Source organism: Clinocottus analis, unplaced genomic scaffold (genome assembly GCF_023055335.1).
Source record: "Clinocottus analis isolate CAN_PGR_092001 unplaced genomic scaffold, fCliAna1.0.p SCAF_20, whole genome shotgun sequence".
NCBI lineage: Eukaryota > Metazoa > Chordata > Actinopteri > Perciformes > Cottidae > Clinocottus > Clinocottus analis.
In genome coordinates this window covers 8311821-8447137 of record NW_027175932.1, presented here as the reverse complement: position 1 = coordinate 8447137, position 135317 = coordinate 8311821, and the positions used below count along the sequence as shown (strand labels likewise).

General features: G+C 42.1%; 5 protein-coding genes across 10 annotated transcripts; 1 reads left to right on the top strand and 4 right to left on the bottom strand.

The window, feature by feature from the left end:
- Positions 1–25298: 25298 nt before the first annotated feature.
- Positions 25299–33493, bottom strand: LOC137791903 (glucoside xylosyltransferase 1-like). The gene is made up of 7 exons (XM_068587136.1): positions 33212–33493; positions 31944–32157; positions 31673–31804; positions 30937–31188; positions 30604–30727; positions 30211–30383; positions 25299–27034 (listed from the first exon to the last, which is right to left on the bottom strand). Exons 1-7 carry the CDS (start codon positions 33412–33414, stop codon positions 26873–26875), a joined length of 1260 nt encoding a protein of 419 aa, XP_068443237.1. The 5' UTR covers positions 33415–33493; the 3' UTR covers positions 25299–26872.
- Positions 33494–33997: 504 nt separating this feature from the next.
- Positions 33998–50157, bottom strand: yaf2 (YY1 associated factor 2). 3 transcript variants are annotated; one of them, XM_068586404.1, is made up of 4 exons: positions 50080–50157; positions 48456–48581; positions 38160–38315; positions 33998–37756 (listed from the first exon to the last, which is right to left on the bottom strand). In XM_068586404.1, the coding sequence occupies exons 1-4, from the start codon at positions 50085–50087 to the stop codon at positions 37504–37506; spliced, it is 543 nt and encodes a 180-aa protein (XP_068442505.1). In that variant the 5' UTR covers positions 50088–50157; the 3' UTR covers positions 33998–37503. The 3 variants fall into 3 exon arrangements, with proteins under 3 accessions (XP_068442505.1, XP_068442506.1, XP_068442504.1); XM_068586405.1 differs by lacking the exon at positions 50080–50157 and adding an exon at positions 49672–49818; XM_068586403.1 differs by lacking the exon at positions 50080–50157 and adding an exon at positions 49021–49175.
- A 295-nt stretch (positions 50158–50452) lies between these two features.
- On the bottom strand, positions 50453–52617 carry zcrb1 (zinc finger CCHC-type and RNA binding motif 1). Its single transcript, XM_068586975.1, has 8 exons — positions 52508–52617; positions 52256–52358; positions 52080–52108; positions 51787–51898; positions 51565–51672; positions 51303–51412; positions 51140–51215; positions 50453–50845 (listed from the first exon to the last, which is right to left on the bottom strand). The coding sequence occupies exons 2-8, from the start codon at positions 52337–52339 to the stop codon at positions 50696–50698; spliced, it is 669 nt and encodes a 222-aa protein (XP_068443076.1). The 5' UTR covers positions 52340–52358; positions 52508–52617; the 3' UTR covers positions 50453–50695.
- Positions 52566–69940, top strand: pphln1 (periphilin 1). Of its 3 annotated transcripts, none has more exons than XM_068586972.1 (11): positions 52566–52695; positions 53268–53328; positions 54685–54749; positions 55150–55362; positions 56271–56335; positions 57996–58124; positions 58408–58586; positions 58834–58911; positions 60992–61047; positions 64669–64809; positions 69198–69940. In XM_068586972.1, coding segments are annotated over exons 2-11 (1200 nt in total). In that variant the 5' UTR covers positions 52566–52695; positions 53268–53327; the 3' UTR covers positions 69471–69940. The 3 variants fall into 3 exon arrangements, with proteins under 3 accessions (XP_068443073.1, XP_068443075.1, XP_068443074.1); XM_068586973.1 differs by lacking the exon at positions 52566–52695 and adding an exon at positions 53064–53157; XM_068586974.1 differs by lacking the exon at positions 58834–58911.
- Positions 69941–70454: 514 nt separating this feature from the next.
- LOC137791804 (prickle-like protein 1) lies at positions 70455–96877 on the bottom strand. 2 transcript variants are annotated; one of them, XM_068586978.1, is made up of 8 exons: positions 96696–96877; positions 78698–78895; positions 78041–78154; positions 76379–76516; positions 73914–74117; positions 73604–73790; positions 72420–73424; positions 70455–72318 (listed from the first exon to the last, which is right to left on the bottom strand). In XM_068586978.1, exons 2-8 carry the CDS (start codon positions 78881–78883, stop codon positions 71369–71371), a joined length of 2784 nt encoding a protein of 927 aa, XP_068443079.1. In that variant the 5' UTR covers positions 78884–78895; positions 96696–96877; the 3' UTR covers positions 70455–71368. The 2 variants fall into 2 exon arrangements, with proteins under 2 accessions (XP_068443079.1, XP_068443080.1); XM_068586979.1 differs by lacking the exon at positions 96696–96877 and having other exon boundaries at positions 78698–78932.
- Between the last annotated feature and the right edge of the window lie 38440 nt (positions 96878–135317).

Here is a 135317-nt window from a genome sequence, read left to right as displayed (position 1 = left end):
TAATTTTGGGAAATTGGCCGTCTAGCTGACATGATTTTTGGATTGTTCTCTCATAACCAATCTTCACACCCAACTCGAAGCAAAAAAGATGTACAAGGATATTTCCTTAAATATATAATCTTTTCATGAATATCACATCCAGATATATTTAGAGTGAAAACTACTTTACTGGAGTAAAAGAAAAATGGTGCTGCCACTCCACGAGGAAGACATCTGGCGTGTTTGTTGAAGAGTTAGGTCTTTGTTTGTTGGAAACTTTACAACGGTTTATTCTTTCAAATCTAGAGCTGTCCTCACAGCAGGATGTCGACCAAAACACATACACTCGATTATGTGAAATCTTTATATCCTGACTCCCTTTTCCCAATTCCCAGTCTTCTCATCTTGATCTGCCTCATTCAAATTCCAACAGCTGAGCGGCCCGGTGCGGCACAGTAGCGCAGATGAGAAAGCGTGGTATCCTGGCTCTCTTTAATCTAGCGGCGCCTTTGAAGCAGCTGCGAACGAGCGGGAAAGGAACAAAGTCAGGTGCCTTTTTCTGAGACGCCGCTTTTGACGGCGTGACAGGAAGTTGCTGACATTTTGTGTTTGTGTTTGGGTGTGATTATAATGTGGGCCATTATAAAAATAAAACAACTTGGGAGTTCCTTAGCTGATGCTCCATATAAGTAGGAAAATATGTGGAAATGTAGGATATATATATATATATAGCTTATTTGATGGGGTATTTTAACACAGAAGACAATCAATTTAAAAATACATGTTATACTTCTGACCATTTACTATAAGCCCCGCCCCCCCCGCTCCTGTTTCTCAGCCTGTCTACACTATGGGAGTTGAAATACCTGTCCCCAACTGTGTATCTTCAAATCAGTTTGTTTCACCATTACACAATATGTAATTCATCTATTTCAATACTACTAAACTTTTTTATTGACTTCTTATTAAGTGTGGCTTCAGCCGCATGGGGTCAGAGACCCCATGCTGGAAGCACACTTCATGTTCTCCTGCGGGCTTATTAGTTGGAATGCTGCAAGCATTCCAACTATTGTTCTTCAAATCTTTATTAAACTTATTATTATTAGTTGGAATGCTGCAAGCATTCCAACTATTGTTCTTCAAATCTTTATTAAACTGTTTCTTCTATTTCTTCCATCCGTATTTTGGACCGTAACTAGTCCTTCATATTTCCAGTTACAGAAAAAAGTTCAATTATTCAAATATTCAGCTACTTAAGGAGACGATGGCTATGACTTTTCATATTTCTGACTTTTCAAATTTCCAAATTATTAAGCTTTTTATGATTTTTTTTATAATGGGACCCAATGGGGAAATCTTCAAATCATCTTCAACTTCAAACGTTTACAGTTTCTTCATACATTGAGCTTGAGACAATATTTAAAATTCCAAATGTTGACAAAACCTTTAGCTATTAATCTACGCTTTTACATTTTTCATATTTTCTCAAATTTTAAAATTATTCAGCTTTTTATAAAAAAAAAATGAATGGTTTCCAATGAAGAACATCTTCAAATCCGCTTTCAACTCTTCAACTTCAAAAGGGAAAGGCTCTGTCATGCCTCCAGCTAGAGACACCATTCCACCTTTAAAATGTTGACAAAACGTTTTTGCTGTTATTGTATTACTCATCTTTTCGATATATCCTATATTGTTTTAACTGTCGGCGTTTTCGTTTTATAGTTTTTCCGCACCTTTTCTGCCTTTCTCATTATTGTGTGTTGGGCAGCTCAGAGCAGTGACGTAATACTCCAGAGCGAGGGCACTTGGCGATACACATATTTTAAACTTGCTCTCTACTCCAAACCGTATACTCTTTGGACATAATTTATAGCTCAAAACGTTGGAAATCTTGTCTTCTGCCGTAAACTGCGGTCGATAGGAATCCAACAGATAAGACGTGTTGAGGTCCGACTGAATGGGAGAGCCGGTCCGTCCCCAGCAGCAGCCCTTTGGTCTGTGCATCTACAGGCAGCAGGCACGTAAGCGGCCGCACACGCGAACGGGTCGCGCACATGAACGGCCGTGCTCGCGCGTGAACGTGTTATTATGGTCGCGTGCACGTTCGTGTGTGTGTGTGCGCGCGCGTGTGTGCAGGTCACTTTGGTTATAAACGTCAGGATTAACAGCGTCACTGACGTTCACGTTGAGGTTTGACGGATGGTTTTGTAGACACTCAGTAATATCAGGTCTCTCACCAACTGCACCTGTAGATCAGTGGTTAGCAACTCCGCCTTAGGAGCAAAGGGTCAGTGGTTCAAACCCCACCTATGCCAGATTTTAATTTTTCAAAAAAACTTTTTTTTTTCTTCTGTTGGACTGGACACTGTGGCGGGCCGGGTCGTATGTTTGACACCCCTGATTTAGATGATGCAGTTTTCCTTTCAACTTTTCCAATTATAAATTTAAACGACAAGAATTTTCAACAGTTCAATTAAATGACTTTGAACTGTAAAATGTTTCAGTAGGTATTTTGCCTTTTCTATATTTTCAATAATGATTTGCTATTTATTTATATATTCATCTATTCCGCTATTTTCAGCTATATTAATATATTCAGCTATTTTTACATATATTCAGCTATTCTTTCATTTTCAAATATATTTAGCTATATTTAGCTAATTTAAGCTATATTCCACTATGTTCAGCTATATTCAGCTATTTCTTTCAAATATTTCAGCTATAAGCTTCAGCTTTTTGCATTCCAACGCATTTTCAGCAGGAAATGCTCTTTCTAGTTATTATTATTATTCTATTTCTTCCATCCGTATTTTGGACCTCTTCAACTCTTTCATATTTTCAGCTACAGAAAAAAGTTCAATTATAAAAATATTCAGTTACCTAAGGACACGATGGCTGAGACCTTTCATATTTCTGACTTTTCAAATCTTTGAATTATTAAGCTTTTTATGATTTTTTTTATAATGGGACCCAATGGGGAAATCTTCAAATCATCTTCAACTTCAAACGTTTACAGTTTCTTCATACGTTGAGCTTTAGACAATATTTAAAATTCCACATGTTGACAAAACCTTCAGCTATTAATCTACGCTTTTACATTTTTCATATTTCCTCAAATTTTAAAATTATTCAGCTTTTTATAAAAAAAAAATGAATGGTTTCCAATGAAGAACATCTTCAAATCCGCTTTCAACTCTTCAACTTCAAAAAGGTAAAGGCTCTGTCATGCCTCCAGCTAGAGACACCATTCCACCTTTAAAATGTTGACAAAACGTTTAGCTGTTATTGTATTACTCATCTTTTTGATATATCCTATATTGTTTTAACTGTCGGCGTTTTCGTTTTATAGTTTTTCCGCACCTTTTCTGCCTTTCTCATTATTGTGTGTTGGGCAGCTCAGAGCAGTGACGTAATACTCCAGAGCGAGGGCACTTGGCGATACACATATTTTAAACTTGCTCTCTACTCCAAACCGTATACTCTTTGGACATAATTTATAGCTCAAAACGTTGGAAATCTTGTCTTCTGCCGTAAACTGCGGTCGATAGGAATCCAACAGATAAGACGTGTTGAGGTCCGACTGAATGGGAGAGCCGGTCCGTCCCCAGCAGCAGCCCTTTGGTCTGTGCATCTACAGGCAGCAGGCACGTAAGCGGCCGCACACGCGAACGGGTGGCGCACATGAACGGCCGTGCTCGCGCGTGAACGTGTTATTATGGTCGCGTGCACGTTCGTGTGTGTGTGTGTGCGCGCGCGTGTGTGCAGGTCACTTTGGTTATAAACGTCAGGATTAACAGCGTCACTGACGTTCACATTGAGGTTTGACGGATGGTTTTGTAGACACTCAGTAATATCAGGTCTCTCACCAACTGCACCTGTAGATCAGTGGTTAGCAACTCCGCCTTAGGAGCAAAGGGTCAGTGGTTCAAACCCCACCTATGACAGATTTTAATTTTTCAAAAAAACTTTTTTTTTTCTTCTGTTGGACTGGACACTGTGGCGGGCCGGGTCGTATGTTTGACACCCCTGATTTAGATGATGCAGTTTTCCTTTCAACTTTTCCAATTATAAATTTAAACGACAAGAATTTTCAACAGTTCAATTAAATGACTTTGAACTGTAAAATGTTTCAGTAGGTATTTTGCCTTTTCGATATTTTCAATAATGATTTGCTATTTATTTATATATTCATCTATTCCGCTATTTTCAGCTATATTAATATATTCAGCTATTTTTACATATATTCAGCTATTCTTTCATTTTCAAATATATTTAGCTATATTTAGCTAATTTAAGCTATATTCCACTATGTTCAGCTATATTCAGCTATTTCTTTCAAATATTTCAGCTATAAGCTTCAGCTTTTTGCATTCCAACGCATTTTCAGCAGGAAATGCTCTTTCTAGTTATTATTATTCTTCTTATAGTCAAACCACTACTCCTCCCAGAGCGTTGCCAGCACATGCGTAAAAAATACATCGAAACGTGCGGTTTGCGCGGGAATCGTGAGGTATGACTTTTCTAAGAGATTCGCCCGGCCGTTTTCCCGAAAAATGCAAAAAACGTCAAAAACTGTCAAAAAAATTTCACGAAATGTTCGTAGAGGGTGGCGCACCAATTAACAGAGTGAGAAGAAGCGACAGAAACTGCTAAAAAAATAAAACGTATTTTGTCTTTACTCCCACAATGTTCACTCTTCATACACCATTGTTGGATAGAAACGTTGGAAATCTTGTCTTCTGTCATAAACTGCGGTCGATAGGAATCCAACAGACTCAGACGTCTTGAAATCGGACTGAATGTGAGAGAAAGTCCACCTCGCTCTGCCATCCGCCGCCATGTTAAATCTCCCTCCAAAACCACGTCTCCCCTGAAGCTCGTACCTGATTTGTAAATCGCCCGTACAGACACATGTTTTATCGTACAGACTCGCCAGTCACAGTATCTGTTCATCAGGTCTTCCTAACGCTCAATATGCGATATCGAAGCAATAGTGGCTTTTAAAGTACCATTTTTTTTAAATAGTTTGAAAGGAGTTCCACAGTATTTAGGTCTATTAAGCTCAGGGTAAGGAAGTCCCTTTGAAGTCATCACCATGGCAACCTTTGCTCTAGCGACCCACAGGTGTTCTCGTTAGGGCAGTTTAACAGACACGCAGACACTTACACACGCACACACAACACAGATGACTTCTGTCTCTCTGTCTGTTTGTCTCACACACACACACACACAGACACACATACACACATACACACACACACAAACAAACAAACACATACACACACACAAACAAACAAACACATACACACACACAACACAGATGACTTCTGTCTCTCTGTCTGTTTGTCTCACACACACAGACACACATACACAGACACACATACATACACACACAAAGACGTTTACGTGTGTTTTATATTGTGTAGTTGTCAACACTGTGATCATTAATAAGGTCATATGGTATTTCATATACGTTTGTGTGTGTTCAGGACGTTCAGTAGTTTATTTCCTTAAGTCCACAGTCCAGTCTGCCTCTAATCAGTCTGCTGGCGCTCACTTGGTCACCATGACGACGGCAGCACACAGGTGCTTCATATCAGCCAATCAGTTTAACACACAAACCAACTCAAGTGCTTTGGAGGAGAGACGGGCGTCATAAACAAAAGCTATATATTGCGACGTCTTACGGCAGTAGTAGCCACACTTTCAAAATTTCTTGCGAAATTTTCTAGTTTCACTTGTAATGCACTCCATGTTGGACAAACAGTGTGCCTGCAGGGATGAAGTATTTATTTTGGCCAAGCATAGAAGTTGGCATCGCGCTTCTCTCAACAAAACAGCTAACGTACGTTTACTTTGAGGCGCGATGATGACATTTATAAGCAACTGCCTTTTTTTTTTAAGACACACAAAAGCTCCCTCAAAAGGATGCTTTGCTGCTGGCGAAGTAAGCGCTCTGAGGGTTGTCCCGCTGAATGAATGACCTGCAGATGTACAGTTGTTCAATCAGTGTTGTTTGTCGCGCCAACGACAGCCAAGTCAGTCAGAATTTTTAATATGCAGCGGCACAATCAAGAGTTGTGTCTTATTACGGAATAAATGACTGATTAGGGTGGGGGATAATGACTGATAATTTTCCATTCATTAAATCGCTATTTACGGCCTCAATTAAGCGCTAATGGCTCATTCAGACTTCCAATTAACTAAATGGATATTTTTCACTGTCTTTTGCTCATGAAGGACAAGTAACTGTACTCCTGTGGAACTTCAGTCAGTTTCAAACACAGAAATGTCCCCGCTATCTGTGTTTTAATCTTTGCTGTTACAACTGAATTCTTCCTCTTCTTGCATTGATTTATTGCTATGTTTCTTTCAAGGCTTTGCAGAAAAAGCCCACACTTTCTGTTTGATTCTTTGAATAATTTAAATCAACCTCTGGAAACGTTTCTGCCCTGTTATTATGTCCGGGTAATATCTGACGATATTACCCGGACATAATAACACAACATTTATAACATAATCACATAATTCTCAGACACATTGTATACAATTAAGTAGATGTACCATGTCTTGCTCAAAGGCCAGTATGGCAATCATAATCAACCACCCAGTTTCTACTGATTGTCAGTCAAACAGAGAGACTATTGTGCGGTTTCAGCATATAAGAAGCTGTTGCTATATTTTTCGGTGGCCGCTACCACAGACCAAGCAACGTGAAGAGATACTAAAGAATATAATATAGAATATAATAGATATCATACAGAATTGAAACAGCAACGGCATTGGCTCAACACGTGCATTAATTAGCTATGTAAAATATTCAAAAGACGCAGATTTAACAGTTGAATACATATGGAAGAGGTGGGATGGCAGGAAACAAACAGGCTGTAAGGGTTCCTCTGTGGGATGGTGGGAGGGAGACGAAGATGGTTTATAAATGAGAAGAGCCAATGGCTTTCTAGCAGGTGTGTGTCTTGGAGAATATTGCTCATGATTCCCATTTCAAATATTCATTTCACCTGCAAAAGGTTAGGTTTGTGAACCAATTCAAATCTGAATGAAACACTGAACAATCAACTGGATTGATCAGAAATAAGGTGTACGCTCCAAGAGATGTGTTCCAAATGCTCTATGACTTGAGATATTATAAAGGATACCTCATACAAATGTTGATATAATTTATACTATTTGTATGATTTGAAACCCCCTTATATACTACAATGCATGTGTAATGTGAGCATAATGCTTTGAAAGAGATATTTTCAAGTAGCTGTCTCAGCAGTGACACAAGCGGTTGCAGCTGGTTTCATAATCCGGCCGAGTTGACACCTGGATTATCATGAGAGACAAACACATTCTGTGTCAGTCTCTCTTGTGGGTTGAAGGCTTTGATTAGCCAGTGATGCGCTTAGCTATTGATCTGGCTGACTGCTCCTTATCTTTTTCAGTTATTACTGGTTTACTGCAGGTGCCCTGGTAGGCTTAGTTTAAAGTGTTGTGTTGTGTCCTGCTGCAGAACAAAAGACATGGAACAAAACGCTTTTTCCACAAACGATAGCTCCAAAGGCTCTGATTTGCAAAAAGAACAATTATCTACAACATAAATGTGTCAACCAAAGACTAGGCATCCATCCATCCATCACTTTCCTTCTAATTCTAATGCCAGCACACATGTATTTTTTTCCTTGAAGCATTTATGTATATGGAATATCTAGAAACTAGGTTGTGTTTCTAGGCTCTCACTAAAACAGTGAGAGCCTGTGACCTGCAGGAGGTAGGATGTACACATTAATGTCTTTGGGCTGTAATAGGTTTAAGAATTTCATGGCCATAAGTGATAGTAAGAAAACATGAAAACATCCAATTGTACTTAGAAATACATTATTGTGTAATGCAGTTGCCATGACTTTTAGCCATGCTAGTGTCACGGCTTTAGGGATAAAATATCAGTCGGTTCAGTTGGTCTCAGAGACCTGCAAAATCGTGAGGTGGAATTGCTTTTTCTTCAACAAAGATCCTATCTCCCTTCACTTTGAACTGCTTGAACGAAGCTTTCATGTTTACATGGAGGACAGAAAGAACTAGGGCCCTCCAATGTCAGAGCTGGCCACAGCCATCTCCCGCTTGAAGTCCAGGGGAATTGGGGCCCTCAAGTCTGACAATATAATGTTTGGAGACCAGCAGCTACTGAGAGTGAAGATTATTGACTTTGACCTGGAGCATCACGGGCTGTCTCTGTGCAGACGACCTGGACAGAGCACCAGAAGCTGTTGCACATTTCCTTTAATGGGGCCATTGAATGTGGTGCCTAGCCCTGGTAGCTGCACAGAGACAGCCCATGATGCTGCACAGAGCTGGCTACTGGGTACCCTATCCTCTATACTCTATCCTGACTATGACTATTACTTCAACACAGCAGACTAGTAAAGACCCCGGAGGAGTTTGCTCATGAGATGGGGTTGTATGCTTGGGATACAAGACACATCGGACTCAAGCGCCTTAATGACCTTAAGAAGGTGATGGAGATGAACTGAGGACACCAGAGCGACCAGCATCTCTTAGTGATCCGGCCAACAGAATGCTACAGCAGGATGCAAACCTGCGCATCAAACCCCCAGAGGTTCTGAGGAGCCTCTCTCTGAGCTCCCATCCTGACACCTTAATAATGATAATGGACACTAAGGAGGCTGAGCCAGACATCAGCAGCCTGCGTTATATCAGGGAGCAGGACCAGGGAGCATTCTTATGATGACAGAGAGTCACAGCCACAACTGCCTCCCTTGTCGAAGAAATGGGAGCAAAAGAACATTACAGAACACGGCTTGCCACATTGCTGCTCTGTGTTTTCCTGTCTGCAAAGGCTGGACCTGCAGGGCAGCACAGTGAGTGGCATTGGCAATACCTGGGCCTCATGTGAACAGCCAGTCTCCCCAGAGATGAGTGTATTGTGGCTTTTTTTTAACAACATTTTTTTTCTGTAAATAAATACATTCTTCTACTTATTTGTTGTAAATAAGCATTAATATCTACAAATTTGCTGTTCATAAATGTATATATTTTTTTACAGATTGTATGCAAATCATAGGTGTTGAAAATAATATCATGGATTAATATTTCTATAGTATCATCACCATCTCCTTGCTATAAACTCTCAAAAGAGTTTTATATGGATTTGTTGCATAGTCCTTTGCATTAGCACAGGTCTGTTAGTCGAATCTGAAATTGAGTGAAAACAGCTGACGCCTCAACTGTTACAGTTGATATTACAACACACACATGTGTTTTGGGGGCATAAAGGTCCTCATATGAGTCAATAGAGGAGTAAGTGTATCATTATTCCGCTTAGGTAAAAGGTATAGGTTTTTTTAAATGCAGAAATACAATGGGAGTGTGCACTTCTTTGATCCTTTCTGCAAAGTCCATTAACCATATGGATCATTGGTTACTGAAGTGTTTTTCACCAAGTTACTTCATCCTCCATGAATAGCTCCCTGAATGGCCTACTTGGAAATGGCAGCCCTAACCAAGTGTCATTAGGCCGGATGAAAGCAAATTGATTTCAGTGGCAGGAGTTCCAAGGGAACAAGTGCCTCCATGAGATTTTCTTAAACACAGAGAGGATGTGTTTCCTTTCTCTTTTTTCGGGGGGCACAGATGGTGCTCCTTTCCCTTTCTCCTTTCTCCTTTCCCCTATAGTCCCTGTGAAGCTGTGAAAACAAGGACATGGACAGGAAATGAAACAAATACCAGGTCTCACTTGAAGTAATTGAGCGAGCTTCATGAGGAGCTGCACTGTGATGTTGTAGTCGAGTCATTAGGACCCGTGGGCCAATCATGTTGAGAAAAATGCAGTGAATGGCTGCTTATAGCTTCACCATACACATAGAGAAATAAAGGCTTCTATGTGTTGCTTTTTATATTTGTGACAAAATGAGAAACATGTATATGTCCTTATAGTATATCAAAATGTGTTTACAGGTACATTATTATGAAACTGTGCACCCAGTACATATTTAGTGGTATAGTAAGGACCTCAAATGTCATATAAATCTTGAACCAAAATTACAAATATGATATAAAAGTCCAGCAAGTGCATGCTCACAGCACTGTGTGGCAGAGTGGTGCTTTGAGGGAAATGCAAAGTCTGCACGCCAACGTTCTCACAGAGACAATGTAACACACTGATGTTCAGCAGGTATAATCTTTATCACGTTCGGCAATTTCCTTTAGAATATTAACATGCTAAATGTACGTATTAGCAGTTAACACATAGTAAAGCTGTGGCTGATAAAAATAAACATTGCTTTTCAAGTCAGATTATCACCAAAGTTATTATGATGCAACCTAAGGGGGGCATGAATGTCTGTACATAATGTCATGTCAGTCTGGTATTGTGGAGACATTTTACTCTGAGCCATGCAGATGAATATAAATGCAGGTAAATATAAATCAGGGGGTCGCTAGAGTGAGTTGGGTTCATCCTCTGGGCACCAGGAATGTCATGGCAATACATCTGATAGCTTTTTAGGCATTTATAACTGCTGCTATATCCTAGCTGAAAATGGATATGGAAGTTTGAGTTACAACTTCTAAGTCAACCTTAAAGTAATGATTCAGGCATCCCAGAGTGCAAAGCTCTTTCCAATTTGAATAAAACAATTAGGAAGATTATTTCTGAAGCTGTCCATCTCTTCTTTGACAAACTGGCTTTAGGCAATCTGAAACCTACAAAAGATTTAGAAATAAGATGTGTTATATACAGACAACAGGCTTATATGATGAAGACTTTTGTCTCTTTCTGTTGTCTTAGAGTCTGACTAATTTAGTCAAAGGTTGAATACACAAAGTACACCTCCTAGACATTTGCAGAAAAGGAAAGGCGGTGTTTTTGAAGGTTGAAATCAATAAGAGATTCATCTGAGCGAGAAGTAAGTTGGTGTGAAAAAAGAAAAGAAAAGACAAGAAACATCAAGGGATATCAATAAAAACAGCTTAAGACCAAAGCAGCTTATTTGACAGCATGACTGAGAAGTGTTTGCTTTACGATCGATTACGCTAATTAACAGTTTTATACAGCAGAGCTCTGTAAATATCAGCTGAACAACCGGTCAATACAGACAAACCATCTTCCATTAAACGTGTTGCGTTTGTCTCCCGCACTGCTTTAACAAACTTACATATGCTGCACGCTCTTATCGATTCGGTCAATGTTATGAGAGAATTTGTCATGTCATCACCACCGGACTGCAGCGACAGATTTTCGTAATTACTAGATCAGGGCCTCTTATGATGGAGTAATAGTCTCATATTTAATTGCCATTTGACAAAGTGCTGAATGGGAAAAAAGTGCTGAGTCGGTGTCTAAAGCTGAACACGAGCTACAGAAACGTCTGTTGGAAAGGCACTGTGTAAAAATACTGTTTTAAAAGGATTGTTAATTTATTTACAGACAATAAGCTACTCGTATAAATGTCCTCCGTAATATAAAAAAGTGAGTATAGTCACAGTTGCCTGGATATTGTCTTTTGGTTAATAGTGTTGTGAGGTAGATAAAGAGACTTTATAATGTGGTTTAATTATACCTATGGACTTCTTAAAGCTGCAATTATCAGTCTTTTCATAATTAACAGTGGATCAAATGACTACATAATGTGAAAGGAGTTGCTCGTAGTGACGAACCCGCGGGACGTTATCACCAGACTGCAGTATCCCCTGACTCTATGCAGCATTTTGAGTCCTATTGTTTTGTTTTAATTGCACATAACTTTACTACTTTGGTTCACTCTCACCGCTCGAATTAATCTTTATTCAAGGGAAAAGACCTGACTGTGAGCTACCTGTCCAACATTAAACAGCAGACAGACAACGTTAGCAACTAACTGGTGAACAAAGCAGAGTATTTAGTCGCTATAGAGCCACAAGAGGTGGTGGAGACCCAAACAAAGCTAAAAGAAAACAGAGATTTGGACTCCAAATGAATGCTGATGTTGCCTCTTGTCTTCTGGGTGGGTACATTTGGAAAATGTTGGTGAAGAAGTTTGACACTTACATTTAAGAAGGTGATAATGTCAATGTAATATGTATAGCTTTTTGTGATAAAAAAAATAATTCAGATTCAAATATAAAAGTCTGTTTAATTAAGGCCTTTTTTTTCTAACATAGTTTCCCCTTTCGTGTATCACAGCAGTTGTTAAACTGGTAAGTAAAATTTGATAATAACCTAATATAGATTATGGCCGAGACTACAAAAATGAGGCCCAGATTGTAAAAACACATTTCATATATAAAAGTACCATTTGCCTGGAGCATAACCATTAACACTCCAGTACAGTTCAGTTCCACTGACTTCTACAGTATAGAAGAAAATAAATGCCCACAGTAACGTTCCTTTTACATCAGTGCACATTGAAGGTGTCCTCCTCACATCTCTCCTCCTCTGCTTACAGTATTTCCATGTTTTTCTTTCTACCCCAGCTGGTTGTGTCTCCTAACATCGAAGCCTCGCTGCAGGGCTCTTCATAATCATGTAATCCTTCCATTCACTAGATGGAACCTCCTTAAATCCCCTTTATATTTACCCACATGTTCTCCTCGGGGTGTCGAGGCCAACTAATAAGCAATAAGACAGTGGAGCTAATGCTAGAAATCCTGCAATCCTTCATCACTGATAGGGAAAGGTCCAGAGGAAAGCCGTGGGGGAGAGATAGACATGGCTATTAACACTGGACCACCTTAAGTGTGTGTACATTCAAACACATCCACATGTGCATCCACCCACACACACACACACACGCACACACACGCAGATACATATACTAAAGGCCCCCATAGAAAACGTATATCTCTCGGGCCCTGCTTCTCTCTGCCTATGTCTGAATCACAGGGCCATATGTCTAAATTGTATGTCAACACACAATCTAAATGCAAATGGTTAATCGTCTCTTCTGTAGCCCACAGTCTCCCAGGAATCAATGTGTACCCCCAGCAGACATTCATACCATTATTAGGTTAGTGGGGAAGCGATCGCAGGTATAATCAAATAATTAAACCTGGATTTCTAAAACCCTCTATTGCTTCGCCTTGCCTCCAAATTGCCAAGGGACTCTTTTGCTGCATGTTGGCTCAAACAAGGGATGCTGTTGTGCATGTAGCATTATTTTCAAAAGCCTGCTGGACTTTATGTTACATACTATGGGGATTTTGTCGTTGTTTTGTCTCTATAACTGCTGCATTATTAAGTAGAAATGGGGTGTGGACTATTATGTATTTAACATGTATGCTCAAAATGGTATGAATGTTGTTGTATATAATATGCAAAACATGTTTGTGTTTCTACTTCCTTTCCATACTGGGAGAAAAGCTTAATTACATTTAAATTGCGGTGTAGGCATTTAACCTTTTCCAACAGCAATACATTAGCTACTCTCCTTGTTTAAGCAACAGGGAATAGATCCTCAGAGCCAGACCACCAATAATTGGTGGGTAGTTTAATGTCTGCACTCACTCCTGCGCTGTGGGAAGAGCAGCCTCACACACTGGAACCCATGGTAATTAGGAGGGCAGGTACTACAGCAAGAGCTGCTTCTTGTGAGTCTGATATCAAGTTACATGTGATTATTAAAATAGAAGTTTCTTTATTTGTAACCGCAAATAGATTTCACTTGACGCCCATTAAAAGTATGTACCATTACACTGGACAGCAGCATAATGAACCCAACACTTATTTTATATCCTCAGGATTTTGAGATGTGTCCTGACAATGATGGATCATGAATAATTTAAATCCCTTTTGAGAGGATGTGTGGATATCACAGCCATCTACTTCTGCAGCGTCTGACTCAGCCTCTGAAGTTTCTTGTTAACACATAGCCCATCATGCTTATGGTAACCTACATTTCTTTTTTTGGCGAGAGTGGTGAAATGTTCTGGAGGAAGGGAAATATGATTTAGTGTGTAATTATGCAAAAGAAAATCTCTGGAGGAATCCCTGAACTCAAACTAAAGGCTACAGAATCAGATTTATGGCTTGCAGCTTTTTCTTTTCTTTGAATAATTCCTGAATTCATTATTGGATTCATGGTTTTTCTGAAAACAGTCCCGCACATACTAAGGGTGGGCTACCATGATGCTGTCGTGTCAAAAAACAATTTTACTGCTTCGGGCATTTGATGATGGGAAACTGCTTTGGAAGCTGTATGAGGCTGCATCAAAAAGGCAAGAGGCCACCCCCTCCTGTGATACTGTTTTCTAGCATTTAGGCACGAATCCCTGAAGACTGTGAAAAGTGCTGGCTTAGTTAAGCAGCTACCAGGGGGTAAGCGAGAGATAGTTTTATGTGCTTTAAAGCGCAAGAAAAACAAACCAGATTGCTGCTGTAAATTTGCTGCGATGCCCCAACATTAAGCTCCCCGCCGCGTTTCTTTAAACATCTCAACGCATCACAAAGATGACTAATTCACCTGCAGGCGTCGTGAGCGCCTTCCAGTCACGGCCCCGCCCTTTTTTCGTGTACGGTACACGTTCACGTGCTGAGCATCTGTCAAAATACATATTCTCCCCCAGGCATTCCCAGACACCTCCATCCAAGGACAAATCAATTAGCAGTGAAAGACAGGCAGATGGTTTTGAAGGACGCCGGCGCCTCTGCCTCAGGTGAGAGCCATCGGATGTCAGCGAGTAACTGTCAAGTAGGATACTCGTCTGAGTGATTCCCCGATGTCACCGGCACACATCTCCCTGAGAGCCTCTACCAATATCAGACACATGCCGCCACAAAGAGGCAGCTTGCAGCTTACTGTAGGATGCAAAAATCAACGCGGAGAGAAGAGTGAATATTTCATAAACGTATTATCAAACTGAATTCTAGATTAGCATTCCTTCCAAACTACCTCAGGTAATGCTAAAGAGGCTCTATGGAAACTGGGTTTGGGAGTGTTGGTGTGTTTGTGCCTAGAGAGCAAAACTGAGAGATCAGAATGTGATTAATAAAATAATATATATACTACAGAAATAGAGGAGGTAAAAAATCAAAAGCATGTTGATAGTTCTGGATTCAGCAGCGGGGTAAGCAAGCTAATCTTTTTGGCTGATTGTAGAGACAATGCTTCAAAGTGGCTAATTAGGCGATTTCCCCAGCATCTTTCATTTTACCTTCTGACTGATGAGATAACAAGCTAACTGAATTAGCCTTTTTCTTATCTCCAGGTTACCAGGACGACTGTTTGGTTTGTTAATAATTGTACAGAGGGAGCAGGTCCAAAGGCAGCCATTTTGAGAACCTGTGGCGAGGAATGATAGAGGACCTGGAAGCTGAGTGAAAGGCCTATCAGTTAAAAGACTCATTGTCTCCTATTCAGCCGTAATTCAAGCGCACAATGGCGAGAGGACGCAGTACACAGTGGTTAGCATGGAGGGACAAAGCCCTATAGACAAAGCAGCAGAGATGTGGAAATCATTAATTAAAAGACAAAGAGGAATCAAAACAGCAGCAGCGAAGAGCACTTCAACACTGAAGGCGAACTCTGTATTATTTAGTATAAATTCAGTATGTAGATCTACATTTGCGTGAAGCTAGTAGGACACCAACATCTTAGCAACCATTGCGAACCATTTTGTTCAAATAAAACAGAAATGCCACATACTATATTAATATTTCACATCCTAAATGAACATCTCACGGCTCATATATTTTCTGTGGCTGTTTTGGAATATTTTCATCGACACAGTATATTAACTCTGGCTGACAAGCAGGCCCAGTCCAATCAGGGAAATGGACTCCGCAGAACTGCCAAAAAAGATCCTAATGCCTGCTAATTGAGATGCATGGCTTCAAATACCAATCAGATAAAGTGATTAAGTCTTAGCTTGTCCAGATCTTTAAATCATAGCTTCCCCTCCCAGCGCATCATCCTTTGATAGTCCGTGTCTCATCATTTCATTATTAATCTCTCTTTGTTTTGGTGCAGTGTTGCTCCCTTGAGAGCTCAGACTTACTGCAATTAGAATATGTGATCATTCATCTGCCACGCTGTAAATCTAAACAATCTATATTCGTCCTCGATCTTCTACAAGCTTGAATCAGTCCAGTGTACTGAGCATGTATGAGAGCATGATGAAAAACACGCCAGCATTCACACTTACAGACCATTGCTCATTTTGGAGTGTGGTGCTTCACTTTTGTCACATTTCAGAGGGAAATGGCAATAGAGGCACCAATCATAGCTGGTAAAAGTGAATAAACTCTTCAGAAAATGGAACTACAAAGACTGCCATTTGTTCTAAATCCAACCCATCGTAATGCATTGAATACCCTGCCAGTAGTCCTTTGTCAACATCTGTGCAGGTATACAACAGTAGGCTTCAGGCAATATAATGGAATGACAGATAGCTGTAAGGCAACTGGTCCAAACCGAAACAATAAATACTTCAAGCTCAACTTTTATTTCTTAAATTACTCTAAATGAAAAATGTAACATCTGCCAATCCATTACAACTGAGCTGACTCCATCTGCTCACATGCTCATGCTCATATGATATGATCGAAAGCTCCAGAAGAGCTACAAAATGGATCTATGTTAATATATGAATAAAAGCAAAGTCTTTTAGTGCCAAAATGATATACCTGAAGCACTTCTCCTGCGTATGCTCAACAGAGAACAAGATTAACACTGTGTCAACATAGCCAGCATAGCAATAGCAGCATGCTAGCCGAGCAGCACGCTAGCCGAGCAGCATAGTTGTAGCCCCACTTGATCTATTCAGGACGTGTTCACGCACAGTATTAAGTGGGGTCAGAACCCAAAACACAATCAATGCAGTTAAACCGAAGACCTAAAGTGTAACAAGTGCTTTACATTTAAACGTGTGCGCAGTAAATGCGATGAGGCACGTGGTCTGCTTAGACAGCTGGACTGATAGGCGCATTCAACCAACATTCAGGTCCACATTTTGATTTAATCACACCAGACGACATACCCGCTAGACCACTGACCCACCAAGAAACCACATTCCTTTTCTCAAATCTTTCCCAGTAACAAAGGAAATGCAGCCATAGATGACTCAAACATGTTGTTCATATTTTGTATGAATGTTTTATCGATAACAACTAATGCATTGGCTGAAGTTTCTTCATTTCATTTGCCAGTGTAATCACCATTAGATATTGAAAACACGTCAACAGAAGAAAAGCGGTCTGCATCATTACCAGGAAGCGGAAATGACCTTGCCCCGCAGTGACAGCTTAATCACTGTTGACCAATATTGAGAGCCTGAATTGCCAGTGATCCAAATTTAAAGCTTTAATCAGCATTGGCCAATATAAGTGACAGTAAGCCTGTAGCCGGCTAGACAATTGAAATAGTGTTCACTTCCACAAAGACTGTGTCTTTTTATTATGGCACTGAATCAAAAAAGAATTAAGCACTTTGCAAATACAACATTACTGTGATGAGCTCGGGTAAATTATGATCAGAAATTGTCCTCATATTGCATGCGTGGATACTTCTACTTACCATCTGTTTTCATTGCTCCCCAGTGAACAAAGAAATGGAGGGTTTTTTTGTTCATTGGTGGAAGACTTACTTACCATCAGTGTGCTGTTAACTAAAAAGGAGTTTCCACCAGCTGTTGAGTTTATATATGTGGCTCAGTCATATGATATAATAATCTGTAAGTCAGAATCTCTGTCCTTTTTCATTTTCAATTCACTATATCCATAAATACATCTCGAGCCAGCTGCTCCATTGAAGATGAGTGTCTTTTTGGCTCCAAAAAATTTAATTAAACCATAAATTGAATCTGGCCATGAAAAAAGCAACCGCCCATATCTATGATCGGTATAGAAATGGAGTTCACTGAAGAAGGGAGGGGTCGATTCATCTTGACTTTGAAGAACATTAGGCCGATGGCTGAGCACGGTCCAACCCTCACACGCACACACTTGCGGGGAATGTTCCATTGGACGTTAAATTAATTTCCCATTTCGAGTCATTAACCTCTTAATGAATGAGTCCTTAGAAAGTGGAATCATTCCATCGGACGGTATTCAGGGCGTCGATTTCCCTGCTATTTCACCATCGGAGCAGCAGCGCATAAAGATTCGCAAGTCATCACGCTGTGCCACGACCTTGACTGGTATCTGACTGTTGTATTTGAAATGCCCGAGACCTCTCCGCCATTCCTCTTCAATCAAGATGCTGCATGTTCAAGACCTACATGTCAGTGTCTTTTTATTTTTGCTTTGTTTTGCTTTGTTTTTCACCCAATGTGTCTCCATGCCCGCCCTCTTGAAAGCGCGAGCAGTTTCTTTCCCCCGAAGTGGCGGTGATCTGAGCGACAGGCTGGGATCTGCTGCTTACATAAACTGTCAGCACTGAGAACTCTGGGTATTCCCAGATCAAAGTAAGGCCTATCTGAGCAACTGAAGTGCCCTTAATATGTTCGCCCCAGCAGGAGGATCCACAGGCCGGTTCTGCCTGCCTCACTGCTGCTGGTTCGTGACTTAGGGAAAGAGATGGGGTTTTTTTTATCTCGAGAGGAACAGATTAAAGACCTTTTAAAAATCACTTGCGTTTCCATGTCTTGTTTATTAAATAGCTAATCTCTATAAACAGATATCTGCATGAGGTGACTGCAGAAATCTGGAAGCAACAGGACACGGCTTTGGTATCGGAAGCATTCTGGTTTCCGCTTGTAGTACGAGTTGTGTTGATAATTACAGTTGAATGAACATAAACTGTAAACTTTCTTCCAATTCAGTTCTCAGGTCTAAAGGTGCTAATTGGACTGGAGACACTGACCGATCCACAAAAAAGTAAGTCTTGGTCTTGATATATCACTGGCCAAACTGGAACATGCTAAATATTGAGATGTTGTATGAGGACTATTTAGTTTAACATTGTATGTTATCACATGACAGGCAGCAAGGTTTCTGTTGTGATTTAATTAAAAGGACACGTGACTGTTCGTCGTCTTCATCTTTCTGAACACTTCTCCTCTCCGTCTTCCTCCTGCCTTCCTTACAAAATCTCCCCAGACAATATAAATCCATCTTCGAGGTAGATAATCATGAGTTTTGCCAATTACATCCTTTTCTCCGTGTTCCTTCGTTAGGAGACCTCGTTAGTCCTGTGTGATGCTATCAGTGATTGATCACAACCATCAGCCTCATATCCTGTCTCGCATCCTCCGCCCGGAACATCAAGTGCGCTGAGCCCGATAAACATCGCTGATAAACTCTGAATGCATTTGATTACGGCGACTTGGAGCCCTGCCAAGATGCCGAACCATTAGTCGCTCTGCATTTTACTAGTAGATTTGATGGCAAATCATCTTCATGCATCAGTGCTTTTACCTGGGGAAATAATAGAGCTGTAAACAGATTGAGAAACAATGAAGCATTTAGAGTCGCTAAATCACTAAATTATGGTATTTGTGTTTACGTGTGTGTCTTCGTACATGTGTGGGTAAGCCCCAGAGGGCAGACTTTAACCTGTCCATCACATAATACAGCGGGGAAGTAGAAGGCTTTAATTAACAGAGTGAATCGTTATCGTCATGGGAACAGATGTGATAGGGTGTTACTGACGTATTTTGCCACCTTGAGAGGTTTGAGAATTACGGTGTGAAACACTGCATACACAAACACACACACAGACACACACACACCATCAATATGTAGCAGGCGTTTTGCCTTGTCTTAACAGAGCTTTAGAGCCTTTCATGTGTGCTCAAGCAGATCAATAGGTGCCCACTATAAAAAGGACCCAGGCGTAAATTAACACACCAGGGAGCTGCCAGAACAAGACACCAGCACAAGACTCACTGGTGTGTCATATGGAAAAAAATACACCTCAGCTGCCTGGGAGAACAACAGGTAGGTGCAATTTGCTGTTCTATTTTCATATTTTATGACTATATAAATACTGCCTCATTATTTACTAGATTATACATCACATGTAAGTACAGCTACCACATAATCTAAAAACTTTGCATGCATCTATTATACATACATAAGTTATTATAGGTTGTCAGAGCATTTAATACATAGTATATTTTCCTTGCACTCCACGCCGTTGGCTAAATGTAATCCGGATGATCTAATGGTATCATACCGATTTTACTTCCTCCTATACTGCAGGTGAATTGTTCACAGAAGCGACCTGGATCTAATAGTGTGCTCAAAACAAAGGTAACATTGTGGTAATCGGTAAGAAACCAAAGAACAACAAAGATAATCCAAGGAGGGTAAAATGTCTTCTTTTTTTTGTCATTTGCTCAAAGACTCAACAGGGTTCAGAGTCAGTGTCATGTGATCAGTCTCACTGTGTTCTGAGATGAAGTCAACCTGTTTGTTAGCTTGGAAGCTATGAAGCATGCCAGTCATTTCAGCTATCAAGCTAGTTAGCTAACTGAGATCTGAGATACTGTATGTGTGCTATAGCTCAGAGAACTGGCAGCGCTAAAGTCTGCTTCGTACTTTCCACATCCCAGTGTCTGCTTTGACGTAAACGTTGCCATCCGCCCTCGTCCCGCTAGACACGCTTTTTTGGGAACACTAGAATACATCACAAGATACCCTGTGGAGTTTATTATTTTTTATTTTTTACAAGTAGCACTGCCAAGCAATCTTTTTATGGGTGAATGGGTCCCCGTCGCAACTCCAGTGTTATACGGTTTGAGGTTTTTCTTCTGAGATGTTGGCAGAAGTTGATTATTTTCCGGGACTTTTAAAGTTTTTTGTCAAGCGCAGCCGTTGTGGCAAGATACACGGTATTAAGGCCCCTCGAAGCATTCTGAAGTTTCTTAAATATTTCTCTTTGCCACTTTCCACTTCCTCTCTGCTCACGCTGAGAGAACCCCCTCTTTAATTCGCCCCATAGCAGGGCTTAAAACGCTTAACAGCACGATGAGCGTGCTGCTTGTAGGCGCCGGCGGTATCTGAGCTGCTCCAGGCAAAATCGCGCAAGTCGGCTCCCACTGCACGCCACCCACATACCCTGAACGCAACACTGGCGTTTATCATGCACAATCCACATACTTACAATTAAAGTTTGGTTGAAATAAAAGTATACTTTCTCAATTTCCCTCCATCACTGTCATGGAATATGACTAATAAAGAGCAATCTCCTCTTGCGTGTCGCCAGCTCTGACACACACAGGCACACACACACACACACACAAGACCCTGTAGAGCCTGACTGAGTGTGCATACAAACACACTAGCTTAGGATACATACACAGGCAGAACAGACACATACAGACACAGTCGCTGTTTCACACACACGAATATATGCACACAGACAATAGCCTGCAACTCCCCTCCAGCCTGCCAGGTAATTGCTGTCTGTGGGGGGACAGGTGCTTCTACAATAGAGCGCCAGTGTCCAGGCAGGCCCTATTCACTGCTACTGTAATTACCTAATTGAAAAGCTCACAGGGGAAACAGAGAGTGTGTGAGTGAGAGGGACTTGGGAGAATTGGGTAAAAAAAGAGAGGAAATAGGAAAATATAGACTCTGGGCTTTTGGAATACAATAAAGCTATACATTTCACTGCACACACACACACATGATTCATTTATAAAACTTGAACAACAAACATAAACACACAGGAACAAATATTCACATGACCACACACACACACACACACACACACACACACACACACACACACACACACACACAAGCACGCGCTGAGGTATGTTCTGAAACCGACCACTCCGGGGGTAAATATTGTCGAGCTGTGATTGAGGGATGGAGTGAAGGAGGGAGCAGTAATGGGAAATCTATTGTTGTGCGATGAGGATGCGGCGGGGAGAAGAGGAGGAGGGTCAGGGCACGCTGGGATATAAAAGCACCATGGTCACTCTCATTTCTGATGTCAGCCCCTCTATCTCAGCGCCCCCTCTGCTTCGGCTTTAAGTTTTATATGGGATCTATAGACAGTGGAGAGCAGATGGCGCGCGTGTGTGTGTGTGTGAGTGTGTGTGTGTGTGTGTGTGTGTGTGTGCGTGTACGTGTGTGTGTGTGTGTGCATTTTCCTGTGTGAAGGTGTGTCGCGCACGTGTATATAAATGTGCAGCTTTGTGTCCTCATGCTACTGACATTCTCTGCAAACGGAATATTTCTGAAGTAGAAATAAACCTCTGCCATTCTGCTTTATATTATCAAGAGTCCAACACATCTAAAGATTTTAAAGGAACAGTTCATAGCAAATCCAGGTGCTCAAACCACTTCAAAACCCCTTCTCGAGCATCCCATTTTGTAGCGAGCAGTGAAAAGACAACAACTGCTCGTTATTGTCCTTGGATGCGTTTGTCTTACGGTAGCAGCCTGGTTTTTCGACTCTTCTGTGCATATGGTCTAGTACAAAAGCCAAGGAGCACGCGTCCCCAAGGCTAGCTTTTCTAAGACACACACTCACACTGGCGCTCTTGAAATGTTTGGAGGTGAGAACGTCTGCATCACAATCTATCTTTGAAAATATTCCGTTGCCATTTCTCGACAAAAAAAGAAAAGAAATGAGCATCTTTGATGAGCACATTGGGTATTTTTGTATTCAAGGTGTGGTTTGTCTTTGGAAGTTTGCGTGCCCTCTGATGGGTGCAGGAAAAAAAAAGAAATCAGGCATGAGAAACTAGGTCAGACACTGAGGAAGATTTCAAAGGTAGATTCTTGTAGAAATAATGTGGAAAGATCGCAACTCGGGAATGCAAGAAGGCCGGCAGTACATGGTCATAGCAGGTTAAGATGAACGGATGAAAAGAGAATAGGAAGGAACGTGCATTCAAAGCAATGAGGACAAAGAACAAGAAGGCTCCCATTTGGCAGAGACACAGATAAATAGTTGGACATTCCCGAGTGCTGCCACCCTTGAAAGCCGCCCAGATTTCGCTGCGAGCTGGACGGAGACATCCTTTGGCGGCGGCTGCGCGGCATTGGCCGCGTCCAGTCTGACAAATAAACACAGTAATAAATAAGCTGTGAAGTAAATAAACCAATCTGCCGAAATACCCATCACTCTCTCTCTCTCTCTGGCTCTCTTTCTTCATGTGGCGTGTACCCAGTGAATCACTGAAGCAGATTCAGCGAGCGGAGATGTCATATTCCATCTCACCGGGCATCAAATGTACCCCGGAGTCGCACACATGTAAATAAGACATGACGTTCTGTTTGTGGGGAACGTTCAGGCCTTTCTCTCTCTCTCTCTCTCTCTCTCTCTCTCTCTCTCTCTCTCTCTCTCCCTCGCTCTCTCTGTCTCTCATCTCCTACAGCAGTGATATGTAGACCCTATTACAACATGTAAATGACCCCCGACTGTGCAATCTAGCAGTACCGTATGACATACATGCTCAAATTTGCGGAGCAGAAGTCACATACCGAGTGAGTGTGTGATGCCTCCCAACCCTAATGCCTCCGCTCGCTGTGTTTGAACACGCGTGCATTATGCATCCATACACTGCACGATTGGAGCTGTCAGAATTAGACAGATGCCGTCTTGTCTTTCTGTATGGCAAGTCACACGAATGAAAAGGAACCTCTACATTAGATCAAAGCGTACACTCACTATAATGACACACACATTCATGCTTGGCGAAAGTTCACAGAGCCCGCATTGAAATAGATATATCTTTCTAATGAGACCTACTTCTAAAGGTTTTGTGTGTGGTACCTTGTGCTTTATTGATGCTTTATAGATCAGCAATATGTACCACATTCGGGTCTTTTTGAGCCGGCGTATATGTAACATCTCCCTTTTTTTATTTTTTTACTTTTATTCACTCTGGATGCATCTGCATTTAGAGTCACAGTGGTAATGTAGCATGTGTTGATGGATTAGCAGCGAAGGTTCCCCCTTGACCAGTTAAAGACGATGATAAAGTACATTTCTCATGCTGCACTGATCTACCTCTTCAGGTTCGTGTGGCGTTTATCGATTTCAGATTTTACCTCTGTGGTTGTTCATCCCATTTGATCAATGCATAACAGCTCTTAATGAACCCTGCTCCACTGTACGCCCTCCAAATGATGCACATATCTGGAATATGTTTGTTTGTTGTTCCCTTGTTGCCTCTTTTCTGGCAATGATACCGTTCATGGGTCCAACTCTGTTTTCAAAAGCAATAACCGAAAGATGGAACGCTGAAGCAGTAAAGTGCCCTAATTGCTATATTGGCTATGACAGCCTTGTTCTTTTCTTTCATGGCTAAGACACTCCGGCGACCTTTTCTCTCTCCCCCCACTATGCACTCAGCTCTCCTATTCAATATTTTGGCTTGTGACAATAGAGAAAAAGAGCCAACCTTACCTTGAATTAAACTAAACAATACAAAAACATCAATTTATCTTTCTCTCAAACACACTCTCTCACACACACAGACACTTAATTACTCTGTGATGTGCCCATTTCCTCCTCATCTTCCACTCTAACCACTTTGACCCCACTCTAAATGCTGGAGGTCACGTATTTACCTTAATAGTGTCTCCTCCTGCCGCGATGCCACAAAAGGAATAAAATCAGAGTTATTTATTACGATATAAAACATGTAGTTTCAGGAAAATGAAACCTTCTGAGGACGGACGATATTGAATTTCTCAACGTGGTGCTCAATCCAAGCCATTGTCTCCCTCCCCTCTGGGGACCTGGACTGTTACATGTTGCATTTAAGCACACAGGTCAATAAAGGTAATTGATAAGCTCTCATACAGATAGATATAGTGATGAATGGAGGATACATCTGGTGCAATCAATCAAACGACCTCTGGTGCCATAAATGGACAGTTGTATCCCCCACCTAATGGGAATAAGCATGAACTCATTCTACATAGTCAAAGCAATACAGTTTCCCAGACAGCACGTATGCGGCGGTGTTATTGCTCCATCACTTACAGTTTATGAGCGCCTCAGAGCTGAAGCAGAAATGGTGGAGCACCCCCATCGGCATGGTCATAGATTATTGGAAAGTCCATTGATCTGCCCAAGGAGGCGATAGAATTGTAGCATCAATCTTCTCTGCGCCACATCTTTATGGAATAAACTAACAAAGATGCCGTATGTTGGTAAAATAGAAAACATTCTGATGAGATGTTTGTACTAAATGATGCAACAGGGCACCGAAGTGTTGAAATTATATATCAAGTGGAAATGATCACAAGCCTTTGAAAACTCAGCTGCTCAAGTAGCTTTCCCCTCATATTATTCCTTTGTCATAAATATTTTATTATTGCAAACGTACTGAAACAATATCCATCATCCCTAAGCACTAGTACCAAAATATCCTAAAAAAATGCTACCCTCTGGTGGTTAAACAAGACACACTGCTCCACAAAAGTGATATTTAATGTAAAACACACACACAACATATAAAGTCAACATGTCACAAAGGATATCCTCACAATACATCATAAGCACTGGTAAGAACCCTTAGTGTTCGAAATACATTCAACAGTGCAAAACCCATAAGTAATAAAAAGAAAAGCTTTGGCATAAGGAGAGGAACTTGGAGCTTATTCACATTTTCAATAGTATTTTTTCTGCATTAAGTTCAGTGGCTGTACTCTGTATTGTAAACTAACCTAACACTTTATTTAAACAAATTCACACTTCTAAATACATATGGTTAAAACAAAGAAAGACATATTCAAAGTATTGAATTATTCATAAACTGCCAGTGCCAGAAACATGCGTGTTTAAAGTAACATAAGGAAATGTATTAACTTGGATGACGAGTCACATGACCTGACATCCAAAAACTGTACACTGACATAACTCAACATAAATGACCTTTGACTCATTTTATTTCGGGTCAAGGCAATCTGTGTAACAGATAAAATAACAGAGTAGGCTGAACCCGTACTCAGGAGAACCGTATGCTCAACCCTCGCTACTGTAGAGAACCACATACGAGGCACTATTCCAAATTATTTTTACAATTGTTTACGAAAAAAAAAAAATCACTCAATCACAAACTCAGAGATGATTACCATCATTCTGTGCATGTTCTCTGAAATGACTTCTCTTCCATATTGTTGGTTCTGAAATGGTTTCTGAGGGTCAAAAAAGTGGGCCAGTGCATACATCTCTCGAAATGGGCCTTGCAGAAAGCCTTTGTCCAGTTCTGATAGGATTCTTTTGTCTCTTTTAATAATAAAAAAAGTGTGTTTCACAAGGTTCAATAAATTCTCCAATATGGAAAGTCAAGAGCTGCTCTTCCAAACTTTTACAGCTCTTTTGCACCGCGAGGATTACTCACCTTTAGTCAGTAAACAAAGGCACTGAAAGGAGACAATTATTGGAAGAAGAGACTGGATGCTGGCTGGGTTTTAGAAATAAAAAATCCCCAGTTGTCAGTAAAATATAATATGTCCTGAAAGTCTGCAATAGAAACACGTGGTATAAAAAACATCCACGTGTCCACATGTAGTGAATAGTTGTCTCTGCTACGTTCACATAACGTAACATCGAGACAAGATTTCAGACGTTTACATCACGCTCTTATCCAGAGCAACTTAAAAGAGGGGCGCACTAATTAGTCTCAGTTTGAGACAATCCCAACTGTTTTATGGAGCAGCTGTTCACCTAAATAATCCAAAAGCTCCACTCATTAGTTGCGCACAAAGTAGTGCATGCATCTTTAGACAACTTAAATTCTTTGTTATTGAACAGCTTGCTAAGTAAAAACATGTTTGCAGTGCTGTAGCGGTTGTCTTTTTGTTACCAGTCACACAACCCCGCTGTTCAAATCAGAGATTGTTCAGCTCACAGGCTTAGAAACAAACCGTAAAGTTGCTTGCCAGGTTTTCTTTCTCGGCCCGTCACAATCAGGTCTTTCAGAACCAAACTCAAGGCACACGCGCCCCTTTTGGCCTCCGTCCCGTCATTGTGAGTCTGTTTTGTCACCGTCCACGTGGGGCTTTGCTGTTGATGTTCGCCAGGCTGTGTGCCAGTCTCTTGGTGAGAAGCGCGTGGGATTTACCACAATAAGTGTGCGTCGTCTTCAGCAGCTCTTCCTCGAGGGGATGCAACAGCGACGTCACTGGGTCCGCGCCAAAAGAGAACTGGAACGACAAAGTGATTCACTGCTTAGGTTTGGTGTGATGTATTGTGCTTACATTTGCGCCGAAAGATCTAAAAGATAAATGCCAAAGCACTCTATATGCATTCAGAGACTAATATCCTCAGTTTAAAAGTACTGATTTTACATATTGAGACATTCAACAAACAAAAAGCATCCTGATTTACAAAACAACAATTGCCTATAAAAGGCAGATTCATAAGGTAGGAAGGAGACTTGCCAAGTAAAAGGACTACTCTCCTGTTTCTACAGAGAGCTGCAACACGGGGGTGTTGGTGGTCGAAAGGTTGGAAGCTTGTAAACTTAAACTGAGCTGCTGGAATCCCAAACTACGATCACAACTCCCCCGAGGACAGCTCTCAGCCTCCCACTGTTCCAGTGGAATTGATCAGATTCACTCAGCAGGTAAGCAAAGTGGTGCTTTGGGCAGCATTTGGGTTTCCCAGGATATCTTTCCCTGGATAAATTAAAAAACAAATCTGCAAGGCACGCTGAACTCAGAGGGGACTGCACGTCTTATCTGATCGGTCAGCCGGGCGAAACATAAAGCGGCCCACGTTGTTGAGAGTCAGTTTTATGCTATAGGCTCACCGTCCAGTGATAACCGAGGATTTCAGAAGAAATTTCATGTCTTCCCAATAATGAAGGAGCCTTTACAATGCTCCGAGGAAATCAAAGGGGAATTACCATTTTTTATGCCGGCTCATTTGCTTTCGGTTGGGTCCCTGATATTGGGTCACAAAGAGAATGGCGTTTTTATGAGCACATTCTTTCGCACTCACACCTGCACAGTCATAAAGTTGCATTTACAGTTGGTGTATTGATTTTGTGTGGCTGATGGTGCACTGTTGGTGTGCAGACTCCAACTCTAAACGCACCATCGGCTGTAAAAATTTAACTGCTGCTTCTTGGGCTCATCTTTTTGCAGCGGAGGGAAGGAGGGAGGGAGGGAGGAGTTGCTTTATGACGGACAGAGCGCTGTGGTCTGTTTGAGACAGACGGGAGGACAGACGGGGAGGAGCACCGCTGTTTGTATTCCCATTTCTTTGTGTGAGGATTCAGGGCACGGCCACTGGTTTATGCACATATGTACCGAGTCTATAAGAAAATAAGCTTTTCACAGAATAACTAATGGCTTGTTGCGATAACAATAGACGATAGGACTTTTAAAATGAAATTAACAATTTTAATGACTAATTAATTATTAAAGTTATTCATTAAGCAAAATGCTGCTCCCAGCCTGTCAAATGTGAAGAAATGCTGCTTTGAATTGCAGATCGGACCAAACAAGCAATTTGGAAATGTCACATGGGATCTGAGACGTTTTGATTTCAAGATTTTTTTGATTACTTTGTAGACTTAAAAGATAAACAACAACAAAATCATTAGATGTAGCTCAACATAAATGCCATGTTTATCAGTCTTGCTTGATATAAATATAGGAATAAAAAGTCAGAGTCTGATGTTAACCCACGCAGAGAACAATGTTATGTTAGTGATGAATCCGAGACAAATATTATATTGTTTAACCAACAGAGGTTTTCCTGTTAAGCAAAACCCCTAAACTTTGTGTGTTTATTTATTTTTCGAAAAGTCATCCAGGCCTAGAATATGAAATACTGGCCGAAATACCGTTGACTTCCCAGATTATCATGACTGTATGAACCCTGTACGGTGCATTTGAGTCCACGGTCTTGTGCAAGTTTTCTGAACCCTCACACATCTACTGAGTTGTTATTGTACACTGTACGGTTTGTCATTCACTCCATAACACTACTCAGATTGCCTGCGGTTCTGCTGCAGATAAACAAGCAAGAAATGGATGAAATTGTCTTTCCAGTGAGATGAAACACACAGAAGATCAATCCTAACTCCTGGCCAACCAGACTTAATTACAGATCTATGAAAGTATCAATATCTACATAGGCTATTGGAAAGACAACATGTGTTAGTGCAGGCTATGGGTCCTGGGGTTGAAGCTCGCTTATAGACACAGAGGTACATGTGTGTCTACTGCTGTAATTGATCCTATCCTATAAAGCTGCAGTTTAAACCTCCGGTCATGGATAAGGTTTATATCAGCAATCGCATTGATCTATGTTCAATGCTTTGTTAATAGGAAAGCAATGAGGCTCCCAACGTTGATGGCTTCATTAAGTAAATGTCACTGGTGTCGTCAATATCATTACACTGTTGGTAAACAACCCATAAACATCCTCAAGGGGGAAATTAGCTTTCACTCCAACCTTCTGGAAATGGTGGACGTTTGTTTTCCAATGCAGACAATCGGATGTCATGAACACTTACGGGCTTTAGGGTCAGCGCCAATCCAAAACCTCATCTAGGAGGGTGAAGGAACAGGGCAGTGGTGGAGAGCAGGTGTGTCACAGGGGTCATAAAAGGGCTCCTCCCATCAGATGTTGCACTAAATTACACCTTCAACACTTTGAAAGGGCTCAGCCGCCGCTTTCTTTTTTTTTCCTTTTAACTTTTATATACCCAAGAGACTTATAACGGGGTCCTGGTTTTCATGTCACTTTATTTCCCAAAATGCCTTTTGCCAAGTGTTCAGCAATCACTATGTGTGAAAATAAAAAAGTGTAATGTGTCCGATGTGCGAATGTATAAAACCGGTGGTCATAAGATAAAAGCAAGTGTTTCCAGTCAAAAAGGAGTGAGGTGCTTCAGCCTCTAATGATGCACTGTAGTATGAGGCTGCATTTGCAGCTCCTTTGCTAACATCAATATCTGCCTGTAAAATGTTTTTGAGACCTCAGGGGCTTATGTTTATCGACTTGTTTCTGTAATTAAATGTAATAGTAGACAAACTGCACTTCTCTTGATATGACATCTTGTTATCTACTTTTAATCTTCAATAATTAATTGTGAAAGAGAGAGCTTTATGTGTTTTATAACAATGTCGAAAGTGAACAGTACTAAGATATTAAAAGACGCATTAAATGCAGTTAATTTTATGCACCGAAGGGCAATTCTTTCAGGTCTCAATAGAACATAAACGCCATCATGTTGAATCCATGTCCTGGATGAACATGTGACATAACGTGATGCAACTTAAGAAAAGGCCCATGAAGCCTAAAGATGCACAAGTGCATTCAAGCATCTCCAACAGAAACACACCAATGCGTGGCTGCTGCTCACCTTTCGTATGGCCTCGTAAACAGCCCTGAATGCAGGTTGTTTGTGGTCGTGGTAAACCCCTCTGTTTCCATGCAGTATGTTAATGCCGTCGTCTTCCGCTGACGCACAGTTACTGCCATAGATACAATGATCTGGACGATAGTTCCACTGGCAAGGAAACTCCAGCAAGCACTCTGTGAATGGAAGTCAACAAACACAGAAACAAGTCAACAAATCAGGACTGCAAAGTGACATCTTTTAGACTTTGACGAGTATGACAAGCTAATGTCTATCAGTTAATAACTAATCCCTCAGTTTATCTGGGAGGCTGAAAAGCATCATTTTTAAAAGTGTACAATATTACACATGGATATATACATGCCATGTGTGCTGCACTAGTGCGGGCAGCCTTACCAGGGTTGTGGTGAAAAATTATATTGAGAAGGTCTTGGTCTCCCCAGGTTATGTTGAGTTTGTATTTCTGAAGAAGAGGCATCAGCAGCTCCTCCCAACGCAGCCCCACAGACGTCATGTCATTCTGTCGACACACGTATACACACAAAAGATGCCTTTATTGTGTCACAATATTGTATGGGTGGGGAGCTTCAGATTGCCAACTCTGTGCACGGACCTTGCTGCACAACAACTGCAGCAGAAGAAGGACATCTTGTGGCCAATCAAGGTTGTACACTAATGCAGTAATGCAGAGCTGAAGAAACACCTCCCATCTTCTGAATTCAGCCCTACCTGAAAGTACATGCTCCTCATCCGTGTCATGTTCATGAGCATGACCCCGGAGTTGATGCCCGTCCTGCCGTAGAAGGGGTGGCGGGCGAAGCGGTTGTACCAGGCAATACGGGGCTCCTCGTGCTCCGGGGCCATGGCAGCCAGCTGGGAGGAATTAAACTGTGACAGGAACGCCCACAGCCGGTCTACAGGCTGCAGGAAGAGGATGTCTGAGTCAACGTACACAACCGAGTCGACGTCCTTCAGGATCAGCTGCATGGATTAAAAAAGACACACAGAGATAGATGTCACTGAGAATATCAATAATGTGGATGCTCTGCAGTGGCCTGACAAAAGGGATTTTCCTCAGGGGAACAGCATATAATCATGTTCTATCTTATATAAAAGGTGTACTGTAAGGATTAGGTTTTGCTGCAGTGCTCCTGAATATACAGTGAATGTATTGTACATTGTATTCTTCACATGTTTAAATATTTCAATGTTATGGTATAAACTAAACATGTGACCTGTCAAATTTGGCAAATAGATTTGGTATTGTACACCTGCCACTCTCCATTCTATAGGAGGATTCAGATATATCTTCCAATTCAGAGCTCCAAGTTTAAAGCTCCAAGTTTCCCGACCTTGATTTTAAAACTTGGGTTTTGTGTTGTCTTTAAAATGTCATAAGGATGTCAGATGTCCATTTCCACTGTGGTTCTCATGCTTAAGAGTCCCCTCTCTATAAGAAACTCACGGGTAAGAAGAGCCTCTGAGAAGCGCAGGGTTTGAAGAGTTTCTTCCACTCTGCTGCGTTCTCACTGGGGAAGCTGATGGAGTAGACTGTGAAGTTGAACCTGGAGCGAATAAAACTAGGCCACGACTCCAACTGGAACACAGGTAACACATTATATTACTCGTAGGAATATATTACACAGGAGATGATCAACACAAACTCGGTCACTTACAATCAACAGCAGGCAACTTGCAGTTTTCAGACACTAATTTTCCACATATTTACTACTCACGGCTTCCATGAAGCTGGCGTGGAGCTGATCTTCGGCGAAGATGTGCAGTTGGAGACGCTTAATGCTGAAAAGCACAGCAGACTTGATCATGGTGAGCGTCTCTTCCAGCCTCTCCCCACAGGCCACCACGGCCAGATGCATGGGCGGTTCAGGTCTGCTCTGAACGCTGCTGCCACCACCTGCCTCCGTCTGGACCTGCTGACGCATGATGTACCTGAGTGAGAGGAAGGAGAGTCGGGGAGATGATGGTGAATCTTAGAGTACATTTGATGCAAATGTGACAGTAAAAAAAATATTGTCCAAGAACACATCTGATTTTTCACCAGAGAATGTTTTTAATATCAGCATTATGCCATTTTATATTCAGCATTTCACTGCGTGTGACAAACACATCCTTGAATCGTGAGTTGTGAATCAGTGAAGTTGCTAAACTGACCATACTACGGTTGAACATGAATTAAAAACATTTTAGTTTTTTCTTTCTGAAATAAAATAACTCAGATTACAGTTTTTGTAAATCAAAAAAACTAGAGCTGGCGCCTTTTTTTAAAGCAAAAATACCGTCTGGTTCCAGCTGTCCAAATGTGTTTTACTTTGCCTGATGTTGAAGTAAACTCAATGTTTACGTTTTGGACTTCAGGTCAGACAAAACAAGCATTCTGAAGAGGTCATAATCTTTCAAAAATATTTCTAACGTTTCACAGACCAAACAATAGACGGAGAACCTGATTATATGTTTGTTAACTTAAGGATTTTCTCTTGACTCGCTGGAACCAGTCAGGCCTACAGCCATGATGGCAGTGGGCCCAGTAGGGGACTTGAAAGCAGAAAAAACTGTTTTTAACTTTATTAGCTGCTTCACCCTTTTATCCTAGTCCTCAAACTTGCAGACACATAAACAGTGAAACTGAACTATCAGTAATTACTTCATATGCTGGAATATTTTCCACATGCCTTCAATAGATGTTCTTTGTCATATGTACCAACTGTTAGGTCAGTTTGGTCTGTGGGAGGCACGCCTGTGTATGCTATTTGTATGACAACTGTGATGTATCACGTGAGGTCCCACACCTGTCCAAGTCTCGCGTTACTACCATTTAAAGCTGAAGCTTACTGCAGTGGACTTGGTCTGCATTCAATCAGTCAGCGTTACATTCCTATACATCACGAGTGGTACAACTTCAGATACATATATACTCGTGCTTATCGGAATACATAGTTCTTTTGTACCTCGTTAAAGCAGAAGAAACATAAATGCTCAGTCCTACCTATTGTACCAGTGTGGGCTTTTGGGCCCAGTTTTGTCGGCGGTACCTCGCCTGCCTCCGGGGAGTCTCGGTGGGATGAAACCCCTCTTCGGTCCGTTTCCACCGACCGACACGTCCGAGTTATACAGTTTACTGTAAACATACAAGCCCGAAAACACGGCGAACACCGTGCACAACAATAGTGCACGAATGTAACGCCGCATTTTGGAGTTTGAAAACACAACTCGTAGCTACAGTCATGACATAGAAACTAAGCTTATAGTATGAACTGCGAAGCTAGACGCAGTGTTAACGCACTTCCGGTCAGCGGATACAGAAATAAAACTTATCGGGCGTGTCAATTGCACCCTCTAGCGGTGATTTTAAAGACATGCAGTTCTTATACAGTTATAGCTTTAATTAGTTGTTTTTTTGATCTGATGGAATGAGTTAATATCTTGTCTAATGAGACAAGATAAAAGAGATTAAAAAGACTATAAATGTCACACACAAATTGCTTCGTATATCACTAAATGATAATATGTCCCAATGTAGGTATAGTAAACAATGTAGCAAAGCATAATGCTTCTCAGTTGTCATAATCAGATCAAATTGTCATTATTTTTGACGGAATATTTTGCCTGTCGATGTGCTCATTGTATTTTTGGTTATATTTTTGTCTCTATTCTATACATCTCACCCACCAGAAGCCTTGCACGATTTGACAAGTCTGTCCTTTCTAGAAGATTTCCTTTTTTTGAAAAAGACTGGTATTTCTGGTTTTCGACATTTAAAATCTATTTATGCAGTGCTGAAATATAACATTGTGTCTGTAACACGGTATAGTTTGAAGGCAAACCTACTCATATACTGTTAATGTGCCATTACACTTGTGTGTTCTTGATGACACTTTGGTGAGGAAAGGAACTATTTGCTATATCTTTAGCCCATCTCTTACACATTTAAAAAGCTTGGAAATACACCCTCATACAAATGACATGCCCGTGACCTTCATCGTCTACTTTTATAGATTCATTATCTTGATTACTTCCGAGGTTCTGTACCTCTGTGCAGCCAACTGGCCCCTAGAATCATTTTCAAGATTACATTTAGGCTTTTGTTTTGAAGGACACAACACTTTTCCGGGGTTGCCTATTCCCAGAGTTTTCACTTGACACTCTCTTCGTTGCAACAGAAGCAGGAGGTCGAGACCTTAAATGGGGGAAGGGTGGGAGCGACACACAGAGTTGAATGCCTCCCTCCTTCCCCTCCTCGGGCTGCAGCAACTTTCAATGGATTTCACCTCTGAAAAGACCCATTCATGGCTTTAAGTGACTAGTCGTCTTTATTGATGTGGCTCCACTAGACAACAGACCTGCACGTCAACTGCATTTTCATTCAGTCTGGGGAAATAAGGTTAGTGACTGATAAGTAGTGGTTGATTAATTCGAGTGTAAACCACACCTGATGCTCATGACCTTATGCTTACTACTGTCAGCCTGTATAATTAAGTCATGGAGGTTTTTTTGACTTAACTACTGCATGAAAAAACACCATTCTCAGTCACACTGTGGGCCTGATTGGTAAAATGTGAACCCAAATATATACTGTGTTGAGGAAAAGTAGCAGTGATCACGTCGTTCAGCAGATGGAGCTGAAACAACGAGTGCTCTGCTTAGAAGGAGGACACGATTAGCAAACCTGTGACAACAAACATAAGCATGCACCTGTATGAAAGTGACAATAAGTGAAATGATACTTATGTTTGCATTTTCTTATTCAGACATGTAATAAACAAGTTTACACATTTTTAAATCAACTGAGCAAAAGAAACAAAAAACAAAAAATAGTAACAAGTGACAACCAACATATTTTTAAGTCTTTCCATTTTTGCCACAACCAAATAACAAACGTCTGTCCGAACAGTTCTCACGAGCCCACGCGGCCAGTCCCAGCTAGCGTGGTGGACCAGTGAGACCTCTGATACATTGAACGATGCTAACAAACTAAGAGACATAGCCTGTCCCACAATATACCGAGACCATAATATTATCATGCCATGACAGTTCTCAGGATCTGTGCTAAAATGTAAAAGTAAAATTCTCGACAATAAACACTGCTATGATGGATAATACAACCACATCAAAACATTGTAGTACAATATTTTAGAAATATTCATTTGTATCTTGTGTAGTATTCTACAGGTTCCATAAGTTAGTGTGTAGTTAGGTGGATCCATAGTTCTGCTGAGGGTTTAGTATATTCTAAAGCTCCCCCACTTTGCTACGTCAAAGCGGGGGAATTTAAACAGTTTCTGAAGTCCATCACGCGGCAGACAATCAGCTTTTGCATGTCCAGAAGTCAAAGCTCCTTTGACGTTTTAAAAGCACCGTGCTGTGTCCAAACAGGGTCCACAGAGGCAGGGGGGGAACAGCATAGGCACCCTCTGGTTCTCCGCTGTGATGCCGAGCAGGTGCAGCCCTGTTTGTGCAGCAGAGATTAAAAGGAGAATACCGGTGTCACTTCCTACAGTCCCTCAACCCAATCCGTCCATATTCCAAACTTTGCTGTGATGAAACTGGCTTTTTAAAGCTTTTTAAAATAAAAAAAGTGCCAATAAGGTAAAAGCAGTAATATGATGATGCATGGAGAGCTGTTGTATCTGCGTAGATGAACAGTATCTTATTCTGTGGGAGGCGTGTGAGTGACAGTCAGCGCGGTGGAACATGGAGGACGTCAGTGATCGGTGACACATTCTGTCAGCATCCTGATTTACAATGTGACAGATGAAGTAGGGCCGCCATTTTAAGAGAAGATTGTAATTAAATAGTAAACTGCATTAAGTGTATTTGTTTGAATAGTTTCAACTCAAAGAAACAAAGCCCTGAGAGACAGATTTTAGCTGTCATGGCTCATGTCAGCAATACTTTGCCTACTTGCATACCTAGCAGACATATACCGGCATAAATATCATTTGGATTAGTGTTTCTGGTCTTCTGACCGACACAGACATTAACTCAGTATTGACCCAACTTTTAGCTCTTTAAAGAATTTCTTGACCAGAAATGCCAGTCTTGTGCTGTGATGTCATGCTGGATAGGAAGTGTAACAACAGCTTGTCAGAGCTGGTTAGCTGCATATATAGCTGCATATGCTCTTTATCTACACGCTCAGCTTTTCACATTGCTCAGTTTTGTATGTGAATTTATGTTCATACCAAAAATATCACTTAATGCAGGTTTGTGGTTTTTACACATACAAAATGAATGGCTGCTAGGATAGAAGAACAAAACCCTGATTGTACCTGAAACATGGCTGACTGTAAGCAAACCAAAAGGTGGAGGAGGGGGGTAGATTATTGGCACAAACTGAAAACAGACAAAAGCACCGGTATTATCCTTTAATATCATATACTATACCTTCCTGCACCATTTAAAAGAGGTTTTTTTTTTTTATCAAAACCTGCCAGATCCTCTTGACGTACATAACAAGCATTACCTGAACGAAATCAACCCGCTCCGAACATTACCCCAAAACACCACACGGTGCCAGAGTACAGCCGCTATGCTGTGTCAAAAAAAGAAGAAAAGTCACTCCACAGCAGAGGCAGTCCACGAGTGAAAGCTTGGAGTAATTGAGAGCAGGAGCAAAGGTCGCCTGTGAGGTTGGCGGTTCGGCGTCGGGACACCGAGAGTGCGTAATGGATGGTTGGGGTTCATATCGGGGAGGTAAAGGCGGAATAGGTCACTCTGGCGGCCACTGGAGGTTGACGTCAAGGTCGGGGGCTGCACATTTGGTTTGAACGAAAATATAGAAAAAGAAAGAAAAAAAGAGAAAAGCAGGTGCACCTGAAGGAATCCGCACAGCACCATAAAGCTTGTCCAAGCATTTATTCAGACATGTCTCAGGTCAGTTCTGAGGAAGTTCTTCGTCAGAATAAAATGGCAGTCTTCTAAATATTCTATGCGCGAGGTTTGGAAAGCGTTTGGGCTCCTTTTTCAAATGACACCAAAATGTCCAAGGGAAGATTCTTTGAACACGGAGCCAAAAAAGGTCTTTCATACTGCTTTCTAAACGCAGAATTCCAGCGCTGCGGACAATGTTTAAACCTATCAAACTCTCGAAATGTGATGTTTGGTCACGACCCCCTTTTGAAATTGTAATATCCGGAAGAAAAGAAAAAAAAAAGGAAGGGTTTTTTTTTGTAGTCATTAATGTGCAGCCCTGAAGTGGAGGCAGGACGCTCCGCCAGTGACCTGTGGGCCTGCAGATGAGATGTGGGTGGAGGCCGTGAGAGAACTGGAGGGGGTGAGTCAGTGGGACTCTCCGTTGACGGAGCTCCCCTCCCCTCTGGGCGAGGAGGAGCGGGAGAGCGCCTTCTCAGTGTTCTCTGAGCTGGAGCCGTTCTGGCTGTGGAGGTCGGCCGTGGACGCGGTGCTGGACGACGTCGCCGGGGCGGCCGAGGGCTTGGCCTTCTCCTTAAAGTCCGTTATGATGACTGTCAGGTCCCCAACCGTCACCTCCAGGTGCTGGGCGCTGCTCCGGTCGATGTTTTTTAACCTCGGCCTGGTGAGAGAGCGGAGACGGTGAGAAACGGTATTAGAAGCTCAAACATTATCTTCAGGATGTGTATTTGAAATCCTGCTTGAGGTTTTGTTCTAATCGGCCCGTGCAAAATACTACCACTGATCTACCCGTGAGTGAAAGCGCCTTCATCTTTTTGCTACGATGTCACTGCAAACTCCAAAGAACACCTTCTAGACACTGCTTTGAAATTCATTTCGGGTGTTTCCCTTCCTCCTAACCTCGCTCTTTTGAAGTGCCTCATGAAATATGACAAGCTCACTTCATGAGGCAACACAAACACCATCTATAGTTCCTCGTGTGTATTCATGCGTCCCGGTTATATATCGGTTTCCTGTTGATCCCCCCCCCCCCCCCCCACCCGACCCCGTGTCAGTTTGTTTACCTCATCTTCTTGTGACTGTTCTTCTTGAGTGCCGGCTCTCTGTCGCTCTTCTCCCTCTCGACTCTCTCCTTCTTTTCTTTTTTGGGCTGCAAGGGCAACACAAACTGCTGCGTTACCTGCTGCTGCGAGACGAGCTGGGAGACGGGACGAGGCTTCCTGATCCGGGGAGAGGAAGTGGGGAGGCAGGGGGGGTCAGGGATAAAGAGGGAGAGACAGAGTGTGGCAGATTAATGAGAGGGAAAATCACAGTGAGCACATGACTTCATGCTAGCGTACCACCATAATCAAGAGCCAATAATCACTGCCAGTGCTGGTTAGGGTGGCGCATGTTGAAGTGTTCTTAACGCTGGCAGCGGGCGGCACCACACACACACACACACACCGAGTGCATTCAGAATGAAACCTAGGATTCAGCCATCTGTGAGATATGTGGTATACCTGCACCGGCTTGTTCTCGGGCTCAGAGGGTAAACATTGACAAGCTGAGATCCGCTTTCGCGAACACACAGATGTGATTCACTCAGAAATCTGCAGAATTCTGTGAGATTTCAGAGTGGCTTCATGCTGTTTGTGAAGGAGAGAAGTGACATTAGCTCTGACATTTATTATTAAAAGATCACACCCTAAAATGTCTTCCTCTATCTTCCCAAATGTGGAATGTCCAATTGACACTGGAGACTTTGTCTGTTATTACTCCAGGCGAGGGTGTGAACTGCCATAAAGCGGTTGCAACCGCAGCGTCACGTGCTTGATCCTTCACCGCTCCCCCATCCGTGATCGTTGTCAGTTGTGTTTTGTCAGATATTACGATTTTGATTCATAGATCACACACACAACCTGGCTTAATGTGTTTACTGCCCTGCATGGAAAGGTTCCAGCTCTGTTATTGATGACAGAGAACCAGCATTTGCTGACGGCAATGCCTGCCTGATAAGTGAGGATGATGCACCTATATACACACACAAGCTGCAAAGAATGTTTAAAGGTGACTCCAATATCTAATAAAATGTGGAACACTAGTGGTTAACGAAATGTTCCTCCTTGCAGTCACATTTCCATCCTCCGTGAGTGCCTGCTGTCTCAAAAATGATACATTATGCAATTGCTTTGGCAACAGTTTGCATGCATGAAAGCTGCGATCGTATTTCTGTGCAAGAGTGTGTGAGTGTGTGTGTGTTTTGGGGCTGGCAAGAGCCCAAGCCGACAGGCGAGTGTGTTGAAAAGGCCATCTGTTGAGAGATCCTCCACATCTAGTGGCTGATTTTGCATGTGCAGACACAAAAACACACAGTTATATGTATGAATGCACCTATGTGCATCACAGCATGCACACACACACACACGCGCACACACACACACACACACACACACACACACACACACACACACACACACACACACACACACACACACACACACACACACACACACACACAAGCGGTAGATACAAAAAATATAATGGGTGCACATGAGAACACATGCATGCCTTGTAACACACACACACACACACACACACACACACACACACACGCACGCGCACACGCACAGAGTGAGCAGCTGAAGCATGAGAGCATGATGAGAACAGCAGAAGAGCACAGTGTGTTTCCTGAGCCCTGTTGAGCACTCCTGTTTGTAATTCGAGTGAAAAAATTAACACTGGAAACAAATTCATCAGCCAGTTTCTGTGAAATGTAAGCTTTAATCTACCGCTCATGAAATATTTCTCGGAGGGAGTGAGCTCGGTATCGTATCGATTAAGTATCTGCGGGTAACACAGTACAGTGGCTTCACCTGAGTGTACTAACCTGTGGGTGAACCCTCCCAAAAGTACTGCAATTACAAAACATTGAGCCCCCAGGTGCTTCAGTAAAAAAAAAAAATGTCTTTTTGCACATGCCTAATGCAAATACAGTAGAAAGGTGAAACACAGTGCAGCGTGTACAAATGCACTGGACTCGACGAAATCCATCTACGAAATGAGTTGGAGCACCTGGCCAAGTGTGCTTGTGCAATGCGTTGCCAAAAGAGCCTTGGCGGCCTATTTAGCTTAATTTAGAGGCTTCTACTGCATTTCCTGAGGGGAAATACATAACCAGGGCTGCTGGTCTGCTGTCTTCTTCTAAGGGCAAAGCTGTTGTTTAACCATTCTGAGATGACCTAAATTGGGGCCCAGCTTCAAAGAGCTTCTCCAAGAGTCAGTTTTTTTTTTCTTTCTTTCTTTTCCGGAGTTATCACTGCCTTCACAGAACACGCAGTGATGCTAGCGAGGCTGGAGCGAAATGCAAATGGGTCTCTTGGCCTACATAACCGTCTGATAGGGAGGAGATGTCGAGATCCTCTAATATGTCTGTCTTGTCAGCGCGCGGTGCTGCAGAACTGCTGACACTTTTTAAATAAAAGCAGAGACCTCTCAAAAGTCCTCTGTTCCCAGCGCAAGACATTCGCGGCACTCCCCTTTGGCATCCTTGTAACCAATGCGATGAAGAAATGTCGGCTCGTTGATGCTCGCACACAAAACAGCAACTGTCACAACAGGCCGCACCATCCTGCCCTGAGGGCCGAAGCAAATAAAATATGAAAAAAACAAAAAGACGACCGGCTGCCTGGTTTCATAACCTGCTTTGATTTAGGATTTCTGTTCAGGTTGTCGTCGTGCGCCGATATGCTTCCTGTGATTTACTGTATGTGCTGAACAGATGAACTACTACTGTCTCCGTCTCTCATTAATGCAGCAAATGAGCTGCTGTATGTTTTTGCTTGATGTGCCATCAAGAACAGTAAAAAAGAAAGAAGCCACCTGAGGCTAATTATGCTCTTTTCTATTTAAAACTGAAAGACTGGCTGTGCCTGAGAGCGATGGGGGCCAAGTATAAACATATTTTGTTCACCCTATCTTCTTCATGTATAACAATGAAGTAGATTCTCACTAATCGAGCCAGCTCAATAACCTGGAGGTGAAAGAGGAGACGAGCTAATATCGCTCTGCGAGGCAAAGCAGCAGGCCTAAACAGAACTGCCTCTGTTAACCCAATCAAATGGTTATTATCTTAGCACTTAGGCCTTCGCTACCGGCCTCCATCTGGAAACTGTGTGTGTGTTTGTGTGTGCGTGTGTGTTTTTGTGTCTATTGATTCCAACAGGAATTTCTGTGCCTAATGTAACGGCCTATTCTTTCTGACATTAATACTGCGTGTTGGAACTGTTGTTCCAATCGATATTTGCTCCACTCGAGCCGTCTATTCCACGGCAGCTAATGGAGTCCCACACAAATTAGGACGTTACGAGGGGGGCTTAAACACAGCGAATTCCATTTCCTTGAAAGGGAAATGGAATTTGCTGCTGTTTCAATTTCTTCTCTTTTAATGTATTCAAGAAAACATATAGTGGAACTATACATGTGTGTCGGTCCGTAGCTTCTGTTCAAGTTTCATTACTTTGACGAAGATCCTTCTTAAGTTTTCAAAATCTAAGTGCAAAACACTCTTACTTTAGATTAAACGAGACAAATCATAATTAAGAAGGGTTTTTGTTTTTAACAGCGAGCTGAAGACAAACTCATCCTGTGCTGCAGACTGGAGGAGCTGGAAAGTACAAATGCTGCCTCTGATCCCACACACATCTCTCTGACAGGGAAACTCTGGCTGACCCCTTTGCAAATATGTCATAGAAACACACACAGTCTATCGCTATCTCTCCCTCTCTCCCTCCTTCTGATGCACCCACTGACCTCACACTCCTCCACCAACAACAAGAACCAAAGAAGGGGAAGAACCGAGGCGGAGAGAGAAAACGTCTCCTCTGGTCCTGATTTGGTCACATAACAAATTCAGTGTGTGTTTGTGTGTGTGTGAATAAACCGATCCATCCTGAATTATGACTCAGGATGGTTCGACCGTCAAGTTACTGCCACAGCGGACAAACAGGTCATCAACACCACAGCTCACAGAGACTGAGCAGTTAACACTGATGCTGTGGTTGCCTGAGTGTGAGCCAGCATCCGTTTATAGAGACGAGGCTAAATAAATAACCTTTGTGAAAAGACGACAGATACAGAGTCTAGTAGTGGACTCATGCTAACACACCAACTTTAAGTTAATAAAAACACATCCTGTTTTTGATTATTGAGCTAAAGAACATACACCTTTCAGTTTATCTATTTAAAAATACCCACATTTAGAGTTTTCATGTGGAAAGCAACGATTGGTTGTGCTGCCTTTTTCTTTTGGTGGAAAAATAATTCCACTTTAAAATCGGACCTGCGTCATCCTTTTCCAAATATACCTACAAGTGTACTCGCAATTATCTGGTTGAGACATGCTTCCTACCGACGCACGCAGAAGAAATGTCAAACCACATGAGTCTGACTGTGTTTTCTAGGAGACGAACCCAAATGAAATGGAACACAAACCTGACGGGGCCCCTCTGGCCATTATTCCAGTCATTTACTCCTAATTAAAATGTTGAACCGGTACCGCGTTGCATCCAAACGGCGGCGGTGCAGAATTCTGCTGATGTTTGGACTGCTCGCTAACATTTGTCGAGGACATTGTGTGACGAGCAAACAGCCCGCAGGACAGCTGATGGACTGCAAATAAGCGGCTGTCGTGCGCCGCTATAAACACATCTCATTGTTCTGTGATGATCGTAAGATCGTTGTGGAATTGCGTATTTTATGCCCTGTTGAACACTCTCAATCTAGGCGGAGGTGTGTGTGTGTGTGCGTCAGGTTTTCTATCAGCAGGTCATAGGCGGCTCCTGGGAGCCCCTCCAACCCGATGATTAATGTCTCTCCCTGCCTGTACATGCTACAGCCATGCGTGTCTTTGTGCGTGTCTGCCTGTGTGTGTGTGTGTGTGTGTGTGCACGCCTCTATGAGTGTGTGGGTGTGTGTGTGTGGAAGAGAGAGACAGATGGCTCGCCCTGTCCTGTGGTTTATGACACCTTCTACAGCCCGCTTGCCACACTATACCACATTCTCTTCGCTCACGCCGCCGCCGCCGCCGCCTCCCCCCTCCCGCCCCCTTGCCCTGCACAAACACACACATGCGCACACACACGCGGCTGCATACACAGAGCAGTATGTCATGCATCAGTGTCACCGCAGTAATTACAGGCTTATCACGTCGCCATAATCTTGAGCCACAGTGACGTGATAACAGCCAGCTTCATTGTCCCCGGTGTACACTCACAGTGTTTGTATGCCATGTGAGTGCTAAAACCAGGAGCCCTCATGACTGAGCCGGCTGTGTGACTTAGAAGAAGTTGTAATCATTTCAATTCGGCAATCTAAACACCGATTGGCGATGTGCAGTTGTTCTATCAATCATTTTACTCGCAGGTGCGTCTTAAAAGACCCGGTTATGTTGTATGAATCCCTGTGCTCTCCTGCGGGATGTGTGGGACTCAACATTTAGCACCAGAGGTGTTGCAGCACAAAACAATACAGACGCAGCAACTAGCTCTTTGCTAACGTTGCACTTAATCAGATTGGAGAAATGAGCATTAGCGTGGGTTTTGATTGTGTCTGCTAAATGAGCTTTCTCCCACACATGTTTACAGCTAAACAACTAGATTACTTTCCGTTTTTTAAATCATTTTGATTCTTGATCTTGTGAACCGCGTGGAGGTGGGAAGCTAGGAAGCTAATGCGCATTACGGAGATGTAAGAAATCGGTAATTCATTTTTATTGCCAGAATGAAACTGCATTCTTATACGTGTGTGTGTAGGCAGTGAGTGGAACAATGTGGAAGTACAGCTAATTCACACATTATTCTATGCATTTCAAAACAGACAGATTATTTTAATCTATGTATATCACGTATATTCGTATTCAATGGCAGCTGCACACATTTGTTTTTACCAAAGCAGCTACTTTTAGAGGATAGACGGATAGAAACGAGAGATAATTAATCCTTTTCTCAAAAGAAGTGTTGTATTGCATTCTGATCCCAAATTTAGAACCCCCCAAATCCACTTTGAAGATAAACTTAGTCTATGCAACTCGGGTCACGGTTTCACATAATCAGATGGCTGCGGCAGCTGATCCGTATCTCAGATGTATAATGGATATCTGCAACAACTGATTACTGACTCGATTACAAAAGTTGAACCAAAAGTTTTTCGAAATGGCAACAATCACATTTTTTTTTCACTGTATAACTTTATGATTTTGGTGATAGCATTTTATTCCTTTTATCTTGTTTATATGTGATTAATTGCAGTCTTCTTTTTGGTGTCATGCCTAAAATGTTGCTGGCGACAAGTTCCAGAAAATTAAGATGTTTAACTTCTCTTAGTTTTATGTGCTTGTAAACTCAATCTCTCTGGGGGTTTGTAGGCTAGTGATTTGATTAAATGGTAGCACATAATTGTCGGATTAATTAAAAAAAAATAACAATAACTGTTGGTTACTTTTAGGTATTGGTTTAATACCTTTAACACATATATGTCCTGCCTCAGTTCTATGTTGTTATGAGTTTTTTTTTATTTATTTAAATGATAAATCCAATCAATAAAAAGGCTGGAATCCTCCACCAGATGCTTTGAACTACGTTATATTGAAAGCAACGTCTATTTAAAGGCTAGATTAACAACATTTAAGCCACTCGATCAATTGCAGCCTCATTTCTTGTGTGTGTACGTGCACTGAACATGAACTGTGAGGGCTAGCTTGGGCAGAGGATGATAAAACAACATCGAAAACAGCCAGATGCTGACAGGTTGCAAGCCAGCCAGAATGGCTTGTGCTTGCTTAGGTGGAGCTGACAGAACACGCACATCAGTCAATCTGTCATCGAGAGACGCCTTAGGTTAAGTTCAACTCATGGAGAGAAAGAGGAGGAGGGGGAGAGAGAGAGAGAGAGAGAGAGAGAGAGAGAGAGAGAGAGAGAGAGAGAGAGCGAGAGAGAGAGAGAGAGAGAGAGAGAGAGAGATGCAGATAGAGAACAAACAGGAATAGCTGAGAGAAATGTGAACACAAACAAGAGACCTCGAGGCAGAGAGTGTGAGAGAGAGAGAGAGAGAGAGAGAGAGAGACAGAGAGCTAATCAGAACATGATCAAGCTCACTGTCCTGACCTGCAGAAATATAACGCCGCTCTACAGGCTCCTGAAACGCGGAGCATGCACACACAGTGTTTCCCTGGCGGGCCTGACTTGTCAGAGCTCAGCGAACAGCAGATGCAGGTGGTGGAGGCGAGACACGGGAGAAGGTCACACGCACGCCACTCCATTACACTCAGCTGTTAAACCCAAGCCTAAACACCGTCCTCGGCCGAGCGCCACCGTCTGTCAGCGCCACTTCACAGGACATCTTCAGCGTATTCAAGCTACAGCATACGCCTCGCCTTCCATCTATAAACATTGTTGGTGTTTTTTTTAAAGATGACACTCCAAACCAGGACACGTCATCGTGGGCGCACCGAGAGGCCTTCCTTTCTCTTCTTCCAGGAAGCTCCTCCGAGGGGTATTTCAGCTGATATAGGAATCAAACCTGTGACCTTGCACTTAGCAAACAGCCCCCTTTAAAGCACTATGCCACACCGTTCTGTGACTTTCATCTGTCATGCTGCAGCTTTTCAAAGGCTGGGACTGAGCCCAAAGAGTCGCAGCAGGAAGATGAAACGTCCATCAACTTTCTCTCGGCAAAGTTTTAAAGGTAATGAGGCTGCATGATATGTCCTGATCAAAAAGCTCCTCTAAAGACGGCTTTAATTAGATACCGTGAGTTAGCAGCAACAACACATTATGCCGTAATTATCTGCACAAATGCATCACGCTTGCAGCCAGTGCACATTCGCTTTTCGCAAACTGTAGGTGCAGAGAGAATATTTAAACAAGTCCATCTTGTGTTACCTCAAATTTGACTCCCTAGCTGCACAAGTTTCCGAGCCGCTGACAGAATTAGCGGAACGTCAGCCGGTTCCCTCTTTTGTCTTTCTCTCTCTCTCTTCCATTTCGCTGCACCTCCTCCGATAAGCCAGTCCAATTCTGCTGATGTATCCCTGTCTTCAGTCAAACTCGCAGCCTCAACGACGTGCTTTCAATCACCCGCCAGCTTCGGGTCCCTGCAGTAGATCATCTCTCCACATCAGAGAGATCTGTGCGGCGAGATCTGCTAAACCCCACCTTCATAAAACATTCATCTCTCGGCGGCTATCTACATGCAAACTAAAATATTTCTCTACCTTTCCGACTGAAATGTTACTTCCATCCATCATCTCTAGTACTGGCAGATCCTGTCAGGGAAAAGTGTGTTTTCACCCCGTGACTGGTGCTGTGTGGATTTAGGCCACTTCCACAGAGCCCAGACTGTGACCTTCAGGCTACGGGACACCTCTCCTAACCAGTGGACACTCATCGCCAGCGTTGAGCATTAATTCATTACTCTGCAGTAATAGCTCAGTCATGCTTGTTTGGTAAGCAGCGCGGGGATTTGGCATGTCCTACATTTATATTCTGCATGTCGTACGCCCTTTACCACCTTTGGCTCGTTCACTGAGAACTCCACTTGTCTGTTGTGTTTCAGTCGTTAACAGCTGCAACCACCTGTGTGGCCATTTTGCTGCAGTATTAGCCTGCGTGTGGCGGCTTGTGTACATGGCCTTCTGGAGGAAAAGAGAAGAGCATAACAAACACTAACTACTACAACATTTTTGCAGCAATGCAATTAGGAAGATAGTGGGGGTTTTAACATTAAATAAGACCGTCTCGTGGACGTTTCCGAAATTTGTCGGGGGTTTAGCAAGGAACTCTGGGTCCTGGCCAACTTCCCCAAAAAATTCCCAGATGGGGAAGACAAAGAATGTCACTGCTTTTGGTGACGTGAGGATTCAGACAGGTTCTTGGCAAAGCTGTGGGCCGCTTGCTTTTACGGAGGCGCACACAAACACACACACACACACACACACACACACACACAGTCCCTGGAGTGTCCTCTCAACAATCAACGCTCAACTGCAATAAGCTGAACCCTATGACAACAGCATGTCTGCTGCTCAATCGCTTTGTTTGTGTGAGCAGAAACAGTGCACTTGAGTGCGTGATTATACTTGCACGCCTCAAGAACGTGCGCGTGTGTGTTTATGTGTGTGTGTGTGTGTGTGATGGTGTACGAATATGCACGCAGTCATGTGTAAAATTTGCATGTTGAGTGCATCTGTACGCAAGGGTGTGTGTGTGTGTGTCTCTGATGACAGCGGGCTGATTAAGCTGTTGCATAGTAATGAGCTATGGTTGTCTGTCTGGCAGCTGCTCTGACAACCTCTTTTCACAACTAGCCCTCCTCCCACACTCATACACTCAAGTGCACACACAGGCAAATAAGTGCATGCACCGACACAAAAACCACCACGATTATGAAAAGGCATCAAAGCCGGCGACTGCGCTGACGTGTTATTGTTGTAGTTAAATCATTGGGCAAGTTGTACTAATGCATGAGAGAATACATTAAAGAGGAAGATCATGTTACAACACACACACACACACACACATGCAAACACACGCACAGACTGTTTCCCATGGCCAGAGCTAACGGCTACACTTCCTCTCCTTCACCCTTTGTTGTGTTTTCATCCTGATAATGACTGCCACTCAGGAATAACAGTCATTTCCTGCCTCAAATCACCGACGTCAGGACAAAGTATCCACCAGTGTGCGTGTTCCTACATGCTGTGTATGTCTGTTAGAGCACCTAAGTGTGTGAGTTCATGTGCATGCGTATTGTAAGCACCCCACCACCACCACCACCCTCACCCACCACCGTCGTCTGTTACAAATATCTCCGGGGCAACAAGATGGATGTGTGTGTGTGTGAGTGTGTGTGTGTGTGCTTAAAGAGCGAGCCATCCCTCTCCCTCATTTTACGGAGGTCAGCGTGAACATGAACAAGAACATGGAGACTAATGCACTGCTCAGATGAAACAATTTGGAAAGAGAATTAACATGTTGAGCTTGATCAAAGTAACATATTTTTCTTTGCACAAAAATCATACGACGTACATGCAGGATGCACTTCAAGACGAGAACTAGGGCACACCGTGTTTGTTTATGGTAACTGTCTGTGTTATACATAGGATAGTAACAGAAGGAAGGTTTAAACATCTGAAAAAAATACAGTTATTTTAATCCATTGTCTCATGGTACAAATGCACAAATTGCTTAGAGGGAGGGGGGGGGGGATTAAACTGTTCCTCATTTTGTTCTAGGGGGCGGGGGGCTGCTGAGTCCCCCGAGGAACCCCCTTGGGGATCCACTATTGCAGAAAAGACCAAAGGTGGTGTATATCCATCGCCTTACCTTGTTGACGTCCCCTTCCTGACATCACACATCATGCACTTAAAAGCCTCTGCCGTGTTCTTGTACGTGCACACGCTGCAGTCCCAAAACCCCTCGTCGGAGGAGGGCTTCGGTTGACGCTTCGGCCTTTAAAACAATAAATGTACAAACAAAAAGGTAAAAACAGAAAATTAAAAAAAAAAAACGTAAAGAGGTGGTGGGAGAGAAGAGGAAGGGGGGCGAGAGGAGACAACAGTGAGTTCAGCTCGCATCCACGAAGGCTATCGATAGCAAACATCTGGGTAAGCCTATAGGATTTAGGAAATCATCTGCAAGCGCGCTGTGATCCGACACTGTAATTGGCGATGAGGTTTTAACACCCGCGCGCACACACACACACACCCGCACGCGAACACAGACACATGCAGTGAGAGAGAGAGCGAGAGAGCGAAGGGAGAGCGAGAAAGAGAGAGAGGGAGAGAGAGAGAGAGAGACCGTGGAGAAAACCCATTTTTTTCCGTGCGCTTGTCGATGTCCGCTCCCCTTCCTAGCTTGAATATCTAGGAGGCAATGACTCGGTTGTTACCTTGTGGGACTCCTCTTGTCGCCCATGCCAGACCAGAGTTTATCTGGAGGTGGTGTGACGAGCAGAAGTCCGGTTATTTTCAATAATTTTAGCAAAGAAGCGATGCGCCTGTGCCGCTCGGCTTCCAGCTGTCGTGGAAACTCCGCTTGGGAAAGGGTCACGTGACTCGCTTTGGCCAATCAGAGGCTGGGTTACTTCCGCGGCTGACATTCCTCTTGATGAATATATGCCGCCTTCTGGTACCCGTCGTAAGCTCGTACTTCTGCACACTAAGGGTGTTGAATATTAATTATATTACACGAATTGGTTATTTTTTGACAAACGTGACCCGTTAACAAGCGTGTCTTACGTTGACTAGCCGTACGTACCCATGTTTAAACACCGTCAATCGGGAAAAAGGCTGAAAAACGCGCTATTATACTCGGCTTGATTTTAAAGCCCTTGCCACAAGCGTGATTCAATGCGGATACAAATAATGGTTCATGCAAAAAAAAATCAAATACAAAAAGAAAGCACGGAAAAATAAAGTTAAAATACTAGTATAATTAACGTACTGCACTCATAACATCCTCTAGTAACTTGTTACATTTAAGATTGTACGTGCATTGAATGCATACTGTGACGACTAGTGTTCGCATCTAAGATACTTACATTTATTTGCAGCTATTACCTCGGTTTCATAGACTGTAAATCAATTATCCATGTAATGGTAGCAATAGCTAGTTAATTTCCGAAAGCACGTAAATGCAACAAAAGCCTTAGAAGATAATGTTGCGTCTTCAGCAATGTGTTAACCGCTCTTATCGGCTCACTCTACTGGGAATCGTCTCATAGTCCTGCATCTTTGGATTTGACTCGCAGACTGCAGAATTGCCGCAGCAGTTTAGATAACAAGCGAGCACATTAAACATCGGGGAATCCCTTGCTTTATGTGCGTGCTGACGCAATAGACCACATTAAAAAACACATTTTCAAGCAAAACACTACCGAGTCTCTCATCTATGTTGCTGCTTTGTATTATTTTTGTATAAATGTCAGGCTAAGATTAGCCGCTCAAACCTTTTCATATCAAATGGATCTTCATTTTGTTCCGACGACAAGACTTCAATGATGCATTATGGGGATGCAATATTTAGGATCTACCCTCACTGTCTGCGAGACATTCAGAATTGGTCACCCCAGTGTTGCCACACGCTTAATCCATGTTGATAATGTATCGAGTAGAAAAATGGTCATATTAAATACAGAACCTTATGCTTAACCTCAGGCTAAATACACCGCTTTTGACATATTATGAAAAGAAGAAGAAGAAGAAAATAGATCAGATGATACAAATTTATAATTTACAATTATTTAATTAAAGTAGTAAACAACCTTTTTTTCTTCAGCATTCTTTTTTCAATTCTGCATTTAATTCTCAAACAAACAACAATTGTTTTGGTTTGTCAGTAAGAAGGTTTTATTGACTGACAAGGAAAAAGACCAAACACAGTTAATCAACCCAAGACTACAGTATTTCTAGGAACAGAAAAAAATCTTTGTTTTATGTACAAGAAGAAATAAAAAAAAAGTTCATCAGTATAAATGGAAGTATCCCAACTACAATACAATGTAATAAAACAAATTAAACACAATTTGACACAACGTATGTCCAAACTGTGTGTTATAATTATGTTTAGTCACTAAGCTCCTCCTCATCACTGAAGTATGCACTCTTTTTGATCCTTGGTTTTTTAGAGTCTGGGGAAGTTGAAGCATGAGCACCTTCCTCTTGAGACAAACGTGTTCGCTTTCTCTGCGTGTCCTCTTCCTCAATGCGTGCTTGCTGGGGGGACACAGAAGACAGAAGAAAAATTAGATCATAGTATACTATGTCATAAAATCTCAAAGTATAGTGTGCTATAAAAAGGCTATAGCATGCCATAAAAAAAATCATAAAACGTTTATAATATAGCATGTTATTTGGGGCAGTGAGTATGTTGCATTTTTCATGATAAGATATTCCTTTATTAGTTCTGCAGTGGGGAAATACATTTTGGCTTCACAATGAGATGTGACCACATTTTGTTTGCTTTTGTTGAATTTAGTTTATTTTGTATTTCTATATCTACACACTTACCTGAAAAGCTATGGCTTGACTCAGACTATCTAAGGTTGGATCCTCTCCCTCTTCTTCACTTTCTTCTTCTTCTTCACTATAAAAAAGGAAAAAGATGCAGGAATTAGGAAAATGGCACAATCTCATAAGGAATATCTCACAATATCAGATATTTAAGACTTACATATGTTCAGGTTGTTCATCCTTCTTCTTTTTTTTCTTTTCTTTCTTCTTCGGAGGTTCCCTCTCTCCCAGAATATTTTTGGGGCATGCGTAGCTCAGATGACCGGTATCCTGTCATGTTTCATTTAAAAACACACAAAATTAGACTCTCTCTGGGATAATTTGTCTTCTCCATTCAAGGCAGAAAAGAATATTATACTTGCAACTGTAATTCATGAACAATTTATTGATCTCACAGGATAAAATGTTAAATATGCACTGACCCCACATTCGTAACATTTAGTCTTGTCTGTGTAGTTCCGTCTTTTTATAAACTCAGTTGCTCGGCCATTGTCAACGGCAATGCTCGCTTTCACTGTTCTGCCAAACAACTGAGAGACAAACACATTTCAAAGTCTGACAAGTGAATATCAAACATAACAAGCGGCTTGTGCTCAGTGGCGTAAAGTATGAGAACACTCGTGGTCTTAATGTGACAGACTCACCTGTTTATTGTTCACTGCTCTTGCACAGTTATGAGCCGATTCTCTGTCAAGGAAGAGAACAAACGCTACCCCTTTACTCTGGCGAGTATCTTTATCCTTAACAATTGTAACCCTGCAAGTAGAGTGACAGTTATTAATATCTATTTTAAAACATGTTTACCTATTACAAGTCTTTAGAGACTTAAATAGAATGTGGTGGGTTATTCATTCACTAATTTGGCTGCCTTACACATTGCCTTAAGATATACATAATCTTGTAAACTCTCTTAACTATGAGAAAGACGTTTACTTACTTGACAACTTTTCCATATTTGGTGAATAGCTGAAATGAGACAAAGTTGTGTTTCAGTAAGGACGTTGCCTGGATTTAGAGACCACAGTGGAATTTGAGTCCCACTTGTGTTTTTGCACAATAAAAGCGTTATTGACATTTCATAACACTGACCGCAACATCGCTGAAGGAACTAACCTTGTGCAGGTCATTGTTCGTAAGAGAGAAAGGCAGGTTCGACACGTACACAGTGCTTTTGCTCGGTGCCAAACCCCCGCTCATACTGGACGCATACGACACACTGTAAGACAAAACAAGAAGCCAAATGATCATAAAATAGCTGAATGCACAACGAGCTTCTTTGCTAGTTTGGCAAGTCCACCATTTATGTCGCGTTACACGTTTTTTACGCAGCTGCAAGCAGCAGCACACATTAACCAAATGACTTACCAACACAGCTGCCACCGTTTAAATAAACGTTAATGTGTTTCAAAAAGTAGATTTGTATGAAATTAATGTTTAGCAAAAAGAAACAAACGCCATGTCCGTATGTCGCATCTTTATGACGCATGCTCAATCTCGACCAATAAAGCAGAAGCTCTCTATGTAGCTACAGCGGAAGGCTAAGCTAGTAGAAGGTGAGACTGTTTTCTGAATTTGTGTGGAATAAAGGACCTTTTCATGTTAGTTATTCAACACGTATTTATCTTGGAGATGCGACAGCGGGCTGTAAATAGTTGTGTGTGGTGTTGTATGTTGGCATAGATTAGTTAACGTGCTCTTAGATTAGATAAAACGTGCAAATGTTTGCAGCATAAATGGAGGCTAGCTAATTAGCGAGGCTAGCTGTCCGTCCTACGTGGAGCTACAGTCGTTAGTGGTTGATTCACAATAGGAGCATATATTGCAGTGTTTTTTAACTCCTCGGTCGGGTGTTATTAAGCTGGTGTGTAATGTGGTGTTATTGGTCAAACGTACATCCACTCATCCGTCGGGCTGTTCTGCAGAGGGAAACGTCAGCCAGCTCAGCTGCTGAATCTCATCTCCTGGTCCAGCAGTCCTCCCTATTGGATCTTAGTTTTTGGAATATCTGATAAAAGGTTATAGGCTTTATTATGAGGATTATCCGCAAACGGTTGCATGAACACGTATGCCATGTGTATAGCCTTAAGATTGTTCTTATTTATTCATTTTACCAATCTTTTTACAGATTTGGTTGAAGATTGTATTTTCTCCACCACCCTGATTCTCAGAGGTCATTGAATCCAAAAGTAAGTTGTTGATTAACCTTTGCCTTTTACAGTACATGTATTTAACAATGTTTTGATTTACACGAGGACGACGACACAATAAATAACACTACTTACTACCTAAAGAGTTCTAACAAAAATAGATGCAATAATTCAGAGTATTTCTATGGTGTTCATCTTGCTCATGTTGCTAGAAACTTGGGACTTATGTTCGACACTTAATAAACTTTGAAACACAGATTAAAAACAACAACAACAACTAAGAACCGTCACCAGACTCAAACCCATACTGTCACACTCTGACCTGGATTAAGTCATTCATGCACTCATTTTCTCTAGACTAGATAACTGCAACTCACTCCTTACACAACTCAATCTCCCATCTCCAACTGGTCCAGAATGCAGCAGATAAGCTTCTTACTGGTTTTAACAGACAACATCACATTACTTCAGTTCTGGCTTCTCTCCACTGGATCCCGGTTGGTTTTAGAATTGATTTTTAAGATTTGGTTGATCACTTTTAAGGCCGTCCTGGGTCTGGCCCGAGCTGCATTATTGAAATGTTAACGCCATATGAGCCAACTCGCAGCCTTAGATCCTCCGGTGGGGCCCTCCTGGACATTCCAAAGTCGAGCCCTAAATCAAAGGGTAACCATGGTTTTGCCATCAGGGCCTCTCAACTTTGGAACGACCTGACGGAGGAGATAAGGCCTTCCAGAATCAGTAACGTCTTTTAAATCACTTCTTCAAACACATTTTTATAGACTTGCTTTTAAGTGATGTTGTCCTATAATGTCCTTTTATGATCTATTATGCCGTTTTTTTTGTTCATGTGTTTTTGTTTGTATATTTTATTTATTTGTTTTCTATTCCATTTGCTCTTTTTGGTTATTTGTTTGGTTTTGTTGTATTCATTACCTTTTATGATATGGCCTTTTTTGTTTATCGGTATTTAAGTTATGTCTATGCCTTGCTTCTCTGTAGAGCAGTAAACTTTGTAACTTTGTAAACTTTGTTTTTAAAGATGCAATATAAAATTATTATTATTATTATTATTATCATCATCATCTTTGCAGTGTACACCTGACTGAGGCCAAAACCAAAATTATTTGAGCAATGTTCTGTCCAGTCCCTTGTTTGTCATCAGATAAAATAGCATTGTATGGTCTTGTCTATAGATAGTAATAATGTGTTTTCCTGGAATACTGCTGTCTGAAGAAGTTGACATGAACAAACACAATGTCAATTAATACAGAAACTAGTTGGTATTGTTTTATTTGTGGTACATGTGGTACCACAAAATAAACAATACAAACTAGTTTCTGTACAGTTGCATGTACAAACATTTAGCATATCTCATTGTCTGCCTTTTTGCAGTGACGTACAGGAGAGACAGGAGTATACGAGAGGCGTATGATGATCGCTTTTTGGCAGAGAGACCGGTGAGTGTGTGAATAGTGTCGGCACATAAATACACGAGTAGGTAGAAATATTTGTCTTCCAAGTAGCCTGTATACATTATTTGGTGAAGGAGGGCTAAAATATGGCCAAACACTACAATACTTCTTTCAATTGCATATTTCTTTGATAATGGTTATGAAAAAATTTAATTTTTTTCTCGATGTGGTCAGACGACACGTCGTACAAACTAGTTCTCATAAAGAATACCACAGCTTTTAAAGTACTCCTAACCCACCTTAAGACTTCTTAGATGGGTTGTGAGTACTTTTAGCTGACCGACACCTCTAAGTAAAAATGTACAAAACATGAGTTCCCCCAACAACAATTTGGGAAAAGGTTTATATGGAAGTGTGAAATCATTGAATGTAACCATCCTGGCAGGGTCCTTACCCACGGGCAGCTGGGCCCTCGGAGAGAAGGGGCCCCTTTAACAGACCGGAGGACGACTACGGCCGTGGCGGGTACGAATACGAAGGAGGTCCACGCTTTTTTCCAAATGGAGGCCCAAGAAATTATCATGAAGATCAGAGGGGCTACCATGGGGACAACGTTCATTTCTCTGCTGAACGCAGAGCTGTGCCACCTGCAAGGAGGGTGAGAACATGAATGTCATAAAATGAACATTGTTGTGAGGAACTTTCAAAGACTCACTTTCCTCAGAAGGAAAGTTGGTTGTTTCAACGTTATTTTATTCATAGAGCACATTTATTTTAAAACAGCATAAGTTGACGAAAGTCGTAAAAATACAATATATAATAATATATGAAATATATTGCAAACATAAATGGCGAAAACATAAATACAACCAGAACATGACAGGAGGGCAAAACAAGCTGAGTTCACAGAAAAAGCAAAACAATAAATAGTTACAAACAAGATGTTCATTCACAGCAGAAGTCTCAGGAATATTAAATGCTGCCCCTTTACAAAGTAATTGAGTTGCATTGCTAAACAAACTCGCCACACAGATGTTTTTTTGGTGTCTTTGTTAATTAATAATATTAATACTACTACATGCATCATACTTAATAACTGTACATACATTAACAACAAAAGGTTTTAAACATGCTGCAGACATTACAACTGCCTATCATGTTAATATTGTTGGTTTGATATCTACACTCATAATTGGCCAGCTGAGGGCGCTATGGTTGAAGGTTCAAGTTTAAATATTTTCAGGCCTTCCCTTTTTGCTTAAGTTTTTTGTTAATCATTATAGCTGATTAACTAACATAGTGACATATCCTTGATGTTCTAAAATTCACTTAAAATGATATAATTGCATCCATAAATATCAATTTGATGGTCATGAATACATTAGATAATATTACAAGAGCTTTTCATGGGCAAGTTTATATGTATGAAAGTTACACAAACATTTTAAAATCAAAACTTTCATCATTGTTTGGCATTTCAGACTGATTATTTTCAATCAAGTTCCGTAACGTCTATATTTTAAGACATAATCAAATCTTATGATTTACAATTTCTTTATTGTATAGGAGGACTACCCTTACAGAGGGCCCAGGGAGGACCCGCACGCAGGAGGACGGCCTTTGGAGTTTGGGTAAACTGCAGCTAATATTTCTTCCAAAAAATACCATAGCGAGCTACTAAACCATTTTTCAAATGTAAAACCACTCATTAGATTTGGGTGTTATCACTGTGGATAGCAAGGGACTGTTTCTATGGACTTCTGTAGTCCACTAAGTTTTACTTCTTTTAATTAGCTCAGAAGGGGTTGCTGCAGGGGCAGGCCTCTATTTTCAGTATGCGTTTTAAATCTTTGTTTAAATAGCAGCAATTATAAATCAAGGTCTGCCCTGACCCATATTGGCCTGTCTCACCCTATTCCTAATGCTTCTGGTCTATGTGAGCACCTTGCTCCACTCTTTCATTTTAGACCCACCTCTGCTTACCTACTGTTGAACAGTGTCTTTAGTTGGGCTACAGATTGGACTGCAAAATGTATCCCTTCCCATAGCAACACAAATCTCTCTTTTTCGGAAAACTAAACATTCACCCATTAATTTGCTTCAGAAGAATAGCATCTTTTAATATATAATCATCCTTCTTGGTTATTGAGAACGTTGATTAGGTTTTCACACCACACCTGTGCAGTTTGACTGTGCCAAAACTAAATATATATTAGAGTTAATGTGACAACAAAGAGGTGAAATAAGATAATATAACCCACCACGATACTGGATACTCTGCAGCCTTTTCATGTCGTCCAGTGTCGAGTGACGCATTCAATTATTCCATCTGACATCCCCTCAGTAGTATCAACACTGAAAGTTGGTCGGGGGCCAATCTTAATCATGCACTGTTGTACACAGTTGCAGGACAGGACAGAAAGTCACACAAGATTCGCCACTTAGCAGGCAGACAGGGCAATGAAGGCCTTCATTCCGCACAAACATTTAGAGTTGTGAAAGGGCACCAAGGTCAGTTCCGGCCTGTTGATTGGTGGGTTTGGTGTGGGTCAAGGTCAGAGGTCGCTTGAGAATGAGACGTGGTGGCGAGGTGAGGCATACAGGGAGTGGTAAAAGGTTTTGCTCAATGCATGGACATGTTTATTTTTCCATTCAAGAATGTTTTGTTATTGTGAAGCACAAACAAAATGCTCCACACAGTTGAGTATTATATTACCTTGTGGCCACCAACAGACACTAAACATTGATATAGCAAATCATTTAAAACCTGTGTCTTCACATTCAATATTTAGAAGACTTGTTGCTCCGTTAGCAATCACAAAATCTGTCACCGTTCTTTTTTTAAATCTTTTTTTTCTCTCATGCCTCAGCATTAATTATATTGTAGAAGATGATCCGCTATATCTAAGCCAGACTGTTGTTCAAACCGGATACATGTTTGAAGTCAGGTGATGATCCTGACTGAACTGAAGCGACTGAAATGGTTTAGTCTACATTTTTAGATATCATCTGGCTATTGGATTAGTTCCACCGCTTATGTGGTAATGTGTTGTGTGTAAAGTCATATATATACTTGGCTAGTGTGACGCGCTTGCCTCTCAATATTATTTTTAAAGACTTTTTTTGCTTGTGGAAGAAGAACAGGCTAATCAATTGTGATGGGGCCTCAGGGTCCACATCCCTGTGAGGCAACCCATACCCTAAATACATTTCTGACCACATTATTGGTTGCCATGCTTACAGTATGTATCCGCAACTCACAACAACGTAAATGTGTATTTATTCCCTTAGCGCCCGTGCGCCACCGCCACCACCGCCTCCTCACAACGTGCGAAACCAGGGCGTCTACCCAGCGGCCCGATCACTCCCAGAGAGCGGGGAAGACACACTAGTGCAAGCCATCCTCAACCTGGACAGAGGGTACGACTAAATGCATGCTTAATCACTGCGTAGGGCATTCATGTGTAATCACTGGCCAATTGTATACAGCTTAGTCACAGAGGAAGTGTGTGATTAGCGAAAACACATAAGGTTCAAGTAAAAATCTTGCAGGTGTTTATTCCTCAATGCTAGATGGCAGTGTTGTGCTGTGTTTGCAAAAAAAGAGGAAAGGGACAAGTACTTGTGTGGACTGCAACATCTGGTCCGTGACTAGTTTTGTCAGATGGGAAAGACGGGCTAATTTTGTCCTTTTCTTTTCCAGGGAGGATAGAGACCCCTTCAGGAGAAAGGCAGCCCCGTTCCCTCCACTCAGAGAGCGCTCTCCTGTGCGCCGCGAGGTGGTCCGTTCCCCCCACAGTCGCTCCGGCTCCAGCGTCAGCAGCAGAAGCTACTCGCCAGACAGAGCCAAGAGCCTGCCGTTTCCCTCACAGCAGGACAAGAGTATGTAAAATCAATACAGACAATAACTAGGAAGATGAAGCCAAACATTCATAGTCACTGCCTGCTGTTGCAACTTCAGTCATGATTCGTTTATTGATCGAGGCCATTTTAAAACGATGATTTAGCTCCTTACAGATCGGGTGTTTAGTTCTGGACAGTCACCCCCAAAAATGTACATTTATTGTCAAGACCTCTTTTATTTTACTGTCTTATCCATGACTGATAATCTGGCTGGCTGGCTTTTCAGATGTGGACGGTCCAGAGGGGGTTTCTGAACCCCTTTGGGGGGCGCTCTTTCCTCAACAGAGTGGACATGAAAGTTTGGGTCTGTACATTGAGCCATGTGAACAAGCTTGGACCTGGGTGACCGTGAGCAGATGTGTTGTTCCTCACACATCTCCTTGCATCCTTGTCATTTCAGAGACATGTTAGAGGGAAATCTTGTGGCTTCATATACTCGAAAGATGTCTGCCCCTCTAAAGTCATGAGAAGGATGCAAGGATAGAGGACAGAATAAATCAATTTGAAATCCAGTTTAAACATACAGAATATAATCAAGTATAATATTACCCCTCAATAATTTACCAAAAGAATTCTGACCACAATAAACATAGATGGCAGATTTGACACTGACATTGTTTCACTCAGGTCTGAAGTAAGTTGCATCATGAATTCTTAAGTTTCTTTCTTAGTACCCTGTAGTGACTTTGCTGTAGTGGATTCTTTCCTTCCTAAACCATTACTTCTATCTGTTGTGGTAGTATGTAGGCACTTTCCATGGTTCCTACACTGATCTGTAAATGTACGCCATTTAAATGTCTAGGCTTTCAGAAGAAGTTTTAAAAGTAATTATCCAGACCAACTGAGCATTAAAACATTATATTATTATTCCTTCAGTGACGAGTCATAAAGCACCCCACTGTCTGCTCTAGAAATAACACAGTCGATAAGGATAGTGTGAAGGAACAGTAGACTTTACAGTCCATCTCAAAGCTGTATTTATATGTAAGTATAAAGTACTTATGTGCAGGCGCTGGGACATGCAGCGGCAATGCTAATTAAGACGGCCTCTTTTACTGCCTGTTTGCATTACAGGTTTATTTTTCATCTCAATTATTTGACTGATATTTGACATTTACTGTGCCAAGTTTATGTAGCTAATTTTCCAGCATGTCAGCAATACAGCTTTGATTAACTGGACTGTAAAATGCATGACCGCTAGTGTAACCTTTTTGTTTTCTGCATGTTTTATTCATCTCGAACTTCTCAGTGGCAAAGAGTTGTTTTAGGTCTGCTACCATCTTCAGGGCCAGCCTTCTCTCCTTTTTAAATGTCATTTGATTGATGCTTTTTACACCTTAGAAGTACTTGTCATGTGACAAAATAGTGTTGCTGCTTATGTTCAAAATGTTTGATCCCAACCTCCTCAAAGGAGAACATAACATTGATTGTGTTGTATTAGGGCAATGAGTTTTCTTGCTAGATTGCTATGAGATAAGAATGCCTCGTTCTAATGGACACAGCCAGTGACCTTAGATGTCATCTTGCTCCGAGAAAACCTTTCTTTATAGGAAGACCAAAATGTAAGTCCAGTTCAGTATGGTTGGAGCTGGGATCGGAACGTTTGGCAGTGGTTTTACCATTACATTTAAGCACTGCCCCTACATGGTACATTCTCTGTGCCATTTTCTTTCAAATGCTACTTTTTTTCAATGCAAATCCAGGAGGACGAGATGAAATTACAAGCAGTGGGTTTGTTTCAGAAATATACAAAGGTTACACTCGTTAAACTTAACCTATTCCCAGGCTGGGTAACCTGAGAGACGCAGAGTGGTTCGTAACGTGTCCAGCAGCCAGCCTTCCTCTCCGCTCTGTCTGCCACTTTGTCACGTCTCATAAAGATGCCACCAGGTCGTGTGTGTGTGGACCAAGAGGGGAACGGGTATAGGATGTCTGATGGATATTCCTGAAGCCACAGCCTCCACTTCGGGGTGTTTTTGTTTCATAGCAGGGTTCTCGGAGTCGGTGGTTGTTAATCGACTTGATTGGTCAGTTACAAAGCCCCGGATGGACTGCAAGAGGAAAATTGGTAGGACAATTGAGACGTGTGAGAGGAGGCTGTGTCCGGTCGATTTGGAGTTTGGAGCATCTGACTTGATTTTTCCAGATGTTCTCGCCTCGGTACCCGTCTGGATCGGATCTAAACATCAACACCTTGACAGAGCCTTGATTACCATAAACACATACTCACTTTGAGATCTACTAATTGTCCTTTTTCCACTGAAATGTGTACTTGTTCCCCCCTCCTACCTCTTTTTTTTTCTCATTCTAAATCTTTTCTCATGTTTTTTTGCGCCTCACTCAAGTCTCACTTTTTTGTTGTCTTTTTTTTCTTTCTTCTCCAGACAAAATTCCCGGCCTTTCAAGAGAAGGCTCCCCGCACAGCGCAACCTCCAACAAGGTACCATACTGCAGTTGTTTTTTTGTGTGCTTGGAACAGGAACACAACACAAGCCTTTGCTTTTTTTTCTTAAATTTGAAATGCAGGAATTCAGTCCCAAAATTACTGTTCTATTTTATTATATATATTGTGGGCTTCGCCTTTGTCACTGTACAACAGGATGCATCTGGAACTTCTTAAATTCCATCCTTCTAATAAGTGTTTAGTCCCATTGAAGTATGTTAATGGGTTTTAAAGTGGCCCTCACGCAGAGCATAAAAGCCATCGGGCCGGCTTTGTTTACCTGTGCTGTAAGCAGACTTCAATCACAAGAACTTGTAGCAATGGAGGGAAAAGGGCTCAAGTGTCGACAAAAGTATGAGCCGTGCTTCCTTTTTTAAAGTGCTCTTTTAAAAAACACAAAAAAAACACTTTTACTGTTTTGAGTAAGTATTGAATGTAGATCCCGCTAGCCTGTTTTGCAAATAATAACTTGTTTTGCTGATATCATCCATCTCCAACTATGCAGAGGAGTGTAAATAGAATCAGATGTGATTAGGCGCAATGCGTCTGGCTGCGGCCACCCAGAAGGGAGGAGGCTAACTCGGTAGCCAAGTCACAGTTTTATCATGAGATCTGAGTCCCTGACTAGCCTCCCTGTGGAACTCATTGGGGTGTGTTTACACCGCTTACAATGAACAATCATCTCCTTTTTTCTGTTGAAGGGTATGGCTAACTGTGTTTGGTAGCTGTGACTGTCTGCTTGATGAAGCAGGTCAGTAGGAATTGATGAGTAATGGGGGCGTTGCAGGTAAAGCTTCGATGACCTTTCAGCAACTAGTGTATCTTAGGCCTCGTTCATGTAATATGGGATGGATGATTGTGATTGGTTAGATCAAATTAAGGCACACAGTCTGCCAGCCAGTCTGAAAACATGAAACTACGACTATTTATTTTTATGCAAAAAGCTTTAAAATGTCATGATGGGAAAAAAATCACTTAGATCAAAACAATCTATAAAACTTTAACTTTAAATGCTGCTTTAATGGCTAATAGGGCTTATTCTTTATCTCATTAGCAGCCCTCAAATCTTTTTCACAGCACTGGAGGTCATTTTAGTATTGCCATATTTCTTATTTTTTCACTTACTCATCCTTTTGAGTGGCATAGTGGGCACTTTGATGTCTTTGTAAATCCATGCACTTGCTTTTTACTCTGGAAATTACAAGATACAGTATATAAATTTAGTCTGTTGCTTTCTTTTTTTTATGTGCATTTTTGTAAGAACCACCCACCACCACCCAATCAACCGCTGTGATGAAAGTTGCACTAAGAGCCCCACCCCTCCACACACACTGATGCACACAGCTGCTTTTTGCTGTTTGATCTAGCCTGTGGTGCATTGTTTCTTTGGGTTCTGGGGGCACAAACCCGTAACCTTGGCCAAGATGAAAGGCCCGTGCCCCCAGTAAAGCTTGCACTTAAGGCCCCGGCCACCGCCTGCTGTGGGGATTCAACAAACATGCACGCAGGCTCCATGGAGCCATCCCAGACGGAGAAGGGAATCTAAAGAGCCCCTCCGGCTGTGGCTTCGAGCCATGGTGGAGCAGTGGAAGGAGAGCATAACCTGCAACTGAAAAGGTCGCCAGAAGGTTTCATCCCTACGCAGGATAGTAACATACCAGGATAGTTGCTGAGATTTGGTGATACGAACAGGGCAAAGGACCACGAGCACTTTTTCTGTAGCGCCATGATAACCGTAACATTCATTGTTCAAAGTGAAACATCTCAACGACTGTCCAATAATTGCTATTGAATTTGGTCCAGACATTATTCTCCCATGAAGATACAGGCGTATGATTAGGATTATCTCAAGCTGTTGGTTACTATTCTCTCTCTGTATGTATGTTGGCCAGAGTTGGTTGACAGGCTGTCTGTCCGTCCGAACGTGATATTTAAGGGATGGCTTGAGCAAAGTTCCTCAAATTTGGCACAAACGTCCACTCTGGACTGATTATGATTTGGTAGTTAAAGGTCACTGTGACCTCACAAAACATGTTTTTGGCTCCAGAATGTATATGCTAATTATGACAGTTTCACACAGATGTTTTTGATAGGATAACATGATGAGGTAATCACTGCAGCATAACTGGTTAGGCGGATGCATAAAACCGCGAGGCAGTGAGTCTAGTTTGAACATCATTGCACAAGGATGAGCCTAAAAAAAAAGTAGCTCTTGCAAATTGATCCTGAGGCTGTTACTCTAAAATGTTTATCTTCCCACGAATGTGCACGGCAAGTTACCAGTGGGAGTAAGAAAAATACTCCAACAAACGACAATGATCATTTGTTAAACTAATTCAGAATCCACAGCAGTCTTGAACGGCCAAATCATGGTTCACCAGACCAAGCTCAAGTTCTTTAGGTCTAATAACCTTTTTTATTTATTTATTTTTGTGCATTGAAAAGAGATTACCAGTTCCCCATGGCTGGGGACATTTCATTTTGGTCCAGTTTGTATATACATCTATCTGCCAAGCTTTCTAACATCCCTTCCAGGTGGGGCTGTGCCCAGTGAGTTGAAGTAAAAGACTCAGACAGGAATATTTTTTTCTGAGGCTGAACACTGACGAACGCACATTTACAAGCGTACACACTGGATTCCTCCCGAGCATAGCTTCAGGGAGAGAGTTGGACCGAGGAATAATTGCTTTATGAGTTGTGCCTTTCTTATTTCAGACCACACTCGGCTTTGAGATGTCCCATCCCCTGTGACTTCTTTCCTCAGTCATCAAGAGATTTGATATTATGACTTTTCCCGTAATGTATGAGTGGACTTTAGTCATGGCTGGGCAGTTCTGCTCCCTGGCCTTCAAACTCTAATAATATCAGGAAATGAGCAAAAGAAATTGAGCGGTGATCCAAGTTTGCCTCATTTCTCCCCTTTGCTCTTTCTTTTGGCTTTCACATTTATACTTATGGGCACTGGAGTTTCCAATCTATCCATTAGGTGGCTCATCATGGCTCGCCGAGCCAGATTTCCTTTTAAGATATAAAAACAGCCGAAGTATCAGATTCTACAATTTACATTGAAAAATGAGTGCAACGCTAAGCCGGGAGGTTTTAGTCATAATATGCTAAGTAATGATAACAGTGCACGATATGAAGATCCACATCTGTTGGGATGAATATGGCATACGAGCTACAGCTTCTTAGTGCTGTAATTCCTATGAATCCCTTATTCTTTGACTAGTTGGAGACGTACCAGAGTATACACTCTTTTCGGCTTTAGAAGCTGAGCTTCATCCTTTGGTACGCCTCATCAACCACATCGTTCCTGTAAAGTTAAACAGTCAGTAGGTCAGGTCATAGCGCTGCACTGGCTTTGAGTTGCTGACCTACATCCGTTCACATTCCTTCCCATTCTCTCCATGATATTGCTGTCATTTCTGTCAACTTTGCAGTAAAAGTACGCTTTTTAAAATGTTTATTAAAGTTTTTGCCACTTCTGTAGTTATCTGCTAATACGGTTCATGGTTTAACAAAACTTCGTTTCTGTCATGCTGTGAGATCTTTGCTCACTTCTCTGCATCCTCTGAGTAGTGACTCAGACTGCTCTCTTTCTTCTCTACCTTTTTTTAGGAGGAGAACCATCCCCCAGAAGGAGAAAAAGAGGAGCCTCTGGCAGCTCCAGTCGTAGAGGAGAGCCGAAAGTCGTCTCCAGACAACTTTCAAGAGCGACAAGCCCTCGCCATCGCAGCCAAAGCTCAGGAGATAGAGAAGGTACCGGTCCAACTCCCATTTACATTCATTTGAACTACTGACGTGAAGGGGTTGAGTGATGAAATGATTCGGCAAGCAGTTCCGCATTAAAATAGCGTCACCTATTCAAATGAGCATTTCTTTTGGCACCTCATATTAACGTAGCTTCATCAAAAGTAATGCTAATATTTTTTTAGCATGATCTGATTAAAGATGACAACCTCTCCGTTTGAGATTAATATAATACATTTTGTTCCAGTGGCTCTCAGTTGCCCTTTTTTTTGGAAAATTACTGCATTTACAATCCTCATGACAAGCTTTTAATTTGTAGGACTTCTCTATAAACGTCAACCTGGTGCTTGCATAGTACGCACCATAGGCTTGGCAAACAATCCAATTCATATGGTGGCCTGGACTTCGCTGACTCACACCTGGATTATTTTACTGGATAGGCATTACTGGAACAGCCAGCTATTATGTTCCTAACAAGGCAGGAAATTAACTTTTCTCTCCACCAGTGCACATCCTAAACTCCACCAGCCATTTGACAGCCAGACGTCAGGTTTAGAGCAGAATGATGGTTAATTATCTGCCAAAGTAGCTGGTTGCCAAATTTATCACAGTTTTCCTGGTGGCTCTTGCCAATCTCCCATCCTGACTGGCATAACTACAACAATTGCTCATTAGACCCTCAACTAGATTAATATCCCACATGGCTCAAACATCACAACTCCTCTGCGTTTGACTCATCTTTACGTCTAAACATTATATACATTTTTTAAAAAGGCCCGCACACAGAGATTTAGAACACTAGGGCATTACACAGGAACACATAAACGAAAGCAGAAACACAAGTTTCTAGGCATGGTATAGATTTGGGCATACAATAAATCGAAAGCTTAGCAGAGCTAAAACCACCCTAGGCTAGAGGTCCCAGATCTGCTCATCTAATGAAGGCCATTCCTGCACCAGTGAGCGCTACCGCTGCTTTACTGGGACCATTAAACCCGAGCCAAGTCTGCCCTGGAGCGCACACTGCGCTCTCACGTTGAGCTGCGCCACAGAGCCTATAGGCGGTTCTAGCGCTGTTGCTGACGCTGCAGCTTCTGGCCTGTTTTATAGCCTCCTTCTTCTCCATCTGTGTTGCCCCACGTTCCCATGTTCTATTGTGTGAGCTTTATTTCATAATTTCAGGTCCTTGCATATGGTGTGCGTTTTGGGAAATAACTACAATGTCAAGAATAATTTGTCATGTTTCCATTGTCTGCATAGCTCATGCCCTCTTGTTTTAATCTGCAGACGTTAGTCATGGACTTAAGGACTGGAAAGAGTAGATTAGAATGAAAACCCAGAGGGAACAGTGTACTCCATTTTCACAGGGATATGAAGTTTCAGTTTGTCTTTCCAGGATTTCAGATTCTTTGGAATTGTCAGTAGCAACTGATGGTTATCAGCATTTTTCCTCCTCCTGTCCCTTTCTTTTGGCTTTTGTGATATTCAGACCATGTGCATGAAGGTTGCCTCTGTCATGAAAGGCTGGCTTGTTTAGTAATGATTGGGAGTTAATTCAGCCTCATTTCTGTCACAGACAACCCGGTCAGAAATCAAAGTTTAGTCACATTTTGCCCGTTCTTGTTTATTGGTAAAGACTTGAACCTTTTTTAAAAAACGCTAATCAAAACCTGAGAGAATTGCTTTCACATGACAGCTGGTTACCTGCCAAGCCGGCAGACAAAACCAACCAGCCGCTGGAAAACGTATACAGTAAGCACTTGTCTGCTGGCTGGTATTAATTTCCCACCGTGCCCACAACACACAGCTAAACGCATTTAATTCGGACAAAGTCGCAGTAGGCACTGTTTAGCCTCTTGACAAGTGTCAGCCAGATGTTTGGCTTTCTCCTCTCAATCTGGTCTAGCCATCTCTTCGGTACACATGGACACAAACACACTCCAGTCCAGTAGCTTCTCACTAACTGTCTCTACACTTTTCACAGATCCAAAGCTGAACTTTCCGTCGTCGGCCAGACATCGTGCCGGGCCGTATTATACCCATGCCTCACAGTGTGTTTGTGTAGCTAAGTGAAATTGGTCCGCTGAAATTCAACCTGAAACCGCCCTCATTGTCAGAGTTGACTTTGGCTGCAGTACAGACTAACTGGTTATAGTGAGTGACAAGGCATGAGAGGCAATAAAGGGTATTAAGTTTTACTCCTCATAGGTCACGCTGTGATACTAAGGGAGTTTTATTTCATTTGGTGAGGAATCTAAATATATTTAGCTACAAGACAGAAAGTCAGACTGTTCTTTTTTTTTTTTTTTCTTTCTTTGGGACAAAGATGCCAGAACTGGACTGAGGCCCCAACTCTTCCACTCTCGCCCTGTTTTGGAGCCAGGCAGGGCCCACCCTGAATCCCTGCTTTAATTAACTGGCTATCGATAATATAGTTGAAATAAGTTGTTCGAAGCAGAGACGATTCTGGACCAACTCCACCCAAAGTCAAGTACTGGCCTTTTTCCTTCCTGATTGGATAACAAGGGAGGGATCTCAGGACGTGCGTTTTAAATACAGGAAGTCCATTTTCAGCACATTGTTATCTATGAACGACTTTCCCTGTTTTCAGAGAAGTTGTTGTCAGCACACTTGATTGAATTCTTCCTCTGAAAAGCTGGTGAATAAATTCACTGTTATCAGCTGTTGAAAGAGACCATAGGACGTTGATAAGATATTAAAAGGCAGAGTGACGTACTAATTTCAGCCCAGAGCTATCAGGGCTTTGCTTTTTTAACAGCTTTGTGATTCTGCCTGCGTAACTTCTTCCACTTGATCATTTATCGTAGATGACGATGTACATGCACCCAGAATGTGTTCATTTTACCTAAGCACACTTTCCTGTAACAGTTTGTATCCTCAAGTTCACCACAAATTCCAATTTGTTAGATTCAGGTTACCTTATGATGAAGAACGGAACAAATACTGTTCGTTTGTTGCTGATGTTTAAGAGGGAGACGGCTAAGGAGCCCTCATCATGGTTGCATAAAGAGATGCCGGTCTAATTCCCTCAGCAGAGGTCATTTTCAGTAAAGACTCATCATAGTAATATTAGGAACATGGTTTTCGGATATGGGTTTTTATCTTCACACTGATTTTGTTCACCTCAGCTTTCATACAGTCGACACATTGTAGTTTGTATGCAGGTTCTGGACTGTTGTTGCCAAGTACATGAACTCAGTTTGACAGCAGATCTTCATTTGCTATCTGTCCTCTACTCAAACATGCTGCGTTCCAGGAACATTGTGAAAAGCTATAAATAAGCCGGTGAGGTCAGACGCCCCGCAGCACAGAAGCCAGCGTTGGTATCCGGTGAATGACTGAAACTCACCCCTCTCAGGCCTAATTTTATGCACACAGGCATTCGTGTACAGGCACAGATTCGCACAAAACCCGCCTGCGGCACCAATTAATATGTTGCCCAATTGGTGGGTTGATTCACTTCTACTTAGTCAGGGCAAATAATTGACCAAGATGCAAACGAGGTACAGAGAGACTGACTAGAGAGAAAAACTGAGTCATGAAATAGTGTAATGATGGAAAAAAGAAACAGAGAGAGCAGCATTCCACAGAGAAATTGAGATGCGTTTCAGAAGTCTTTGCCATCTTTTTATAGAAACAGAGCATCACACTGTCCAATTAGAAAAAGGTCCTCACATGTGATGTGTATTTTATTATTTATTGTTGGGAAATTGTAATTTTAGATAGCAATAATGGAGGGGCAACAGGATACTAGCGAGAGACAGACTGCACAAAGGACTTGGTAACTGACAAATACAAAATATTACCATCAGTTTGGTTGACTGTTATTTTCCCCTCTGGAAATTAATGGTCAGCTCCAGAGTTGGAAACCTGTCTCGAAATCGAACCTCTTTACGTGGAAGCCGAGGGCTCCCCTTTTTGTTTTATGAGACATTTGAGAGTCTGTGTGAAATAGCAGCTCCCAAACAAGATTCCAGCACATCTTCCTCATTGTCCCTCTAACACCTGTTCTAAGCCTGTGAGAAGCCACTAAAGTGGGATTTTATTGCTTCTTGTGCCACAGCGTCCTATATAAAGGGCCCTTATTAAACTTGAGAAGAGAAGTGTTTATCTTTTGACACTACGTAACGTGTGTTGACACCAGAATGATCAGCTTGGGCTCATTGACACCGGAATATTTACACCTAGGCGCCAGGTTTAGCAGGAAGGAAACAACTTTTCGTCTCCTCATTTAAGAGCTTTTCTCTTTTAGGTTTTGACATTTGCCTGTTGACATTTAAGTTTTAAAATTTGCATACAAATGGTTGTAAACTTTGTCAAACCCTATATACTTTTTTTTTTTTTTTTTAAATCAACATATTCCTGTCCACTTCCAGGTGTATCAGCAAGACTGCGAGACGTTTGGCATGGTGGTAAAGATGCTGGTGGCTAAAGACCCCAACCTGGAGAAGCAGCTCCAGGTTCCCCTCAGAGAGAACCTCGGGGAGATCCGCGATCGTTGCCTGGAGGACCTCAAACTCTTCATCACCGAGCTGGACGTGGTGGTCCGGCAGTCAGAACCTTCTGTTTGTGACTCGACCACCCCATCAACGGCCCTGACGGGTCATAAACTTTCAAAGACGGCAGTCAATCACAGCTCGTCTTACTGACACAATGGCCATCGGCTTTTCGTGCAACTGAGCGTGAAAGGACTGACTTGAACATGGATATTTCGAATACATTTTTGCTGGACTTGGAAAGGATTCTACAGCACAGCAACCTGAAGAAAAACATTGGAAAAGGATTTACGCAGTTTTGCATTTTATGTGAGGATGAACAGTGTTAGTTTTGAACAGACTATTTTTTAACCATACTTTTCTGTTGAAAGATGGAGATTGCATAATGTTAAAAGTTGTTCCACTGTCAAATGTTGCATCACATTGAAATAATTAACATGTTTTTTTTGTTATTTAAACAAGTTTGATGAAAATGTTGAGAGTAGACGGACAGTCCTGCAGCATGAACACACTTTTCTAAAAAGAAAAGCCAGATAAGACTGTTTTGTTTTGTAATAAGTTCAGTTATGTACATTTTCTAGCAGTCAGATGTATTACTTGGTGCTGCTAAATTTACAGTTCTACATTCTTGTATAAATTTGTACTGTCTGAAAATGCCAGTTTGGATACTTTTTATTGTGTTGTCTCATTTGATTTTCAAACTTTAATTTCCTTCCCAGAAAAATCATGCACACAACTTGATTATTTTTGATATTGAGAAAAAGTTGTAGTAAAGATTCAGTTTACGGTTTGCTTCATTGTGATATAAGAACAAAAGTCACAAAAATACCCAACTGACGACATAAATGATCAAATACATTTTAAAAATCACTTTACTGGTATTATATACTCCATTTCAGTGTGTCATTGAGTCTCCCTGAGCCATACTTGTATTTTAGTATGGCATAGTCTCCTATAACAATGAAACAACATGCCTCACTTTAAAATGAATTATCTCATTTAAACTGTTAAATGCAAGCTACCAATCATTTTCAACTTCCAACAGGGGGTTTATAAACCTGAAAATGTACAACAAAATGTAATTTGTAAATGAACATTATCAAATATATGAGAAAAAAGGACACCCATTCCTGAAACTTTGCAGAGAAAAGTATTTATTACAAGCGTCTTTACATCATAAAGCATTTAGCTGGTTATGTCAGAAGAAGGGTAGTGAACAGTTCAGATGAATTTAGATAATGCAGGTGTGACTGCCATTTGTATCATAGTTTGTACACCAATAGTGTTGCCAAATGTGTTCTAGACATTGTTACAGAGTAACATGGCACTTTACTGTGAACAGTTTATGGCACCTTCTTGGTTTCTCATGAAATATTGACGAGGTTTGTTTGTTTACCATTACAACTGCTATTTTAATATAACATACACCAACAGAAACAATTCTTAAAACCACAGTTATAAAAATACCAGTATTCAAATCTTAACTTAGTATATACATTATCATTTTTACGAATATGCATTAAATAATGTTTTGGTTTGCTTCTATTTCTACGTTATCAACCTGTGTTCAATATGTATTCACTTTAATGCACACAAAGATATTGCTGCAAAACCTTTAACTGAACATTAAACATAAAAAAAACATTGTAAATTCTGCAATGAAAGAAAAAGTTGCCACTCTGCCAAGTTTGCATAATTCTGGTCTGCACTGTCTTAAGAAAGGCTTCCAAATGTACGAGTACATACTGTACATCATGTTAGCGCTAAAATTCTATAAGACCCAGTATATGGGGTAAATTTGCACATCCATTACAAAGATTTTCTGACTATGTTGCACAAATCTGTCTGAGTTGGATTTCTTCTTTCAGTAGATTTGGGCCTGAAATATGATATGCAGCTTGACTTCCTGTTCGCGCATAATACGCAGTCTGTGCATATGGTTTGCTTTAAACTGCCTTTCTAAACCCAGATTTGAGCCATCATATAATCAGAAAATCAGACTTTTATTGCTTTGTGTAAGTCAGGTTATAATGTAAATGCACTTGGAGCTGTTAAGAGATGATACAGTTTTTGGACCGGTGACTTTTTCTGCGACCAGTCTGTGAGCCGTGGCTCTGGGGGGAGAGGGCTGTGACCCTTGTAGGGTAGTCCTCAGCGTAGTAGCACCCAGCCCCTCGAGGCTGAGGGATTGGCTGGCCCAAGAAATAGCCCTCCTCCTCAGAGTCTGATGATGAGGAAGAGCAAGTGGAACAGTCGTCCTCATCTCTATAAAGACCCATGAAATGCTCAACTCTTGGGTCTCCTTGAGCCGAGCCCTGAAGCATATAGTCAGATCGGGTTTGGGAATAGGCCATGGGTAATCTGTTTGCAGGATGCTGGAGGAGCATGGCACCACATGGAGGGTTTACCAGACCTTGCTGTTGGGGCTCATACGGCCTCTGTGCCTTCTCCAAAGGCATCATGTGAAGGTTGTTATCCGAGCGGGTTTTGCGGCTCCTGTGGTGGCGGCCTGGCCGGTGGGGGTGCTGCCTGCTGCGCCCATGGTGGCTCGTTGGACGGCTTCTCTCTCTGCCCATCTCTTCTGGGCAATACGCCCTCCGCTGTGGCTTCTCACTCATGGGATGCTTTCTAATATTGACATCAAATCCATCATTATATCCATTGTCCACAGTGTCCTCTGAGAACTTGACCATCTGAGGGGGCCTGGAGTGCGACTTGCTCCTCCTCAGAGCTGGGGCATGGACAAAGGATGGTGGGAGGCCTTCCAAATTTGGGGACAATGAGAGGTGTCCTCCTGATGTGCCTCCCCTCTTTGACAATGCTACCTCCTCATCTCCCTTCTCCATGTTTAGGTTGAGAGAGTTGGCACTGTGGTGAAGATGAGATGAATTAAAGGTTCCCATGTTGCTCATCTTCTCGCAGTCATCTGCCACTGAGGGATCCTGTATGGCGAGTGTGTAGACCATCGGTCTATCCCTGCCATCTCCATCCACTGATGCACCTGAAAAGAGCAAGCAGGAGAGTCAAGTTGTAAACTGCTTTTTCAATAGAAAAAGAAAGCACATTTTTCTACTGAACTCGTGCAATCATCAGTATCCTTACCAGTGATGTTTGAGAGCGCCAGGGAGTCCATGGAGTCTCCAGCACCCTGCTCGACTTTTCTAAGCTCATCAGCGATGCACTCAAGAGAATCTTCATACCACTGCCTGTTGTCTGTCCAGAAGGCCCGTCTGCCTGTCCCAGATTGGTCCTGATCCTGGTCCAACTCCAGCTCTTGGATCTTTCTGGCACTAGCAGGACCTGGATGACTCCCATAGGCGGAGTCTCCCAACCCATCCTGGGATTGGGCCCAGTACATTTCCGGCAGGTGCTTCTTGCTCATCAATCCAGGGCTAAGGCTGTTGGCTCGGGATTGATTGGAAGTCTGACTCTGGGTGGGACTAGCAGGGGTGGGAGAGGAGGCGCTTACCCCTATAGATGCAGAATCCGGCTTGAGCCAGGGGTCAGAGACACTCATGAGCCTGTTTCTGTCACTGCTAGGGCTGGGAGATTTTAGTGATGGCTGCTGAAGTTGCATCCCACGGTCACCAAACTTGAGAAGAAGCTGAGTCATATAGTCCTCATGCTGGGCCCACTCCTCTGGATCCTCCTCTCCACCAGCATCCTGCTCCTCCCGCTCCCTCCAGAACCTCTCCTCCTCTAGGTCTAGACGAGCCATCTTGCGCCCTACCATACCAATATCGCAATCAGCATCTCCATCTCTATCACAATCGCCCTCTCCATTTCCATACTTATAATCAAACAACGGTACAGCGGCAGGGGGGTTTAACAGCTGTGACTGTCTCCATTGATCAGCAGGCCGGCTGCTCTTCCCCATGCGCACACTGCGCCGAGATTCACGTGACCGGGCGGACTGGAAGGCAGAATCAGATGAGTCAGAGGCCTGGATATCTTCCCCCTGGCTGCAGGTCTTAGAGCAATAGATGCGACCCTGCTTTGGCAAGAAGGGACAGCCCAGCAAGGATATCTTGCACTGGGCACAACAGAAGCACTGGTCCGCAGCATGCCAGTGAACACCTTCATAGGTCATCTGGGCATGGTCAACACCTAAAGGATTGTAGGAGGATTAGAAAAGGAGCATACGTTTAGGTATCATACTTTTACGCAGGTAGTCAAATAAATACATTTGCGGGATTATGTGCTTGACCTTGCATATAAGACTTTACATTCTTTATCCTAATTCCAGGAGAAACCAATAAAAACAGCACCATTCATGAATAACTCACCAATGTTTTCACCGCAGGCCTCACAGTACTCTGCATACAGAGACTCAAAGCAGCCAGTACAGTAGGGACGGCCATCTTTCATGATGTAGCGCTGCCCTCCTAGCATTGTTTCGCACTCGAAACAGGCAAAGTGCTTCATGTGCCAGTGACGACCTTCTGCCTCAGTGCACTCATCCGCAAAGATGATCTAAAGGGAAACACACATAAGGATGTTAGTTTTGTGGAACTCTGCTGTACTTGGTGCTAGTATTGCCATGGGTTCATTGTAAGACATTAAGTGGTTCAGGCTGCTGCTACTACTGAGCCTTACCTCGTCACAAGAAGAGCATCGTGGTTTGAGAAGCTCTGCATGGTGTCGCCCGCAGAGGATCTTGCCATTTTGGTAGAAATATATCAGATCCACCAGCAGCTCTTGACACGTGGTGCAGACAAAGCACGCTGGGTGCCAGCAGGGGCCCAGCCCTGCTCTGGAGGCAAATATTGCCATCTCCCCTCCATTGATTCCTCCGCCACACTGACAATCAAACACAAACAACAGCTGATTCATTAGATTTATGTTTCAGGCATCTTGATTCTTTTTTTAAAAGGGGCTTACAATGCTTAGGGGTCCATCATTGAGTCTATGAACGTGTTTAATAATATGCATTCATAATAAATCTGTCAATAAGTCTGCCATGCTGTGAGTGAAACCGTAGAGATATACAGAGACAATCACACTCTGGAAAGACATTCAAAAATAGATATGAGGTACAGTTGAGCCTTGTGATACATTTGGAATCCAACATAAACAAAAAAAGATTATGGAGACAACTATTCAAAATATATCACATATCCGCTAATATTTAAATTGCAGTGATGCTAAAACAAAGAAGGCCATGCAACAGGTGATCATACTGGGAGAGTCACAGGAATATGATCCATTCAAAACACATCGGTGAATCCCAGCAGTGATGACAATCATTCTACAAATACAGCAATGGTTGTTAACATGTAATTCAATCGTTAAAAAACCATTGACAACCCAACCTCATGTCTTTCTGAATATAATTATCTATCTTAACAATATCTAATATGCACAGTTAGAATTTAAAAGTGAATGGGTTGACTTTCGGAGCAATGCATTGATACATCTAGCACTCCCATCACAACTACTTTACCAACCGAGGTTGTGGGGAAAAAGGAAACTCAAATTAACTAATTCCTTTATTTTGCCCTTTCGCATAAAGTAATCAAATATTCATGTGGTGTTGCTGAGGATTTGGACAGTATTTTAGTCCCATAAGCTCAAACAGAATACACTGGCCTTGGTCCTGAGTGAAAAGATCGTATGACTCCACAGAGATCGTAAGAGCATGTCTGAACGAGCAATCACCAGTCTTTATATAACCCAGCAGAGCTATGGGACACCCATAGGCCGCTATGGGATAGCATGCCCAGCTGTTAACCATTATTACCAGGGTGGACACACAGGGGCCTCGGATACGGTGGTGTTGTGTGTCCCCACCAGGAAACCGGAGCCTGACAAAGTATGAATGTACACATCTTCGTGCTATATCCTTTTAAATATATGAGCATGTGCAGATCGTGTTTGCAGAGCATATATGGACACGCATGCATGTCCAGTATGTCTGAGAATGTGTGCATCCGTTGGGCTTCCTGTATGATTACAGTGTGTGTGACCTTGCATCACTGTGGTAGCATCTGTGTTTGAGTGATGACAGACTTCATCTGCCTGTCCAGGGGGAATTAACATGCTCCTTCCTGGATGCCTGGCAGAGGATGTGGTTTACTCACTGGCCATGGCTTAATTTTCCGGAAGTCACATAATACTAATATTTATGTTTGTTGCATCAAAAGGAAGTTTTTCCGGTATACGATAAAGGGCAGCTGGAATGACACTTAGTGTTTTGTTTCAGTCATAAAATCAAAAGCCGGAAACAGAGGTCTAGTTTCAGGATTGTTTCCCATTCCCATTCAACGAGCATGTATAGAGCAAGATGTCTCTCTCTCCTGAAAGCCAAGGTCCCCTTTAACAAGCTGACTGAAAAATACTTTGGATTCCTAAAACCTTTGGACCTTCCACACAAAGAACGTGATGTTTCGCTTTTACAGTACATGCTTACGTGATACTGTGTACGCATGTATTTAATAGACTAAACAATTTCAGTATTTCTAATGAATACATCTCAAACTTTCGTAAATCCACTTTGTTCAAGAGTCTTTAGCAACAGATGCAGAAACATGCGGAGTCTTTTCCAGAAAAAGTCTTAAAACCAGCTGCAAGCACTGAGCCGAGCTGCATGGTATTATCACAGTTGGTGTGGAATAATGTGCTACACACTGTGACTTGTTTGGAGAAAAAAAAGTACGATTTTTAAGACTCTATGTGAGAATTACTCGTTAACCTGTAAATTCTTTTGCAGTCCGTCATGCTGAGATATAGATGGGCGGCAGGAAATTTGTCAAATTCCTCATGAGGAACTGGCTTCTCGCTCGGCTTGAGCGTGAGCCTCCCAATTTCCCTGCTTCCCCTCTCTCCCTAATGAGGAGGTTTATGTCCGCGATTAAAACCCTCGCATTAGCCAATCAGGACTGGGCCTCGGGGCTGCTACACGTTGGGATGGTGGGTGTTAGCTGCTTGTGATATAAATAACTTAAGACCCACAAGTTGGTTTCCTCCTAGCTTACCTTACGGCTACATGAGCACTAAACGAGACCAACGTTCATGTGTGCATATGTGTGTCTTCTCATGGGTGTCCCAAGTGTGGCACTTACATTTTCACAGCGGGTGTGGTGCAGAGCTCGGGGCAGGATCTTGGGTGTTCCTCTCCCAAGTGCCTCCCTCTTCCTCTGGGCACTGAACATGTGGATCTCCCTCTTTTCCTCCTCCGTCAGAGAGTGGCAGTAACGCACCTGCAAGAAAGAAAGAAAGAAAGAAAAGATGAGTGGAGTTGACAAAGCAAAAGCACAAAGAGGTTGATTTAGCACATTGACCTATTACTGATGCTGGTTCAGCTTTTATCTTTGCTTTGCTTTGAGGAAGTATATGACATGCAGCCCGTATATGGCTGGCAAAAGGGTTTAATTAAAGCTAATTCCCCTGAAGGCTGCGTTGAAAGGATGGCGTGAGCAATACTCAAACCCGTCCTCTGTGTTTAGAGAGGGTGATGATGGCCCAGATAAAAGACCAAGTCTCCTAACAACTGGCTTGGTTGTTCTCCAAACAACAGTAAACGATGCCGGTGTGTGAGCGCCACACACTCACTGTCTCTTCACTTTTACACACACACACACACACACACACGCACGCACACACACACACGCACCACACACTGAGTACTACTCCCTTTGAACCGCAGTTACGCGAGGAATCTTCCACCAGTTTGCTCCCTCAACCACCAGGTCTGCCCGACAAACACCATAAAACCACACAGTCAAACACTGTGTTTGTTGAGTGTTACTATTGTGTACCTTCCACGTGTGTGTACGGAGACCACCTCCGTCAGACAGTAGCCCCTTAAGCCTCCCCTCCGGTGATAACCCCTTCACCATATCTCCTAATGTAAACTCTATTAACACAGATGTGAAAGGAGTGCTGGTTTACGCACCATAAAGCTATTATACAGAGGAGGCTGGCATGTGCTTTACTGTCAGAAGAGGGGGTTTTCAAACAGTTGAGGGAATGCAGCCATTGTTTTAGGTTTATAAGAACAGACTAGCAAGATTGTGGAGACTCTACTCAGCTGCGGCTTGATGGTTTAGTTTGGGCTGGGTATAGTTTGACATTTCTTATTGTCAGTTTTATACCAAATGTACATTTTTTAATATATATTATTTGTTGTTTTGAGGTCATTTTTCTTTTTTTAAACAAAAAGGTCAAACTTCTTAAAGCAATTTCAGCGACAACACCAGAAAAATTCAGCTAAATCTTTAGAAAATTGCCTTTGAAAGTGTCAAATTTAAGCATTATAAGCAGTTAAAATCCCCGTTTGTATGTTAGCCCGAAAAGTAGTCAAAGAGTAAGCTGAAGAATAAGAAACGAACCTCGTTGAACTGTCGTTTGAAGGTAGTTGAGTCAGAGATCTATGAGAGCTTTAACTGATGAAAATAAATGGCATTTAAATTTGAATCCCAGTGCCAGAAACATTTCAGACTGCGCCAAAAGTTTAGTGTAGTTCTAGTTCAGAAAATGAACTTGACTCCTTCCTGTCATTCATCCATCACTTAGGTGCAATATCTCTGACGCATTGATCAGATTTTGACTAAAGTTATAAGTAGAACTACGAGCTCTCTCCGAAGGCCTCAAAGGAGCTTTTAGAAGTCATAACCAGGTGGCATGTCATGTCTCTCTCTCTCTCTCTCTCTCTCTCTCTCTCTCTCTCTCTCTCTGTCTCTCTCTCTCTCTCTCTCTCTCTCTCTCTCTCTCTCTCTCTCTACCTCGTTGTCATGCGGCGGCAGCTGGTAGAGGAGCTGTCGGATCCTGAGCTTCTCTCCGGGGCTGTTGACGTACGGCACCTTTTCCTCCGGCAGACAGGAGAAATACATCTGGACCTGCGGATGAAGACAAATAAATGAACTTTAGAGCACAGAAAGAATTTACATCATGTCAGTCAAAAGGCATCTTTGTTTTGTGCACCAGGAGTATCACACTCTCCTCATTTTAGAGTTCAAGAGACCGTACATTGTCGTTTTCTTTCCATTACTGTGAGAGAGAACTGTTGCAGCAGGATGCAAGCAGTGTCATCAGTACAGAATGAGGGCTGCATCAGTGATACTGGTGGGCCAACATGTCAATCACAATTTAGTACTGGCGTCTGACTGTGACATCTTTCCACACACAAGAGAACGCAAAGGACTGGAAATGCTGTGGGTTAATTCCTGCTGGCAGGGTGAAAGTTATGTAGGAAATATGGAAATATATTGGGTACAGCTTTTTCTGACTGAGATGTGCCGAACATGTGTATCCTGAATATAATGAGTGTTGTGCTTCAGCATGCAACACTAATCTGCAAATATGGCATAGAGAACAGATTTTCTGCCCACATTACTTGCACTAAAACCCAATGCTGTTGTAGATGTAAATGAGTCCTATACCTGCTCAGGCCTGAGTCCCGGTGGCACCCATGCATACTCCTCCAAGGCACACCCGGAGTCGTCATCGGACGTGGAGCTCCTCTGGAAGCCCATGGATATTTTCCCCATCTTTCCCCCAGAACGAGGCTCCATGTCCAGGACCCGAGGAGAAGGACGCTCCCCTCTTTCACTGCGCTCCAGGTTCATCACACACGGGCTCTGTGGATACAAAGGGAGGATTAGAAAACATACTTTTAATGTTTTCAAAGTGTTTATACCTCCTCTGTATAATTATTCCCAACTCTCTGTCTTTGACTTTGCTTCTTCTTGTCACTGGCTGGGGTATTGCTGATTTAGGGTTTTCTTTGCACTTCTTGTAAATTCCTCTGCATTTTGTATATGCACCCAGCAGTATTTTAGGGGTTGAGAAAGGACAAAGTGGATCTGTAATGTATCAGGCCACCATTTCACAATTTAACCTCTTGAGTCACACTTAAGAATAACTAATCTGTTATTTTCCATCCCATTAGTGTCGTATGTCATACTTCCTTTGTTTATCCGTTGCACAATCGGGCTTGATAAAGTACCCAAAAAACGATTTGTCCGCCTTCAAAGGGAACTTCTGACAAACTTGATAATGGATGATATGAAAAGGAAAATCCTAGGAGGCTTTTTCCAGACTCACAGCACTTGTAATGTACATAGGCACATTCTTTTTCAACTACAATTACAATGCTTTGACATGATGCAGCAGAAATTTCCAGCTGTTATTCACCAAACATCTGTTTCTCTAATCCACTGTGCAACAACTTACTGAAGGTTGTGAAGAAGCAGCTTCTATGATCAGGAAAATGAAAAAAAAAGTAATGTGGTAATAATAATCTTCAAAAAGACAAATGATCAACCTTGAAACTAATCGGCATGTGTCCATGGAGACTGCTGGAGAATGAATCCACTTTCAGGAGCTTTTTTTCCTTCCTCTTTACGAGCTGATAACAGTTGGAGTGTTACATGAATAGGGATTAATCCGTCTCGTCTCTGTGTCTCCCGCCTTCAGCAGTAGCCCTCTTATCTAAGTAGCCATGTTCTTTAGAGCCCCCTCGGCCTGACAACAGCACTTTGGTCTCAAGGTGTTGAAAAAGCCACTTGTGATTTGCCCTGCTCTGTCTCTTTGACATGCAAATACGGACAAGAATAGAACCTGTTTGGGTAAAAACGGTTAGAAACTTCACACAGGCCCTCAAAACGTCATGTAGGTTGGGTCTTTTAAACAACCGCAGCACCATGAGGGACATTAGGATCTTGATGGCTTCTATTGAGAAAAACAGTATGCCTGTTAACAGTGTGACTTCAGGGCGGTCATTAACATTAATTTGGATCAATGCTTCTGTCAGGTGATACTTAGGGACTGTGTGAAAACTATTTGGGTGGGGAAAAAGGGCTGAACTTTATGTTCAAGTAAGAGTCGAGTACCTTATCAGATAGAAAATATGTAAATATTTTTAAAAAAAAGATTTTAGGTTATGGAAATACTTTGAGATCTCTTTACATTATTTATAGGTGTTATAGTTTACTCGCCATTCCTTCTTTTCTTGTTTAAAATGTATGATACAGTATTGATCCTGTAAGGAATTATTATCTTGCTTGTTGGATCTTCAAAGGTCATAGGTCAGCTGCAACTAAACTCACAAGCCAAACACTTTGTTGTGCAGCCCCATCCTCATAGAAATGTCCCGTCTGTGCTCTCAGCTCACCCTGAAGGCCTCCAATGCCAAGCCATTGAGTCAAAAGCAACAAGACTGGGGAAATATTAGCATTGCCACAATTAGCATACAGTTGAATGAAGCCTAGGGCCTTTAAACACTGAATTTACAGATTAGAAATACTGCAAAAAAAGTCAAACCAAAGCTTTTATCACAGAACAAAAGGCTATTTGAATGTGGCTTTGTTCTTCAGTGACTAATCTATCAGGTTTTATGGTAGGATAGATAATGTTATCACCCAGAAGCTTTTCTTGACCTGTTCTGCTTTATCTCAACTACGGTACCTTCAAGTGCTGTAATTAGATGGAGGAGATGTTTTAGCCAATATCTCAGTGGCACAATAGTTTGTGGGACCTATTTGTGAGAGAATATTTGGGTCCATTAATGCTTCTGTTGTTTTTATTGGTGACAACATGGGTGCAAGTTTGATTTGCAGCAAAAATGTAGACATGACTTTTGTTAATAGACACATGCACGGGGCCACCCAACATCACCACAAACGAAAACACCATGACAGCCATCACATTTTACAAACTGGCTTTGACTAGAGTGCACATATTGTATTCACATTAGCATGATATTGCATAATCCCATTTGACATTTTTTACAAGGAATGTGCCAAAAAACATCAAAATGTAACCTCATGAATAAAGAAAAAAGTAAACCTTTTCTCATTATTATGAAAAAAAATCAGCAATCTCTATTATCATCTTTAAGGTGGCGTATTCCTTGTTATGTCAAGCAGGCCAAAATCATGAGGATATTCATTTTACTATCACATATGACAAAATAAAGGCAACAAATCCTCCCTTTTGAGAAGCTGCAACCAGAGAATCTTATCTTTTCGGCTCTAGTTTGGTGCCCTAGTATCTGCTCTCTGCTGCCCTTCAGCTCTCCTGCGTCTCATCCCACACGGGGAAAAAGGTGACTGTGGATTCCTGAGCATTCACATTGCAACTCACATTACACCATGTCACCCGCTGGCAATAACACAATGGCTGTCTTTGTCGAAAAAAACAAAAACAAAATGTCCAACCATTCCTCTTCTAACCCGGGCCACGGCGGCGACGTGACAGGAGAAGGTTAAAGGGGTTAAAAAGGGAAACTCTTTGAAAAGGGCATTTAAAGAGTCACAACACTGGGTCTGTGTAAACACGGGCCAGATGTAGCCAGCTCACGGTGAATCGTGTGCGCCTCCCCCGCTTAACTGACACTTTTAAAAGGGGCCCTCCTTCACCGAGGAATTAGTTAGTCAAACACGTTCAATTTTCAAATGAACACAACCGCAGGCAAACTAAAGGAATACATCCTAATTTACTGACTTTTACAGATGTGTATCAAATTCTCTCAGTGAGGAGATGTTTATTAGAATATCAAATCAGTAGAGCAGTTAGCTTTAGCTATGTGCAGTTATTTCAATTGACAGATACGGAGATGTTGAGCACATGCTGAGACAAGAACAGTGAAAACAAAGTCAGGTCTATTTTTCTTAACGTCATAGGATATACTTTAGGAAAACCATTAAATTGTGGAGTTCAAAGGCCGAGGTCATCACTCTTTGACTGGCAAAGAGTGTTATTTTAAGGCCAAATGGGTGTCACAGGGTACCCAGGAGACTTAACAGTTTGAGCGAGACCACCTGCAAAGACACATAATGAGGGTGTATATGTTTATACACACCACACATACATCTACACACTATATCCCATATATTACACACATGCAAGAGCACACCTCTCTCACACACAGAGCCTCTAAAATGTTGATCAAAGCTTTTCACACAACCCATTGCACTCCTCCTCATCTACAGATCATACAGAAGTTCTGGTGGAACTTGGGTGTGAGCACTTTTCCACAGCAGAGCTGCAAAAGTGCTGTTCATTCATCAAAATCCTTCTGCATTTCCTCTCACCTCCAGGAAAAGCATCTCTCTCTTTCCACCTTTCCACCGCATAAAGGCCTCATTCACAGTTGGTCCAACTACGGCTTCATGTCTGCAGCATCAAGCTCAACGGATCCGAGCTCTAATCAGATACAGATCCCCACTCAGCCAGGAAGTATTCCCCCAGCGGCTCCGTTAGGCTTTTTGAAAGTCAACGTTAGCTGTGAGGAGAAGTCTTAAAAGACGCAACCTTCACTCACTCCGCAGCTGGGGAGCGGCTCCTTTAGCGATCCAAAATATTGAGGTCCAAAGAGCAAAGGAAGGTGGGTAGAGAGGTGACGTCTCTATCTGCAGTGTCTCTGAGCCCTGTGAGTGTGTGGGAGTGAGTGGATGTGTATGCATGTGTGTGTGTGTGTGTGTGTGTGTGTGTGTGTGTGTGTGTGTGTGTGTGTGTGTGTGTGTGTGTGTGTGTGTGTGTGTGCGTGTGTGCTGTTGAGGCAGCCAAGCCTTGTCGGCCCCTCCTTCATTCCCCCCTCCAGAGCAAATCACTGGCCACTGCACTTCAATCACACACACACACACACGCACACACACACACACACACACACACACACACACAGTCAACACCCCACCTATCTCTACACCCCCTTCCTCCACCAGAGTGACATCAAGCCCTCCACCCAGCCCCCCAACTCGGCTGCAGGATTCCTGAGAGCCAGATGACATGTCCTCTCTACTCTCACACTCTTTCTCTTTGACTTTTTTCTTCATAAACATTTTTGCTCTACAGACTACTACTACTCTGCCTTATAAGAAATTATGGAAGGGTGATTAATATCGAGTCAATTTCAAACTCATGTCTTTACTTTCAGAATAGAAGCAGGGGATTTCCTTCCTTATTGAGGAAGGGTACGTGTAGACGAACACGAATCAAGTGATTGGATAGAGTCTCCCGCGATTAATCAAATGCTTTCAAGGGTCATCAGGTTTCGTGCATCTTGTGTCATTTGCTCCAATAATGTCACATTCATTCATACTCTGCTGTTGATTACGTTGCAATGCATGTGTTCAGGGCACAGCTGCTCATTATCTCAACAACTAAACTTAAAACTGATATATTTTGTTGTATATTTTGTTGATATATATTATTGTTACTGGTTGTTCCATATGCTATTTGATGACAATCAACCCTTGTTTTAGAAAATGACTAACAGCACAAAGATGAGGCAAATTATGGTACTTTCAAATGGACATTAGTTAACTTGAGTTAACTTATAACTGATTTTGTTTTAGCCACTTGGGGGAAGCAGAACCAGTTGAGTTAATGTTGTTAACTTCCAACACTATGACTATATGTGCTGCTGAGTGGTGGACTGGCAGCATACAGTGTTTGTATAAATATGTTTGCCTACATCAATAACAGGTGTCTCTCCCTGATCTAGATGTGCTGAATTTAAAGGGAGCTGATCATTTTTCTTTCCAAAATTAAACTCCTCATGTTTTCTTGAGGTTTTCCTAGTTAAATATTGACTGTGCTTCCTCCAAAGTCAGCCTCATCCATCTCTGGAAATTCTCACGCTGGGGATCTGTCTGCTCAGCCCGTCACTGGTACCACCGCCCCCTTCCTATTTTGGAGATTTGAATGAGTTAGAGGAGAGAGGTCCCATGTCCTCATCTCTCACTTTAGCCAATCACAATAACGTTTTTGTCAAAGAGCACTTCTAATCAGGATACTCATGGCAATCCGGCAAAAGGACAAGTGAAGCGTTTTTTTCTTCTTCCCCTAAATAAGATATCGGTGTTATCAGTTATAAGATGTGAAATGTTGCAATGCAGTGGACAAAATACAACTGACTCGATACGCTTGGGTACGTTTGTTGTAATTTATTTGAACGAGCTTTGCACCATCCGTCATTGTGGAAGGCTGAAAAGCAGCAACAGCTTCATTTAAAGAGCCTAAAATGACAGATGAGTTTGCTCAATTGTCCAGCAGACAAAGACGCCCTGTCCCTTGACAACCCCACAGAGTCACTTGCAGAGAGAGCAACAGAGCTGTTTGTTACAAGCCAAAATACCTGCTACAAATGAGAAATAGCTCCGTTAGATAGCGAGCTTAGCAGAGAGATTCTCTGTGTGCGTAGAGATGGGATTGTCTATGGGCTTCAACAACACATATTGGAAATTGTGTGAGTGGATAGAGAGAAGCTTGGCAGTCCAGTCAGCAGGTAAACCTTTTATAAAAGCTCTCAAGTTTTCCAGGGGTCGCGGCAGTGCTCGGGATATGCATTGCGAAAAATCATATTTCAAGCAAGCGAGTGGAGAGGAAAAAAACTCTATTTTTGTGACAGAGACAAGTACTTAATTTGGGTAAAAAAAACAGACAATGAGTGGGTGAGGAATTCTCTGGCATGAATAGAGGACAGGTCAGAGGATGAGTGGCTTTATCCCACACAATAGGCAGATATCAGCCCTTCAGACTGGGCCTGGGCTTGTGGCCAAAGACTGGTGGTCCTTTAGAAATCCAGAGGACAGTTGACCTTACCGTCTCCTCTACTTCCTCTCTGACGAGAGGTTGCAGAAAGTATCTAAAGTTATTCAAAATGGAGTCCTGTTGTTAGTTTTGAAGATGTCAGTTTGTCTTTTTACAGCCAATGAACATAAAAGAAAGAGGACTCTAGCGTTATTCTTTATATTTGGCTTCATTGGCTTTTAAATTTGCAGGATTAAGTCTTAAAAGTAGACTTCTGTCTTATGCCCCTCCTTTTATAATAAACTGAGGTTTTTAATGGGTCTTCGTCATTATAAGGCAGAGGCATCATGTATCAGCACTCTGGACATGTGCTGAATGGATGACACTCTGGTCTCATTGAAAGGCCTGAGCTGATGAGCAGGAACTAACAAATGGGGGGTTTATGCAGTGACCTTTGACCCAAGCCAATAGCGTGCAAATATAAATGTATGACGCAGGCATAGTGAATGTGCACAAATGCTTTAACTGCTTTAACTGGGACCTTTTTTTTATTTAGAAAAAATGCCAAGCGCTCTAAGTTATTCAAAATGATATAACTTGAGTGGCAGCTTCACATTTCACCGGCGGCTATTGAAGCAACGTAGATCCAACCAAAACAATCCTAGGACGGGGAGAAACGCTGACATTGATTGAAAGTGTATCGGATTGAATGGAGGAACTTTTGGCTGATATTCAGTATTATTCAGTCTAACACTCAGCCCAGTCAGACAGTTTGGGCAGAAACCTTTCGATCAAATAACTTTCTGAGCGGTGTCTTCTTTCTTTGGCAAACATTTCGGACTGTGGTTCAGACAAGATCTCGTGGCTTTCTCTCTACTTGAAATCCGAGACCAAGTCTAGACTACACATACCCGGCACGCTTACTCACTGCTTCTGGCTGCACAGCTCATCTATCTATTGGAACAGAACTCAACTGGTAATCTGGCCCCTTCTTAACCTTTATTGTGCTAAGCAGACGTGCTCTCTTCTGCGTTTTCATTTATAGCGGTCATTCGCACCTGGACTCTACCACCACTACACTATTTCATCCCCAGGAGGCAGGAGGGGGTTTAACCAGAATGCAAATATCAGTGGTGACGTTCAAAACAGACCTCGACAAGGACTGTGACATGTCTCAGCTTGTTGCAGGACAGGTCGACATAAAATACAGAGGCCATTCCTTATGTTAAAGTAGCGTGAAGTACAAATACTAGATGAAGTATTTAAGATTGTGCAAAAGGCTCTCCTACGCAGGATTAAAATCAACATGGGCTTTTAGTGTTGCAAAGGTTGATAGTACTTTCAACAGCAAGTTTTAGGGCTACCCCATGTTTATATAATTCTGTTAAACGTGAGGGCGTGGAGGTTATGGTGGAGTTATAAATGATAAGCAATTAAATATAATTTGTAGGAAACAACATTTATGTTCCCTGTCCCAGCACTTTGAAAAGGCTAGCGTATGCTTAACATGAACTGGTTTGTAACATGTGTTGTCCCAGCAAGTCTGAAGGCAGAAATGTTTATAGCTCTTCTTAACGATCAGCCATGGCAAAGAGGGAAGATACCCAAAGAACTGGATAAACGGTGTATACTTTTGTGTCCTCATACTCATTAAGTTAGCTGCAAGAGAAATCTCGAAAAGCTGAACCAAAGCTGACAAGCCCAGGCAATATATCAAATCTAAATTTCATACTTTGAAAGTGGAACTTCTTTTGAATAAAGCCTGTCTCTGTGTCACAAAGGGCCTTTTTTGTTGTTCAATATATAGCAAAGCTACACCCTCCAGACAAATCTTTCTACAAGTATAGTTTTCCAGATAAAGACACGAGGATCCGGACTATCTATTTCGGATTAGAAACAGCAATGCCCCGCTTACAGAGGTCAAATGCAGAACAACTGGCAAAGCAGCTCACATACATCTCTGCTTCAGAAAAAGATCTCTGGTCCGCGTCTCAATTCACATCCATTATGATGCCTCATTCAGCCCCATTGACGCCGACAGACGCCTCTCAGCAGCCTTTCACACCAGGAAATGGATCTTTAGACCTCGCTAACAAGGCCCACCAGCAGAACTTGCTGCTGCATATCAGGTCCGTCAAAGTGCTGCTAAGTGGTCTCACCAGTTTGCTGTTAATATTCCCTGACACTCCCAGCCCGAGTGAGATGTAAGTTTCTGTCATAAAACCCTCTGTTGAGATTTGTTAACCACTGCAGAGTGTTACCTGCACACCTTTGGGACAATAGGTGCAGCAATAAAAGGGCTGTAAAATGCAGGAAATTGTCAAGTAGCGGGAGCTCATAGAGATTGGTTTGGGAAGCTTCTGTTAAGATTCTTCTTGTTCAGAACTTAACTTAAACCGTTTATGAGAATCAGAGTCCCTGATTGATGTTGATCTACTTTTGGGAATGGCAGTGTTGGTTTTGCCCACACTAAAACATGTCAACAACTATTGTCTGGAAGCCCAGTGAATGAATAATAATGATGTTGGTGATCCCTGACTCTTCATCTATCGCCCCCATGGGATATCGTGTGACATGACTCTACTATTCACAACTATTGGATGCATTGCCACAAAAAAATAAGTCCTGACATTCCTGCAACAATTCAGTGAGTTTTGCTCTTGCAAGCTAGAAACACTATCATTTTTTGAAGTTTGGGCCAAATAACTGCAAAACTGATGACGTTCGCATGAGTCTTAGCTAGACTTTTTGTTAATTCCTGCTAATTAGCTAATGCTAGCATGGCACATTGTGATTGTGCGCATGTTAGCTAGCATGTGGCGTTGGCCTTCGGAGTGAACTCCTTGACGAGACAGGAAACCTTTGTGGACCAGTGTTTGTGATCTCTCACAAGATCCTTAAATCTATCTGCTTTGGGGCGTCTGAAACTCGAGCTGACTTCAGTCACGAGCATGCATCCAACAGATGCGATTAAATGTTCTATTCATTGGCTTCCAAAATAGTAGGCATCAGATTTGAGATAAATCGTTCCACAATGGAAATAATCGCTGCTTCAATGCAGCTTCTGTTCAGCCCGACATGTGTGTTTGTCAATCTTTATTGTGCTTTTGGTTCTGCCTATAGCCATGCATATGTAGCCCATCATTTTTAACTTTGAGGGGATTTTCTATAAATCCCTTCACTACTCACATGCTGATTAGACTCTGTGGAAGAATTACGCTATTACAGAGTTAAATAGGCTTCTCCGGTTCATGTCTAGAGATACGTTATTAATTATTGTTATTTGTTTCCATAATTTGACAGAGTCCGCCTTACTTAAATAGCTTAATACAAGTCATTACTTGAATCTGACAGCATGCAAGTCCTAGATGGTCCCTGTAGGCAAGATATCTTGCCAAGCCGACATATCCTCTTGAATACAAACTGGGTTATACAATTTTATACAATTTATCCATCGTGGAAAAACAATTGAGAATAGAATAGGATATGTGTTTCAATGTGATGGTAACTAAGATCTTAGAGTAGCTCGTCATGTTTTTCAAAGATATGCAAATATTCAATGTACTTGATTGAAGACATAAAGGCTTGTATATTTACCGGTGAAGTCTAAGGGAGTCTCGTTTTTTGCATACACTTTTGCATACAGGCGAGGCTCCTGTTTTGCCCTCAACAAAGAATAGAGAAGCAATGTTAAATAGTATCACTCTGTATTTGCATGAAATAAGAGAGGACTTTCACACAAACTCATCACAACCAGCAAGGAACTGGAATATAAGTGTGAAACACCGTCACAAAACTGTAATACTTATTAGGTAACAAAAGGAACCTCCTGTCATTATAGTTGTGTTGGTGTGTGTGTGTGTGTGTGTGTGTGTGTGTGTGTGTGTGTGTGTGTGTGTGTGTGTGTGTGCGTGTGTGTGTGTGCGTATGCGTATGGAAGGAGGGGAGGGGTAGGAGGGACTTGTTTCATGTCTTGTGCATCCCATCCAACACTAATTTGATATTGGTAAGCGATTAATTCCTTTTTTAAGAGGGCACTTTAACCAATAGTGTCTGTGTGTATGTGAGTGTGTGTGTGTGTGTGTGTGTGTGTGTGTGTGTGTGTGTGTGTGTGTGTGTGTGTGTGTGTTTGTGTGTGTGTGTGGCTGCTGCGATCACATTTCCTCAAATGCAAAGTACAGAAGAGAAAGAACAGGCAGATATATATAACTACAATTCTGGTGAGAGATGGAATGATAATATCATTGAACAATTTCAAGAAGTAGATTGTCTTGTTATTGGAAATATAAGTATATGCGTATCGCTTTAACTTTGCTTTACTTCGGTGGTAAAAGACAATAAATAAATACTCAACGATGCTGCAGGATTGTTCTTGCAATCCTTCTATTAATCTCAGGATCCATCTGTCTGACTACAGTGTGTCACATGTCACATTGAGCCAAATGAAACAGATATATCAGGGCTCTTAATGAGCTGTATCACCCAAATCCATAAAAAAAAGAGAGGGAAGCATATTTAAAAAATGATGACATATCATGCAAGAGAAGCAGCAGCATTGCATCACATTTAGTAAGGCCAAGCTGTTTGTTTTCATGTGTGTGTGTGTGAGAGTTTTGCATAAGAGATAGATGTAGGCCAGGGATTGGGGTTGTGTACACAGAGGCTTAATGACAGAACCCTGAAGGGATGGCACATCAGTCAAGCGGAACAGACGAACAGACACACATACACACACGCACACACACACACACACACACACACACACACACACACATAAACCGGCTGTGTATTGCACAACCAGTGCCCTCACTTTCCCATAATTAAGCATTGGAAACACAACAAGAGCTGGGATCGGCAGGTTTGACCAAGTTCCCCGCCCCGGGCACTTTTGTCACACTCAGGCTGCAGTTTGGCCTATATGGGTTGGCACCGTTCTCAAGGCAGCACAGTGTTGGAGAAGGGTGTGTGTGTGAAACCATATAGCCTTTAGCTCCAATAGCCGAATCCCAAGGCGCTTTTGTCTCACTGTATATGGGTTACTGAGCCATAGAAAAGGAGACGGCTAACGAAACAGCTGAGCGACATCAGCTTAGCTCGGCACGGTAACATTTTGGTGGCGGGTTTGGAATGCCACGAGGGCGACAGATATCGAGGCTACGTGTCACGTGAAGGCTCCTTTGAGCGCCGTGCTTAAATAAACTCAGTATCACAGGGAAAGTGGTGTGACTGGTCATTGTGCGGGCTGTTTGTCCCCCCCACTCCTCCCTCTCTCCCTGTGAGTGTGGTTGAATTTGGCCAGGCAGTCGCTGTTGGCATTCCACACTGACCCTCGAGTAGCGGGCCTGAGGTTCATGGGTAAACAGACAAACCGTTTGGTGGGCTTGCTGTGTAATTTTGGAGGCCGTCTTACCCTGTCCCTGTCTCTCTCGCTCTCCTTGGACCTCCCCCCTTGTTTTTCCCTCTCAGCCAGCCATATCCTCAGTTGGCCTCTCTGTTAATTCAGACCTACCTGACAGTTCTGACTAAAACCTTCTGGGTTTACTATCTGTCCCGGTCGGCAACGGGCTGAGCTCTCTAAACACACTCTGAAGACTAATCTGCAACAGATGGGAGACCGACCGGAGGAAGTAGTATAAAAGGATATACAGCATATTTGTACCCCTTTAAACCAAACGATAGGGTTTCAGTGAAGTTCCAAGCAAAGCCGGAGGAGGGCTGTAATGATGTGCACAGCGGCGGCTCCCAGGGGCTTAACTGGACATATTACTTGGAGATATAAGCTGTCCATCCACAACCAGATGTCTGAAAGGCCCTGGGGGGAATTCATGAAAGCTTCTCCTGACGGGAACATGCAGACACACTCATTCACACACTAACAGATATGTGTAAAGTACTGAGGGGAAAAAAATGTATTGAAACAAGCAAATGATACATACATAAACAAGCCCACACATGTGGGATTTCGCGGGTGGCTGGTTGGAGATAATAAACGCCATAGCCCCCAATTTACTGTCTGGTTTTTGAGGTCATTAGTGTAAACAAAAAAGCCATTTATTTACACCCTCATTAATGCAAGTGGCAATTCAAGCTCCCGTTCTCAGGCAGGAAAAAATGAAACGGATGCATCTTACAGCGCCGAAACCCAGAAAGCTGTCAAATAACTGTTTGTATTGGTTTTGCGACAAGCACTTGGAAAGCCCCGGGCTTCCATTAGCAAACCACTACTGGTGAATATCTGTTACATTCTCCCTTTCTTGGAGATTAAATTGTCTTAGCTGAAGGATACGATGCTGTTTGATGACTTCCCATAGAACACAAAGGCAGTTGGGGACGTGTTAATGGGAGGAGAGACTATATTAGAAAACAGTTCCTCTTAAAAGGAAATGCAAGCTTTGCCTTTGAGGAGTAAGTACCATCTAGAAATGCCTGGCATGATTTATGCATTAACAAATGCAAATTCAACTTGAAATCACTTGATCTTCTTGCCAGGAGAAGCCGTGGACACTGACATGTCACCTTTTAAGTTGACATGTCGGCCTTCGGTTGTCTATTTACACATCCAGTATTTACAGAGCAACTTGAGCATTCATTTGGAGCTGTGTTTTTAGCCACAGTTGCCGTTTCACAAATGTAAAGTTCAATATTCACTCTTCTTTTATCTCTGTTTTTGTTCTCCACCTACTTCTGAGGAAAATATTAGCTTGTAATCTGCTTAATGTTCCACTGTGGTGCTTACAGTGAGTTTGTATAGGCTTTTGTTGCCCCTTTGACACTATGTAATTTCATTAGAAATAATATTAGTCATAGCAGCTTTAATGACCATTTCATCCTGAAAGCAGGACTCACGTGAGTGCTGAAGAAAATGGGCAGCTTTGAATGAATTTGCTGTAATTTCCCCCACCCTCATTTACACTGCATTTACCACAAAAAGGCCATTTCCTGACTCTGAGTGGCATCCGATTGGATGGAGACATTTCCCCTTTGGGTGAATAAACTGGCTGGTTTTCCTTTGGAATGGTATACGGCCAGATGGAGATAAAATGACAGATCGGACATGTCCTCAGAGACTTCTGCAGAGACAGGCGGCCACCCAACAGCGAACAGTTTACATAAAAGTGGACATCTTCCTGAAATTGTGCAACTTAACATTTGTCACAAAACTTTACTCTACCTCATCTGCCTCTGTTTATAGAAGCAGACTGACAATGATTAGTCCGTGGAAAAACAGAGTTAGATTCCTGGTAACATCCTGTGCCATCTGATGCTTCATGCATATTGGAGGAGAGGTGATGTGGGAAGAGGAAGAGAGGAGCAGGCTGTCCCTGATTAGAACCGAGTTCAGACATTCTGCTCCGGAGCTCGTCTTGGCCTCGGGAACAAACTGTCCAACACGTGAGACCAATTTAAAGAGGGACAGCAGGAGCATAGCTATGTTTTCCTGATACACGCACATAAACGTTGATCTTTCATCACATATAATGAGTTTCCATTTTGGACTATTTATGAACGATTAGAATTACCTTGTTTTTGACCTCGTTCTGCCCGTTCTGTACAGCTATTTTTAGCCAATCATTGCTCAGTAATGGCTTTCTGCGTCTATTACCAACAATACACTTTATTTGCTACATTTAGTGGGTGTCACTTACATTTTAGAACATTTTTCAGAATATATTCTGTGCACGATGCAAAAAAGTTGCACGTTTGCCACATTGGTACATGCAAAACATTGTAAGCTTTTTACTAACAACACTGGAGTTGTTTTTGCGTCTGTGACGACGGCGTTAGAAAGGCTGGCCCTTCATCTGGGCTGAAAACATGAAACCACCAGACATCAGTCTGTGAAGCGCCATCATCAAAATTGGAATTAAGAGGTTTTCACATCACAACAGCAATAGTGTACGAGTGGTGTATCACCCAACAAACCAGAATCTGTTATGGAGACCTTTAATGTTTTTCCCAATCAAAAACAAAACTGGAAGCTATCATTTGTGTTCCGCCTCAGGGTGGTCATTTGACGAGGAATAATTACGTGGTTGTTGCGCAGCAATCTTGTATTTCTATACATGAGGCTTCTATCTATAATGTTTTCCTTTCCGTGGGCTTTAAAGCCTTTTAATTATTATCATCTAATAATCATCACCTTTAATGTCTCCCTAACTACTGTGACTGGCGACTGGCAAGGTGTGTCTGGGCAGGTGTGTGTATCTGTGTGTGCTAGTGGCTTTAATCATCATCAAATAGAGCTGTGTGTATAGGTAATTAAGTTGGTGCCAAATCGACTCTCACTCGCAGGCACGAGTCAGGAACTCTCAACAACACCTCCGCGTTGCATCGCTTAGCAAGTGCTGCGGGCAACTTTATTTCATGCAAGTTTTAACACAGCACGGAGTCCATTACTCAGTGTCGGATATTCTTCTAAACCCTGGTTTACTTTTCCTCCCCACAAGCTGACCATAATACCAGGCTTGTGGAGCCAATGTGGCCGACAGGATTTGGTCTGTAACCACTCAATGAGCAGAGGGATCAGGATTGGTGTTCGCACTTCAAGGACTGCCGTCCTAACCCCCACACACACACATTCACACGCCGCACCCTTCACGTCCCTCGGCATAGCCTCGGTGTACGGCTACTGTCGGCCGATGTACATACTCAGTATTAGCCATTCTTTCAACGCCTATAGTGTGATATTTCCTTTACCATGAACAATCTGACAGACACTGAGCCTGAACGTGCGTTTTCATCACACTTCATTTATTGTTTAGTCTATCAAATGTGAAGGAAAAAAAAACTCAGCTGTGACCAGGGAATGTTTTGCTTGGTCAAGGTTGGTTCCAGGAGTGTATGCAATCTCCCATTGCAACAGTGATAATGCTGCTGATAACTGGTGTAACTGCATGGTTCCCATGTCAAATTCACAATATCACTTTGAGGCTCGTTTAATCTCGGTTCTTCCAAGAAAGTTGTTTGTCTGTTTTCCATTGTTCACTGTTCTGCTTCTCCCGTTCAGCGATTGGTCCTTCACTCCTCGGCCCTTCACGCACATCTACAGGGGATAGCTGCTTGGCAGGCGTGTGTTTGTGTGTGTGTGTGTGCGCGCGGGTGTGAGTGAGTGTGTGTTTTCTGAGGTTTGGAATGATTTACACAACCCCACACTCGATTAATTCCAGTATGACAGCACAAACTTGCCTGTGTGTACACACGTTGGTCTGAGGTATTAGGCTGACAGAGGCAGCACAGACAGGACACTGTTGACTTACTCATAGATGGAGATTTATACTTTTTTTTTTTTTTTTTTTTTTTACAGATAAACACACTTAACATACATATGTGTGTTTCGTACTGCTTCCCCTGTCTAATGTCAATCAATGCTGAAATATATCTGTGCTCGCTGCACAACCCCCCCTCACTATGAGTGCATGTTTATAATATAAGGCTCTAAAACACCATATTCATCATAGAGGGTGAGAAATGCATTATGCTTATGAGCTGCTGTCCATTAAAACGTTGCTGGATTTATCTCTGAGTTGTTTTTAAAATGGCGAAAATCTCGTTTTGGATTGAGCCTGTTCAGCTTCAAACACGACACACCTCGAGCTCTTCAAACCGCTTCACCGCTGTGATCAGATGAGGTGTTTCAGCCGAGCGGCCAATGGCTCTAAATCGAGAACACCCTTGGTCACTGAGCAAAGAGGTTTTCCAGGAGAGTTTCCAACAATATCAAAACAATCTCCAGGCTGGATTTCCTTTCTGGCACTCAAACCCCACTGGAGAATGATAATCTGGGTTGCATGTGAGAAAATGAAGGACTGTAGGATGAAAACACTCCGAAAAATGAGTCTGTCTGTTTAGAGAATTGTCCATAAACAAAAAGTCAGCAGGTTCGGAGAATGAAAAAAAAGCTATGCAGCAAAAAAGTGAAGGATGCATTCATGATGTGTCCACCTCTGCAGCCAGCGCTAAGCTCATAATTGATTGACGGCACATTCTCAAGAACTGCTTCACATCCTCCTCAGCCACAACGTTTTCCTCCTTCTAAATCAACTTTCTCACACAGGGTCTCATTTGTTAAGCTATGACAAAAGTGTCTTACCAAACTTCACCATTAACTCAAAGACACAAACTCCCGTGATTGTTTGGGAAGTGCTCTTTTTTGCTTTCTGGTGTCATCACTCTTGGTTCTTTTGGTAAATATGAAGCTACAGCCCAATGACAGCTCACTTACAAATAACTTACATCGTGTTTATTTAGTTGGTACTATGATCAAAGTATATAATAGAGCGAGAGACAAAAGACCCCTTTCAGCATCCACTGAAAGCATATAATCAATGTTATGTCCCATAACGGGCAGTTCTCGAGCCAAGCATACCGATCATCTCAGCTACTGCCTGACTTGACTCTCCCATGTGCTTCAAATGGCTGACCAATTAACAGCAGCTTAACTCCTGGGTCCATACACCCATCTCTTTCTCTCTTTCTCTCTCTTACACACACACACAAACACAAATGCATGCACATAAGCAGGGGTATGCAGACACACAGAAAACCCCACATGTATGTATGCACATAAGCATACAAAGTAATAGACGCGCAGATCCTGTGCACCCAGTAGGCCTGCCACACACAGACATGGACACACGCACACACGCACACACACACACACACACACACACACACACACACACACATACTCATTAACAAAGGCTTAGCATTGCAGTGTGTATACCCCCAGCAACGAGTAGCATAGTCTGGCGGACTGGCCTCCCACAGAGGGGGAATACACCTCAGTCACCTGATCCACGGCTGCTCCCTCATCCTGGATCAGCTAAACACACAGCAGCTTGTCATTCAATTACAGGACCAAGACTGCACGGCATGGAAACTCAGAGAGCACTGCCCGAGATGACATCGAAATATAGAGATTTTAAATTCAAGTAGATTTGAGTGATTTTCAACCAGCTTCCTTCAAGTTTCAAACTCTCAAGATCCCAAAGCGTCCTGCTACCACTGCATCATCTTTACACATATTTCCCACCACTAGGTGCCACCACTGGCTTCAAAACAGATCACCCCGCACTCAGAAGAAAGTCCATTAAAGGACTCATATTTGCCATTTCAACATGTTTCTTTGGGATCTTTAAATACATCTCTATGCCTTCTGAGACAAAAGTCAGTATTATCAGAACAAGGAAGGTAACGGAAACGAAATGGGGGGAATTTGCTCTCTCACAAGCTTACAACCTGGATTACAAACCATTAAAACAGTTTGACACCTGCACTAAAAGTACATTTCTCTGAAGTCTCTGACATAGGATTGTATCTGAGAAAATGCCCTCCCTGGTCCATGATTCTGATATGCTGAAGTGATGTGGCTTCACTTTGCATTGTTTGTGAGCATTGTTTGTGAGCGTCTGTCAACGCTGATGTGGTTCCGAAGTGCTGCATGAAAAGACTGAGCGAGCGCGTGAAGACAGGAAAAAGAGTAGACAGACCGAGAGAGACCACCTGAGTGACAAGCAACAGCTGAGTCCACACATCTGGAAAGCAAAACGCAACCCTCCATTAGTGCGTCTTTACGCACACACGCTTTCCAAGATAAAATCCTCCCCCCAGTCACAGTTTCACTTTTTATTCTCCTCCTTCTCTGAAAACATGTCACAGCCTCAACTAACTCTGTTCTTAACGCTTTGATGCGTCTGGCCATGTAATGGAGGATCAAATCATTTCCATCCCCTCATCTCGTTGGAACATGATGATTTCCCATTTTCAGCCTTGAACTGCACTATTTGTTGTTTATGATTGCAAAACTATATATATATTAAAAAAAAACTTCTACATCCACACACTACTCATGGATTATTGTTAGTATACTTCTGAGCCACAAAAAAACAACAACTTCGCACTCACCTCAGAAGCAACAACTTCAGGTCCGGGATCGGGTTTGGATATTCCGTTTATCAGAATAAATTCACGACTCTGGAGGCATCCGTGCTGACTGCAACCAGCAAACACAAGTCAGCGCCGTTTGAGTCCTGAATCAGCTCGATGGATGCAGTCTTTCAGAGCATGATCGTGGCAAGAGAAGGAGAGGGAAGGACGCTCACCAAGGTTTGAGCGCTGCGCAGCTCTGGCACCAAGTTTAAGCGTCGAGAAATTACACGAGCCCTGCTCTGCTCTGATTGGCTAGGGCACGAACCCCCCCGCCCCCCTCTCTCTTTCCCCATCTCCTCCCCCTCCTCCTCTCTCCTTCGACACACGCCTCTCTCTCACTTACAGGCACACAGTATACTGTGTACATCCACGCCACGACTTTATGGATATGTTTTGGAACCATACTCAAGTCCACGCGATCGATTTTTCAGAAAGATATTTGGTTCCCATTTCAATGTATGTGTCTAAAAATATCATTCAAAGTATGATAAGGTTACTGTAAACGCATTTGGTTGCTCCCATAGAGACAGTGGAAGTGCCCATAGGACCAGAGCAGCAACTATGTAACACAAATGTCCTCTGGGTTCACTTCTTCATAAATACTTGATTGGATGGACGGTATGTAAAAAAACAACTTAAACAACAGTCCTAGATTGATCCTATAACTGGAATATGATCACATGCTCCATGCATGCATCACACAGCCTCCTGAAACTTGAAACTGACACTTGGGCATGACGTGTGGAGGTGTTATGTATCGTATCATGTATATGTTTCCAGTATTTAAAAAAATCCAGAAGTGGCTTCCTTTACCTGCTGCTTTCTTGGAACGTGAGTAACACACAGTTTTATCCCCGTTAGTGCTGTTGAGTCCTTGAGGATGCTAAATCTCCTCCTGCTCCATCGGTCAGTATAAGGAATGGTTGCACCTCAGTCGAGGGCGTGTGTAGCTGTACGAAAGTGTTCTGCAAAATCTTGACTCAGAAGATACACATTGAAAAAATAGACTGTTGTGATTCTGCAAGCTAGCCTGTTTGTCATTAGACAGTATGTCTTGCTCTTGATCACCACTGATTTAGATTAACAATATAACCACCATGTTCGCTAAAATTAGATTAGATTATTCCTCGTAACATTCCCCGACCCAGTTGAGCTCAAATTCTAGAGCACAACAACCCCTGAAGTAATGCTATCTACACTAAAATGTGATAAACAGTGGTGAATAACATGTTTTTGATTTTCTTTTTAAAGTGAGCATGGATCATGGAACCAATCTGAAGCAAACACAAGCCCTATTGTGATGCCGGCATCACGAACAGAAGAGATTTCTGTCATGCACAGGCTGAGCAAAGCCTTACTCGTGACATTATTTAAGGTCACGGTTGTCAAAAGAGTAACTCTTTAGGTCACAGAAATGGATGAACATCAAGTAATGAAGAGTTTCAAAAGGCAGCCGATCCGGATTTGTGAAGCGTTGCGTTTGGATTGAATTTTTCACTCTCAGCTGTGGAGTCAGGGGAGTGAGGAGAGCCGTTTGAATATCCGTGAGCTTGGCAGTGGGACAGACTGGGCAGGTCAAACAGTATGGCTTATTGTCCCTGCCAGCCAGTCAGTCAGCCCACACAGAGCGGGACCCACGGACGCCCTCGTTCACCCTGCTGGCTGCCGCTCTGACAGTTTGATTTACAACTTAAATTTACACGTCACGTTATATTCTTTTAGCGCTTATCCAGAGGGACTTCCAATGAGTGCAGCAGTAGAAGAAACTTCAATTCGGAGCTAATGACATCCTGAAAACAAGCAGTGGTATGTCCTGGCCACAGATGTTTAACACATATTTCATTGATGCCTTGAAAAATAGGACAAAAAACTTAATAAAGGACAAAAAAAAAATCCACGCTAGCTCTTAAAAACAGTTTATGTCTTTGACTGAGCAGCTTTTCTTACTCAATTCCCCTGTTGTGTGTCACATCACTCACACACTTAAAACACACATAGCTGCTGAACTTTTTATTGGGAAATACGATCATCTTCTTTGTCCCGATTGCGCTCTCTCCACCTGTTCTCCTGGCCTTGACGCAGAATAGAGCCGCTCACTGTGCTTCGCCTCAGCTCTTTGTGCTCTCGCACAGACATCTGTAACATTAAGCCTATTTACAGCAGACACACCGAGAGGGAGAGGGGTATAAAAAGGTAAGCCTATAGGCCTACACATGCAGCCAGAGAGGAAGCGAGGATCAGTGCAGCGTGGAGAGCACAAAAGGGGCCTCTGGGTCAGTAAATCCTACAACCTGTCACCTTCTGGTGCGTGGAAACGCAGCAAGGTTGATGAAAGTGTCAGAGGCAGGCGCAGCACGTAGTACATCTCTGATCCAGTCTTTTATCTCCGCCCCCCTTCTCTTTTCTTTATGGAACACTGCTTTGAAAACAATCCAGATTGATGTGGGACCGCGTGCTCGGTGACGGCAGCTTAAATGTCAAGAGCAATGAATGGCAGACTGCTACATGCAGATATCAGCGTATCTGGTTGTTTGAGACATTAAAATGGCGTCTCATCTGAACTACACCATCGGCTCGTCTTTCATGCAGTGGCCTGGTTAGTTATCCCAGATGTGTGGCATGTTTGTTGTTGGTAGTATACGGCTCTGCTTTTGCTTCCCTGCTCATATTTGGTAGTTCGTTTGAAAGTGGATGTGATCCAGTGTACCAGACAGGAGTGAAAGTAAAACAAAAAAAAGTTTGTTTTATGGTGGGTTATTAAAACACTGGAGAATCACACACTGTGTCATTAACATGACTAATGCATTTCGGCATTAAAGTAATGTTTAACCCTGTAAAACATGCCAGACCGAGATAATGACCCGTTGGGTAAACTACAAATAGCCACAAGCCAATAGATGTGGCTAAGACAGCGAAACACAAGGTAAAGATGTGGCTAGTTGGTGAAAATACTTCATAGGATCATCGAGCAATGTGCACAAAAATCCCAGAACAATTCCCTTTCCTGGTCCCCTTCTTTCTGTGACCCTGTATAACCCAGCTCCAAAACCTCATACCCTCTTTGTGAGAAGGAGGTAAGTGGTTCCAGATATGGCCCTGAAGGAAAACTGTCAATCAAACTGTGGGAATCTGGGCAAAGTTTCGTAATCGTCCAGTCGTTCCCAAACCATCAGGAGACAGTGAGCAGGAATGTTATCTGAATCCTCCGACTCTGTTTCACTTGAAAGAAACTCCGGGTGAGACTTCTTTCTACTGCAGATAAAAGCAGAATACCTTTTAAAAAAAATGCAAATAAAGTCTACAAAAAGCACAAACTTTCACTTTGCATTTCTCCGGATGTCCGCTCACTCACTGCCTTTCATCACATTTATCTTACCTGTAATATGTTGCCTCGCTCCCTTGCCATTAGTCTATCTGCCTGTGTCATCTCTGTCATTACCACAGGCAGAATGGGGGTTGAGGGGGAACACTGTTGTCACTGAGCTGTCATCAGATGCGTCAGTTAACTCAAGTCTGAGGGGGTTTGGTTACACTTGCAGGGAAGAGCTATAGGATGCATGACCCTGTCGTCCACCTTTCATATGCAGTCGTAGCCATTTATAAAGGTATACATGGGCTGTTTAGGAATTAAGAAAGGAATTTAGTTTTTTTTTAACAGTCACATTAAATTATAGATTCAACTATCACTTTAAACAAAAGAGAAGGCAGCTAAATAATCCATCTTATTGTATTTTTTCTTTATTTGGTTATTTCTGCTGTTGAATGTGTTGATTTGTGAGCTTCAGAGGTCATGGGAGGCGGACGTGGACAGAGCTGTGCTAGCTGTCTCCCCACTACCATTCATTTTTGATAAATGCTAAGCTAACTGGCTCCTGTGAGTCACTTCATATTTACTGTACAAAGATAAATGTCCTCATCTAACTCTTGGTAAAAAAAAATATATATATATTTTACAAAATGTCAATCCTTTACATTTAAAAATAACAATTCCATCACTGTATAAAGCCCACGTCCGGCCCAACTGAGCACTGCGCCTCGCCAATAAACCTGCATGCACAACATAAAACATTTTACAGAGGAATACGTAACTCAGAATGACAAGTGGACCGTCAAGGGTGAGATGTGGTATGACACAGGAGAGGCTTCGGCAACTATTGCAACTAATTCAGGCATTTTTACGAGAGGAAAGGCTCGAAGTGGATGGAGTGGAACACAATCTTTCCTCATTTCTGGAATTCCAGCCACCTCTGAGTGGTAATAGTTGAATGAAGTAAATCAACAGTCCGGGCCCTCCTGCAGGGACACACACGCACACCGCTTCCTGACTCACTGGTGTGGTGTTTTTTTAGACAGGTGTGTGACAGAGAGTGAGCGCACTGGTTAAATTTTAATCCCATTACTGTTCGTTGCTCAAGGCACACACACGCACGCACGCGCACACACACACACACACACACACACACACACACACACACACACACACACAACTCCTACGGCGATACCTCTCAAACTGCCCTAATTAGGCTGAGGACACACATCACATCCTGCGTGCTACCTCCAACCTGTGCAGGACCTCCAGCAGTTAAGCCACCATAGCTGGCATACCTGAGCACTTTGTCAGGCACTTGAACCCCTGAGAGACCGGCTGTTTAACTCTTGAGTCTTTGACCATATTAGGTTGGGTGGTCGTTAAGCTCGACTGGAGCGGATGGAAGTCGCCACATCGCTGCCAGCGGCTTCCTGCTGCATCCCCACTATTGAACACAATCACTGGGGATGTCAGTCACTGCCGGGCCGAGAGATCCAAACTTCCCTTCACACAAAGGATTTGATGGCCTTTTGTAAACTTTGTGCCAAATATGTTTTTTAATGCAAAGTCTACACTATATAGAGGCTTGAGTTTGCTATAAAACATGTATAGCATCTAAAAATCAACTTGTGCAAAAGAAAAATAACAAATTATTAGTGAGCTTAAGTGTTCTATTGTGCCCGTAATAAATGGCATACTTTCTATGCTTTTACTTATGAGTTACTTCCTTTTTTCCCTTGTTTTCTCCCAGTTTGAGTTTATTTTGACTTCACTAACTTGTCCATATCAAAGGTCTAAAGATGTCGCATGCTGTACAGATTGTAAAGTACTGTGAAGCAAATCTGTGGTTTTGGGCTTGATATTCCACATTTCTACCCCTTGCATTAATGGTGTACATTTGACCTAGAATCCAAACCCTTTAACACTTAAACTAATATTTGGCCTACGAGCAACCTCGTCCACATCTGCAATGAAACACATTTCCAATTCCATTTGTTGTGAACGAGGTTTACCTTCATCTACAGTGTCAGATAGGCCGTGCATGGAATACCATACGTGTAATCAGTGTCATCAGTTAAATACATAAAATGTATTATAAAAGATGCAAATAATCACACATGAAATCCACATTAGACTCTGCAAAAACAAAAGCATCTATCTAATTTATCTCTAGATTTCATCATATATAAACCATTGTCTTTATGCCCATTGTAATTTATAATTTGTCAATTCAGTTTTGTCACTGACGGTGTTTTGTGTGGCCATATATAGGACGTCTTGTCTGCTTCTCTGTAGATAGATAGATCTTTACGGGATTACCTCACTGAGTTAATGCTAAATCTCTCCTATATGACATTGTCTAATCTTTAAGCCTCCCGCAGAACCGAACACCGCCATATATGATCAACTCTCCGAAGCAGTAAAACAAAAGAAGACATTTTAAATGGATGCAACTTTGGGTGTATTTTAAGGGTGCACTCTGTAACTTTAATGATGACAGATTGATCTTGTGTTGCAACTTACTATTTACCATTCAGGTGCGATATACTATTTGAGGAAGTAATGAAGATAGACTGCAGTAGCATTGTCATCTGGGCCAGTTGAATAAAATACAATACACTCATTGAAATATTGTTGATTTAAGCAAAACATTAGGTAAGTGTGTGAGCTGTGAGGAGTGAAAGGATACTCTTAAAAATGCAATGACTTCTGTGACAGTTTGCATGATATCACGTCGCCAATCGTTCAGTACTCATGAGGTATGAAGGTACCCGTGTGCATTTTTCAAAAGTATTTTCAGGTAGTCAGCCCCCCTTCCTCCTCTTCCTTCTCCCTCTTCCTCAGGGCTCTGGCCTCAGGGAGGAAATGTGTGACAGCACGTAGTTGGCCCTTACTGAGGAATGTCTCACACAGAAACACACACACATGTGCAAAAGCACACGCATAATCCATGGGAGATGGAAGCCAAGGGCAAGACTGGAGATTGGAGGGAGGGGGAAAGACAGCGAGGATGGAGGGACCATAGAGAGGAAAGGAAAGAGAAGGAGAGACCTTGGACTGTACTCTCGCCTTGGGAGGCCGGGGAGAACAAATGTCTTTGACAGTCCAGAAAGGAGTTTTCCTGCCGATGTTACAACTGCAGCCAAATACGTCAAACCCTCCCTACAGTCCCCAGACCGCAGCACGTCAAAGACAAATAACATATTAGGAAAATACTTGATTTAAAAACTCTTTGAAGGTCCCGTAACTGCGGTGTCCCAGCGGACTCTGTCTTTCTCCTGCAGATGAACTGTTCAATTCCAAACAGCTGTTTCAAACAATTTGGTATCAACTTCTAATTTTATTCAAGACTCATCAGGGAACTTTTCCTTTTTTTCTTTAAAATGTTATGTTATCAGTCATTTATTTTGAAATGACACACACTATGCCATGAGACCGGATGTGATGTATGTACAGATTGTCAAACCCTCCGAGGCAAATTGGTAATTTGTGATTTTGGGCTATACAAAATAAACTGAATTGAATCAGGTTTGTAACTTGAACTCCATATCCAGGGGTTTGATTGTATCCGACATTTTGGAAAATAAGCTTATTGCCTGTGTTAGATACATGAGAAGATCAATACAGCTCTCACAGCCGTAATGCAAAATAAAGCTTGTTAGCTTAGCTTGAAAGGCTACACAGGGGGGGGGGTAAGCTAGTCAAGCTTCAACCCATCTAAAGCAGCACAGTGTAGAACACATTAAATAAATGAGACGTAACATGTTAACAGGTTAGCTAGAGCGGCCTTGTTTAAAAGAGCCAGGCTCTCATTGTGCTAATTTAACCCGCTGCTAGTGTCAGTTTGCAGATTTGAGATTAGTTCCACTCTTCTCGTCTCACTCTGGCCAAGAAAGATAATTTAAAAAAAAATGAAGTATAGTATTTCACAAAATGTTGAAGTCTTCCTTTACTTTAATACTAAAGTGGGTGGTCAAAAAACAACTAGCACTCCTCAAACACCCCTGTTCCCTACCATTCATTCAGTCGCTCATGTGGTCAGCAGCACTACAGTTCTCCTCTGCATCTGTAACATTAGAACAATCTATTTTTCAAACCTGTCTCATATCTCTCTTGAGGTGAGAACCTGGCTCAGATAGGCAAATAAAAACTAAATGAGAAACACATGGATTGTCTCTCTGATCTACGAAGGAGGCACATTCACAGAAACGCATAGCCGTGTTATGTTTCAGATGATGTATGCACAGAATGTATATACACAGGGCTCATACCATATAGGTTATGATATATACAGTGATGATGCAATGCTGTGTTTTATGCCTTCCTATCAAACTACAGCCTGATAAATGTGCACTGTACAATCCTTAACTAATGCTCACAGCCTTGTCCAGCACCAAACCAGGCTCCCACAGGCCTAGGAGAGAAAACAAGTGCAGATTTTGACCAGATAACGCAGTCATTATTTTCTTTGAGAAGAAACAAAACACTTTCTGGCAACAAAAAATGTGTCTGGCAATTTCACAAGGCCCTGCACCGAATCATATTGATGTCATTTGCTTGAAATTCAATACATTCATTTAATACATCTCTTTCTGCATTTCATCTGTTAAAATTACTCCAGTAATGATCATCTGTTGCAGATCTTAAAAAATTATATTTACATATTTGAATTTGCTTGATGACAGCAAACTTATTAAAAGTCCAGGGCTTTCCAGTGGCTGAATGAGCTCAATGTTTTTTAACCTCTAAATGCTCAGAGTTGGTCTGGGTCCACTGCCAGCACAGGCACCGTTACAAGACATAGTCCAGAGGAAGAAGAAAAGTACTACTTCTCTCATCTGCACAATCCTACTAACACAAGAGGACACACACTCTCCATGTTCCATTAATCATTGAATAAATCAAAGAAGGTAGAAAAGAGCTCAGAAACAGATGTATAAGTATTAGTTTGCTTCTTTAGGCTGCCACAAACTAAGAGTTAAAGGCTAATTTAAGTCTGTCCACACAAAAATCTTGGAAACTTTGAATACCAAGAAGTAGTAACACATTGTGATCTAATCACAGATATCTTAGATATGCCTTTTGTCAAGGCTGGAGAAACCACAAGCAAAAGGACGCCGAAGCACAACTCAGAGACAGGAATTGATTAAAAGAAATTGTCTTTACTTGCCAAAAAGGTTTCGGCACACAGGTAATCAGTCAGCGCCAAAGGCAGACAAATCCAGCAGGGAGAAGGCTAATACAAGGTCAGCAAAACTACCAGAGCTTAAAATAAACAGGAAATGTTGGATGAACAGCACAAGGAAAAATCTAACATCATCGAAGGAACAGGGTGGGACGTGACATCTTTGCACACATGTGATGTGTTTGCTAACAGTCAGATGAGAGGATAGATACCACTCTGATGACTGTTTGCTAAATATCCAGCAGCCAATTACCTTAGCGAAGCATAAATACTGAAAGCAGGGGGAAACAGCAAACCTGGCTCTGACTACAGTAAAAACATCCGCCTCCAGCACCTCTAAAGCTCACTAATTAACACCTTGTTTCTGGCACGGATGCACATTAAGTTACATGGCTGCATATCAGCAGCCAAATCGTCAGATGGCACTGGAGGAAACGGTACACCACAGCAAGGCAGTAAATAATCCTGCATGTATTCTGGCTGCAGACATCCCTGTGTGTTCCATCACCAGCTCCTCAACCCAGGTGGGTATGGCACAGTGAAGAAATCCATCCAGCATGTGTTCAGTGCAGCCTGTGCATGTGCGTCGGTGTGTGTCTAGAGACTCTAGAGGTTCATCTGCGCAACACGTGCCAGGGAAGTTCTGTCATCACCCCTGTGAAGAGAGGGAGAAGAGTTGGAGGGAAGGAAGGGAAGAGCGGAGACAGATGGAGGAGAGCTATAAAAAGAGAAGGGGAAAGAGGGGGAATATGAGGGATAGGGGGAATATAGGTGGGACGGACATAGCTGAGGGGAGGGGCTGAAACTCTCCAGGGGAGGATGTGAGAAAGCTCACCCTGTTGGGTTCAGCCCCTCCAAAGGAAATCTTGGCTTGTATCCACTGAACATGCCTCCCCTGTGCCTGGTCCATATATCATTCTGTCCGTCACACTTCCTCCCCCCTTTGTTGCTTCGTCTCTCATCCATCTCTCGGAAGTATAGAAAGCGGCGCTGAGCCAAGCCCTGACACTCTCATAATCCGAATCCAAATCACTTTATTTGCCAAGGGCAATAAATGGACAAGGAGTTGTTTTGGTTTAGAGACCGTTGGCGAGAGACACATCAACAAATACTGAACTAAACCAAGTAGAACATTGGAACACTTGGCAGAGGGGCACCGGGATGGTGCAGAATATATAACAGACAGTGTGCTATATATATACACATTATAAATAAACATTACAAATCCAAACACGGTTTCCATTTAGTCAGTAGTTCTGCTGCAGCAGAGAGGACAGTGTTTTTAACTGACCTGGACCCGCGCAAACTGCAGATACATGTCCTATAAAGTATAATATGTAGTATACCTTTTATAATTGTGTCATTTCCAGAGTAGGTTTGAACCCAAGGGACAATTTTAAAAGTGATACTGCTGCTATAAAGTAGCATAAAATGTAAAAACTCAAATCAAAATACTTCAAAATTGTACTTCAATGTTATCTATATGGGAGTTTTGATACAGTATCCAACAACTTTGTGAAGATATAATGGAGTAATGTTGACCTGAGCAGTGAATAAAGTCACTCTGCCTCTTTTTGTGTTGTTATCCGAGTTTCTCTGTGCTTTGTTTACACAGCCTGGACAGCTGCGCGTGCCTTGTAGTGCATTTCCGTGCAGGTGAGCGTGTCCTGCTGGCTTGGGATCCCCCCCGCGCCCTCCGGTTGCCCCTCGGGTCAACACTGTTTGCACTGTGGCTGCAAGCCACTAGCTCAGTTGTTGCCACGTTGATAGCGGCGTAGATGCAATAGATGTGCTGTGAATTTCTAATTCTGCACCTTTAAGTACAGTACTTGAGTAAATGTACTTAATTGCATGACACCACCGTATATTCTGACATTGTTGGATAGCACATTTTCTTCATTTTTCCGAATATATGCACTTTTTCAGAATCTCCTCCCAAGTCCAGCTACAAATTAGATGAACGTGTCAACTATTATCAGGCTGCCTGCATAGAACACATTACACATTGCTGTAGTTTAACAAATCAATAACACGTCAAGAATATAACTTCCCAAATAGTGATTAGCAGGTAGAGAAGCTCCCTAATGAACTGTAGCTAATGGTTAAGTGTGTCAGTGATGTAACGCTACACCTGCCTGAGCTCTCCTGAGACTGCTGCTGCCGGGTGTTGAATAACACACACAGGTGGGCTCAGGTGTGTGTGCAGAGAAGAGAACGACAGAGAAGTATTAGCAATGCTGTTTTTTTCTTTCACTCCAGTGCATCCCCTGACAAACTATCTGTAAGTAAAGATGCCACCCTCGGGAACCCATATGCTGTTTACAAGTCTCTGCAGCACAAGGAACACAAAATACTTGTTATAATGACTTTACATCTTGATGGATCATTTATCCTCACTCTGCAAACAATCTCATTATAGTGATTTACAGCGGACGAACTAAACAGTCAGAACAGAATGAATACTTGGCTCGTAACGGCAGCAAATGGGAAGCTGTATGAAGTGAACTTGTGACCTGTGTGTTACACGGGAGAGTCTGTGTGACCATTTGTCAGCCCTGTTCGTACACAAATTATTATTTACCATTTGTTATTGGAGGTCACCACAGTTGATGACACATGTTATTCATGATTTCAGCATCTGAAAGGGTATTAGCTAATGTCAGAGGGGTCATTTTTACTTCCACCCATTAGACCGGGCCTCAATTTTCAAATGACGACTATCTGATTTTGTTCCAAAGTTCTTCATTTGCGATAAGTCAGCTCTCTACCTGATCTGTGTTGCTGCTCACCACGCTACATTAGAGTCAAATGAGGCATAAAGCCACCAGAGTGGTGCCATGCAGTGCTGCTCTAACCAGCTGTGCTCGCCTCAGCTGACATTTACAGGTCAGCCAATCGGAAGGAGGAAAAAACGCTCTGATTCCTGCATGTAATCAAGTCTCCAGATCATTAATGGGGGCTTTTAATGCATATGCAGTCCATGAATGCTGATGCATCTATGCAGGCACACAGACGTCAACACACACGGTCATGCTTGCGGCAAACCACCATAGATTTATGAAACCAAGCACGGCATCACCATCTCCTCAAGTATGTAAACAGGGGAGGATTATTGCTGTGTGTTTGGCTAAGGTTATTTGTTTAGCTGATTGTGCTCCCAACAGAAAGATTGTGTTGTTTGACAGAACTAAGGCCCAGTGTTTGAGTGGGTTGGAAATCATGTTTCTCTGATGCGAGAACAGATAAATAAGAAATAAATACACACAGAACAATTAGAGCAATATACAAACAGACAGAGACTGAGTGATGGCGAAGGAAAAGTCACCGGTTCAACATATTGAATCAAAGAATCTGATGCATCTGCATCTGTATTGCACCTGGTTTTTACCTAGTCTGGTGTGTGTCTTTCTCTGTGTGTGTGTGTGTGTGTGTGTGTGTGTGTGTGTGTGTGTGTGTGTGTGTGTGTGTGTATATGTGTGTGTCTGTCTGTGTAATGACTGGGTGCCATGGCTTCTTGCTGTGTTCTTGCTAGCTATGACTCACCGTCACTGCCGCACCAGGCTGCTGCCTTGGCATCACACACACTCAGCCACCATGGCAGCCAACTCCCACAGACTGTGTGCGTTTTTGTGAGTGTGTTTTGAGAGGAAAAGAGAAGAAACAAAATGTAGGTACACCAAGAGGGGGGAGAAGAGCTGATACATAATACATTCTGTGGAAGCACTTATCTTTCACTCTCCTGAAGATGCTTTTTAAAAAACCTTTTAAGCTGTTTGAAGGAGCTAACCATCTGCAGGGAATCAGCAGGGAAGACAGGAATTGAGATAAAACCTGCTGCTGAGATCAATGAGTCTCTGAGGACCAAAGCCATCAGAAGATGCCCCCATAGCTAAGTGCTTAATTTTATTACAAATGCAACTCTATCTCTTGGAGCTTTTGGTTTATGTCGAATTTTTGTTAATTTCCTTGATAAGTGTGTAATTGTTGTTTCACTCACAGTGAGCGCAGATACGCTAAAGTCGGCTTCTATTTTTTATTTTTTTTACAGACAGGAAGGATGTAAGTCATACAAGATAATGTATTACATTTTTACACCGGATTTAGTATTATGTAAAAGAACAGCTTGATGCTAGGCTTGAAAAAAAAGCAGAGGCCTGAGATAGTTCAGTGCAGCAGCAGCATGATTTAATGATTAATTTACCAACAGATGACAAGCCTACAGGATATACACAGATTACATAAGGTTAGAGATCCCTCTGTCTATACACAAACACACACAGACACACACTGAGAGACTCACAGTGTTAATGATGAACTGGTGTGGTCTGCGGTTAATTGGCTGCTTTTTTGCTGGCAGTGTGTGTTTGCTGTAGTTTTATCCACTTCCAGCTTCGCAGCGCACATGTGGGCAGAAGGCATTGCTCATATTAACACTTCAGTGTGATGGTGCTGCATAAATTCACATCAAATAGGAGATTTTGGGAAAGTCATTTTCATTCACGAGGCATAGGCATTTGAAATGTCCTGTTTGAAGAAAGTAAAGCTTCCTATTCTCACTTATTGAATAAAAAGGTGCGAATATACGAGTTTATGTCCTTTCAGTACAAACTCTCTGACCTGGACACGCCCCCTTCAGGTGCAATCACTTTCCCGAAACGAGAAGATTCATATTCTGCCTTGCTCCCTTTTAACTCACTGTTCAACATATCTTCAAATTGCATAACAAGACAGACTCTGTGGCCATGCAAGCGGTTCTGTGAGGCGTTAATGAGACTGTGCTTTGAGTTAAGTGCGTAGTAACATGGCAGCAACCTTCGTTTTGAAGAAGTGCGGAAGTGACTGAGACTAACCATTATGCATAATGACGAGCAGAAGGCTACTCTGGTTAAAAAAATAAGTCTGACTTTTATAGAAGTTTATGATAGAATTGTCCTTTTATTTGATTTATTACCTCAGTAAACATTGTAACCATGACTTTATGGGCTAAATGTACTAGTTTCTTGTCTTAAAAACAGCATGATGTTCATTGAGTATATTATGTCGAATAAAATAGACAAAAGGCAGCAGATGCACAGAAAGGGAAAATAATAGCCTATATAACAAACATCAAACCCAGACTGGAAGTATGTGTGCACACTCAGCAACCTGTTACCATGTATCAGTGGGATGACGCAAGAAAAATACATTAAATGGAAACGGATACATGTGGGAGGAAGACAAGTCACGTGGAGTGAGGAAGACATTGCCACATGGACAATGAGGTCAGCACTTACATGGAGGTTTAGCCAGTTGAAGGTGGGAAAGGTTAGAAAGAATGAGAGGTAAAGATGGCGGAAAGTCAAAGGGTGAAGGGTAAGAGAAGATTATGTGTGCGTGCTACGCTTGTTGCTTGTTGTCAAATACAGTAACCCTGAGGAGAAGAATTAAACCAAATAAAAAGGTGCACGTACACAAGTACTGTACGCGTATGCATATCATGCTGCCACAACACACACACACAAACACACACACACACACACACACACGCGCGCGCTTACTCACCTTGCACAACCAATCCTCCCAGAATCCTAATGAAAGCTTTCATTATGTGTATATGGCCAATACTTAGAGCGTCTCACAGACTAATGATACCTATTTCCACCACTCTAAACTCTGACACCAAAGACTCCCACCGTAAATCACTCGCTACTCATTGCACTAATTAATAAAGCCGTGCCAGACTCTGTGACTCTGAGGGAACTTCAATAAATGCTCACAGAAAAACCTTCAAAGTTAAACTTGATTATCCAAACCAGGAGGTTTGTTTTTGCTTACTCGGCAGAAGAGCCCCGGAGCTCGGTTGGTATTATGAAGGTGTTTATGCGTGTGAATGTGTGTGTGTGTGTGTGTGTGTGTGTGTGTGTGTGTGTGTGTGTGTGTGTGTGGGGATCTGTTTGTTTGAATGTGTGTGTTTGCGACCTTCGGGTTTTCAGGTCTTCAACCCTCTCAGTGGGAATGCACCCTTGTGACTGCTGAGGTCAAAGCTTGGTAACCCCTTGGCTACCAGGGAGGGGTCAAAGGTCACTTGTCCCCGAGGGAACCAGTGGCGACAACCCGGACCTACAGGCTTGACTCAACAGTCTGAACACTACATCGAACTTGACAGCCCAAACTCCACCCCGGCAATGTCCGAGGAAGAAAAGACAGAAAAAAGAATTTCATTCATCCCAAAAGATTAATTAATTGCATAAATTGCATCGTGTCGGACTATGTCTGCCGAATAATCAGCTCTGAGACCCTTCAGTCGGACTCTTGCCCTCTCTGCAACTTGCCAGGCTCATTTAACCCACTATTAGCCTGAGGACAAAACACAGAGTGACCTCAGTTCACCACAACCAAAACAAAGACATTCACAAGGTCGCGTGTGTTACCTTAAACGGTTCTGAAATGTTTTGGAGTCAACGAAGCATTCCAGAGACTGAGAGGTTTCTTCCCGAAACTTTTATACCCACTTTGGAAAACTGTGGCATGCTCATTTCTGTATGTCTTTAAAGTACATAAAGTATTTTGAGAACGCTAATAACAGGTTTGGCCACAATAGTGAAATGGCTTTATGGATGTCTGGCTGTTGATCGGTTCACCACCGTGATCCAAACAGAAATATCTCAACAACTATTGGATGGATTGCCAGGAAATTGTGTACATTAATTCAGGGTCATCAGGGGAAGAATTGTTTTCATCTTGGGGTATTTTGTATACTATGAGGTTGATCTTTTCATGATTTTGTGAAATACTTTAACAAATAGTGAGTGCATGTTGGGGAAAAAACCTACCCATTGACGTTTATTTTGAATGACCTTCAATTGCCAAAATGCAGATATTCAAAACAAGACTACTTAAAGGATTTGTGTACAAATTTGGTTAGAAAACACCCTTTTACAAAAGTCAATCAAATTAAGCACAATTTAAAGTGTTCAGTTAGAGACTAAGTAGGTTGGCTGTTGGTTTGATGGATGTGCATTTCCTGCCAACCGGCTCTCAGTCCAACAAGAAACCATGCATCATGTTGGATTATGTCCCTCTTAGTGCAACCCTGACACCTCCACTAGTTAAACTGATTGTTACCAAGACGCGTCGGTTGCTTTTAAAGTCACATTTCTGTGCCGACCAACAGTTTGGTAATCGCATCAGCCTTCTAATGTTGTTACTGGGCTCCCTCCAAATCCAGTTCTCCACGCAACCTGAAACAAGTTTCCTGTTATATGCATTGCTAATCTTTGCATTTTGAATAAAAAGACAAAGTTTTGCTCAGTAATTCACTCACTGCTCCAGTCTGCACTTGAATCAAGACCACCGAGGCGATATTTCAAGTAGATCCCTGCTACTGCCATCCATGTGGAATAAAGACACTATTCATTGACTTACTGGCCCGATTACTGTTTGCTTAGGCAGAGGGGGACGAAAACACGAAAGCATATGCTGATTTAGACTGCTTCAGAACCTGCCTGAATGAATTCAAATGTTCAGTAAGCTGTCTGGCTCTAAATAACACTATGTGTGAACAATATCCATTTCAAATAATTCATATAAAGCACTAATGCATCTAACAGTGTTCCCTAATCCTCACACATGAATACAAGAATGGTTTAGGGCTGACTCCAAATAATCCATTCTGCTTTGACCCCTCTACTGTATTGTGTGAACTTTAAGTGTGTGTAAACTTCTGCAGTCCGGCACAGTTTGTCCCTCACACCCTCTGATCCTTTGTTTTCTGCAGATCATCTCTTAATGCCCAACTGTGTCCTGCGGAAAGCCCATGCTTGTTATTCACACCCCATCGACTCACAATGAAACCCAACGTTTAGCCAAGCAAGCAGTTCCTACTGCAACACTGCACAGGGGGGTTAGTTATGGAAAGGAGGGAGCAAAATCACAATTGTGGGTAACATAAGATATACAACCTGTACACATTTGCCCCCTGTATCTCCACAATACCATGCCCAGGTCTGAAGTTTTCTTAGAATATTGCCATATTTCTTACCCTTTCTGAAACCAAAAATTGAATAGCACGAGTGTAAGAAAAGGATTAGTTAGCATTCTAGTTTGTATGCTCTTACTTAAACTGCAAACGTTAGAATGTGTGAATGACTAGCTTACGGCACAACTAACCCAGCATTAACATCAAGACAAGCAACATTTCATCCAACATCCTTCTGTAGGAATACTGGGAAACATCTATCATATTACGAGAACATTGTTATGTGAAAACCTGAAACAAATAGCTTAATGGGCTAAATAACATCCTCCTTAAAGTGAAGCATGGAAAAAGGCTCACCTTGATTAGTAGTAATTTTGCTCCCCCTGGGCCTGAATAACCATTACTCATTGAGAACACAATGTATGCACTTGTAAAAAAGCCCTTTTATATGTTTGAAAGTTTCAGGGTCGCTCTGAGTCATCTGATGCTTAATAAAAGTTGGGAGACGTTACATGGAAATGCACCTGAACAGAGTTCAAAATCAGCTTCAAAATGGCTTAAACATAAAAGAAGTAAAGTTTCTAAATCTTTATGGTGAGTCCTGGCCTTGAGATTCTGACATAACATGAAGAGATTCATTCATGCAAGGCGTTCCCGAAGTATCAATATAATGAAACTGTTGGGTGCAGGGAAATGTTCTACACTTCCTTCTAGTCAATGTGGAGACTGCTGTAATAAAAGGTTCAATTAGTTATTAAAACCAAGGCATCACTCCCTTTTTTATGTTCAAGCAAATAGTTCAATAAATACACCATGACATGCACTTGGTGTGTGTGTGTATGCGCACACGTTAGGCTGTGTTATGTGAGTGATGGATCATTTCAAGAGAAAAATACAATTGTTGTCGCATTTTGGATGCATTGTGTTGCACTTTTGCATGTGAATGACACTGTTTTCATTGTCTTGTGGTTACTTTTATGAGCCTTATAGTATATATTTGGACAAATTTGATTAAGACAAAAAAAATACATTTATTTGAAATGTGCTCTGTGCTGCTTTTTTTTTTTTTTAAACGGATACTGGCTTAAAATGAAACACCTGTTGGACATCATGGAACTCATGGTTTTTAAAAGCTATAAATCTTCTTCCCTTATCACTAAACTGTGTAGGACAATGACAAAGGGGGCGGGGCTTATGCCCCACAACAATTACTGCAGCAAAAGGAGTGAATGATCCTAGCTTGATTAACCTCGTTTGCTTGAGTGACCACGGGTGTGTGCATGTGTTTTCTCTTTGTGCGTAGCCTATGTATGCCGCCTCTTGTGTGCATATACGTGTATGTGTGTGTGGGTAACTGCCTGCTGTTACAGTGGCGTTCAATAAAGCCGTACCAGCAGCGTGGCCGCCTGGAGCTGAAAGCTGAGAGTAAATACAAGAGCCAGGCACTACCAGGGCTGTTTTACACTTGGAGCCCAAAGCTCTTCAGAAGTCAGCGGCAATGCATGAAGCTAACCACACATCCATCACATCAAGCAATGTCAAATATATTCTTTTTAAATAAACAGGTTAATTATAAGGTGGCGTGCAGAGCAACAGACGGCATCTCTCGGCGGCCTGAGGGACTTTTGGGAGCCAACATCAACCACATTAAGAGAGGCATTGTAAGTGATGTGGCTAAAGTTTGGCACAGTGGTGAGGAAGTAGTAAGAGTGGTGTACAGTAGGCTCATTAACACAAAGAGCTGCGCACACTAACAAGGGATGCTTCAGACTCTGTACAGCCACAGGATTAGCGAGCCTTTTGTTTTGTAGTCTGTGCACTCAGGGTCAAGTGTTCATTATGTAGATTTTCTGTACATCGAGCAATTATTTGGAGGGCGAGAAGACACAACTACTTCAATTGTTATGGAGCTATTAGTCCTGTTACAAAAGTGTTTACACGAGGTCGACACCATGCAGATTGCAGTTTCTGTTATTGAAATGACTTTATTTTAGCATAGACATCTTGTGTTTCCTCACTGCATTTACAGTACATGCACTTAAGAGACTCTTGTTGTATTTCTACCGAAACCATGAGACACAAAGTGGGGGTCAGAACGGATGAAGAGAAAGTTGACACTCCTCGCCGTGTCCATGGTAATCCGGGTTTCTGAATGGTCTTTGACGTGATAATAATACGTATTGTCAAGACAGAAAATGCTGAAAAAGCGTTTTATTGCGAGGCCATAATAAACAATCTATTCTTCTGTTTAGTTTGGAGGACTCACAAAGGGTTCCTTGCTAAATTGATTCCACTTGCATGCAAATCCACATTGGATTAAAGTGTCTATCATGCAGAATGTGACATTGAGGACTTTCACATGTGTTCTGCATTTGTGTGTTTCAGCATCAGATGAATCCATCCAGTCACATGTTTGTCAAAACCAGATAAGCTCAAAGTATCACCATGACCGCTGCAGGGCCAATCAATCAGCAACAGGGTGATACACGCTCTCTCTCTCTCTCTCTCTCTCTCTCTCTCTCTCTCTCTCTCTCTCTTACACACATATAACAAATAGACCCTATCATCCTGGGTGGCTGTCCATGTAGGAACATGTCATTATGGTGGTCATATTCAGATTAAGGGCCAGTCTAAGATGTGTGTGTATGTGCTTGATACCTGTGCATCCCTTGTGTCATTTCCTCAGCCACCATGCCCAGCTATTACAGTCTGACTGCCTAGTTGCTGCTGTCATGATAGCCAGATAATTACATCTTGAATTGATAAAATGTCAATATCACACCATGCTGTTTGTGCTCCCAGCTCCAAACTATTTCTGCAGTCACGTAGGGCGTGTTGACATTTCTTTCTTTCCTGTATTAACTGTTTGCAGAGTTTTCCCCTAACCTTTTCTAATTTTGATGGCCTCAACGACATTTGAATGTCAAAATCTCCCAAATTCAGTGTCATGCTCTACCCAGTGGGTTTGAACCTTGTTGTTCCCTTTCAGCTGTGCCCTTTCTGGCTGGCTCCGCTGGGATGTTCACATTATGCAGAAAGACGCTGCAGATCGATCATCTGCCAGACGGACGGACAGACGTGTCTGAACTCTGAGTGACTTTTCTTCCGTCCTCGAGCAAAAAGCCCATCAGTCTCAGCTTGTAACTGTCAAACTGCAGCTTTCGTCAACCTATCAGACATTTAAATGCATGTGCACCTGTGGCAGTGATAGTTTATTTCAACATACTTCAACCTGTGGCACATTTTCACACCACTAACTTCAGGCTATTTCAGAACTTCCAGCAGAATCATATTAATGCCTTGCAGATACAATTTGATTCATAGTCAAAAACACACCTGCTTCTGTCATGATTGACGTGTCGTGTTGTGTTCAAAGTCTCTCCTCTGCAGTGCTCCAGTGTTGTCTGCTCCCAACTTCTCTCTCCCCCTCAAAGCACAAGAAAGAGGCAGACAATGATGCTGTTGATGATGTTTTCGTGTCAATTCATATACGGTGTGTTAATGGGGGTTGGTTGAGGCTAAACTGTGGTTTGCTCTTGTGGGGGGGGGTGTTACGTGCCATGTTGTGTCTCTCTCTATCTCTCCCCAGTGTCCGATCGGGTGCCACCCTTTTCCCTGCCGAGCAGCTGCAGAGTGTGAGCGTACACGGCTGGACTCAATCACCGATTAGAGGCACGGCGGTGAAGAAGCCGGGAGATCCAGACAGACACCCTCGGTGCGCCAAGAGGCAGCATTCAAGCTGTTTGTGTGCGTGTGTGTGTTGATGTGGTGACCTCCTCTGCTCAAGCCGTGTGTGCCGGTGTTGGTTGCGTGACCAATTGGTTTGTTACCTGTAGTCGTCTTTTGAGTTCAAATTTTACTGCTGTCAGCTAGTGTTGCTTGACTTTTTCAGAGAGCAGTATTCAGTTGTTGCCTTGTGAGCGTTTAAGTTTTTTGTTAATAAATCACTTTTTTGATATTCATCTGTTCCCCATGTGTGTTTTCTCTGGATCTATCCATGACGGTTAGGCCCCTCATCCCAAGGACATTAATCGGGGCAACGTAACAATGATTCTCCTCATGAAGGATGTTTGTACTCTTGTCCCCCATTGTTTATTATACACACATTATTGTTTCAAATAAAATGTATGAAAATATGGCCTCCAAGGGTGATGGCATTTAATGAAATGACAAATACACATTTTGTTTTGTTAAGTGTGTCCTCTTTTTTTGAATAGAAATCCTGCATTAGGATAATGCACTGATTTGTCTGACCACGGTGGCCTTCATATAAATCATTTGTGACGGGTTCACCAGTCTAAGCTTCACTGATTTCTCATCTCATTACCATGTCTTGTTCAGTAGCTCCCGCAAAAACAACTGAATCACACTTAATGTAAATGACAACTACGATCTAAACCGTGTCAAATTAAAGTAAATAACGTGAGGAAAACAACATAAATATGTTTGTTCGTTTTAATTACACAATTATGACAATCACACCTGCGAATCGGATCGAGATCACCAGGATGATGCCTCCTCAGGTACCACGTCATCATGGAGACCGATCAATTACGGATGTAACAGTGTGTGTTGGCATGCTACTGACACTGCGGCAGCATGGCACGGGAGGAACAGGCCCGCGGCAGGGATCAGGGATGTGAAAGCAATTATAGGTTTATGTAAACCACATTTACACAAGCGCCACACTCAAGCCCAATGTTGCACAACACATAACTTAACACAGAGATGCACACAAGTAGAGAGGAGGAGTAAAGACAAGATAGTAAAATGAGAACAACATTGAACCAAAGACAAAGTTTGTGCCAAAGGTCCTTACTTTTGAATATTCAGCATTTTAAACATGTCTCCATGACCCATTGACCAAAAGTGATGAATTACAATACTATTAACTTTATATCTATGGCACTCATATGACTTTATATCAGATTTCAAACCTTCCAAAGCAATATTTACACCATCATTTACTTTTTGTATAGAATTTATAAAAACATAATTTTATATTGAATAGAAAACAAGTATAAAGACAATGAAATGTCAATACTTTTTGATGTGGCTGTGGTTAGAGAGCTCAGGCAAACGGATAAACTGGTTTCTTCTTCGTGATAACTGTAAATGTCTAAAAGGATAAACACTGACAATAATGGACAGAGTGGATATAACTTACACACAGGGCGGTGAAGTTTCCTGATCCCCATTTCCTTTTTACACGCAAAGAGACGATTCCTTATGACTGCCTGGAGATTTGCTGTCAAACAGGGCAGAAGCACCGGTGGGTCAAAAGGCCTCCACAGACCTGTGTCGGCTGGGTTTGATCTTTTGATGAGATAGCCACCGCAGACAAAAATGTCAAATGTTGTCGTTTTACATTTTTTATTTACCAAAATATGTTTCGAGCACAAATAAGTTGAGTTTAATGAGCAGCAAACTGACTCAGTTCATTTATTTCCAGCAATGTAGCTGAAAGGATACAATACTGCTCTGTGCCCTATATACTGCAGCCTTGTCTTCTCCGTCCTCCTCATTACCACAGATTACACAAAGACAATACACAGGCAGTGAGCAAATAACCGCTCCAACCCCTCCTTCCACTGACATGCCACTCGTATACTTTACTGTACTTGTGACCCCATTACTGTACGATTCCCATCCCCCCACTTACATTACCATATGTGTGCGATGCTGGATCTGCAAGTTTCTTCTATACACTAATGTTAAATTTTGCAGAGCATTTTTATCAAAGAGGGACGGATTCAATGTTGAACTTTTGCTCAAGGACACTTCTACTGGATATACATTATGACAGACAATCTAAATACAAGACACCCCCTCCCCATCCCTCCATCATTAGCTGCCTTCATCCTAACAATGTACAGACTGCGACTTAGCCTTAATTTGACCTCAGTTGCATCTCAACCCCCACCTCTGTCTATATGTCCACATAATGCAGGACAGCCTGAGAAACAATGGAGGAGTTTACGAAGCTTCGCCTCTTTGTTTACAACCTCCTAATTGTGAAACATCTGATGGATCGTATCTCTGTGTCAAGGCAGACATCTTGTGTGTTTTCACAAGTCTCAAAAGTCATGAGAGAAATTGTCGCTAGCACCGTAACATATATTACGTTAAGCATGCAATACTTTAAAGATGCTCTTATCAGTATATTTGTGTTAACAAAGGATCAAATGTCAGGGGTTGTTCCTCATGGTGAACCCAAAGATAATCATCACACTCTGCAGCTCCTCAGCTCTACAGAGCTATGCAGCTTATTTTAGCTCAGTGTTTTGGTTTTGGTTGACTGTTACAGTTTCTAGCTGCATCATGCAGCTATATTTATTGGAAAAAGCTTTCAAACTAAAATTACCGCCAGAAAGAAAAACACGATAAGTGGGCTGGAACATTTAGCAACTCAGTAGCCTGATATCTCCCTCTCAGTAAAACTGATATTTTGGTAAATGTTATTTAATCAAAAGAATCTCTACAATGGAGCGATTTTTACTTTTAGCTAAATGTGTTATTTCTGCCATGTTTTAAAATCCCTTACTCATTTTAAACCGATTTCATAGCAGCCACAAGTTTGTTTTTCAGATGACGATCTTGTCCAGAGTTAATGCTCACACGCTTGACTATGGTGCCTGTGTTCTCATCACCTAACAGGTATGCTGACCAATGGGGCGACCCGAACATATTTCTCTAAAACAGACGTGCATCTCTACAGACTCTCTGAGGCCCGGAGATTAACGAGTGGAGAGGTTGAGTTTGAGAGGTTTTGGTGATGGGGCTCTCTATCTGTTTCTCTACTCGATCCCCCTCGAGTCTCACAAAACTCTAAAGGGCCCCACTTGGAAACACACATGACACAGGCATGCACACAGTCTCTTTTCCTCTGTCAGGGGAAAAGAGAGTATATAAAACATTTAATTGCGAGCTTCTCTACGCAGGGGATAATCCTTGAGCATATCTGCACAGCGAGGATATATTTTGTGGACAGCTGGAGGATGAATCACGGAGAAAGAGAAATAATAGGACAAAGAGAGGAAAATAAAATGTACCATTAGCAGAGGATAGACAGTTAGCCACAGTTTTGTGAATGGATAAAGAAGAGCTGCATGTGTTCTTCATCTCAGTTGTTGTTTGGAGCAAAGCACAGGGAAGACATACAGGACTGATTTCAGTTGGACTTGAGGGCACTTTGCTCGGGCTAGTGTTCATGCTTTGCCGAGTAGAAATCAATGACATGTGTGGAACATTTGTACCCTAATCCCCCAATGATCCACTTTACAAATTTAGAATATATGGTTTCAGAGCTTTTGTGTGTTTATAAATGGTTATCAATGGCTGGCAAGGAGATCATTTATATGTCTCTATTACATATTGTATTTTGAATATATTTTTCTATTGTTTGACATCTTTTTTCTTTCGTATTTATGAGCCACACTAGCGGCTTAGGGCGGCTTTGGCCTGTCAGTCCACCACTTTTGTTTAGACTAAAATTTCTCAAAAACCATTAAATGGATTGCCATGAAATTCTGCACAGACAGTCATGGACCCCAGACAATGAATCCTAAAGATGTGATCCCTTCACTTTTAATTTAGTGCAAACACTAAGTCAAAATGTCCACTGCTCACCAAATTGTGAACCACACAACCAATGACAGCTGTACTTTGTGTTCAGTGCTAATTAGCAAACGTTAGAACGCTAGCATGCTAAAGTGAAGATGGTGCACATGGTAGCATCGGTATGTTAGCATTGTCACATCAAGCACATTAGCATGGTTACATTAAGCCCAAAGCGTGGCTGTATCGTAGAAGCAGAATGACAAACTGAATGCGCACCAGCATGTGAAATATGTTTGTATTAGCATTAGCATATACATACGCACATATAAATGAGTTTGTTCCTGTGCTTGTATGCGTGTGCTTTAAGTAACTCGGATACAGAGCGAGGCTGTTCTCAGGACCCCGTCCCTCCCCATTCCTCTACAAGTCCACATGTGTTTTATTAGCAGGCAGGCCGACTGGACTGTAAATTCCAACGTCGGGCTGGCCTGAGGATATGTAGAGCCCGAGGTTGGAAAAGAAAGATCACAGAAAAAAAAATACTGTCATGGGAGGAATCACCTCTCTCTTGTCCTCTCTCAATTATTTTTCTTTTTTTTTTGACATTTTCACTGAATGTATTCTTTTGCTCTCTCTCTCTCTGCTTTCTGTATCTGTCTCTCATTGTCTATTTTTCTCTCTCATGCAATTTATTTTATTTCCGTCTGGTTTGCATGCAAATTCTTTCCAGCTCTTTGTTTTTTCTGTGTCTCATTATGCCCTTTTCTCATATTGTCTCTGCAGCTCTACCGCTCTCTTCCTTCCTCTCTTCCTCCCTCCATCTGCTCTCTCTTTCCTCCTCACTTTGTTTCTGTGAGTGTAACACTACGTTCTTGTTCGGTGACTTCAAAACCACAGCATTTCCTCAAGCGCAAACACTTATGAGACAAGAGCTGTGGCTCAAACAATGGTTTCCGTTTGCCCCGGGAACAAAATAACTCACTCTACTCCTTTCCTACACACACACACAAACTCTCTTGTCACTCACACACACACACAAACCCACACTTCGACACAAACTCTCAGACACACAATTCCATGGCCCAGTACCTATCATCAAAATTTATGTTAGTTTGCTAATTTTCCAGTCTCTTTCCTCTCCATTAACATGACAATCACAATTAGAGCGCGACATGGCAGGTCATGACCCGCACCCCTCTGATGCCCCCTGAACTATGACACCCTCCTCAGGGTGATTGACTTACATACATGCACACACAGCGCCTCAGGGTGCGAAGGTGTGCCCTCACTTCGACTGTATCAGTTGAGTGATTGGGAGGAGTGCAAGAGATAAGGTTTAACCAAAGCATGTTAATCATTTAAGAAAGCATATTTACATGAGGGGAAAGTTTTATTTTGGTTGCGAATGACGCAAATTGGATGCTGTGTACTTTTCTCTGTGTGTATGAAAATTTGTTGAGTATGCTTGGCTCAACTTTGCCCAATTAATGGATTATATGGAATTAATTACTTCCATAAAGAGGTAGCAAGGTACACCTTCCTAGAAGATGGCTTGTCTACCTAAGCTGCACATTGCACATTTAGAAAGTCAATAATTTGGAAGAAATTACATCCCATTTATTCGATCAACTCCCTGTGTACACACACTGTCTGCCACTGCAGATATGTGTATTTACAATACAATATAACTTTATTATCCATTATAAAATGTATTTTTCCCCACAGCTTGAAAGTATGATGTGTAAAAAAACTATTAAACTTTAAAACTAATGACATTTAAGCTGCATTCATTCATTTCTAGACCAAGCTATATCAACAGTGTCATTATGTTGAAAGTAATATGCATGAGCAAGCAAATTAAAATATAGCTTCAATAAAATAGTCGAAACATTTACAATTGTTTCTAGTAGCACACACGTATGTATTTTTGAGCACAGCGGCCACTTGAATTGCTACATAACTCAACTAGACTAGACTAATTGGGCTGAACTTGGCTCACAACCTTTAACAGTCGTCTTTCGCAAGTAAATTGCAAGCAGAGACACAGAAAACAGCATCCATGAGTTTGGTCATTGTTGAATGTTACTAATTTTCCAATTTACCCGGAGCCAGACAAAGTATTTATAAAGTCCCTTGTTGGCAGAAAGTTTGTTGGCAAAAAGTTGGTTCTGAACAATCTCAAATATTCTGAAACAAACAGAGTGTTTGTTATGAAGTCTGTCAGTGTCTTTCACTGTTACATTGTAATACTTATGTTACTTACTTATGTAAAGGTTTAAGTTAAATATGTTATCATATGCATATGAGGATGTAAAGAAAATAGGAAATTAAAAAATAAAAAAAACAGCAAAAGTGTATTACTCCTGCATGTTTGTTTACCGCTGAAAATGAATCATCATCCAGGGACTTAGTGGGCATTACGCTTATGTTTCCACACGACAGTTGATGATATTAAGCTGAATCCATCACCTAATTCAATGCAACTTTTTACAGATCTTGGATACATGGGAGTCAATAGGAAAAGAAGCCATAGCTCAGAGGTAAAAACGTCTCTTGAAGAGTTTATGAGTGGTGACGCCATTGTGCTGTGCAGTTTAATTACCTCTCTACCACCAGGCCTGGTTCCCATTATGTCTGCTAACAGCCAGCTCTCCTCTGCGCTGCTCTCCTCCCCGCTGCCTTGTCCTCAGTTGGCATCTCTTTCCCCCCCAAAAAAATACTCATCTCAACAAGTTTTTCCCTCCAGCATTCAGACCTACGATCCTGTTTTCACTGCCATGAGAGGAAATGTTTGCGAGCAAAGTTATAAAGTTGCATTTCCTTAATTTAAATAAAATGACTTTGCTGCGTATGGTATATTTATGTATGTCCGTCACAATGGGATACTTGCATGGCGCTGTGCTGTAAACGGCAATAATCAGTGTGTTTTTCCATATGAGGAACTTGGCCCTGAACAGGCGTTGAATGTTGTGCATGTGTTTGGAGGTTAAGGTTTGGCAGTTTACTGGCACTCATCCAAAAGGTGTTAAGATGGACAGTGTGTGGCTCTAACATACATGCATGTGAACTGAACAGCATATCCATGGCATATTCGTCTTTTTCCCTCGCAGCTTCGAAGACAGGATGTGGACAAAGTGTTATACCACTAAGCTAAAGGCAAACGGCAATGAGGAGCAAAGTTAAACCGAAGGGATCTAACACAGGCTTATACTGTGGAGAGGATGTGGTCACAACATCCCCTCTCTGAAACTAAATGGAATGGTACCATACATTATCTGAAGGACATGTGTGTTGAGGATGCTTTTGTTTTTAGAGTTTTGGGACAATGAACATTTGTTTTACTTTCCAAGGCACAAACCTATGTTTTGTGGGTTGTGTTGAGAATGTGCACAATAGTGTTTTAGAAAATGTCTGCTACCCTTGCCACTAGAGGATGTCTTCCTAATGACTTGGTTGGTCTCATGACTTTTTTTTTTTTAGCAAGTCATGGTTTTTACTTATCCAGTGAAATATCTATCTTGATCGCCAACTAATGTTATACATCCATTCTTGTTTCACTCAGGATCATCACGTTTCTGCTTCTGAACACACATTTGAGTACAGAGGTGAGGGTGTGCACTTATTTTGATCACAGGTCATAATGCTCCATTTAAAATAATGCACATAACTCTGTTTCTCATTATTCTCAGCTGGGGACATTCTCATGAGGCACATAGTAAAATGGTGAAGGTAAAACACTTTTGCTCAGGTTAATAGACAGATTAATGAACTGGAAGAGAGCCACACATTATTACACTGCAATGAATTGCAAAATAATTCCTCCTGTACAGCAGAAAACTCTTTAATAGCAAGGGATGTTTGCCAATGAATCTCACTTGCCCATGTCATCTCCTGCTGCCCCTTTAAGAGGTAATGCCCCACTGTCTCATTACCTGCAGGGCTTTAGGGTGAAGAGGATGTGGTCTGCTTAACCAGGATTTACTAATGTTTTCCCCCAACACAATGTGCAGACTCCAGCTGTGGGCACAGACACATAAGTTCATATACTTCCAAATGTCCATACACACACGATTAGCCCAAGGTGACCAATCAGGCACTGCATGCCAAACGCTGACCTCAGAGTTGCATGTGGGGGATGAAAAAGACAGACAATACAAAAAAAAAGATAAGAAAAGTAGTCGTGCCACCATGTTCCGGCCTATTTGGTCTTATCATAAGTAATTTCACACACCGTAGATTTCGCACACCGTAGTACATTATTAGTCAACTGTGAACATGTGTTTATGAATGTGAGTGGGTGTGCATGAGCAGGCAGCCATTAGTTAGTGTGCCTTTGCTTTGCATTACAGTGTCATGGCGGGGTCAGCCAGCAGTGTGGGCCGACACAGGATATATATCTCACATACCCGCATGCAGGGTGGTTAAACTGCAAACAGTTGGATTTACACTGTGAAACGGGGTGTCACAGTGCATTTCCTGCCTCTTTTTTTACTGGATTGAGAGTGGGAGAAAGACACAAGACATGACGGAGGTCAAAAAGGCTAAAGGTGGAGGGAGGGGGCAAGAGAAAGGAGACTGAAGCAGAATGTGAAAAATGGGGCAAAGAAATGAGTGGTGCAGTGTGGGAAAGAAAGGGGGGAAGATACAGTATGATAAGTGCTTAGCTTTAGCTCTCTTTGTAGCTCCTACAGAGCATCTCCTTATCTGGGTCGGTGCCACATTCCTGCCAAATGCAGCACTATGTCTCCTCTCTCTGTCTCTGGGATGCTGCTAATGTAGCCATTATCTGTTTGATTTGGTGATAGGAGATGTCCAGCAACACTTTTTACAGTTAATTACACGCCTCACCTAGGTCACTGTAACTATCCCATCTTGTCAAAATAGTATATCTTAAGAAAGTAAATTTGCCCTTAATGTCCAAATACATGTTCAGGTTGATGAAGTTTGAAAAAAGAAGTCACAGACCTTGAAGTTTTCACATGCCAGCAACTAATCGCTGTGAACTCCCTAAAAAGTAATTATTAGCAGCAATTTGTATGAGTCACCAAAGATGTTGCCAAATTCTGGAAAAGGTCAGACATGCCTCATGTAAAATTTTGGAGCAACATAGAAGTGGAAGCTAAATGGGAAATATGGTATCTGTGCAGGATTGTGATTACACTTGAGAGCTCATCACTCATTCGCTGGCGATGAAATGTAGCCGTGGGCAGAAAGACCAGCTTGACCCTGCAGTCGTCTGAATAATTGCCTGAAGGAAAAATGTCTGGTTTGATACTTGGGATGCAGGAGGAAGGAAAGAAAGAGAGACTGAGAGACAGAGAGATAATGGACTAATGGACCGGGATGGGCTCTAATAAGTCTGCAGGTAGGGCTGATGTTATCTCTCTGGCAGGCATTTTTCTCACCATGTGGACGTTAAATCACTTACACTGACTCAGAAATGCCTGAGGAGGTGGGCCTTCCACATAAACCTTTAACTTTAAAATATGTATACGATGCAAAACATGTACAGTTTAAGACCTTAGTAAATCAAGATCACAAATATGGCAAGCAGCTGTTTTGTAGAATATAGTAAAAGCAATACAAAGTAGTAGTTTGACATTTTGTCTAAATAAATATAATAAATATGAATACATATTTATTCATGTTTCTCTTGAAACTGTTACTTACTTTATTTACATATCGCCCAGAATAAAACGAATCATATTAATACCAAATATTTGACTGCTCTATAAGTTAACATTCTCACATTTCATAGTTGACATTTTCATCAAAATGATAAGAGAACTAAAGCCTCAAATGGCTGAAATCATCTCCTGAAAAAGTGATACGCCGGAAACAAAATCACACCAAAAAGCAAACCAAGGCTTTTGAAAATCCGATTGGTTGCTGATGGATGATTATCACAAGAAGTTCAGTTTGTTATTTTTTTTCACTAAGAAAGTTGATAATCCTTCACACATTGGCTGAGTTCCCCTCGTCACTCATCAGATGTGATTGGACTTCCGATGACTCGCTGCTGGTGTTGCTTGCAGTGTGAACATGGAGCTCGGCCTTGTGTCCACGAGGGACCTCTTTCTTTTAAACAGATGATTGTGGGAAGTGTGAGTCATCATATCATACACTTACATGTGTATGTTCTCTGTGATAAGTGTATGGACTGTCAAGAACCACCAAGGAGGCTTTCTTTTCCTTGAGAAAAGAGGGCAGACTGCAGCATTGTATAGAAATTCCCATCGTAGTCTCACAGGGTTTCGTCCCACCACAGGATTTTGGCTCCAAACCCCTTCTTATTGTAACATATAAGTGAATAAGGACACATTTGGGTGAACAACATCTATGTGTTTTTTTAAGAGTCATGGCCTGCAGGAAAGAATTGTGAAAATGCTTTTCACATCGGCCCAGACCTCCTGCTGGTTTTCTGAGTAAGTGTGGAAAGGCCCATTGAAGAACACTTTGGAGAGCAGTATTTCATCCCTCCAGTCAATTTTTAATGCTAAACTTCTGCCCAGAAACAATTTGCTTGAATGCAAAATGAATAAAGAAGGAGGGAGATGAATAGCGGGGCCCGATGATGATTAAGACAAGATCATTTAGAGATAGAGAGGAGGGGGAAGAACTGAAGAAAAGTGGGAAACGTCAGACCCAAGACAGTGAACTTTTTATTGCTTTGATTTATTAGGTGGATATCCATCCAATGGGAGGAGGATGTGGGTTTTATAAGGCACAGCAATAAAAGTGAGCTGGATACCTGAGAGGACACGAAATCAATAAAGATATATTTGCACGGAAGAATGAGGACGACACTGCTGAGGACACTCACATGCTGGATCATAAAAGTTTAAATGTGACATTTTGCCATCTTGCGTGATTCAACAAAGTCCAGTTTTATTTTGTTGCTCATCAAATGCATCAAGAAATAATTGAGCCGGGAAAACACGTACATCGAACCATGAGCATACCATGAGCATACCACTATCCGACAATAAAGTCGGATAGTGGCACAACAGAACAACACCATCGGATTCATGCAACATGGCAGTCGGCATGTAGCAGCTGGCTCATATATATACGCAAAGTCAGCTATTCTTTCCCTGTGTTGTGTTATAGCTTCACCATTCATCTTCTCTTTCACACAACAACGCACTACCACGTGTTTCTCTTTTGTGGGAGGAGTTCATACATCTGAGAGTGTGTGTGTGTGCGTGTGTGTGTGTGTGTGTGTGTGTGTGTGTGTGTGTGTGTGTGTGTGTGTGTGTGTGTGTGTGTGATGAAATGTGTTTCCTTTGATCCTCCAGTAACATTATCCATATCAATCAGTTCTCCCTAGCAATACCTTTAAGTTGGTACTACGTTCATTTGTCCATTCAGACATAGTTTGGGTTTTTAATGACGCTGAGGTTCATAATTGTTTTAAGATGTCACTCTTTGGCCATGTTGAGAGTCTTAACGACAACTCTCCTGCAAGCTTGAAAGAGCACAGAGGGCTTAGGGAAAAGAAGATGGAGGAATTTAGTTGAAAATTAGAGAGTAACCAAATAAACTGCTACAGAACAGACTCACTTGCGGTATTAAATAGAGAGCTATATCGCGTTGCAAAATGGCAACACTTGAATATGTTTAATCCTTCACTGCTTTATCTGTATATCCTTTGTTTCAATATCACCTCTTTGAATCTCTTGCTCTCTGTCTCTGTTTTTGATGTCAACAGCTATACGACATGTTTCTTCTTCTGCATATTTTAACATTCATGTTGTCAGGAACGCAACCTTTTACAGAGATTCATTGCTGACTTTCGAGTAGAGAACAGGCTGATTTCTCTCTCCCTCCCCTTTTCTCCTTTTACCTCTGTCTCTCTCTCTCTCTCTCTCTCTCTCTCTCTCTCTCTCTCTCTCTCTCTCTCTCTCTCTCTCTCTCTCTTTCAGTCTGCGTGATCGTCTGGTATGGCAGGAATGTCACACATCACACACGCAGCAGCCGTCCCGGGCGACCACACACTCTCGAGTTTACGGTCAGTTGACAAGTGGATTATCGGACCTTGAGGTACAGGGACACCAGGCACCTACACACAGACACACACACTCACACACACACACACACACACACTCGACTATCGATCACATCAAAAAATAGTAAAAGAAAGTAGTTTGGGGTGGTTTTCGTGACAGCTTTCTCAGTGTTTTCAGGAACGCATGCAACCCATCACCTCCACACAAAAATGCAGACCAACCAATCCCTCCTCTCGACACTTCAAATGATCACTATCTCACTCTCTGTGTGTTTGTCGGCTCACTGTTAGACCCCAGACACACAACCCCTGGAGCAGGTCAGCAGACTGAGGTCAACGGTCGACCTGTGTGCCTAATGAGAGACGGAGGCCGATGGAGTTACAACACCAGAGCAAGATGATCTGTAAGAGAAATGTCCGAAACATGGACACAAAAGGTATTTCAGATGGGTTTTGTTTCTCGTGGTGATGAAGGCCCCCCGATATGAAGACGCAGAACTAACCGTAGACCCTGTGGAGCTGTTCATCAGTTATGTTGATCCAGGATTCATTCAGCTCATAATACCTACGTGAGAGTTCAGCTTCCATCTGATAAGGTGCATATTGCCTTCATGCATTTGGTTAATACACATTTTAGAACCACTTCAATAACTGCTTCACTGAATAAGAGAGGGAGGAAAGTAAAAGATACAAGACGTTAAAAAAAAAAGTAATACATATATATGTGCAGAGAGCTAAATTAAAATATGAGAAAGTCACGAGGAAGGAAGAGAAGACAAAAGGGACAAGAAATAAAGTCCGAGGGGCAGTGCACAAACTACAAGGGCATGACAAACTGCAGCTGAAGCCACGATGACATTTAAATGAGACCAAGAAAATGGTTTACTCATCCAGCATTGCCTTCACGGCCTTGTCCGATATTGCATATTTCCTAATTGCCCATCTCTTTTTCCACTGCATGACAAATTACTTAATGCTTCTCGATTCAGTAGCATTCTTGTAAACCGTGGGAGCATCGTTTGTGATGCAGTGTTTCCATTGTTGCTGTATTGATTCAAAGGAAAGGAACTAGTGGGAAGAAGGCAACACAGACTCTCATTGTATTCTTTTTCGCGAATTACTTCACGAATGAAAATCCCACAATAACACCAGATTAGAGACATTTCAAAAATGTCTTTTTTTGTCTTTTTTTTCCACAAGTGCCCTTGAATTTCTTTTTTCATTCAGCCTAAGCTAAACTTGGGCACAGCACATGTGTATACATGTTTTTACAATTCACGCACCAATATTATCTAGTAAACCTGTTTGTGTCTTTGCATTCATGCATTTGTTTCTTGTGAATTAGTGAAATACAGGAACAAATACTCTACACGCCCACTAAGTACAACACGCAATTTCTTCCTAATTTATTGCAAAGTGCAATTCTATGTTGCTGACAAAGTTAAACCTTTTCATTTATCAAAATCAACAACAGCATCAATAATTACATTGCCATCTATCAAACACTATTAAAACACCGTCATGCTGCTCCAAAGTTATTGTGTCTCGCCTCGAGGCTGATTTATGACTGTGGAAAGAAATTCTTTTCTGGCTCACCCGGATACAAGTTCATATACACTCACAAATATACACACACTTAGGCCTCTTTCAGCGAGATCCCTCCTGTCTGTCTTTCATAGTGGAATGAGTTTAGATTGATGAAAGAGGAAGAGAAAGTCACATTAGAGGGCTCGTCATTATATCACTATGGGAGTCACAGAAGAGGAGAAAAGACAAGGAGTGGGAGAGATGGTGAAAGGCCCGGAGCAGGGGAGACTGAAATAGCCTTGGGGCATTCCTCAAACATCTATCAAGGCAGCCACATATGATTCACGGCATTGCCAAGAGTCCCACTTTAAACAACACCCCGAGCAGCTGCCCAGGAAAGTCTCTGACAGACAGACGAGCCAAAACCAGTCTCCCCTCGGTCTGATGTGTGGAACGTTTCTACAGGCATGCTCTCGGACAGAAATGGGTTAAAGAAGGAAAATGAGAGGCAGCGGTAAACAACTGTACTGACAAGCAGACGGACAAGGTCAGACAAATAGGGAGCGCCATGCAGAGGTTGGCTTAAGAACCAGACGTGTCGCAGGGACAGGTCCCGAGCAAGTGTGGAGTGAGGACTAGCAGCTGGAGAAGCCCCGGAGGCCTGTGAGCATCCGGGGCACTGCCGAGTTGCCCTTGAGCAAGTCACCAAACCCCCCCAACGGTTCGTGGTTTGCTTGCCTTGGCCCCCTCTTTGGCAACAAAGAGGGGGCTTTCGAAATCCAGTATTCTTGAGGTCGAGCCAGTCTGCCGCCACAAGTTAAGATAATGCGGAAGTGCCTTGAACCGGCATTTTTACTGATTGACAGTAGGGGGCGATTCCTTTTGTTGCAAAAAGAAGTATGATTGTATTGAAGTCTCTTAGAAAATTACCCTAAATCTCACTTGATTTATTACATCAGTGAACATTATAAACATGAGTTTATGGTCTATTAACCTTAACCTCTTTTTTTGGCTGCAGAAAGAAAGAAAAATTCTGCTGCAACAGATAAAATTCCCAAAATAAGACTCAAAAACAGCAGTCCACAAACCAAAGATGACGTCACAGTGACTGTGCTAAATTCTTTTCTACAGTCTATGGGTCCAACCAACTTGTCAAATACATTTTGTTCATCAAGAAACGATTGCAAAACCGATATTTTATATCTTAAATAACATCAATGTTTGTGAAGTTCACGAGGAAGCTCGTGAACTAGGAATCTAATGAACTCCTGCCAGGTTTTTCATTAGGCCCTACGCAGTCCATTTCCAATTTGTATTCTCTGTCTAAATATTTACATCTTAGGCATCTCCCTGATGCTTTTATCCAGTGAGAGCAACAATTGAGAGCGCTTCATTTCTCAGATGGCCATCTTTGTGGTCAGCCAGAGAGCTGAAAGTACATTGAAATATTCATGTTTCCCTGGGATAACCAAGCTAGTAATTTAATAGATGACAGTGGAATAAGAACCAATCTACAGCATGTCACTGTTTTATTAAATTGATACACACCAGAAATGCTGCAAATGTCAACTTAAGTCAAAGTGATGCAGAACAAAAGAAAAGAAACAGAAGAGGAAGAAAAGAAGAGAGAGTTAAGCATGGACAAAGCCACAGTCAACACAACCATGTTGAAATGATCAGATAGACCTCTCAGTAGACATCTTATCAATCAGGGACAGCAGACCACAACGTGTGTGTGTGTGTGTGTGTGCGTGTGCGTGTGTGTGTGTGTGTGTGTGTGTGTGTGGTAAAGAGAGAGGGATAACATGTGATGTGATCTGCCAAGAGATGTTTGTCTAAAGCTGAGCACAAAGAAATGCTAACAAATGCTGTGGCAGAGGTCCGAGTTTGGTGTACACAGACTGAGGATCAACACACACACACATATGCAAAGATACACAACAATGAGACACACACACACGCATATGCACATGCATGTGCAATCACACTGAGAAATTGCTCTCTGTTGGTCTGCAAGTTTGATAGAGATCTAGCAGATTCAGGGCACTTAGCCTTGGCAGCTGAACAGACAGGGTGATTGCATCTGTGTGCGTATGCCCATTTGTGAGTGAGTCTTCTTGCTGAAGAGAGCAGGAAGAGACAAGAAACGAGAAAAAAACGAAAACGATGGATGCTCACAATGATCTCACCGCTGGAAACAAGCAAAAAGCCGAGGACAGGCCTTCTCCAAAACAAACATGCTCTCTTTTTCATGGCCTCTTTTTCATGGCCTCTTTTTACGCCTCGTGAAAGTTTCTTTACCTTCTTTTACTAAATTTGCCATCACCCCATCCCATTTCTTAAAAACACAAGACTTGGAGGTGAGCACAGACAGAGATTTTCGCGCTTCACATTCTGCCAAAGGCTATCTTCCTCTTTAGGAATCAATCACTCTGACACAGCAAAAAGAGAGATGTTTAATCCTGGGATTTGGGTTTTAACTCAAAATCCATGGCACCAATTTATCGCAGTGTGGAGGCACTCTTGGCTGTTTTTTTCCACAAGGAGTCCTTTCTTCACACAGGGGAATATTTAAAGAGTGAAAGTCTGAAATGCAATGCATGAAACTCTTCCAACAGAATATCCTCATGTAAATGAGGATGCAAAGATTTAAGACTTATTGTTCTGTCAAAAGTGAGTGAATGAAAAATATCCTCTGGAAAAAAGACTTTGTGCTGTCAGAGTTTTGATCCAGTTCGATCCATTAATAGTTGTATAATATAAGTGCACACATTTTACTTCTTGTGTGTAGTGTGAGGTAACGTCTTGTGACTCATTTACTCTATAAAATGTCTAAAAATGGTAATAAAAGAAAAAGAGGAAATTGATCGCAATTTCCTAGAGGCTAACATGATGCATTTAAATTGCCTAATTTTCCAAAGCCCAAAATATATGAACTTTATGATTATAGTTAGAGTCAAAAAGCAGGAAATACTCTGGTTTGAAAAGCAGAAACCAGTATGTTGCAGACTATTTTCCTAAACGAAGGGACTACTCCCCTTCACAACAAACACTTCCTGATAACCCTGGAGCCGAGAACAAACCACTTCACATATAAATAGGCTTTGAGTGCATCCAACCCTATTTGTGTTCACAAAGACGTTTTATCATTTCACTCACGTCCGTACATGTAAATGTATATTTCCAATTTGCATAATCTCATAGTGTGGCAGTCATCAAAAACAAATTAAATGTACTATCAGCTTCAATCACCTTGAGAAAATTTGTCCCACCTTTTGACATGGCAAGCTAATTGGATCCCCTTTTTCTCTCTCTCAGCATATTTCGTCTGCATGTCTGACCATGTCTTACCTGCTGCTGCTGCTCAGATTGATTCTTGCTCCCGTCATGGCCTCCATACTAAGTAGTTGGACTTAATGCAATCACAGATGTTCCTCTGATATGCAGCTTATTATGCAGGCAGGACGCTGCCAAAGAGGGATGGACGAATATTGTGAGAGGAGTGTTTTTAAAGGGGTGCAATGAGGCACGCTGAAAAGAAAAGGCCCGAGCCGTTGACACAATGCAGGACTGTGTTTTGACCATCTGCAAATCCGACTTTACTGAGTCTTTATTTTCCAGCGCTTACGTGGATCCTGCGATTCTCCACACGGCTAAATGCACCCTCATGTTCCCCCGAAACAGACCCCCCCCCCACTTTCCCCAACACATTGTCCATCTCTCTCCCTCTCTGTGGTGCTCGTTCCCCTGTATTTGAGAAATTGCAGCCATATGTCTGTGGAGACCCCAGGTTCAAATGCACACCTTGAGAAACAACACTATTATCCACAATTGACTTTAAACTTCAAGTGTATAAAGAGAGGGAGCGATCATTCAGGGAGAGGGAAGGTGGACGGAGAGATGGAAAGATTAAAAAGAGAGACAGACGAGGTTAAGAGGGGTGATCTCTCAATGTGTGCATGTATGTGTGAGTGTGCATTTGCCCCCCTGCAGTCGGCCAAAATCCCAGGGAAGATTGATTGCCTTCCAAGGATAATCTGTCCCAGACACTTTAAAGCACCCCCCAACCCCCTCCCTTCATTCTCCTCTCCGCCTCCCATCCACTTCAAATTCGTCTCCTCTCTGTCTCCCCTTTCTCACCCTTGTCTCCCTTCCCTGCCCTTTGCTCCCCCAGTTGCCGTAACCTCCTCTTCCTGTCTGAGCACCCTGAAACCTCTTGGCCTCCCCTTAGCACTTTTCCAACCTCCCATTATGATTTGTGTTCTTCCTTTGGACACACACCTTTACGGAAGACGAGGAGGAAGTGTGAAAAGTATTGTCCAGATCCTACATTTCACCCTAATTCTTTATGTGTAGCAAAGACGTATGTGACAGTTAAGTCTCCTCCGCTGTCTGAGAAGAAAAATGTCACACTCTTTGCATGGTTAGTGTCTTTAATAACCCTTGACTTTCTTCTCCCTGTGCTTAACCCAAACCTGTGTCTCAAGAATTTATATGACAGGCTGCGTAACAAACCTCTTCCATCTGGCTTTAAGATACAAAATGAATAAAACATCTGACAGACAGTGAGGCACCTTTACTCCTCCTTGTCTCCACTGTCCTTTTCACCGTCCCACCAATAAAGAAATAAAGAACAGAAGAAAGCACCTTTGGGTGACACATAAAGTTAAAGTAGCAGCTGAAACTTTGGGGAAAACAACGTAGAGTCCACAGCCATGCTTGTGAGTCTGCGAGGCTGTACTTGTGCACAGCATGGTAACATGACAATGTTCACATGCTGTCGTTTAAAAGCTTTGATCTTTCCCATTTTTGCTAGTTTAGTTTTATGAGAGCATGCAAACATTTGTGAACTACACTCACACTTGCAGAGCCCATATGTCTGTCAAGGCCAAATGTCCTATCTGGCAATAATAATGAATCCATACTGTTTCTTGGATCTGTTCCAAAATGAAATGGTTGCTTTCTTGGCCCATGCTATGTCCTTCAACCAAGTCACGTGAACATTGGGTCACTTGTTTTTCATTATTTGGGAACCATGGATATCAATGGTA

Bases quoted from the DNA above. Each gene is read 5' to 3' on its own strand.
- LOC137791903 (XM_068587136.1), bottom strand. From the start codon at position 33,414: ATGCGGCGTTACATTCGTGCACTATTGTTGTGCACGGTGTTCGCCGTG. The intron at 31,189-31,672 runs GTGAGTTTCTTA...TAATCCATGCAG, and splicing joins CTCAGAGGCTCTTCTTACCC to CTGATCCTGAAGGACGTCGA. The intron at 27,035-30,210 runs GTGAGCAGCAGC...TTGTCGTTCCAG, and splicing joins TTTACGAGGCCATACGAAAG to TTCTCTTTTGGCGCGGACCC.
- yaf2 (XM_068586403.1), bottom strand. From the start codon at position 49,046: ATGGGCGACAAGAGGAGTCCCACAAG. The intron at 48,582-49,020 runs GTAACAACCGAG...ATTGTTTTAAAG, and splicing joins GACAAGAGGAGTCCCACAAG to GCCGAAGCGTCAACCGAAGC. The intron at 38,316-48,455 runs GTAAGGCGATGG...TCCCCGGATCAG, and splicing joins AGGAAGGGGACGTCAACAAG to GAAGCCTCGTCCCGTCTCCC.
- zcrb1 (XM_068586975.1), bottom strand. From the start codon at position 52,339: ATGAGCGGGGGTTTGGCACCGAGCAAAAGCACTGTGTACGTGTCGAAC. The intron at 51,899-52,079 runs GTAAGTAAACGT...CTCTACTTGCAG, and splicing joins AAATATGGAAAAGTTGTCAA to GGTTACAATTGTTAAGGATA. The intron at 51,216-51,302 runs GTAAGTCTTAAA...CCTTTTTTATAG, and splicing joins GATGAACAACCTGAACATAT to TGAAGAAGAAGAAGAAAGTG.
- pphln1 (XM_068586972.1), top strand. The intron at 55,363-56,270 runs GTGAGAACATGA...TTTATTGTATAG, and splicing joins CTGTGCCACCTGCAAGGAGG to GAGGACTACCCTTACAGAGG. The intron at 64,810-69,197 runs GTACCGGTCCAA...GTCCACTTCCAG, and splicing joins AAGCTCAGGAGATAGAGAAG to GTGTATCAGCAAGACTGCGA.
- LOC137791804 (XM_068586978.1), bottom strand. From the start codon at position 78,883: ATGAACCTGGAGCGCAGTGAAAGAGGGGAGCGTCCTTCTCCTCGGGTC. The intron at 73,791-73,913 runs GTAAGGCTCAGT...GTTTCCCTTTAG, and splicing joins GATGCTCTTCTTGTGACGAG to ATCATCTTTGCGGATGAGTG. The intron at 72,319-72,419 runs GTAAGGATACTG...TGCTCTTTTCAG, and splicing joins GGCGCTCTCAAACATCACTG to GTGCATCAGTGGATGGAGAT.